Below are 103,669 nucleotides of genomic sequence, written 5' to 3'. Positions count from 1 at the left end.
TAACCTGGAGCAAATTTGTGTAAAAAACTATTTAAGGGATGGAAGGGCTCAATTATAACATCATCAAAAGCGGGATCCGAAATTACTGTTGCACATGAACTACTGAACTACTTACTGCAATGATTCCTGGCTGCAATTTCTGTTTCAAAGCATCTTAAGTGCTTTGATGAGTCCCTCTGGCGAGTCTGCTCTCCCTTCACCTCAGATGATCCTGTTACTCCCCCCACATAACAGCCTGAACGCTTGTGCGCATAATGTCAGCTCTCAGGGGCTCACGCGTGGCTCTGCTTCGGGCCGAGGGCTGCCTATTTCCTACGGCAGCAGAGCACCCATTAGGTACCCTGAGAAGTGTCTCCGCAGCCGCCTAGACAGATGCCACCCGGCAGTCGCTTGTAGGGCGGGGGGAAGGCCGAGCGGCGCGCCTACGGCGGCCAGAGGGGACCAAAGGGGGACCCCGCCGCGGCCACAACAGCTAGGCCCCGCTGCAAGATGGCGGCCCGACCGCCCCGCCCTGCGTCCGCCTGTCTCGGCCAAGATGGCGCCGGGGCCCCTCCCCTCGCCTAACGGCCTCTCCGCACGCGGCAGGCCGGGCGCGCGCCCAACTGCCAGCCGGCCCCGCCCCGCGCCTGCGCGCTCGGGCCGGCCGGCGCCGTGCGGTGGCGGCGCGGGACGTAAGCAGTGTGCGCCGCGGCCTGCCGCCCTGCGCGGGGGTGGGCGCGCCTGCGCACTGGGGGCGCGCTCGGTGCGGGAGGCTCCGAGGGGCTGGCGATGGCTCCGGCGAGGCGCCGCTCAGGTACCGGCGGCGGCAGCACAAGGCTCCCGGGCGGGGCGCGGAGGGCCCGGCCGCTTCCCCGGGGCAGGTCCCGGTGGCGCTTGGGGTGGGGGGGGAGCGCGGCGGACGCGGGCCCGCGCTCAGGCCCGCATTGTTGGCCGGGGGCGGCGGGAAGAGGAGGAGGAGGAGGAGGGGCGGGCGACGGCGGCGGCCTCGGCGCGGCGGGGGGTGGGGAGGCGCCTGCTTCCCGCCCGCCCGTGCCGCCGCCGGGCCGGCCTGCCCCGGGCCTCGCTGCCGTGCCGTGCCCCAGCTGCTGGGCGGCGCGGCCCGGTTAGCGGCGGGTATCTCGGATTGTGCGCGCAAAGAAAAAAAACCCAACAACTAATTAAAAAAGGGGGGTGTGTGTGCAGGGCCGGCGGTGCTGGGGGTCAGAGCGGTGTCCAGGAGCGGTGGCTGCGGAGCGGGCGGCGGGCGGGGGCTGAGCCGGGGCCGGCGGCGTGCGGGGCCCCAAGCAGCAGCGCTCGCCAGCGGCGGCGTGGCCGCGGCCTCGGGAAGGAGCAACAATGAAAGGCAAAAGCTCTTCGTCCCGCAGAGCCGCCTTCCCCTTAGCCTGCCTTGGGACCTGGAAGAAATTCCGGAGTTCGATCAGCGCGACCCCATTGTTAGGAAGGGGGGGGGAGCTGGTGCCTTTAGGAAAACACATTAACTTGTCCTGCAACTTTCTGTGTTTCCCGCTTGGGATGCGTGTTGCCCACCAGGTTTAGCAGCGTAAAGATAATCCTTCAATACTTACTTTTTTTTTTTTTTTTTAACCCAGAATTAAAATAGTTAATGGTATATCTTTCAAAGATTGTAGCTGCGCTTTATTTTAATAGATTGCAGTTATAGAAGATAGACACCCAGGAGATTTTGCCTTTCGCCATGGCTCAGTTTGGAGGACAGAAGAATCCCCCTTGGGCTACTCAGTTTACAGCCACTGCAGTATCTCAGCCAGGTCAGTTTACATATCACTTGATGTTTGAACCCTGACATCTAGTAGATTTGGAGATTCCATAGTTGGGTATGTAGTTAAGAGTGGCACCATACTAACTTACTTAAATTCTGTTTAAATGGTTTAAATTAGGAGTTTTTCACACAACAGAGACATTAAACATCATTGCCTAATACTAGCTGTTGGGTTGTGGGGTTTGTGTTTTGTTTTACTTGGTTTTGTTGGGGTTTTTTTTAGGGGCAATAAGTAAAACCCCAGGTGAATTTTTATTGATTCTCTTGGTCAGTAAACAACATATCAAGTTACTCCTATCCAAAGATGTGCAAATCAAATTACCTTTTATCAAATTGTGTTGCTCTAGATTAAATAATAACAGCACTAGTAAGGCATTACAGATTTTTTAAATGCTGCCCGAGTTTCTTTCCCAGGGCAGCCTGAATCAATGTTTACAAAGTATTTTGTCCGTATTAATATATTGGACATACTTCACATAATGCACAGGTCTCTGGAATTTGTTGCTTGGGTGGAGAGGGGGTATATATGTATTTTTTTAATGCCAAGTTAGAACTCAAGGATCCCTATAACCAAAGCCCTCATAATGATAGAGGGTTTCCTTTGATTTAGATAAGAAGCCTTTAATTTCAGGCTTGTGTATTTGAAAACCTAGCTGGCTAGATTTTCATGTTCCACATTGGTTTATAGCATAAAAGATTTGAGCCAAGAATGTGAAGCTTCCTGCACGGTGAATCTTGGTGCTTGCATTTCGGGTTCTGGGATGCCTTTTTTCTCTCCTTGAATACAAAGTGTTTCCTAAATATTCTAGTTTCATTGTCTGATGTGAAAAGGCTTCAATAAAGCTGTGGTACTTTGAGAATTCAGGATGTCAGAAGGTGAGCACAGGCAGTAACCTTGTTGAAGAAATGTCTTTCCAAAGAGTTGTATGTTTTTTGCAGTTGTCCTTCGCATCTTGTTCTAGTTTGTTTTGAAGTTGAATGTCATACTGCCTTTGTCAGTGCTTTTATGTCTGGGAGTTTAGCAAAAGTTAGGAATGTCTGCCATTCTTCGGAGGTGCGTGTCTGAGGCAGGGAAGAGAACAGATCTTTCTTCTGACTCAGTTTTCTTTCCCAAAATTACTCCTCCATCTCCAGTTTTTCCTTTGGGTGCTGGTCCAATCTGAGTGTATCTTCAGGGAACTGCCACACCACCTGCCATGTGTTTCACAGTACTCTGTCGCGGTGTGCCTTTTCCTTTTCCTCCATGCCCATTCAGTCCCACTTTCTAGCTGAACTGTTGCTGTACCTAACCAGCTGCCTGCAAGCGGTTTTTCACCATTTCCCTGAACAGCTCACACTTCCCTTATCTAAATGGCACTACTCTCCTTTTGTAAGAAACTGTTTAACAGCTGGAAAGGGTCGGTATTGGGAACATGGAAGAGGCAAACTTTGCTTTTGGTTCTTGTGTCTGACTGGGTGATACCGAGTGATCAAAGGATGGCAGCATCTGGGCGGGACTAGTCTTGATACGTTGGTTGATGTGATAGCTAATGCATCAAAAATGCTGGTGGAAGACTTGAGGGTCAGCTCCATGTTGTTTCAGAGGGAAGGCTGCAGAAAACCTGTGGAAGGGGAGGAGCTGGCAGCCATCTTAGACCTTGCTGAGCTGGGACCAGAAGGGGGCCCTGGAGAAGAGGGGAATGGAGCAAGGGACTAGAAGCACACACCAGCTTACCCATTTTCTTATTCCTAGGACTGCTTGTGGTCAGCCCGCTTCTGGGCCTCCTTAAATGAAGTGCAAAATTTAATTGGGATAGGGCTGGTCAGCATCAGTTGCTGTGATAGATTTTTCACCTGCTCATTGAGGACAGGATCTCCAGGGATTTTTAGCTCTTCATCTAATTCAGGAACACCTGACTCAAACGTGAGAGCCCTTAAAGACAACATTTGGTTGCACTTTTGCCGCCTTCCTGTGCTAGTTCCACCTTCTTTCGCGTTCCTAGCAGCCCTGTTCACACTGTAATATCTTCTCTCCAGTATCACTTGAAGGCATTTAGGCTCTTGTATCCTGTGCAGCTCTTTTCCTGTTGCTACTGCAGTACACAGTGACTGTGTCCTTTATTCCCTCCCTGTCTGTACTACTAAATCCCGTCCCTGGGATTCTACTGCCCAGCCCCTGTTTTAGTATCCATGTATATACTTGTTCCTCTGCTTTTTTTATTGACAGTACTGATTTATGATTTATAAGATATACACTTCTTGCAAAGTATGCAGTTTGCAGCATGCTGGCACTGCTGAGAGCTGAAGAACAGCGCTTACTGTTGGACTACAGCTAAGTAGTCACCTTTCATGCACCTTTCAACACACAGCTATGACTGTCCAGCTAGGTTGCTTGCCTGATGGAGAGATGCTGTCAGTGCTCAGGCATGCTGACTAGCATATGCTACTGACCTGCAGCTGTGCTCAAGAAGTTGTGCAGATTGGCTTACCCTTGTGAATCTCAGTGTTCATAAACTGATTTTACATTTACCAAATTTTTATATATTTTCAGATTAGCCAAAGGTGTTACGTGTATTTATGCATGCCAGCTGTTTTTATCTGTGTCATATTCCTTCTGCGAAGCATTGAGTTGCTTGAGTATTGGGGAAAGAGACCTTGATTTTTATAACACAAGCAACATGATATAAACTTTTTCATAAGCTGTTGTCAGAAGTGGTGAGTGATGGTGTTATGAACCAGTTTGATAATTGCAAAAAAGATAATTTCAGAGTTGGGAGTTTTGGTGGTGTGTTGGGTTTTTTTTGTATTGCTGACTTGCATGCTGTCCTGGTGAAGAGGTAACTATGAGTTAAGGCCCTTAATTGTTAAGGAGTGACGCTCTAAGGTAGTTGTAGAGTGACATGCCATGTAATGAAGAGTTCCTGGGATCCCTTTGGAATAGCTTAGTAATTACTGTCTGTGCCTGTGGTATTAGAAGATAGATGGGCAATTCCAGGTGCCAGCAAAGATGTACATGTGAAGAGAGACTCCTGCTTGTAACACAGGGAAATTGTTTCTTTATTCCTTGTCTGTGGTTTTGTGCATCATATGGCCAAAACCAGAATAAAGTCCCTGCTATGCTGTTAAAATGTTGTTAAAGCATAAATTAAATCATGCCTACTACAGAAAATTAAAGTTTAAAAAATTAAAAATTACAACATTCCTGGATAGCACAGATTGCTTTTTGCCAGTACTTCTTAGACTTTTAACTTACATAATGATGTGCAAATTCCTGAAACACCTGCAAAGGAAAATTCTCTAATATTCCCTTAGCTATTATTTTTTGACATGTCTTTGCTGTATTTGTGTGACAGTGCTTGGCATACACTGTTTTCAGGGTTATTATTTCTGGTTGCACAGTGAAGCCTGTTTTCATAGACCTGTAGTCAAGGGGAAGTCCTAGCTATGCTGCGTTCTGGCTGATCGGTGTCATCTTTGCTACAGCAAAACTTCATTGCATTAGAGCGAAGAGCAGTGCACCAACTGATGAGAGCAAAAGTGCCAGAAGCTCAGTATCTGTTATTGCTGGCGTCCCCTATGAGGTGACTAAAGAAAAGTGTAACAATGGGATGAGCATGCAGCGGAACTCAGAGCCTCTAAGAAATATTAGCTGGTGCACAATTTGCTGGCTTGCTATAAACGGATGTCCTCTGATAAATATACCGAGCCTAGTTTCTGTTGTGTACTGGTAACAAGGAATTTTCTCTGGAGTAGATTGTACGGCGTTTGCGTTGCAAGTGTGTTAAGCTTGAAGAAACTTAAAAGAATAAGGACTCAAACTCACAATTTGTGACAACCGTGAAAAGTATCCAAAGCCCTGGATAGGGTACTGTTTTACTGTAATCCTAATACATCTACATCATTTACCAAAGAGACATACGTAGCTACATACTTTGTTTCCCTGTCTTAAAAGGTCTCTGGAATTTAGAAGCAGCAAGAGGGACTACTAATTACCATCTTTGCATTTGTTACAGCAGAGATTTGTTACCTAAAAAGATACTTGAGCTTCAGCCCAGAACTCCCAGTTTCTATCCAAGCCCTGTCGGATGGTTGTGCCATGCAGTGTTTGGTGCGAATGGAGGTTTTTCAGTCTGCGTTTGAAGGAAGACATCTCCATGGCTGTACTTACTGAGATAATTAGAAATCCTAAGAAGCTGTTGTTTGTTGCTGCAGATGCCTGTTGTCAGTTGTAATAATATGGCAGTCAGATGTCCATTCTGACACTCAGTCTGTGATGCGTTCTCTGTCTCTTTATTTTTTTGTGTTTCTTTCCCTCTTTTTCCCTTTTTTTTTTGTTTTGTTTTAAACTAATGCAAACACAGTTGCCTCTTTTTTAATTGGAGCCTGTTCGACTGAGTACATAGATGAAAGGTAGTCAAATTAAACTCCTGGAATACTTCAGGGCAAATTGGTAGGAACAAGATACAGCTTTGAAAAACTTGTTGCTACAGGTGTTATCCTTTGAGGGGATCTCAGCAGTGTTTTGTCTTTGCCCTTTGTTAGTAAGTTGATCTGTAGTTATAGATGACATGATACCCGATTTAATACTAAATACTCCTAATGTGACAGTAGAGGTGGCAAAAAAATACTTTTTTTTCTTAATGGACAAATTGAGATAAGAGTCTTAGGGTGGGCCGAGAGTTGTTTTAGATAATTATGGGTTTTGCTGGAGGGGAAGTTGTCATAATGGAAACTGAAGAGTGGTGTAACCCCAAGATCTGGTTTTGGGAGCAAGCATGTTAATTTTTTTGTGAGTATCCTTGGTACAAAAAGTAGGACAGAACTTGTGAAACTTGCTTGATGACGCTTCCCAGCTCCGTTCCTGTGTGTTAGAACATCAGAATAGAACTTTAGACTGACTGACAATAGCTAGTGTAGCCAAACGGATTCAAAGGGAATAGCATGAAGTGAATTTCTGCAGTGAGCAGAAATTCCTATTAGCATGTGGAAGTAAGAGGAGGATTAATGCATTGGTGGTTTGCCTTGAGTGAGCCAGCAAATGCAGCCACGAAAAATGGAAGTTGTCCCAGGATGCAACAGCAAAGCACTTTCATTAGATTTAAAGGTCTGTTTCAGGTGTGTTATGTGAGGCTCCGGGTGAAAATGTCCTTCTGGATCATCAAAAATGCACATTCAGTTGGAGCTGATGTGATAAGCAGGAGGCAAGAGGATCAAGGGAATGGAGGGTCTGTCATGGGAGAAGCCTCAGATTTGGCTTGCTTGTCTTCTAAAGAAACCTGAATGTTGGCCTTTTCTAGAGAAAACAGTCATGTAATACTGGAAATAATATAATCTTGCTGTACTATAGAATGCTTGATTTCACTGTTAAAATAGTATTATTTCCTGGAATGCTTCTGTGACAATATTTAGTACAGGTCATAGTGATGGTGATTGTCACGGTTGCTTATATATTTCTTCCATGTTTCATTCCAAAATTTTAAGACGGTCAGTGCCATCAACTTGTTGTCTGAATATCATACTCTGCTGGAAAGAACAGCATGGTAGAGAGGATTACTGTACTGAGGATCTGTTGAGTTGGTTACAGCGTTTTTGGGTATTCTGTGGTGATGGTCACCGGCTACAAGCAATCTCTCACTGCATTTCTGGGTCAGGAATGAAAGCTTCATTTTGGGTCAGTAAGAATACTGTGGAGCACAAACTCTGCAGGAAGAGTGTACAGTAAATCTGGTTTTCATTTCATTGTGTCTTTAATGGCTTTGGAAGAGAAAGGAACTCTGTTGTTCAACTTGAATGTTCTTCAGTTCTGAAGGTGGCTGGCTGACCTGTTTTTGCTGGCAATATGTTTCCCTGCTGAGTCTCTCTTTGGTTTTATTTAAACATGTGGACTAGACTGATAGCTTGATGAAGTGATATTTAATCATGCAGCTGCAGATAACTTTTTTAAAAACTTCTGCCAAAGAGGGAGCAGGTTTCCAGATAGGTTTGCAGCTCTTCAGTCAGATTCGCGTTGTGCAAGGCTATTTGTCCCTGAAGGTTCCATCAGTAAGGCTTAAGCATACCTTGTTCAGAAGTATCACATGCATGCAAAATGTAGCGTGTGGATAGCAGGTCTTCATGATTTGCTTAATCTTTGGCAGTGAATTAAAAGCTGATGTGACAATAACATAAACTAACGTTTCCTTCCAGTTTGAGTCTGGGCAGCACAAAGCCTTCCTAGTAGGAACTGGAGAGAGCTTGACTTTGTCCTTTTATACGTGGGGATCAATTAAACTCCCTGTTATAAGGCTATTCCTTCTCTACCAGCCCCCACATCTATACAATCGAGCTCACCCTGGGACAAAGACAGCACTGAGTGAAGCGAAGCCTTGTGCATTTTCAGAGGACATGTTTCGTAGCTGCTATTACAGTAAAGATTTCTCTTGCCCTCAGACAGAATGAAATGTATTAAGACAGAACGAAATGTATTAATTGATTTACAAAATAGAGAACAGTCTTCATCCAGCTCATCCAAAATCTGAAATATGTTCAAGAAAGAATACAGTGTGTGTGTGTTGGGGGTGGGTGCAGATGGAGCTGACAACTGCTAGAGCTGTAAAATCACAAGCAGCTTAAGAGAAGGAAATCAAGCTGTCTCTGTGCCTCTGCTGTATTGTACTATTCGTAAATGAATTTGGAAGAGGAGCTAGTGAGGTGTGATCCTTTATCTTGAATTTTGGAATTGGATTTATCTACTTCATGAGCTTGACTTGGGAGTGAAGCACCACAGTACTGCGTCTAGTATAACACTCGGAAACCTCAGCTGCTTAAAGTTGCTCAGTGCTTACGCTGTGTGTTCTCTTTTCAGCTGCTCTTGGTGTACAGCAGCCATCGCTGCTTGGAGCCTCTCCTACAATATACACCCAGCAGACGGCATTGGCAGCGGCAGGCCTAACTACACAAACACCAACGAACTATCAGCTAACTCAGACAGCTGCTTTACAGCAGCAAGCTGCAGCTGCAGCAGCTGCGTTACAGCAGGTAAAGAAAAAGGAGCGTTTGCTGTTGACTATTAACTTTAACAATATGAAACAGTGGCTTTGTAAAGCTAAAGTATCCAGAAGAAAAGCAGGGTGGAAAGTGGTGAACATTTCAGTATAAACCTGTTAAAAAAAACAGTGGGATTTTAGGTCTGCAGCTATCAATAGTTGTGTTAACCTGTGAAGGTGGGAATTTTGCCTATGGAGGTGCTGACCTTTAGCTATGGAAAGCCTTTTTGGAAAAGGAGTTTTGCTGCACCTAAACTGAGAATCTAAAGTTCCCAGCATTTTCTATCACTCTATGTATCCTTAATAGCATTTTGCATGATTCTATACTGTGCCCTAGATACTGTATGAGTGTCAGGCTTAAGAAAAATTGCTGATTTTAGCTAGAAGTGTGTCACAGTCCACTCTAAAGGCTAAGAATAATTGTTATGAAAGTAAAATATGGTGATACTATTAGTTATGTTTTGCATTAGAATTGTTAAATGTGAATAGTTTCTATCTAAAACTTGCTTAGCAGAAAACTTGTATTTGGTATTATTGGGGTAATAATACTTCCTGTTTATGAGATATTTTGCTCTTATCTGTTTCAGCAATATTCACAACCTCAGCAGACTCTCTATAGTGTACAGCAACAGGTTTGTCTGATTCTTACTGTGTACATCACAAATAACTTTAAAAATAATGTTGGTTGTGTGTCTTGTAGGATTTGTTTCTCAATTCATCCTCATATGGGAGGTTAAAGGACCTAGGTATATTTTTTTGTAGTGAAAGAGAGCTTGAAGTTCATAAACTTGGAGAGATGTAATCAGAATGGAAACCTACCTACCTTCATGCAAAAAGGAAATTTAAAAATACGTACTATTCCATGTGTACACGATTCCTGCTAAACTCTGCTCTAAACAGGGCCGTGTATTTTAACTGCTGGAAAGATGCTGTCCAAAAAAATTCCCTCAAGTTTTTTTTTATGGTCTTTGAATTTAACAGGATTTTGAAAAAGAATAAAAGGACATGGAAATTACAGGCCTAAGCTTCTCCAGCTGCCAAAATTTTTTTTGGTATTGGTATTAATTTTCAGTTACAAAACCCTCAGCATTTCTGCTTACTGAATAAATCTGGATTATACAATCTTAAAATTGACCACATGAGTGCAATTTTATGCATATGCAAACTACTGAAATGACCAAACCCCAAAGGACTATTAACTGACTCAGATTAAGCAAAAACTCTTACTTGTAAAGAGGAGGTAAAATTGTACAATTTCCTTAAGCATATAAAATTAATTTATAACTTTATTTATTTTAAGTTGCAGCAACCTCAGCAGACCCTTTTAACTCAGGTTAGTTTGGTTTTATTGTTTGGTCTTCATTCCCAAACACAGATAATATAAGAGTGCAAATTTGTGACGTCTTGGGTAGTTTAATCTGTAAAATGAACTAATATGAATGGACAATTTATTGCTAGAGGTTTATTTTATCCAGATGTTAAAATATGCATAGCCTTGGTTTAAAAATTAATAGCAACCACTTTTCCTTAATTTTGAAGGGAATGTGTGTTGATTACATAATAATTTTTTTTCGTTTGAACTTCAAGTGTTCAGTTGTTTGCAGTAACAACCTGGGAAAATCCTTCTCGCCTTTGAGAAGGAATTTAACTTTGTGTTAATAGTATGCAGTATGTCTGTAGAGAGGTTTAAAAAGAACCTTGCTGAACTTGACAGGTTTAAAACATGCAACCATTTAATACACTATAAATTGCTCTAGTTCCATTTTCACTTAACCTTTTAAACATGTTTTAAAATACAAAGGTAAAAATAGGTTACTTAGTTTCTTTATCTTACTATGTTCTGCTTTTGTAAGAAGGCAAGCACATAAATTGTTGAGTTAGGGAAGGTTGAGTTAGGAAAGTTAGCCTTAACCTTTACTGACTTCTAACTACAGTTGGGATATAAATGGAGAAAAATCTCTTTAAGCGTGTATTCCTAGCAAAATTAGGGCTTTTGTCCTCTTCAGGCCCGCTGTACGGGTTACCTGCGAGCAATAACACAGTCATCTTTTTTGTGTTTTTTCTAGACATTGTGCATATTTTGAGGAAGTTGACTTTTTTAAAAGAAAAGGATAAACAAAGCCAGTCTTCATTCAAAGTAGAAAAAAAGCCATCTAAAAAATCCAAACCAAAAAACCTTCCATGTTCTGAAAATCCCTGTTCAGAATTGCTTTAGAGATATTTTAAACTCCCGTCTACATGGGTAAAGGATCTGTTCCTTGTTGTAGGTATTTCAGCTGGTTATAAGATTTATAGTTTGCTTTATTTTGCTTACAGCCAGCTGTTGCACTACCTACCAGTCTTAGCCTGTCTACTCCTCAGCCGGCAGCCCAGATAACTGTTTCTTATCCAGCCCCCCGGTCAAGTCAACAGCAAACCCAACCACAAAAGCAGCGTGTCTTCACTGGGGTAGTTACTAAACTACATGATACATTTGGTTTTGTGGATGAAGATGTCTTTTTTCAGCTTAGGTAAGATGTAAATACCTGCCTGCAGATGTATTCTGTGATACCCTCACTAAATAAAAGTTTTAGATTACTGTGTTTTAATTCTGTGACTCCATTGATAGTGCCTGCAGTTACTATGTTGTTTCCTGTCAACACTGGAATTCACATAGTCAAGTTAAGTTAATAAACACTAGATCTGCATTCCTTTATGTGAGCTTTTGAATTTTCTTAATGCAAAGCCCAAGCCTGGGAGACTGAGAAGATTATTAAGCTCCTTCTAATAGGAAATAGCAGAATTTGTGGGTGATTAAATGTGTTCTAACTTGCTGTCTGCTTGTCCTGACTCAGTACTGTTCAGGGAGCTTCTGCTTTTGGGCCAAAGACTGTGCCTACTCCATGCTGAAGCAGATAGTACTTTAACTGATTTGGGGTGTAGATGCTCTTTTTACAAGCTTTTTTAATGAACTTTGTTTTCTCCCAGCTTTATATGTAACTTGCAAATATAAAACTAGTTAAATAAGACTCTCACAATACTTTTTTTGTATTGTTTGCAGTGCTGTTAAAGGAAAGACACCTCAGGTGGGTGACAGAGTTTTGGTAGAAGCTACTTACAATCCTAATATGCCATTCAAATGGAATGCACAGAGGATCCAGACACTTCCAAATCAGGTATATGGGGTTACCCAGTCTAACTGGCACTGACTGCTTCTGGGTTTAAGCTCACTCACAACTCATTTTTCTCTTCTGCTGTTAGAACCAGACACAAGCTCAGCCGTTACTGAAGACACCTCCAGCGGTTCTTCAGCCCATTGCACAGCAGACTGCATTCAGTGTTCAGGCACAGCCACAGCCACAGTCCTTGTTGCAGGCACAGATATCGGCAGCTTCAATCACACCTTTGCTTCAGACACAGCCTCAGCCGTTACTGCAGCAGCCGCAGCAGAAAGGTGCTCCTTCAGTGCACAGTCTGTCATGGTCGTTCTGGTGCTTAGTGTGGGGTGGTGTTTTTTTGTGAGTCAGAAGGCTGAAGTAAAAGTTGAAATAATATGGCAAGGACCCTATAGAATTTTATTTTTGGACGTGCATCTTCCTGCAGCTGTATGCCAGGCACTAGCTCAAGAATCACCTGGTTAGTGAAATTCCCATGGGCTCCTGTTTGTATTAAGATTTCATAATCTGAAAGCGAATTCAATGTAATTTTTATTCTCACACATTCACAGACAGGTTGGGGAGTTGAACTATTAATGGCAGTGTAGTTCTTCAGCATCTTCTGGAGTGTTCAACACGATCGGGTTTCACACAGTTGCATTGTTAAAACTAGTATTCTATATTGGCATTTTATTTATTTCAGTTAGTCAGGTTGGCACTTGAGAGAAGAAAAACTGCCGAACATGGCAAATCTCAAACAATGATGGTTGTTGACTTGAACTTTTGAGTGGCTGAAGAATCAGTAATAGGATTGATAACGAAGATAAAATTAAGACTTCTTACCCACAGTAAAAGCAAGAGAGAAGTTCTTAAGCTATCACATGAGCAGAACTCTTGGATGAATGCTTATCACAATCTAATTAGTCCTAGTTGTTTGTTGGTGTTAGTAATGTTTGCTCCATTTACAGTCGGTTGGTTGAATGTCTTGAGACAGCAAAAGTATGTGCTGGGGGATCAGTGCAGTGGTAGAATAAAATTATTTCAGAATGATTTTTCAGGAGGCTGTTTTTACCTATGAATAGCCTCAAAAATAAGTTTCAGATTTTCTTTAGTTCCATGCGCATAGGTAGTATACCTATCTTAAATTATTTTTCCAAGAGAAGGCTTAGCTGTTTACTGTGATAGGTTCCATACACTTGGATTACATCAGCTTCTGTCTTGAGAAGATGCTTCTAAAACAATTCTGCTTACTGGAGTCTGTTTGCATCTGCGAAGAAAAGCATAGGTGTCTTGATTTTCTTGGGATGGGTGTTATTAATAAACAGATTTGACTCGAGATATTCAGAAAACATGCACAAGTGAAACAACTGTAAAGCAGCAATGTTTGTAAAGTGGAGATAGTTGCCCCCTATTATGTATTGATCTTACAAATATTTTTCAGGTGGCTTGTTACAGCCCCCTGTTCGTCTAGTTTCACAGCCTCAGCCAGCTCGAAGATTAGACCCACCATCCAGATTTTCTGGGAGGAATGACAGAGGAGGAGACCCTATGCCAAACCGAAAAGATGACAGGAGGTATGTTGTAGAAGACTAGACTATAATCAAAGCGTTCTGTAAAGACCTGTCTTCAAACAGAGCTGAGCTTCTTGCTCCAGAGTCGGTCAGTGATATGCACAAGTGCCTTTACCACTAGATGTTGGCGAAGAGTTCTTGTCTATCTGAAATGAAGGAATTGTATAATCGGTCTCTGGTAAAGAGACAGCGCACTGAAACTATGAGGAACTTCCTCATCTTCTTTTTGTGAGTCAACTCTGACAGGTCTAGCTTCTTTTGTGCTAGAAACCATTTTGTGTTATCAGCATTCAAAAATATTTGTATGTATTTTTTAAGTCGTGAAAGAGAACGAGAGAGACGTAGGTCCCGGGAAAGATCACCCCAGAGAAAACGCTCCAGAGAGAGATCACCTAGACGAGAGAGGGAGAGGTCACCTCGGAGACCGCGACGTGTTGTTCCTCGTTACACGGTTCAGTTTTCCAAGTTTTCATTGGACTGGTACGTCTGTAGTGCCAGATGATTACCTGTGTATCACTTTAATTGTGGGTACAGATTACTGTGAGCTGTGTCAACACGTGTGTGTAGTGAGTGTTAAATGATGATCTTAAATCTAAAGAATGATCAAATATGTAATGGCTGAGAACCTTGTACGTTAAACTTTTACTAGGTTCTTTGTTATGTTTGAATGCTACTGCACAATACCTTTATAACCCTGTTTAATAAATATTCTCTAATATACAGGCACCTTAATTGGAAGAGTGTTTAGTAGTTACTTGTGTTTAAACTTTGATCCATGACGCTTTTAACTGAAATACATTGCTCTTTACATTTTATATCTCTATTATTAAATAGACAATGGTTATATTTCCAGTTAATATCTTGTAATTATGTGCTTTATTAATCGTTCTTTTATTGCTGTATCTTTCAAATACTGTTGTTTATTTCAGCCGTAGCTGTGATATGATGGAGCTGAGGAGGCGTTACCAGAACTTGTATATCCCAAGTGATTTCTTTGATGCTCAGTTTACTTGGGTGGATGCTTTTCCTATGTCTAGACCGTTTCAGCTGGGGAACTACTGTAATTTCTACGTAATGCATAGAGAAGTAGATCCTATAGATAAAAATGCTGCGGTCCTTGATCCACCTGATGCTGATCATCTGTACAGTGCAAAGGTTTGTATAGGTTTCCAGTATTATGACTATTCATTAGAAAATTTTTTTACTTATAGGGTGAAAAAGTGATTATAACTGAACTGAAAATACAGTGCAGTGATTTGAGCAAAATACAGCATTTTAAACTTTTCTGTGAAGAGCTAGTATGTAGAGCTTGAAGAGTCATGACTGAAATCAGTTTGTTTTTCTCTTACTAGAGCTGTCCTAAATCTTGTTTTTACTGTGGTCTCTTCCTTGCTCTGTACGTAGTTGTATGGATGTGGTTATAGGAAAGAAAGCCAGCTTCTGCAACATCTCTGAATGTATTTCTTAGGCAATTCATTCTGAATAGTTAATGCACCCCTTTTTCTATTATGTTTTTTTCTCCTTCAAGGGTCCTTTCTGTGCAGTTTGTGCTCTTCTGTTTAGTGATTCTTTCTTTTCAGATTCATTTCAATATTTGTTATTTTGGTGAAAGTAGATTGACATTTACATAATCCCAGCATATTCAAAAAATGCGGCATCAAGAGCTGTAATGATGTGTTAAAGACCTCAGTGTCAAAATGTCTTCCTAAAACTACTTTCATTTGAAAGCTCTTTCATTAAAATAGGTCTGAGATTTCTAGGTCAATCTGTTTTAAAGTATTTCATGTTAAAGATAGTTTTAGAAACAACACTGCCTTTAATCCTTGTATATCTGGAAGACTCAACTTTACTTGACTTCTGTGTATAAAAACTTTGAAGCCTTGGCTCAAGTATCAGACATACTGTTTTTTTCAGTTTATTGATTCAGAGCAAGAGCTTTCCTTCAGAAGTTTAAGCTTCAAAATAAATTCAGTAACTGAGGAATAGCATCCTGATTCATAATATTAACCTGTTTAGGATAGAAGGCAATCTTGTTAAATTTGACTGGGCTAATGGGATGCTATGAGGATGCAGATTAATCTCTTGGTCAGTTCTCCTGCGATTGTGAGAAAGCGGAAAGAGTCAGTTACTGAAACCAGAAATGTACTCTGTGTGGTTCTTGGTATAGGGTATTTGGCATATAGTGATGACATGTGAAGCATGTTGCTGTTACATGCTTTCAGTTTATCCTTTTTTTTTTTTTAATAAGATAACACTTTGCATCCATATGGGACAGAGTGAAACTGGTCCTTGCAGACATTTTAACACTCAGTTCTACAATTTTATTTTACCTTTACTTGTTCTGATTTTTTGTGACATTAAGGAAAAAGCACTGGTATGTATGTGTTTGCAAGTTGTGGTCATTGTTTACCAGTCATAGTGGGAGACCTTCACAAGATTGATCTGACTTACACAACAGGTGATGTTGATGGCTAGTCCTAGTATGGAGGATCTCTATCATAAGTCATGTGCTCTGGCTGAAGATCCCCAAGAACTTCGTGATGGATTTCAGCATCCTGCTAGACTTGTAAAGGTAAATATGCTTCAATGCCAGACACTTTTGGCAATAAAGGTTGGTTATAGAGCTTCAGAATATCTGTCAATAAGGAAGGAGTTTGTAGGCTGCTAAACGATGGCTTCATTTTTTTCATCTGAAGAGACCTAGTTTAAATGTCAGTTCTTTTTCCACTTTGTAGGAACTCCATCTTCACTGCTTTCATATTTACTGCTTTGTTCAGCTTAGTTAAACAATAGATATTTGGAGAAACCTACATTAATTATATAATAATTAACTTTGTTAGCCTTTTTTCACAAACACTTAAGACTTTTTTTTAAGGGCTCAGCTGTGAAGAGAATACAAACAAAGCAACAGTTAAGTAACCATTGTATTAAGTGAAATTCAGCTGTGGTTAAACTGAACAATCTGTAAGTGCTGTGGTGTTTCAGGATAACACAGACTTGTTTTCCAGTTAAACTCCATCACCGTAAAGCATGTGGGGAGGTACTTGAATTTATAGATATAATGCTCTTGTGGTCTTACCTTTAGTAGCTTTGCTTTATCACTTTTAAGCAGGAACACCTATAAATGTGTATTGGAATCAAGACACCATTTAAATCTGTATCTGTCCTTTATGCTAGAAAGCTTTTAATTGCAAAGGAACAAACCTGTACCAAATAACAAACTTGATGGAAAGTCTTGCAAACAAGAATGAGTGATGATGTTTTAAACCTATTCCATTTCTGAAATAGTATGTGGAAGAAAAATAACTGAACTCTTTCTTGACCGACTTTCATTTTCAGATTTCAAAATAATGTGACAGTTTACTCACGGATTTCAGTGTGTGCGCTATGAAATATTCTTTGCACTTTGGGAAAAATGACTCTTTACCCCTAGCAGGGGAACATTCAGAAGACTCTTTTTGTCTAGTTTTTAGTGGGTATGAAAGGCAAAGATGAAGCTATGGCTATTGGAGGACACTGGTCCCCTTCACTGGATGGACCTGATCCAGAAAAGGACCCTTCCGTGCTGATAAAGACGGCTATTCGCTGTTGCAAGGCTCTTACAGGGATTGACTTAAGTGTGTGCACACAATGGTAAGTACTGTACTGCAAAGCAAAGTACACTGTAGAAATACTTGTCTGTTACCAGGAGTTTTAAGATGGAAAAACGTTTTGTTTTTTTTTTTTTGTCAGCTGCTCTTGGTAGTGCAGGTAAACTACTCAAAGGATGTTCTGTTTTGTAATAAGCTTGATTGGTGCCAACTCTGCTGAGTACTGCATTAGGAACTAATTAAAAATTCTGGATTTATTTTGATATGTTATGCTGTAATTTTTAATGAATGTGTGCTGAAAATATTTTTCATTTTGTGCATAGCTGGAGAAGATCGTCAAGAGAACTTCCATTTCATTGTTCTTTTGTTATAAATAAATAGCTGTTCGTTATATAGCCATATTTTCTCTTGATGAGTTTTTGTCCTGTGTTAACACTCATTGCGGTTTTACTAATACCAGGAAAGCCTATTGTATGCTAAATTTGAAGTGCTTCAACTTTTATTTGTACATTAAACTTACGTGTGCTAAGCAACAAGTTACATGAAAATAATTTTGTTGGTTTTCCTCCTTATCGATCGTGATACCGTTTTACAAATGTGACAAAAGAGAAAATATGGCTTCCATAATTTTTTTCTTTAGATAAACTTCAAGGTCTTGCAGCAAAGTTTCTTTACTTGATGTGCTACAAGTGATCTAGGCTCTTTAAAATGTATTGTAGAATTTTTTTTCCAACATGCTTCTTCCCTTGCAACAGGTACCGTTTTGCAGAGATTCGCTACCATCGCCCTGAGGAGACCCACAAGGGGCGTACAGTTCCAGCTCATGTGGAGACAGTGGTTTTATTTTTCCCGGATGTTTGGCATTGCCTTCCCACCCGCTCAGAGTGGGAAACCCTCTCCCGAGGATACAAGCAGCAGCTGGTCGAGAAGCTTCAGGGTGAACGCAAGGAGGCTGATGGAGAACAGGCACTGAACGCTAATCCCTTTTTCTATTTCTGCTTCTCACAGGCACAGGAACACAGGCACAAATTGCACACCACATACTACACAACATACATACATAGGAGGAACATAACTGGTAACAATGACTGGTAAACCAGCTTTCAGCAGTGTAGTGAATGTTGGTTTTTATTTTTATTTCAGCTAGTTCACTAATTTTAAATGTGTATGCTGATAATCACAAATGGAATTAAATTGTGCTTATGATGCGCAGAAAATTTTTTATCATAGATGTAGTTGCTGGAATCTGGGACCAGTTGTTGAGTGAGATGCAGTTTATGAATAGCTGTCTTTAAACATTTTGCCATTTTCTAAAATTCCTAAATTCTTTCTTGTGGCCAGTTCTAATTGTGATATTTGAAATTGAACAAAACACTAGTCTGAAACATCTGAATTTCAGGCCATGTGGCTGATCAACATCTTGGAATAAGGGAAGGTCTGACTGAACAAAGAGTAATTTGGGGGATTTAAAATCTGGGGGGAAATCACACACTGTGTGGTTAATGGAGACCAGCAGTGTCTGTGTAACCCCAATATTCTTTGTGGTGTTGCTTATCACCCTTTTGTGTTCCACAGATCTGGCTTGTATTGGCTGAGTGGCACTGTGATCATTTATAAAGTGGTAGAATGTGTGTGTGAACTTGTCTAAATAATAACTTTAGGAGAAGACTATCTGAAACAGTTGTGACCTTGCACAGATCAGCAACAGAATTTAAAAAATAACTGAAATGCTTTCAAGCTTTCTGAATGATAATTTCTAAATTTTATTTGTCAGGACGAAGAGGAAAAGGATGATGGGGAAGCTAAAGAGATCTCTACACCTACACACTGGTCTAAACTGGATCCAAAAACAATGAAGGTAACTAACGTTTTTCTTAAAATTTTATTTCATTGTACGCCGCTTCCATTTTTAAGGCATCACCCGAAATACAGCAGTATATTCCCTTAACTGAGCAAAAAGCTTCAGTAGTGTTTTAACTTCCTTGCTGATTTTGTAGGTATTAGATGTGATATCACAGTATGCAAGTGTGACTCCTGATTTTAAAAAGTGAAATACAGCTAATGGAAACTACTCAGAACTTTTGAACTTTGTACAATGAAAGGGTATCGCATATGATACATTAACTGGAAAATGAAAGTTCTGCGGTAATCTGGTCATATCTACTTGCATTAAAAAATGTGGGGTCTGAAATACTTTAATGTTAGTTTTAAAAGGCAGTACTTAGACAAAAATTTGTTAGGAGACATAATTAAAAATTTCCTTAAATGAATAATAGTAATAAACTATTTTACTCTAGTGAAATCCTTCCCCTGCCCCTCTGAAGAGCTCCTCAAAAAGGTATTCTTTGAGGAGAACACTTAAAATTTAATATGGTTTATGTACCAGTAAATACTAGTGGTTTTCAGTACAGATTTAAAAAATACAGTTGACTTTCAGTGCTCTTACTTAATTTTTACTTCACCTTTTCTGTTAATCAGATGTTTTGCAATGTCACTGGTTGATATCGCTTACAGAGCCTTTATTTACCAGGTAAATGACCTTCGCAAAGAATTAGAAAGTCGAACCCTTAGCTCTAAAGGACTGAAATCTCAGTTGATAGCTCGACTGACAAAGCAGCTGAAAGTAGAGGAACAAAAAGAAGAGCAAAAGGAGCTAGAGAAGTCTGAGAAAGAAGAGGAAGAGGAGGAAGACAGGAAATCTGAAGATGACAAAGAGGTTAGGTTTTGGACATGCTTGGTTTATGTCTTCTTAAATATATATAAATACGTAAAATACTGTATATAAAATTAAATATATAAAATACTGTATTAATACACTAAAAGTACAGGAATATGCCTAGTTGTGTTGGAGTTTTGTAGTTCTGTGACTGTGCTGAGAACTCTTGTTGTAACCTGAGCTGCTGGATTGGAACCAAATCTTGGCAAGTCTGAATTTCTTTTTATCAGCAAAGTCAGTTGAAATACACAGCTATGCTAAGGGTTTTTGAATTAATGTCAGGCCTTAAATGTAAGGAAAAATAAATCCCAAACTCCTGAGAGAAACTATGCTTGAGAACAGGTGAACACACTTAACAAGATCTTAACTACTTAAACCTACATGAAAAGCAGCTGCTTAGTTGTATTTGCTTTTGGGGACATAGAAGCCTTAGGGAATTATTGTGGAAATGGGAAGAGGGCAGGTTCCAGGCTGTAAAAGGTTATAGTGTTTCAAACAGCCCAGTTTCTTCACATAGTTAATAGTTTGCTTAGGTTTGTTTTCCCCTTCTGATGAGGCTTTAATTTTTGCTTTTGGATAAAATTCCTGTGTATTGAAGTTTCTCAGTTTTGCATTTGGTAGTTTTAATATTACATAGTCTGTTTTGCTGTTTCACAAGGGTAGATGAGATCTGTGTAGTAAGGCCAAAGCTGAACCACAGGAAGGGGCTGTAAGTGTCTGGAGAATGTATTGTTTGTTAGTTCCTTTTGAACCTGCCTTTTTGTGTATTACCTGCTAAGAAGTATGGGGTGACTTGAAATTTTGTATATGTGTAAACCTTGTTGAGGGAGCAAAGGCCATGTGCTTGCGAGTTCTGTCAGCTGCTGCCTTCTCCCACAGCTTGGAAGAGCTTCAACTATCTTGGGGTTTCTTGCCACTGTTTTCTTCTGAGATCAGGGAAGGGAACTTTGGTTGTGCTTGCTTTTTTAAAAAGCACAAGTTCTGCCATGACACTTTCTCCACACCCATAAGACCTGAGTATTTCTCTCTTGGTAGTCAGTAGTAAGCTGCTTGGTATTTCACCTTTTTTAATCTTTTGTTTGATTTGCATCAGTTCTATCTCTAGAGATTGCATTTCCTATAACCAAGAGCCAAGTAAATTACTTAAGCTGTGTTGGGTATCTTCGAGAAGATGATGTATAAAGCCTTTACTCTTTCTGTGTAAGGATTAAGACAGTTTACAGTACTGTACAGCTCTAAAAACACCTGTAAACAAACACAAGACCCCTCAGGAGCATTGACACTTTGCTAGCTCGCATACAATTCCTTGAAAAGAAATAGCTCGAGTCCTTCCAGTGTTGAATAAGCATGTTGCGGTTAAGCACCGTAAGATAGTTGGAAGGTACTCATTGCTTTGTGGTCTAAAAACACTGCACGTCCTGCTTTGTGTGGCTCAAGTTTCCAGTTTTCTTAGGTGAGTGTTGGCAGTGGAGACAGTATGCGTTGTAGACAGAAGCCACGGACCAGCATTCTATTTTCTGCGTTGCATTCAGCAGCTTAGGCTTTCCTTCACTTAGTGCAAAGCAGTAAGTCCTAAAAACTAATATATAGGCTGAAACTTCAGCTTTGGAACATGCTCTATGTTGGGTTGTTGCCTCTTTTTAGGAAGAAGAAAGAAAACGTCAAGAAGAAATGGAACGTCAGCGGCGAGAAAGACGATATATCTTGCCTGATGAACCAGCAATCATTGTACATCCTAACTGGGCAGCAAAGAGTGGAAAGTTTGACTGTAGCATTATGTCTCTTAGTGTTCTTCTGGATTACAGATTAGAAGATAATAAAGAACATTCCTTTGAGGTAATTTAACTGTGCTACTTACAGGTAGCTAATCTTAGTTTTTCTTAAATTCTGTGTGATGACTGCAGTATTCTTAAATTGTTGAAGTTTATGATAGCATAGCAAAATAAGTAAGTTCATTTCTTTGTACCTAGAAAAAAATTCTTTGGGACATTGTTTACAATAGCGGTATAGTCACTGTATGATACCTTGAAGAAATGCACAGGTTTCTAAACTTGTCAGTTCTCTTTTCCTTCTCCTTTATGTGCAGGTATCATTGTTTGCAGAACTCTTCAATGAAATGCTTCAGAGAGATTTTGGTGTCAGAATTTACAAAGCACTGATCTCTCTCCCAGAGAGGGAGGACAAAAAAGACAAAAAAGGCAAAAAAGATGACAGAAAAGAAAAAAAAGAAGAAAAAGATGACGAAACAGATGATCCAAAACCTAAGAGGAGAAAATCTGGAGACGATAAAGACAAAAAAGAAGATAGAGATGAAAAGAAGGTCAGCAGCTAGCCCATATGATGTACTTTCCTGTCTGGATCAATATTAAACTGTTTCTATTTGAATTTAATTTTATTGCTTTTGAAAACTCAGGTCTTGTAGTGTTAGTTAATTGTTTTGACTCATTCATCTATGTAAATATGTTTCAATCTAGCATTCAGCTGCATCACATGATTTGTATTTAGTTTTTAGGTGACTAAATATAAACATGCAAATTTTCAGTGAATGGTAGTGAGGTTTTTACTTCCCTGTTTTTTAGTTTTGACTAGCTAAATTTTTAGGAAATTTCGTTACAGAGGGAAGATAAAAGGAAAGATGATTCTAAAGATGAAGAAGAAACTGAAGATGACAATAATCAAGAAGAATATGATCCAATGGAGGCAGAAGATGCTGAAGATGAAGATGAAGGTATCTTGAATTATGAACGTGGCTTCCAGAATTTTTTTTTATTGTCACTGATGTGTTCTTTCAAGCTGGAGAATGCACTGGAACTAGACAATTTAAAATTGCATTATTAGACTGATTTTATTTTAGTAATTCTGACAAGATCTTCTTAAAATGTAAGTGCCTTTATGCTAGGCATTTTATGAACATAGTTAATATAAACTAGCTGTGGTACTCAAAGTAAGGCATGCATATAGAAGTGGTTTTATTTTTTTCAGAATGCAGACCACTCGCAACTCCCATTGAAGTCAGTAGGAGATGTGAGTATTCAGCACCTCTGAAAAACCAAGCCACTTTTAAGTGCCTACCTTCCTATTCCTCAGTTCTGAAATGTCATCCTGTTTTTATTAGGCCAGATTGTGGTGTGGGGTGCTCGTTACATGAGGATATGAGGAGTTGATTTCTGTTTGGGTGGACTTGTGTTTGCCTGAAGAAATGGGGAAAGGGGCTGGGGAACTTTCCTGTCTCCAGGGAGCAGCAATAGCTCTTTCCCTGCTCAGAGATTCAGAAGGGCGTAAGACATGCTGTATGCTTTTTGTTTTGTACTTGGGGTTTTTTTTCCTTTGTGGAGAGTTTTTGCTAGAGATGTGGGTTTGAACTGTTTAGGTACTTCAGCCCCAGCGTTTTCAGTTGTATTTTTGGCAGACTGTTGCACCAGCCTTAAAAATAGGTGCTAATCTGTGGTTCTTGAAACAACTTTTATGATCTGGCTGAGACCACCCTGGTCTTGTCTGTTCTGTACCAGTGCTGCTACTTCCCGCAATCCCTCCTTGTGCCGTTCCCAGTCAGAGCTGCTGAGAACAATCCAATGTGCCATGGAGGTGCAGGAGAAAGCTATTGATTCTCAAAACGTGTGTGCAAAATTAGTCAAGTGGTGTGATACATAGTTGTTACCAAAGTTTTTCCTCACAAGTAAGGTGAGCTTAAAGGTGAACCTGGCCTGTGATTCTCTCACCAAAGACTTGCACATAAGGTACAGAGCTACGTGTCATGACCTGTCCCTGCAGTTCTCGTATTCCTTTTTCTCTCTTGATTGTAAATTTAGTTTTACTGTACCATCTACCTTTAAAGAAAAATCCTACAGTTTGTAATTCACGTCTAGTAAGCAATGTGATCTGTAACTTCTTGGAGAATCTAAATCATAGGTTCAGTAATATCTCACTCAGACATGAGTATAAACACTGCTTTTAATTATATAGTTGATACGGGTTTTATAATATAAAATATTAGAGAGTAAATAGTACTGATTTTTGTTCTAATAGGAATAACTGTAGCTGAATTGCAGACTCTGCCAAGCCTCATTAGGGAGAATTGTGGTCATTTTCTGCACACCGCTTAAATAGATGGTGATGTTGGTGGCACTTACTTTGGCCTAGTTAGCATTTGTTTCAACTCCTCTCTCCTGAGTGTGTGAAAGAAACACAGGGAAAGAAAATGATAAATGGCTTATGTTAACGTAAGACCCAGAGAAAAATCAAAAGTTTGACAGGACTCGCTTCAATGCTTTTTTGTAAATTATTTTTCAGGGAAATATATTTATTTCAGGTCTTGGGGGGTGTGTGTGTGAACTTTTTTTTTAATGAACGTATGTATTTTGAGGTTATAGAATCATTTGCTGTGGGTATGTTGAATTTTCTTCCTGTTTTACAGACCGGGATGAAGAGGAAATGAACAAACGGGAGGACAGAAGAGAGGGAAATAGGCATTGTAAAGAGAGGTCGTCTAAAGATAAAGTAATTAATGCCTTTCTTAAGAACTACATTTAATCTTGTTAGAGGTGTTCTAATTAGAGCTTAGATTTATTTTTATTAGAAGACCCACTTGCACTCCTTGATTTCTTCAGCACTTCCGGACTGAAACATTAAGTGTATATAAAAGTTAGGGAACGTGTGAGAGCAAGTTCATTTGGTGAAAGCTGTTGGAAAAACTTTGTTGTATGAGGTACTGATCTGTGAGGACTAATGCTGTATGTGCACATAAGCAGCAGCAGTTGTGATTGGTTTATCTGTTATTTTCAACTGCTGTATTCTTACATAAGAAAAGTAGAAGCTTAACTTGATTGATAAACTGGCTTTTCAGTTGTGGAGCTTGGAATCATGTTATGTTTTTACATCTCCCTGCGGGAAAATAGAAGTCTTTTTGTGTCATGAGGCCAATAGCTTGCCTCGACAGTTCAGATTAAGGAACAGCATAAGTTTCATTTGTTACGCTTAAACTTTGTTTATAAATGCAAGAATAAAACAAGTTTCTGATTCTCTTTGTTTTCTTAAAGGAAAAATAGGAGATGTAGGAATAGGAATAATGGGAAAAGAGTCTGCAGAATTACTGTGGCTGTGAGAGCCGGATGCTCAATCATTACATGTTTATGGGGTTTTCACTCTGAAAACAGCCATTCAGTAAAATATGATGGAGAGAAGGGGTGTTTACTATTACTTGTTGAGTTAGGGGAATTTTGTTTACATATTAGCATGAGCAAAAGGAAAGTATGTCTACCAAATATTACTGTCCAAATATTTGAAGGATTACTTGTCCGAAATAGCTTGGTTGTATAATGTTTGAGCTCAGTAGGTAAATGCTAGTTACATTAATTGCATTGCTGAAAGTAACAGTAAAATGAACTGAGGAAAACTTTTGTTAACTGAGAAGTTTGTGGTTTTAGTAGATGATTTTTAATCTAATGATCCCATAATGAATTTTCTGTAGGAGAAAGACAAGACGCAGATGGTAACTGTTAATAGGGATCTTCTGATGGCTTTTGTTTATTTTGATCAAAGTCATTGTGGATATCTTCTGGAGAAGGACATGGAGGAGATACTGTACACTCTTGGACTACACCTGTCACGTGCTCAGGTTTTGTATAGTAATAGAAATCTCTTTGAAAACATTGTAGGAATGCTGTTAAGTGAGAGGAATACAGTTTAGCTTCTGAAGGCTGTTGCTCACATACTTTATTCTTGATTTTTATGTAGCCACTTCGTATTTACAATTAAATACTAGCTTAATATTTTGTAAATTGTTTTGGATTTAAAAGGTGAAGTTTATGGCTCTTGATACACCCATAACGTATATGTAGCTTTTGCCTCGATACTGTATCTTCCTCTCCCCGCCCCACCCCCAGCTTGTTTTCATTTTAAGTCCCAGTATGTTAAGGTTCAAAAAGCTGGCAATTTCTCTGTTTCCCAAGTTAAAACGTTCTTGCTTGGGTACTACAATGTCTATGTATGAAGTAACACTGTATTTCTTTCCATGGCTGTGTTTTAGGTCAAGAAGCTACTTAATAAAGTAGTGCTTAGAGAATCTTGCTTTTACAGAAGACTAACAGATACTTCTAAAGATGAAGAAAACCAAGAAGAGTCTGAAGAGCTTCAGGAAGATATGTTAGGTAGTATTATTTATTTTTTATGCCACAAACTTCCAGATAATTGTTTCTGTGGGAATGATAATGAGAGTTCTGAGACACCTGCTTTCTTACAGAAACTAATTCATGTCTGCTGGGAACCTGCCAGTTCGAAGAAGTAAACCTTTTTCATTCATAAATTACAGTATTTCTGGCTTCCAACACATCTTGTTATATCTGTAAGAGAAATCTTTTTATCTTGGAGCAGGAAGGAGGACCAACATTTCTCATTCACAGCAGTTTTGCAGTCAGGAGGATCACTGCTGTAGGTAGAACAGAGCCTGGTTTTTGAAGAACACTGCCGCAGAAGGCGGGCATAGAAACAATATAACGGGAGACACTCCCCTTTTTTGCAGCAGGGAGAGCAATGTGAGGGATAAACCAGCAAAGTTGAATCTATATTCATTCTTTCAGCCATTTATTCTTTAAAGAAGTTTTTGAGGTTGGTCACTAGAAGAACTGAAAAATGACAGAATGATTTTTTCCTAATGCTACTTAATCTAATACAGGAAACAGATTACTGTTACCGTCACCCACTATAAAGCAAGAATCAAAAGCCATAGAAGAAAATGTTGGCCTCATCGTGTACAATGGAGCTATGGTGGATGTTGGGAGCCTTTTACAGAAGCTGGAGAAGAGTGAAAGAGTGCGAGCAGAGATAGAACAAAAGCTTCAGTTACTAGAAGAAAAAACAGGTGAGACATTACTTTGAAGGTGGTACTTAGGTTGATAAAAGACACTAAGAAGTTCAAGTAGATAAAACCAATTTGAGTAGTGTTTGTGATCTACATTTCCTAGCCATTTGCTTACCATAAGCTTCTGTTTTCTATTTCCCAAGCCTTTTGAACTTGCATGCCAACTGTTACTGAGTACCATTGTTGCCATGCTGAAATGCTTTTCGTTTTTTATTCAAGTTGAATGTGAGAGTTCAAAATGTAGTCAGAATTGAGTGTTATCAAATGGTAATACAGTGCAGGTTTTTCACTAGTTATGGTGTTGGCATGTAAATGTAATATTAAGATGCAAAGTACATGGCATTGGAAGTGACAGACTTTTTTGGGTTTTGTTTTTGGTTTTTTTTTAAAGACTACGATGAAAAGACCATACTACAGCTGGAGAATTCTAACAAAAGTCTATCTGCGGAGCTCAAAGAAGTGAAAAAGGACCTTGGCCAACTGCAAGAAAATTTGAAGATCTCAGATGATAAAAATTTGCAATTTGAGGGTCAGCTGAATAAGACAATCAAAAATTTAGCTACTGTTATGGATGAAATACAGAGTGTTCTTAAACAGGTTAGAATTATTTAATTCCATTTGTTGTTATTGTTTGCAAGCTTCATGTAGACTAGATTATCAGAACAAAAACTTAAGAATAAAAAGGAATCTTTACGTTAATTCAGGGTACTAGTATCTTAACATATAATGATGCTCAATGCAATACTGATTATTTAAAGATAACAAAATTTATATTTTCTAAGCTTGAAGCACATGTTCTTGACTTACATTAACATTTATGTATTTAAAAAAATATTTAAGTCTCAAATAATCTTAATGTTTTGCTGTCCATCCCCAACAGTCCAAATCTGCTCTTCCATTTGATCAGTTAGGAGTAATTTTTCAAGGCAGAACTTAAGTATTTAAAATTATATGGGGGTATTTCAGTAAAACAAGTTTTAAGCAAACTGCATAATGCTCCAGAGTATTTCTAGCCCTGTACAAAAATATATTTGCATATTCCTTAGGAATGCTGTGGGGGCTCACTAGGTAAGGCTGAAGAGTAGTTTATGAAGGCTGCTGGGTGCCAAACTGGTACTATGAAGGACCCGTGCTTCTTTCTGTCTGTATTTATTTTGAAAAGACAATAGAGCATCTACAGAAGGTCTAAAAACAAAACCACACACAGAAAAAATCCTGGAACAAATGTTAAAATATTCCCCCCCTCTCCCCGTAGGATACAAGTGACACATCATATAAGTCACAGTAGCTTATTAAACTGGTAGTACCTTGCAGCCATCTAATCAGTGTTACGCAGTCCTGTGCTTCACTAAGCGTAGACCTGCTACTCCAGCAGAACTGGCTGCTGAAGGCACTGCCTAACCCTATTTTGCCATGCTCTTAGCTCAGTTAAATGTCCTTGCTCATTCTGTCTATATGTTTGAGATGGAAATGTCTTTTAAGCCTAGTGTTTTGAGGTGGTTTTGACCGATGTAAGTATTGTATGTTAGAACTGATGCAGTAAATTATTAGCCTGATATAATGGATTGTGCAAAACCTGTTTTCACTTGCTCTTTAAAAAAAACAAACAACCACCAACCAATGGGTGGAGTGGAGGGATGGTAAAAGGAAAAAAAAAAAAAAAGGCCCAACAACCCCCAGACCTTTAGAATGGAAAGTGAGGTTTCTTTTGTGCTTCCCTTCAGAACAGCTTAGGTCACATTTAGCTTCTGCCACCTCAATTTTTCAGGAAGATACTGGAAATACTAATTGGTTATAAAAGTAAGATACCAGTTCACATAGTATTTAAAGTTGACACTGAACAATATCTGTCTCATGCTACTTTACAGTTCACATGAGAAATAGTACTTCTAGAATTCATGTTATCCTCTCCCTTTTTTCTTTTAAAGGATGTTGTGAAGAGCGAAGATAAAGATCAGAAATCCAAAGAAAATGGAGCAAACGTATGATAAAACTGCTGCTGTTTAGAAGAATGGTGTTACATAATGTAATATAAATCATGATACCAGAATGTATGGGAAGTGATGCATGTTTGATTTTAGTAGTATAAATATCTTAGTTCCAAAAGATGTATAAAGTTTTATGAATGTGAGTGTCTGCTCCTTGAAGATTGCTTGTAATTCTTAGCATTCAATGAGACACTCCTCGAATGAAAATAATTTTGCATTGCAAAATGTTTTAGGATGAACTTTGTTATAGTTTTAACCCTAATAAAGTTCATCAATGTAATGAACAGTAGCAAGTATTTAATTACCAAATGTTTTTCATTAAAGTCTAGTGAAATCAAAATTTTCATTATTTATAGAATTGCCATTTTTAGGTTTTTATTTTTATTTCGGTCTAATTAGTCTTTTTAAATTCAAATATAAATCACAAAATAGCATGCTGCTTAATTTTGCAAGTAAAGACTTTTTTTAAAAAAAAGCTTCTTGGATTTTTTTTTTTACTTGTCACAACTTTCTTTTCCCTTCCAACTTTCTTCCCCAAGCTGCTTGTATTAAAGCCTCATAATATACAGTAGTTCAGATGAGTTAAGAAAGCAATAGAAACCTACCAAAATACTGGTAGTATTGTGGAATTTATATGAAAATACATGGGCCTGTTTTAAATGTATGTCAATTGTGTTCATTTAATTGTTATCTCTGGATTAATATATATGCTCCTTTCTAATAATAAATGCAGTGTATGAAAATGTATGGTTGGATACCAGGCCAGTAGATGTCAGAATAATGCCTTACATGGAGAAAATGCTATCGTTGTAAACAGCCTTTAATTAAATTTGGACCTCTTTCTTAATATGTGTAATAACTTCAAAGGCTTTAGTCCAACAAAAGAATGGATACACAAGTATCGGTACTCCATGTTATAACTGCTACGGAGCAGGACACAACCTGGTTTGTTGGAAGTGGGCAAGATTGCTTTCATTTGTGTTCACAAATCACTAGAGATCTAGACTTAAAAGTTAACATGACATCATTGTCAGAGGCAACTTATTCAAATAATGTGAAATATGAACAGTCTTCTGGTGCAACTTCCAGGAAAATTAAGGGTTTTGAAGGTTGGGACAGAAACATTATCTTACAGAAATGGTTCATTTTAGCAGACCTTCTTTTTTAGCCTAGATGTCCTAGGTAACTAAATACCTGTTAGGGGGAGTCCAAGTGCCATAACGTGTATAAATAACCTACATGGAAACTCATGTAGGTTTACTGAGATACACATTAAAATGCCTGAATTTATGTTCAAAAGAGTCTAAGCTGGTGCTTTTATCACTTAGCTTTCTTGGCTCTTTTGAAGCTAGACCAGTGAAATACTTTTTCATTAAAATAACATGCATAAGCTTCCCCCTCATTCATCTTAGTTGAGTCACTGTATAATATCGTAACTGCTCACACTAAAATAGGAAGTACTATAAAAACACTAATTATTGCATATAAGTACACAGAAAATGCATGCTTTATGAATTAAGAGATAACATCTCAGAATGATTGAGGATGGTGATAAATTTGTCTTACAAAAAGCATTACCTGTGGTGTACAGATGGTGTTAACAGATTCTTTTGTAATCAAATTATATTTTTCACCTTTACCTTTGTACAAATTGTTGATGGCATGTTTCATTTTTGACGTTGAGCACTGTTTATTTAAATGGACTTGAAAGGATTGCATTTGAATTACTTTGTTAATGGATTTCAGCAGTACATGTGAACCTACAAGAAAATAATTCTAGAATTCAACACTTTTTAGGCACACTGAAACATCTGTTGAAATATTTTGCTGGGGTGTTTTTACATTAAACTGCTGAGCTGAAAGCAGTTGTTGCCACAAGCAGGCCTCATCTTGTGTTTCAGTAAGTGGCCCTGTGAGATAGTTGCTAGAGTGATAACAGATTTTTACAGTACTTAAGAAAAAAAGTATTTGTTAGAATGACTGTAATCTTTATATTGCTTTGATGTAATAGTGTTTCAATACTATGTACAGTCTGCATTTATGTTGGAAAGGAACTCAAAAGGGTAAAGAATAAAGGAAAAAAAACAAGGAAAAGTTTGACAACCTACAGAGCTTGACCAGTCTCCTGAAGCACAAATAATCTGAGGAAGAACAGATACGTTCCTCAGCTTGTTAAAGTTGGTTTACCAAACCGCACAAGATTCCGTGTATGACTAGCACTGATGCTGTGTATTAGCTAAAGATTCTCGGTAATATTCCCAGAAATGTAATTAATTCTTAAAAAGTTGAATACAGATCAGTAATAGAGGTTTGGAGAAGCAATCTGTCAGTTTTAATTTATGAACACTGTTTTTGCATTTTATATCCACACTTTGCATCTCACGGGCTTTGCACTTCTAAGTCTTGTGTTACCTATGAGTTGCTGGTAAAAGTGAGCCCGAGCTGACTTTTACCCTGATGCCTCAAAGTCTGGTTTTGTTTGTAGTTGTAGAATCATCATGGATGCTCCATAGAAAATTGTAAATCTCAGGCTGCCTTGTTTTGTAGAGAAAGCACTGCTACAGCAGGCCAGTAAATGCTCAGTTCATAGATTATTTTCCTCCCCTTTTGTATTTTGTCTAGTATGGTGGAATTAATGAGTTAAACCCTTATAAAGTAATACTCAGACTAGCGGATGTCTATGAGTAAGGCTAGGAAGAAAGTTCCAAGTGATTCATGTGTATGCAAAATGGTCTAGAATAGACTCTCTTGAGGCCCCTTTGCTTTTGCTCTGGCATAAAAAGGCAGAATTACATAGTTTCAGTGCTACATAGCAACAGTGGGCAAGTAGACCAATAACTACTTTCTGCCAAAGTTTTCTGAAGTGTTGAGGATTGCATGCAGGATAATGGAGCTGCTTCCAGCACCACTGTGTGTTCTACCAGGATGAAGATACGTAATGTTTTTTTGACTCGCCCAGCGCTTGATGCTTGTGCATGCAGTGCCTGGGCACTGCTGCAAAATCACTTCCCGGTTGTTGCTTGGTTTATCCAGTGTCCTCCGACAGCCTGGGCGCTCTGAAGCGTACGATGCAGACGCTGGAATTCTTTGGTGCCCATGGGTGTCCACAGATCCAGCATTTACAATTGAGTTGTTTCAGAATCTAACATTATGCAGCCTAGTCCTTTAAGATAACATTATTTTTTCAGTGTTTTAACTGCTTTGAGAGAGATGAATGAATTTTCAGTCCATCTTTTTGCTGAGTAATGTGCTGTGTGAATATGTTTGGTCTTATGTAACACAGTTAACTTTAGCTGGTGATTTTATCCAGAATGTGCACAAAACATGTTTTTTCTCTTGCTTCTCTGTAATCTTTGTGTACCCAGGTCAGGTTCTTACCTTGAATGCATTTGTTCAGTGCAGTTTATATTTAAAAATATAAAATATTTCATTTTGAGTGACTGAGTCTTATGGCCAGCAGTAAGATTACAAAATGTGTAGGTAGCACACTTAGCACACTTAATGCTAATATTTTGCAGAAAGCAGAAATGGTTCAGTAGAAATTCAGCTGGGACTTGTATATTGCCATGTAGTGCAACAATAAAAATGGCACAAATGATGAGTATCTTTACTTGGCTGTCAAAACTGCCAGTGCTTTCCCACTAAACTTTTATGTTTCTGCATACTAGGTCTCACTGGATGTATTATTGCATGAAGTATTAACAGTAAAAAGCTCTAATAACAAAATGTGTTACTTCCAAGCAAAAGTAATTTTCCTTTTTAAGTCATCTACTATATAATCTGTGGCATCATGATACAGAATATAAATTTAAGAGTTTTGGAACATACCGAATTTTGTTTGAAGTCCTGTGTTTTGTAGTATGTTAACTGTGGTTAGGATCATTGCTTCTGAGTTTTTAGGTACCTGATACCTGAATTTGTATTTGAAAACACGTGACACTGCAGTTGTACGCTGCTTTTGATTTTCTTGTATCCTGATGGTTTTTGAATTGTTGTTCTCTTTAACAAGTGGATTCTAACTTGTTCAAGGATTCAGGTCAAGTACCCTACAGCACATGTGAGAAACAATCTTTTCAGGTGTGATTCAGTAATCCTGCAAGCTGTTGTATCTACCCCGATATTAGTTCAGTTTTCTTTATTCTCTGTAAAATGCCAGCAGAATAGTGTTGCTGAGTAGATTTGTTTGTTGCATGGTGCAATTTGATTTTTATTTGTTTGAGGGTGCAGGATTAGGAGGTTGAGCTAGTAGCTTTTCCTGTAGTTTCTGCAGTACTTCACTACATTCTAAACATTTACAGAGCATGTTAAGCAACAGGTGCCCGTTGGTTGAAATGGTTGGAATTGTTCAGTGATGTCTTTCTATTTAGAACTAATACCTTTCATTCCCTATCTCCTCCAGGCTGAGGAAGGAGCTTGCATTGCTAGCTTTTGTTCTTGTTCATAACTTGATCTGCAGTGTCAGTGCCCGGTCATGTGAAATTCCCATGGGCAACAATCTCTCGGTGTGGTGAGGTCTGACCCTTTTATTTCTTGGTGGGAGGCAAGTGGTGTGGTCCATGCGGTGCCTCTGAAAGTCCATTCTCTCATATGCTCTAAAATCTTCCACCTTAGCAGATACTGGAGTGTTGTAGTGATCTTTTGGAACAAGTAGGTAGATAATCTTGTGACAGGGCTAGAGTACTAATTTGCTTTGTTATTTTCTTGCAGCCTTTTTAGTCCTATACAGAAGGACTTGTTTGAGTGTGAGTTGGGTTTTTTTGTCCCTGTATTGCTTAATTCTTTTTGGCCTTCCTGATGCAGGGTCATCCAGTTACATGCCTGTTTTGTCATGCAAGGGGCAGAAACAGCTGGAAAAACAGCAGCCTTCATTTTCAGTCCCTTTTTAGCAGGGCTGGATGGTAGCCAGCAGAGCTGCATATAAAAAAGCAGAAATTGCTGCCACATGTCATGTTGTAGAAATGAATTGTTGCAGTTAAAAGTACCTTGCAATACTGGTCTCAAGAAACACCTGTCTCACAGATACATCCTGATTTACTGTAAAACAGTCCAGTGTGTATATGCAGAGGAAAAATTAAAGAAGTAGGCAATTTTCACTTTAAGTGTAATGTACATGCAGGTTGGAGAGATGGGCTGTTAGACTTTCAGCTTGGCTATAATAAGAAGCGAGAGTATTTTGGAAGTTCTCTTAAACATCTGGAAAGACTTCTGTTTTATGAGAGTTAAGTCTAGGTCTCACGTAAGAGGCTCCTTTTCAGCTTGTCTCCTGATCCCTTGTTTTATCAAAGTATTATTTAGCAAATTAAGTACTTAAATATGTTACATTAAATGTAACTGTTAAAATGTTATTGTTGCATGGTGTAAAATCTTGGGAAAGGGTTTCCAAATGCAGCTGGAGAGTATTCTTAAAACATTTGTTTACAGAAAAAAACCTTGTACTTGTCAAGTATTTCCTCTGATACAAGGGAGCCATGTATAATGTGACTAAACAGACAAAAATTAGGATTAGCTGCTTACCAGTATTGAACCTGATTTTCTGTCATAGTGTTTTCCTGAAATCAAGCTGATGATCTCTTTTTTTGGGGGGTGGTGTGGTATCTTTTCATTATACTGAGAAGAAAAACAGATGACCTTTAGTACTGGGTCTTATATGGTGGCAGCACATCTATAAATACTCTGATTATCCATGCAATCAAGTAATATGCTTGCAAGGAATGTGCAGTCAGCATTTTCAGTTGTGTGATTCGGGCATGTAATGATGGACAGCACAAAAGGGAACTTGTGGAGGGGTAATACCATGTACAAAAATTGTGATCCATGGACAAAAGCAGAAGTTGTATAGTGTGACCTTTGGGTAGCAGGGGCCCAGAATAGGTAAGCGATGGCTGTGCAGATATTCTGAGCAGTGAATTCATTTTGGTATCTACTTCACGCTAAAATGAATCCACTTAGTCTTACTTTTCAATGAAGATGGTTTGAAAAAAAGATTAATGAAATGAAACCTGCAATTTAAGAACCTATGCAAATTCCCTAAAGAACACACAAAATTGCTCTGTAAGCACCAGAGTTCAAAGTGAGCAGTGCCTTTATCTTGTCTTTGCAGGAATTTCCACAGTAAATGAGAAGATGCACTGTGTAGCTCTGCGGGATAGGAACAAACCATGGAAGTAATATGTAAGAACTGTACAGAGCAGTGCTAAAGCATGGCCTGTGTGCCTTTGCACTAGTGCCTCCCCTGCCGGCTCTGCCAGGGCCCGGCTTCATGGAAGTGTAACCATAGACAGGGCAAGAGCCCTGCTTCTGGGGGAGGAAAACGTGGGGCTGGGGGAGTCTTTTGTCTCTTTGAAATTTTAGTGCAAAGTAGAGGCAAGTTCCTCCAGCCCAGAGTGGGGTTTTGTGGAGGGGGAGTGCCCCATCCTGGAGCAGCAAGGAGAGGAGGGGAGAGCTGGGGCAAGGCTGACCACAGCGGCAGCAGCACATAGCCTGTGCTGGAGCTCTCCAGTGCCACTGAAATAGTTTCATCTTGACGATTTCTTACTTCCTTCGCTGCCTGCCTGTATAATCCTGACGGTGAATTCCAGTCTCCCTTGCAGAGCTGCTTCTTGATTCAGGCAGGGTAGCCTGAGCTGCCGTCAGAGGCTTTATCATCAGGAAATGCCAAACCACCCTCACAGCAGGTGAGGGCACTTTTTGATGAGCGGTATCAGTGTAAATCCTGGCGGGCAGAAATCCTGTACCCAGGCTGGTGGAAAAGCAGGGAGCAAGCAGGGCATCACCACCACAGCTTTCTCCAGAAGCACAGTCTCCTTGTCAGTATGGATGCTGGGACAAACTGGGTTTCAGTTGCTGGCAGTCTGGTTTGAAGTCAAGTCAGTGGTGACTCGGTGAGTCATTGCAGTGTAGACATGGGCACTCAATATTTAGGAAAAATGTGATAGGAAGCAGGTGTGCTGGTTGGTTTCAGTGTTTTGTTGCAAGTTAAGTTGTTTCCTGGAGGAGGTGTTTGGATATAATGTGTCCAGAAACGGATGCTGCAGTGAACTGGAAGGTGCATTCATAACTGGTGGAAGACTAGTTTCATTGATTATGAACTTTTTTGGACAAAGAATGATGCGTAGAAAGAAACACTGGGGCTGGGTGTTGTGGACTGACTCAGCACAAAAAATTCTCTGAGAAAGAGCTACACAATGTGCTGCTATCAGAGAAGGTAAATGTGGAGGGCAAATAGCACCAAGAGTTGGGTGACAGCTGCCTGGCAGGGAAGGCGCTTTGCCACCTAATGCAGACATGATGCTCTGAGGTCAGCAGCTGCTTTTAGTCTTTAATTCCTCTGCAAATGTTGACCAAAAAACCAAACGCCAAACTAACAATCCCCTACAAAGTGATACGTTTAATCTTTTCTAAAAATGCATAAAAGTGAAATTGATGGAAGAGCTAAGAAGAAATAAGGCTCAGACACAGTCAGGTTGCTACCTTAAATATGTAGTTACATTCAAAATTACAGAACATCAGAATTTTGCAGAAGATGACATTGCAGCACTGTCTTGTTTCCCCTCATCACTTGAATTTAATCTATTAACTTCCATGGGATACACAGAGAGCATGCTGTCAGATCTGGCAGCAGTAACAACAATGACAAAACAAGCTTGAGGGAATTTTTTTTAGTATTTTTAACTAGATTGTACTGGTGGTTATTTAGCCGTTGTTTCTATTTGATACCTGCAATTGGTTCATATTCAACTAATTGTGCTAGTGACCTCTGCAGTCTAATGAAGCTCCAATCAGGGGCTCAGTCTATACATAAACATATACTCACTGGATTATCAAGTGCTCTTAATGCAAGGCTGCCACAGAAAGTCCTCTGAAATGATAGTGATTGCATTGCAGAATACACCAGCCAGAATGATAATTGTGGTTCATAAGCAGAGCAGATTAAATGTCTGCTCCCGGTATTGACTGCCGCCTCACAGCTCTTCAGTTTTCACTTGAGGCATTGGTCTTCTTCAGGAAATCCCTTTACTGTTTACAGTTCCTGGGAGGGGGCAGACTTTGGTATGCTGGGGTCATTAATCCTTGAATCTTCTTTTTCCTTGAGTTTTACCTTTGGTCCTGTGGGGCTTGTATTGGTTCATCCTACAGAGCATCCTGGAAGGCTGCTCTTTTCTGACCAACCATTAGTGGGAGAAGACAATTCTGTGACACTTCTGTAGTTCTTGCAATTTTCTGTGTGGTTTTGGCAGGGTTAATCAGGATTCCTCTGTGTTGAAGGTGAATAGAGGAGCTACCAAGTTCTAATTACCGAGCACAACACAGGTAAGTGAGCAGTGCAGCCCTTGCTCTGTGTCAGCTCAGATGTCTGCTTTCACTTTTTGATGTGAATCGTTTGTGTTTTAACTTTCCCAAAACTAAAGGACTGAAAGCATTAGCAGCCAAACCAGGAATGCTGCTAACAAAGATCAGATCGAGTAGAAGATGCTGAAGTGAGGATGTACAGCTGTTCAACCTCATAGTAACTTCTAGGTACTTGGTAACATACAAACAAATCTGTTTTCAGTTGGATTTCCAAAGGTTAGTAGGGATTTTCATAGCTGTCATTATTTGAGAGTTTGAGAGTGTAGCTCTGTAATCCTCTCTGTCCGGGGATGAATTATAATTTAAGTTACAAGTACTTTTTATGTCAGGCTGAACTGGATATAATTAGATCACAAAAGCTTTTTGTTGAAGCTAACTAGCAGTTCTTCAAGTGAACGTGCAGTTTTGAATTCTTTCTTTAAGCAAGAAATTTGACAACTTTTGGAAGACTTGAGGAAATCTGATGTTCTGTTTCAAAATTTTTAACAGGAAAATTTCTGTTATCTAGCACGTGTTGTCCTTGGCTAGCTTAACTCCTTATGCTTAACACTGGCTTTAGCTTAAATCACATACTGGTTTTTAAATTTATTTTTTAATTTAATTCTGGTATTTACCCTTCTTGCCCAATAATTTGTATAGAACAGCCACTCCCTGTTGCAGACCCATTTTCTGACTAGAAAATTGATCTCTCTGCAGTCTCATTTCTCAGGCAGTCTGGTAGATTTAATAGAGGGGTAACATCTCCTGCAGTGTGAGTTCATCTTCCTTAATCACAAGTAGCCTGCTGACATCTCAACTCTTAATGCAGGTGAGGTGTTATAAAGAACAGTGTTTTGCTTGCTGGTCTCCATGTAAAAAGCAGTAATCTCTAGGAGTGTTGGGAATGGTTCTCTCTTACTATAGTTACATTCTGTATCACTGGTGAATATTGCTATGTTACTTGTGGGTCTCCGGGGGATGATTTAGAGACAGTCCTTGATTCCTTTGCTTTTTATCTCCTTGCTTCCCAATAACCTCTTTTCTGATGCATAGTGTGGCTGGTTGAATCCAAATGTAAATTACTTTGGTAAAAGAATTAGGTAATTTCCCCTGTCATCTTGTCTCTTGCAGCAGTAACACCCAAAGGGGTTTCTAACAAGAGTTCTCTCATTTTCTTTAATCGAATGACTTTGAAAATCTTCTCTTTGTGAATTTCACTTTTTCAGACAATTGATGTTACAGCGCTGTTTTCATGGTTTTACTTCCATTTCTGAAAGCTTAACTGAAACAAATTGACAATCTGAGTGTCTTTAAAGGTAATTTTGTGGTTAAAATTTATGTATTCTGTACATTCTTTTCCATCAGTCATCAGAATGACTGTTTTCTGCTCTGGAAGACTTTTTTTCCCATTCCTTTTGTGTATTTTGCTCTAGAAGAGCAAGTGATGTTAGACAAATGCAAGGGACAAGAGTTTCATGGGGTTTGTTTTTTAAAGGAATTAATATTTTAAAATGAAGAAATTGGTATCCCATTTGCTGTCTTTATGTAGAGAGAGATTTGACTGCTTTTTTCTTTTTTTTTTTTTTTCTACCTGCTCTCATATTACTGTTTGCAAAAACGTGAAATTCAAGCCACTTGGATTTCTCATGCTTTGTGACTAAAGGCTGGGATGTTGGGAACCAAGCAGTGTCCTAAGTGGTTCTTAGGAAGCACTTCCTGTAGCACATAGCAACAGCAGTGTCTGCAAACTCCAGCAGTGTTTGGTGAATTTTCACAGATATCTGGGGGCACCAGGCATCAGTGGTGGGAATCACTTGTCCTGCAGCATCTTTGTCCTTGGCTGCAGCACATGAAAAGCGTCAAGACTGAGTTTTCAGACTCGTGAGAAAAATCAGCTAACCATATTGAGTTTTTACCTTTTGAATCCACAACCACTTGTTCGCTGGACAGCAAGTGGGAAGCAATGGGTATGCAGCACTGAGCACTGATTTTGCCAAGTCGCATTTCAGTGAAGAATTATACTACTGTCTTGGCATGCTCCAGTCTCTGTTGCATGCTGATTTTAAAGCCCTCAGCACTCAGAAGTCCTCCTCAATGCTATATCTCAAGGAGCTTTCCTGGCTATTGCTCATCCTCAGAAGACACTGTGGTCCCACAGATTTTGGTGTTACTCTTTATCCCAGCAGTTCAAATGAGGTTTGTCCTAAAGAAACACTGGGGAGTTGGACATCCTGACTTTACAGATTAGACTACACCTTGACTGATATCAGGCACTGGAAGATTAATCAAATGAAGGGAAAATACAGTCCCAAAAGCTTATAAAGAATCACAAACTGTCCTGCTGTATTTATTCCCAGTTAAAATCCAAAATGTCTCCCTCTTCCCTTCTGATAGGGATCCCAGCTCTGGTTTGCATGGTACACCCAGGACTGTGTAGGAGCTGTTACATTCCCCTTGGCGAGGTGGAGTGGAAGAGGAAGGGAAAATCATGACAATTAAAATCTCCCTCAGAGGGTAAAGTAGGGGCTAGTTTAAAAAAAGCTTTTTATCTGATAACTGAGCAGTCTCTCTCAAAATGCTAACATCTCTCTCTGTGGGACCATCGCCAGTGCCCAGCTGAGTTACTCAGTCAATTATTCACCAAACGAGGGGCAAACTGCTCTCTTCCACCTTTCCTGTACAGCCCCAGGGAATGCATGCAGGGTGGGTGCTGGGAGAGGAGTAGGGGACTCTGAACTGAGATTAGATACAGTTGGAAATACTCAGTTTGAGGGCACTGTCCTCCAGAGCCTTTGAAGAGAAAAACTGAGGCGACAGTCCAGGAGAATGCATCTCAGTAGCTGCTTGCTTGTTGTCCTTGATCATAACCAGCTCGTTTCTGTTATCCCAGCCTGCCTTCTCTCGACAGCAGTGTTTAGCATGTGCCTGAACTGCCTGACTCCCTTTTTGTGACTCCCTTTATGTGGTTCCTAAGGTTGCTTAGCCTTTAGAGGCTGGATTCAGCTTCTCTGTTGCAGGGCTACAAATTATTCACCAGGGAAGCTAGGAAAGCCCTGCACTTTCCAGTTAGGCTGAGGCTGGGACTGGCATGCAGACTTTGCCTTTTCTGTGGTCACGTAATGTGATCACCTCTCTCAATGAGCACTCTGTTTTTTGGGCTCTGCCGAGCCTTTAAGTCCGTACTGCAGGCTGGAAATTTATCTCACTTGGAAAATATTCTATTGAAGAGTGGCATTGAAAGGACAGTACGCTTTTCTGTGAAGTGTTCAGTTTTATCCTTTTTTGCTGGAGGTATTGACCAAACTGGAATGAGATGAGACAAGGATTTGTTTTGTGTTCTTGTTGTTTGTGCATTTGGTGGAGTAATCTGATAGGTTCAGCTCCTCACATCTTTCTCTTGTGTGAGTCTCCCAGAATTTAAGGAGAAGCACTGAAAAGGAGCTAAAAAATGGGCGGAGATGGTCTCTGAAGCTCCTTGATTGGGAGTGGGGGGACTAATGCTAATATGATATTCAGACAGAATCCCTGTGATAGGAGAGGGGTGGAATTGCATCTCCTGAAAAATGTTCAGCAACAGCTTGTGGAGTAAGGAGTAAAACTTCTGTTGTATTTATGGGCTGTAATTACCTTCCAAAGGAGGTGAGGGCATTTTGGGGAGCTATGTTTGTTCCTGTGTGATGAGTCCAAAGTGTTTGTTTATTAATAAAGTTATTTTTATAATAAATCACTTATTTAGTGACCTCTGCAGTGCTGACACATGGCTATGCAGGCACGAGTAGCATCACTGTGGAGGTCCTACACATGCTGAGCTTCTCTGCATGTTTGTGCCAGCTTTCAGCAACAGTTCTGAAGTGCCACCTGTGGAACTGGTACACCTGGAGTCCATCTATAACTGAGAACTTGAGTATTCTCAATTTCTTAGCAATTCTCAACCTTGCTTAAAATGAGCGTCAAATTCTCTTCCAAAATGGACCTGACAAGTTTTTAGGACAGATTTATTTTCATTTGAATAATTTAAATTTGTTCGCAACAATTAATGTCAGTATCAGCATCGTTGCGCTCTGTGTTTAGTGAAGCTACAGATGAAATTATGGCCTTCTGAGTAGCCGATTCCTGTTTTGCCTACAAAAGGTAGTTTTGCCTACTCTGGAGTGGATGTTGTTTGTCAGGCACTCTGTAATGACACACAGGAACACACAATCTTAATGAGGATGGCAGCTCAGCAAGAGGCTGGGGATGTGCTTCATGGGATTCCTTTCTTTTGGAGTCCCTTTCTTCCAGTGTCTTTCATCCTGCCTCACAAACAGGGATCTAGGTTTGCAAGTCAAAGGAGAATAATTTTGTACTTCAATGGTGCTGGCTTCTGTGAAGTGTAACTCACAGTATGTGGTCATACTTCATACTGGACTGCTCAGGATTATTTAAGAGTTCTTTCCTTTCTGTTTTCCTCAGGCCTGAAAAGAGTGGATGACCTAATATGGTGCTTTATTTTGCACTGCTGTGTATAGGCTGCCAGAACATGAAGAAGGGTTTAAATGAGTTTTTAAAAAACTGGTTTACTCTCAAACATTACTTTTAAAGTTATTTTCAGTAAGGTATCTGATTCTGAACTTACTAACTTGCATATTCTGTTGTAATTGGGTTTTCCTGGTTATCACAGTTGATCCAGTGGTGACTCTGTTGATACATTTTCAGGAGGAAAAAAGGAAGAAAACATTTGTGCACTCCTTGAAGGACAACTTTTTATCTACCTTGCTATTATTTGCTTATGATTTAATTCTCTCTATGCAAATGGCTATGTAACGTTTAGCACCTAATTCTGGCATTCAGCCCTTGCCACTGATTTCAGGTGAGGTGATATCCCTGCATGTTTCATTAATTTCCATATCAAATTCTTTCTAAGGCATTAATCCTGTATTATAAAAGCCTTTTCTCAGTTGAATATGTATTGCACTAAACCCAAATGCTATATTCAAACTACTGACTGAACTCACAGCAGCAAGGTACAAAGTACTGTAACATTCTTCAAAAACCTGATGCGTTTACCAGATCTGCTTGGATGGAATTACACGAAAGGTGTAGTCCGTCCGCAAGTGTGTGTGCATGCAAATTTTTTCACTGTCTCAGCAAGTCTTGTCTAGTCCCACTGCTTAACAAGTACCACTGAACGGGAGTGTATAATTTTTTTATAATAAGCTCCATTCACTTTAGTTTCCTCTGAATTTTTCTTAAAATAATATCTAACAAGATCAGTTGTGAAGAATTTGGTATGTATTGTGTATTTCTTAGTGCTAAAGATTTTCGGCAGAAGAAGCTCTTGCTTCTGTCTTTTGAGTGAGAAAACAAAATTGAAGAAAACGGGCTAAGCTGTGCTATCCTCAGTGTTTTGAATTCTTGCACCCTGAATCCTGAACAGCAGGTCTTAACTGCCTTAATACTCTTTTCAGATGAGGGTAATTTGAACAGGGCTAATTTTTTCTCTGTGTCAGTCAGAAAAGACAACAGTTTGTGTTAATATGATGAAGTTAATTAACTAAATTGCATTAATTAGTAGTGCTTCCGCTATGGTGATTGATATGATTTCAAAATCAGAAACTTCAAGGCTAGCTTTAGCTTTTCTTTACTGCTTTAGGACATGTCCACTCCATCACTGTGGAGAGCACTAGTTCTAACAACAAGCCTGTACAGGTAGAATTCAGTTATGAAAAAAATGTTACAAAACCAGTAGCTATTTATTTGAATATTGAAAAGAAAACCAGTCCTTTTACCATATGGACACTGTTTTGTATGGTCTTATTAACATGATATAAGTGTAACCTTTTTTCTTTAATTTGGTGTAACCCAAGAAAACTTCCACAGCTGGTGGAGGTCAAAAGGGCCATTGCATTGGGTTACGGAAAGCAAGGTGGTCAATGTGGGGGGTGAGAGTGGCTGTGGGAGGCACAAGTACCTGCATCCAACTAAACCAGATGACAGAACTACTCTTATTCCTGGGAGCCTATCCTACATCCTACTCAAAGCAGGGTCAGCTGTGGGGTCAGACCAGGTTGCTCTGGGCTTTTTTCAGTCATATCTTGGAAACTCCCCAATACTGAAGACTGCACAACCACTACGGACAACCTGTTCCACTGCTGTCCTGTCCTTAAAGGCAAAAAGGTTTTCCTTACAGCCAGTCTGAACGTCTCCTGTTCCAGCTGATGGCTGTTAACCTCTCATCCTCTCACCACACACTGCTGTGCAGAGCCTGGCCCCATCTTCCTAAGGGGCTGCTGTCAGGTCTCCCCAAAGCTATTTCTTCTCCAGGTTCAACAAGACCTGTTCCCTCAGCCTTGGCTCACAGGACAAGTGTTCCAGCTCTGACCACCTTGGTGGCCCTCTGTTGAACTTGCTCCCATTTATAGATGTCTTTTGTATATGAGGAGCCCCAAACTAGATTTAGTTTTAACAAGCACCATGTAGAGGTGGATAATAATTTTCTTTGATCTACTGGCTCTGCTCCTATCAATACAGCCAAGGACACTCTTGGCCTTCATTGCTGTTTGAGTAATATAAGCCTCTTCAATACTGAGGAGCCTTGTCAAAAGGCTTGCTTTCATTCAATACCAAATAAGAATTGATTAAAAGTATCAGCAGAAAGAGGTGAGTGGCTTTGTTCAGACAACTTTGTTTCTTGTTTCATACTTAGAGAGCTTTAGTGATCTTTTGGTTATACAACCATGAGTTAAAAATTTGCTGAATGAAGCACGAATGTATACAGAGAAGCTGAGGCTGGTGACAGCACGGTTTTCTTTAACCTGGTAAAATTGCTGTGGTACTTGCACAAGATTTTTCTTGGTATCTGTTTTGGTTTTTTTTTAAAACAACAGATCAGAGATATGTAGATATCTGCATTTCTAAAACAGCATCTATCCAGAGTCACTCTGCTAATTCCTTACTATTTTATAAAAACACTCCTGAGAGAACTGAAGTAAAGAGATGCTAGTAGTGTGTGTCATTAACGTGACTCAAACTGCTAACAAACCACCCTCATTGGTGAGAATACAGTGAAACCCTTAGGAATAATTAATATATGATGTGAAACATTTTTTTTTCCCCTAGTATACTTTATCTTATACTGATGCATCAGCAGTGATTCATGTTCCATTCACTGGTGGTGGTGCACAGCTTCCCTGTAAGCAGCCTGATTTGTACTGAAGCAGAAAGATCTTTGAGCAATGAAACAACTGAAACTGCAATTGCTGTTTGTTTAGCAAACTCAGTCTGTTTTGAAAGCTGAAACACTGTTTGAAAAACTGAAATAAACTGAACCTCTGTGAACTTTATTCTGCTTTTCTAAAAAAAATAATAAAAAAAAAATTGTGTTTTTTTTTTTTGTCTTTTAGCAATTTTTTTTTCCCCCAGATACTGGATTTCTCTTTTGTGGGCTATGGCCAGTTATATGCTGAGTTTCCAAGGTTGCAAAGTCCATTAAAATGATGATATATTTCCCTTGTTCCCAAGAAAATATTCAGCAATCCTAGCCTGTCATTCAGATCACTTGCTTAGGTACTTCATGGACTGCATCATTTACTTTTCCCCCTGCAATAATTCTCCTACATTTTTCAACATTCTGCAGGCACCTGCATATATATCATTTCCATTGGAGGCCGCACCTCAGTCTGTGACATCCAACAACCCAGTGTTTTCACAATAAGGGCTCTGCTAAACTGGCTTTTGACTCTTCTGTGATACAGTGGAGGTGCTCAGTTGTTCTGTTTATCCTCTATCACTTCCTTTTGGATGAAATTTAGATGAACTGAAACATGAAAAGCGTGTTTAATAGCGCCAAACCCATGCAGAAAGATATGGGAACTGCAGGGTAACGTCCTCAAGTCCAAGCTAGGTGCTTTTTAGTCTGCAGTATCCAAACTCCTCTGAGACCTCTTGTGGTGGTAAGGATGCTGCTTTTAATTTCTAAACTTTTTTGTTGTTGCTTTTGTTTTCTTTTTCCACATGCCTTAAATTCCAGCCCAATGAAAGGGTGCAGAAATTTATTTTCTAGCATAGGGAACATCTTTAAAGTTGAACATCCATTTAGGGACAGTGGAGGGAAAAGTGGCAGTGCACATCCATCAACATCACGAGCTGCTCAGGCAGGTGTGAAGTTGCCCATATACCATCAAAACTTTGTTCTCAGCTGAATGAAAAAAAACTCCTTGCAGTGAGATATGTCCTGAAACAGGATCTGAGGCTTGCTTCAGTCCACCTCAATGTGTGGTGGTGGTTCCTGTCCACGCTGCAAGCCAGGGTCTGGGTCTGAGGGAAGCTGCAGCTCGCCAAGCTCTCTGACAGCTGCCTCTGTGGTGGGTGGGATTTAGCTAAGTGTTGCCTGGGAGTGAGTTGGACATAATAGCTGTCATGTGTCCTCTGATTCATGGTTTACTGGAAACCCTCTGCAGGGGGCTATGTTTTCTTTTGAATAGCTCTGTGGGTGGTGTTCCTCTGAAAGACTAGCACATGACTTTCCGTGGCTGGGGTAAATGTGAGCTGAAGCTAAGGAGTGTGCGAAGAGGTGAATTTTGGTCCATTCTGGGGAGGAGAGGCATGACCACAGGTATATCTTACTCCCATAACTGTAGCTTTATATTGTGTACTTTTTGTGACTGCCTTTTGTGTGACAGCACATTTCCAGGCAGAGAAGTCAGCCCTGGGAATATTGCAGCCGTTGGAGCTGACCTTTAGCTGAACAGGCACAGGAACACACAACTGCATGATGGTTTTATATAAGCCTTTTGCTGTATAGGTAAGTACCTAACTGACACCCAGTAACGCTTTCTGCTTAGAACAAAGGTTTGACATTAAAGAGTTGTTTGGATGGTCTGAGATTTATTGCAGAAGAGAGGACAAGGCCAGGAGCAAGGAAAAGGCAGGTCTGTTTCAGTGGAGAAATGCCAGGGTTGTGAAGTGACTTTTTTGGACCAGGCCAAGTGGAAAAGACATACTTGTGTCGAATTCCAGTAGTGGTGGATGGCAGCACCTGCAGACAGTGAAAGGTGCCAGAGATGTTGCCTGTGACTTGTTTATTCTTGTTCTGTTGTTTGGCTCCATGGGCTAGTCATTGACAGTTTTGCAACTTGCCTGGGACTGTTTCATTTTGTGTTCTTTTCATTTCCCTGCAATGAAGCTTTTGAATCAATCTGTCTTTCATAATCAAGCCTGACACTGAATGCTGCAATGACTAAAGATGATATTCCTTGCTCTCAGCTGTGCTGGTTATGTTCAGTGCCATATGTGAATTGACTTAAAAGCTATCAGCATGCTAAAAGTATGTGAAAAAAAATTATCTTCAGTGCTTTTGCTTATAGTTCAATTTCTCTGCCAGCTATGCAGTGAGCAGCAGGAATGCCCCAAGGCAGGTGTGTTTGTATGTTTTTGCTTGTTGGCTGCTTTGCCAGCCATTGGAGGTGAAACACAGATCTCCACTGGACATCTTGCCTGCTAATCTTCAAGCAAACAGAAGTGCTCTTTTGTTTTAAACAGTCTGCTGCGTGCTTGCTCATGTGTTCAGTCAGGATCTTTGGAGCTTGAAACCTCCTCCCAAGATGTACGTGGAGCATTCAAGTGGACAAGTCAGTGCCCTCACTAAGTGTTGAAAAGGTTGATCTCTCCGAAGATCAGTAAATGGTAAAAACTTTCCCACTGTGCTTGGCTTAAGGAAAACTACCACACTGAACGTGCCGGTGTCTGCTGTGTAACTTGTTCCTATCTGGGGGCTTGAACCGAGATTGCAGAAGAGAGCTCTTGCCTTTCTTCTTGAATCTTGCTTTGTTTTTACCATATCTGCCTGTGATGGGTTTTTTTATTGCTAATGAAAGAAAAGAGAGCCCTAAGATTAGAGTAAGGATTTAATGGCTCTTGGCTAGGAACATCAAAAAGCCTTTACAGGTCATATTTCTAGAAGTTCATAACACTTGCAGTTGGGACTAGACTTTTGGATATTGTTGGGAAGGCAGAAAAAGTGGGTTTTGTTGGGGTTTATTTTTTTACAAGTTGCATGGCATCATCCTCTGTTTGTAAAAAAAACCAACAAAACAAACAAAACCACCCAAAAGCCAAGAAAACCCAGACAAACAAAAAAACCCGACCAAAACCAGCAACTGAGTTCAAACGGAGGACATTATTTGCCTAATTGTCCTGATCTGGAAGTGTCTGTTCTGGCAGGAATCAGTAGGGACAGAAATCTGACATGTTGGTGTGTTTGTAGCTTCTTCTTTAATGTTAACTGAAGAAGTGTCAGTGACCTTCACTGACACTTAATTGTTTCATTTCTCTCTTTGAGTGCTGTACAAAATAAACAACAGAAAGATACCGTCTGCTGTTCCTGACAGCTTTTGTTTCAGTATCAGATTTAAACATGTTACGAGATTTGACAGTTTTAATGCAATTGAACTGTTTACTCTTTGCTTTAGTAAAAGGATGTTCCTGAAAACAGGATCTAGTATGCAATATTTGTGCCAAAATAAAGCTTCCCTGTTATATACTTAAAACTGAAAATGTTTTAATGATCTTAATTCTGTATTTGTAAGCTACATAGCATATTCATTCTTTAGCAAGGAAACATCTCATAAAATCTTCATTAATGTTCAAAAAGTGTTTTGCTACAGTTCCCAACTTGTTACAATGATCTTGTTAACTTTTTGTTCCTTAAAATGTTTCATCCGTAATTATAAAATGTAATTTTTGCTATAAAATGCCAACACGATGTGCTCGAGTCTATAGAAAGCAGAAGCCTTGCAGTACTAGCACAACTACTGCCATATGGCTTTCCTGGTGCATTTCTGCAAAAAGTGAAGTACATCAAATGTGCTAGGGCTCTCATGCAAAGAGCCCCAGGACCTGTGGGATCTTTTCTATGTTCAGCTTAATAAGCATAAAAAGCAATTCCAAGATAGATCTTTCCATCTACAAAACAGAAAAGTGAATCTTGTTTCCACATGCTGTGTCTTCTCTGTCTCTACAGATTTAAGTGGAATCATATAAGGGAGTTTATTCTTGGTTTGCATTTGTGTTTTTCTTCCCTGGAATTAATTTATTGTTAACCCTTTATTGTTATATAAAGTGATTACCCAAACTTTTAAGAAGTAAATGGAGTGCTATTGTAATAAAATGCCTCTGTTCACTTCCCCAGAACTAGCCAGATTTTTACCTGGGCAAAACTTTTATTGTATGTGATTTTTCTTAGAGCCAGAAGATGCAAAAATTCTGCAATTGTTAAACAACTCAGTGAAAAATGATAAAGTTCACATTACAGAGATGGAACAAGAAATCACTTTGTACTAGTCAAGAATACCCAGAGGCTTTACTGTGCGCTGTTTTATTATCTGATGCTCACATTACAGATGACTTCCCCACACTGTGACTGACAGGTGCTCCAAAAGGGTATTCTGGGGTTTCAGGTGTCCAGGTAATGAGCAGTTTGAATAGATAGGTAAACCAAACTGAAGGATAATAATACAGGAGTACTGGCAAGATGCCTAGATTGGCATTGGGGATAATAATACATGAGTACTGGCAAGCTGCCTAGATTGGCATTGGTAAATATGATTCCGCAAGAGCTGCAGAGTGTGAAATGGGAACTGTGCTGTATTTAAACAATCAAGAGGATTAGCTGGAGTTCCATGACTTCTGACAGGTACCCTGCACACAGGCATAAACAAGTCCTTCCTAAAAACTATGAGGAAACCAGGAAGATGATTCTCATCAGACAATTTACGTAGAATAGGGAAGGGGGCAGAGGATTTTGCAGTCTTTTTTGAGCTGTTAAGGGACAGATACCGAAGAGCTTTAACAAGCACAGCATCTTGGTGATTTTGCATCAGGCCTGTAAGACAGTTTGCAGAAATCCTTAAGACTGCTCCCTGTGCAAATCTAAGGGATGCAGCTTTTATGTATTTCTATCAAAATTAGGAGAACATCCAAAGCACAACTGCATCAGTTATTTAGCTATGGCATGTAAATAAAAAATTTTTTAATAAGAAATGGATAGACACCTGTAGGGTGCTGCCTGGGCTTTTTCCCACATTGCTTATCAAGGTTGCCAATGATCTAATTCTTGCTTTCACTATTTCAGATTTTATTTCAAAGTCAGGAGGGAATGGTATCTAATATTCATGTTGTTAGCATGCACACACTCTGGCATTATTATCTGCAATGATAATTTTAAACAGATTTGTGTTTTAGTGTTGTTGGTTTTTTTCCCTTCAGGATCAAGCTAGCTTTTGCTTAATGCTTTGCTTAAAATGTTATTCTGAAAGGGCCTTCCCCAAATGGAGACATGGGATTTGAGGTTGCGAGACAGATGCAGACAATGATAGCAAGAGAATAATGATAATAACAAAGATAATTAAAACATTTTGATTATTCTTGGTGGTTTACTCCTTAGCAGTTTGGTGCTCTGCAGGAGTAAATGGTAAAACTGGTAGTGGCACAGCAGAGACTTTAGACAGCAAACTGTTTGCAAGAGTTATTACTAAATGCTGATGGTCTTTTCCCATACAAAAAGAAAGCTTGCAATGGTTTCTGCACCTGCAAGGAGTATCCTAGCAACATCACTGAGGAAACTGTATGCCAGGATTTTTTTTCTGAGTGCTTTTTGTTGAACATAGCAGGAGTTGTAAAACAAAGGTCAAGAGCAATTTAAGCTCTTCAAAGTGCTGTTGCTTAATTCATTCACTCAGATAAATGTTTGTATTGCAGTTTTCAACCTAAAGGATAAATATCAGGTTACAGAGTCATCCAACAGATTATCCAATTGCAGTTTAGTTAAACGTGAATATCACATAATCTAAAATGTCACTTCTTACTTGGGGGAAAATTACTGTTAGCATTTAACACTAGGTTTTGCCTTGTGAAGTAACCAGGAGTCCCAGCTGCCTTCTGCCTGCTCTGGCACTGAGGATACCCAGGGGCTTTCTGCGCTACACAGAACAAGGAAGCACAGAATACCACCAGGCAGTGGGAACAGACGATCAGTCTAAGCAAAAAGAAAGTTTTTTTTTCTCTGAGAAGGTGTATGCGGTCATTGTCTTATTGTACGCACGCAGAGACCTCAGGTGAGTCCCTGCTTTGTGCTTTGTCATCCGCTTTCAGGGAAAATACTTATTTCAGGTTTTCCTACATCATTCACTGGTACCACGTCAGAAGTACTTGCTGGGCTTCCTCTTACTGGTCTTGCTGTCTTGGAAAGGGGAGAGAGAGCAGTGTTTATTTTTGTGTTTTATGGATGGAGGAGTTGAGGTGAAGGACTAAGACCCTTTTCAGCCCCCTGGCCTGGGGCTGTAGAGTTACTGAGGAACCTGGACCACACTCTCAGCCCCTCTGAGCTTCTATTTTCATCATGCATAACAGGGACAATGTTAATATCTCTCACCAGGGGAGATGGTGATGGTAGCCTAAAAAATGCATGCAGTTGTAACAAGAGTTTTTGCCCTCTGCCCAGTCTAGTAGATAATCTCTAGTTCTAAAGCCCAGTCTAAAAATGGAATTTTTACCATTTCTATTTAAATTTATGTGCTAGACAAGGGACAAAGTTTGTTGCTGGTCTTTCCTCCCCTCCCCTGCATTCTGAGACTCAGTGAAAAGACATTGTACCTAGATTATTGGATGTTGACCTTTTCCATTAACTGCTTGGAGAAAAACAGGTTCTGCATGGTTTCATATGTAAACAGTCATCTAAAAAGTCAGCAGTCATCAGACATAACTTTCGTCTCAGCTCCCTGTTTATTAAGCTAAATGATGGTTTAAGCTGGAATTTAATACCAAACAAACTAATGTGCTTAAGGTAACCTTCTGTTTCCTTTATTACAAAGGCACTTGAAAAGTGCTAGTGCAATTTCCCTTCTCTAAGAAATATTTCCAAGTAATTTGCCAAAGAAAATTAGCTGAGGATAAGGTGCTTGTTCCAAGGCAACACAAGATCTTTTCAGTGAAAAACTGTCACAGCAAAACACTATTCCATTCAAACAATCTTTTTTTTTTCTTTTCTTTTTCTTTTCCCCCTGGTCTTCAGGTGATGTGAATCCCTGTTCTCATGAATCCCCTCTCACAGTCACACTCTATTCCTCTGGCAGAAGGAATATGCCGTACCATATCAGACATGAATGCAGATCATGCGATGGTCACACAGGAAACTTTAATGGAGCAGTTAGTGAAAAACTATCCAGGTAATGTATTTACTTCTCCCTCCTTTAAAAAGTGACTGTATCATCAAGCTTGAGGTTCTGGTATTGGGCAAGTGATCACTGAATGTTTACAGGCAAAGCTGGCAATATGAAAGAATGTAAATTAACAGGCAACTGGTAGAATATACGAATGTGCATATTCCTTATCAGTTTGTGAGTGTTGCTAACATTGCCTTGACTGTAATGCTTTTTACAGATTTTATTAAATCTTCAGAATAAGAGGGAATTGAGTGCAGTAGCATGTTGGAGAGTATGCCCTTTAAGAGGGTGGGAAAGCATGGATATGAGGTATTTAGGTGCCAGATAGGGAACAGCGTAAAATAGACTGTGTCAGATCACAAAAAAAAATTGAGCCCTCCTTTAAGAGACAGGCAAATAGCTGACTTTGACAGCAAAGGGACTGGATAGAAGTCTACATCTGATGTTTGCTATTAAAAAATACAACTGGCCTCAAATTCAGGTTCATTGGTCAAATCCCATCCCCTTCCTTCCTGAAAGCAAATTACTTACACTAAATGAGCTGTAATCCTTCTCTTCTGATGGGGTAGCAGCCACTTCCCTTAAATGCTGTGTTTTCTTTTCAATCTGAAAAACGTTCTGTTTCCCTTAGATGTGCAATATTGAAATGTGTGTCTGTGTGCATGTGAGACTTTGTAAAGGCTTATTAGGGCCCTCTGCAGGAAATCGCTTTGTTTGATACTGAGCTTCCTTTTTTTGAGTCTTCTTAATCTTACAGCTCTGAAAATGTTACAGGTTGATCTGGTAGGCATTTTCACTGCTGGGCAAAACTTTGATGCAACCCCATAAACTGGCCCAGAATCCTACCAGGAACGTGATACAGTTCATACATGCACTGAGACAACCACAAGATAGCATTTCTAGGTCAGCCAGAAGTGGCACTCCCAAAGTTTGTAGGGAGAAAGTGTATTTCTTGCTGTGTTTTCTCCTTGCTGGAAGTTTTCATTCCTTTAGGCAGGAGATCAGCAGAAGCCTGGGGCAGTAGATCAGATCACTAGACTCTGGGACTGTGACACTTGAAGGGAAAAACAGTAGCCGAGACTAGTCCCAGTGAGGTAAGGAACTGTCATCTGACAAAATTACACCAGAAGCTTCAGGGAGAGTGATAAAAGGCACTGTTAAATAACCTGCCAAAAGAGAAATGCTTTGAACAGCACATGGTTTGGTTTGTACCTGAAAGGTCTCTCTCATGAATGCCATATCCTGACAAACACAAAGAGAACATCCTTGTTTATTTCAAGAACATCCTAAGCTCCATCACAACAGTGCCGTAGTGACAACCAGAAACACAGCTAGCCTGTACCTTCTTCCTCAGGGGTAACTTGCCTCATCAGTGAGGAATGGCCGCGGCAGTTAAAGATTGAGTTTTACCGATCTGTAAGACGCCGGCAGGATTTCACCTACCAGAGCACGCGTTTGGATGATGTTTCTGTGCTGCCCTCATCTGGCTGGCCCAGAAGAGCTCTCCCTGCCTTAGGGCTGCAGCCTGTGCTGGCCCCAAGATGTCATGCAGGCTTTGGAGCTCAGCAGAGTAGTGATGTATTAAGAAAATCCTGCGTTTTGTCAGGTGATACTGGACACTTTCATGTTGAAATTGAGTATGCCTTACTCAAACTCCAGCTGCCAGGTCAGTTTCAAACTTCTTTTGGAATCCTGTGAACTACATACTTTGGGTATTTCATGTTCTGTTGCTTCCAGATCTGTTGTATGTAAGTTATTTTTTGGCCAGCTCCCATTTTATTTGAAAACTTATTCCTGATGTGAAACATCTGTATCTTTGTTGTAGGCATTCCAGTTCCCTCCCACAAAATCTTATATAATATCCTTGGCACTCTAATTAAAGAAAGGAAAATCTATCATACGGGAGAAGGATACTTCATTGTGACTCCCAACACATACTTTATCACAAATGATGCCACAGAAGACAATAGAAGGGTCCCACTGGAGGACAGCTGTTCCTGTTCATCACCTTCTCTCACTTACCTGGTAAACACTGAGCGCTATGCAGACCTAGTGAAAGAAAACATTCCTGCGGTATCCCGTTACAGATCCTGCCATTGTTTCCCTGACCAGAGTATGCTCTGTGAACAAAGACAACAGCAGTCAATGAACCATGAACCTAATGGAGGAGGTAAAAAAGGCTGCAGTGAATTGAACCTTTCAATTCAAACTCAAGGCATTTCCACATCTGCTGAAAACCATTCCTGGGACACCATAAAATCGGTGACATCTGTGAAAGAGAAACTGAAAAGCAAAAGGTTTGGTTTTGGCCTTTTCTGGAGAAGCACTTCAAAAAAAGAAAAACATAAGAAGCAGTACTCGACTTTTTCAGCCCAGTTTCCTCCCAAGGAGTGGCCAGTCAGGGATGAAGATGATTTAGATAATATTCCACGTGATATTGAGCATGAAATTGTCAAGCGTATTAACCCTGCCCTTACAGTTGATAATTTGATTAAACACACAATATTTATGCAGAAGTTTGAGGAGCAGAAAAAGTATATCAGTAAGGGTACCTTGGCTGAAGTGTCAGTAGTCAGGCAAAACCATCTTTCAAAGGATTGTATTCAAAAGACACAAAGTAAAACAGCAAAACACACGAGGAAAACCAAATCAAAGAAAGAGAAGCAGATTAGCAGAAGCAACAGGAAATCTCACATACATGAGCTAACATCCCAAAATGAGAAGCTGGAAGAGAACCTTTCACTGCCTACCAGAAACCAACAGTCATCCAATGTAGCCATGGAATCCTGTGTCATATATAAAAGACAAATTAAGAACCCTTTTCAAGGTATGTCATGGAGACGCAACTTTTATGTGAAAGGGTACAAAGGTACAATTAACAGTCAGCTGAAGTCCCGGATTCGAAAGCAAGAAAGGGCTTTACAAAGGCCGCAGTCCTTGGACTCCTCAAAACCCTTTGACTATGAAACTGAACAGCTGGCCACTGAAACACAGGCTGTGAAAGCTAAGCAAAACAAGCTACTCCATGCTAATAGGTCTTCCCTCCAACTAAAGAAAGACAGTTTAAGTGAAAACTTTAGTTACCTGCAAGGCAGTACTTTGCAAATAGATAATAAAAGTAAATACTTTCTGGAGAGTAATATTTCTGAAGAAAACATAGAAAGAAGAAGAGTAAAAAAAAATCCTGGGGATGTTAAAAAATCTCCTTGCTCCTACACTGAAGATAACAATGTGTGCAAGGAAGATGCAAAATTTGTGTTACATCTGAAAGATGAGTATTGCAGGTGCAAAGCTGACACTGCATGTGAGTTATTGGACCAAACAGCAAATGAATTTCAAAATGTCAGTCTTTCAAATTATACAGCCAATATTAACCCGGTAAAAACAATTGGTGTGAAACACAGACAAAAGACTGTTAAAAAGAGTGAACTTGTATTTAAATACGACTGTGCCAGCCATTCTGGATCAATAAAGCTTGAAAGTGAAGGATTTACTGGTAACTGCCATCTTCTGTACCAAAAAGCACATGATGGTGACACCTGTAACTCATTACACCTGGATGACAATTTTGAAAGCAATGAACCTTGTCACCTGCCTCCTGGCCATGCTTTTTCAGAAACAAGAGCCTGCAGTAAAGCTGTGCAAAAGCTGGGAACAGCTATGTCCCTAAAAAACTGTAATATGGCTAACGCTTACCCTGCCCAGTACAACGCAACTGTAAACAAACATGACTCTGGAGAGCATGGATGTAAGGAAAGTGCTAGTTTTGCAGAATCAATAGATGGGTCAAAAGAGTATCCAAGAGATTTTACAGAAGAAAGTTGTTTGTGCAGTCAGGTTCTTGCAATAGGTCACAGAGAGGAAGAAGAAACTAGCCTTGCTGAATGTACGAAGGCTTCAACTGTAGCAGATTTCTGCCACACTAATGAGGCTGACTCAGATGCTGATGCTTTGCAGGTCTTCAGCTATGACACAGAAGTAGCGGCATGCTGTGCTTTGCACTCACAGGCCAAAGAATTGAGCAACCCTCTGGGAAAAAAACGTCTGTTTTTGAAGGATGCATGTACTATGATATCAGGACAGAACTCAGAAGGGCCTGAAAACCACAGCATTACAGGAGACAGTGGAATTGACTCCCCAAGGTAAGAAAACACATGTAACTATATTAGATGTTTAGATTATTAGATATTCAAATTAACAATCAGATTTAGGCAGAAATGTTGTTGTAAATCATAAATCCCACTCCCCAACAACAAAATTTTCATGTCTCTTTACATGAACATTCCCCCTAAATCAGCTTTACAAATGCTGCTGTTTATATTTTGCATTTGTCTTCATGAGGCAAGAAAATAGCATGAGCTCTGCCTTGCAGATGGAGATGGCCAAGTGCAGAAATGTTGATTGATAAGCTCAGTGTTAAACATAAACTCCCGTTACCAGGCAGGTTCAGCTCACATTGATCTTGCCATATGACATTACAGATACAGTCCTAGTTTCCCCAGTTGTAGACGAAGAATAAAAAGTCTTTATAATAAGCTTTATAGAGGGGTTCAATCAAAATTTAAATTACAAAATACCATCCAACATGCCTACAACAGACAGGAAAATGTGTACACCACTTGAGCTAGAAGCTTCTTCTTCCTTTCATAGGATACATTTTACCTGTAACTATACTTGAAAAAAAATCCCTTAATGTAAAACAAATTGGTATGAAACTTTTTTTTTGTATGAAAATTCTTTACACAGTTGCATGTCGAGAAGACCTACAAAACTGTTAACTAAACTGGCAAGAATGTACGTTAAAATACTGTGAGGGAAAGATCATATCAATTTTTTTAGTAGCATCACATATTCTTAAGATCTTAAATGACTGGTATTTAAGTGTAATTAAATCATGAGTTCTCATTAGATATGTATTGTCACCTTGAGAAGCTAATATATGAAGGAGCAAATCACATACTACAAGTTTTAAGGAAATTCTGCTGACTTTTTTTTTTCCCTCCCCCTTAAGCAGCTTTTGGCTTTGCACACTTTCGAGCATGCATTTAATGTACTACTCAGACATGAACATTTGAAATCTGTTGGATGCTTTTTAGCAAAACATATTTCAAAGGGTCGTTTTGATCGTTTGTATCAATGCCATCTGTGCCATCAGAAGCTAAGCCAACTCAGTTTATACTGAGAAAGTGAGGCCTGACGTCTAATAATTCTGTTATTTTAGGTGGACTGAAAGGAAGATGAAGCTTCCTGCCAAATTCTAAAAGCATAAATACTAATGCAAAGAGGAGGACAAAGTGGAAGGACGCTCACAAGAAAATTCCTTGCTTTAGCTTACTCTGGTTGTGAATATTTGATTATTTTTTTAAATAGGCTTTGTAAACTTTCCCTTTGTAATAATGGAATCGTACTGTAAATGCGATCAAGTCACATCCATGAGGCTGTGTCTACATCAAAGTTGTTAGTTAAAACTTTTGACCATAGGCTTTGGAGAGCTAATGTGTATTTCTGTTGATTTCATCTTTGATTAGTTTTTGCACCCCTGTGATAATAAAAATAAGAACTGGTATACTTCGTTCGGATCACACCATTAACCTGGAAAGGCTATGTGCTGCTCTGATAGGAACTGTATCAGCTGGACAGGACTGTTTTACACTGTAATTCTTGGAAGTGTTTCCGACTTGTGCCACAGAAATAACTGCATGCTCCACCTCCCCTGTCAGAACACAAAGCAAATAAACTAGATTAGCACGCACCTTGTTGCTACGAAAATTCCTTGAATCCCAAGGTTCTCTCGCTGCGTCCTGGAGAAATCTCAGCTAGATCTACTTGGCGTGTTTATACCTGGCAAGCAGGATTTGGTCTTTGCAAATGAAAACGTGCAAGAGGCAACAGGTAAGGGGTCAGGGGCATGGAGAGACCCCACCGCGGGCCGGCCGGCTCCCGCCCTGCTCCAGCCCGCCCCTCTCTTTGTCTGAAGGAATCAACGTGTGGCAGCCGCCGGGATCACTTTATAGCTTTTAATTCAGAAGACTGATTTTGACTTTTTAACCCTGATTTATTCCTATAGCTAAAAGCAGAGCGCTGGTTTCATGCCAATAGTCACCACAGGCTTGGGGTCCTTTGAGATCTTTGAGGCGCTCGGTCACACTGCTGTGACTGCCTCGGGCTCTTTCACTGCCCAAAACTTGTCTCCAGGGGTGGCGGAGACAGGAGGCTAAAGCTGTAGTTAAAGTCATAGAAAATTTACTTCAGGGAAGGTGCCTCTGGCTGTGAGGAGGCGGAAGGAGAGGCGGTGGCTGGGGCCGGGCCTCGCAGCGCTCTCTCCCGCCCGCCGCGCTCCGCTCCTGTCACGCCGGTACCGGGGCTCCCCCTCTCAGGCTGCTCCGGTAGCTCCCCGCCCTCAGCGCCTCACGCTGCCGCCGCCTGCCAGCGTTTCCGCTGGGCTAACAAACTCCTCCCAGGGTCGCGGCACGGCAAGCGTCGGCCCTGGCGGGAAGCTGGGGACTGAGGCGCGGCCCTCCCCCCCGCCATGGCGGACGCCTCGCGGCGAAAGCGCGCGGCGCACCACGAGCCGTGCGGGTGCGGGGGACGCTGGGCCTTGGAGTCCGGGGGGAGCCGCGAGGCGTTCTGGCCACTGTAGTCTGGCGGCGCGAGCGGCACGCTATTGGCTGCCGGGCGGCGCGGCCCCGCCCCGCGTTGCCGGGGCAGGGGCGGGGGCTGGTTCTGTCACACGGCGGCTGGCGGCGGCAGCAGCGTGGCGCGGAGCGGGTGCCGGCCAGCGGAGATGCCCGAAGCTACCCGGTTCAGTGCCAGCAGCGGGGCCGAGTCGGATTCGGAGTGCCCGATGGAGACGGAGTCGGCGCTGGAAACCAGCCGCCGGCGGCGCAAGGTACCGGGGAGGGCTCTGGGGCCTTCTGCGGCCGGCTACGGCCTGGCCGCGCCGCCTCGCCGGCACGCTGGGTGTCGCGGCCGGCGGATCTCGCCTCGTGCCGTGTCCCCCCGGTGGCGTGAGCCGGGGGTGGGTCTGCGCGGCCGCGGGGCAGGCCGGGCCGGGCCGGGCGGGCGGCCACGTGCGCGGCGGCTGCAGCGCGTCCCGGGAGGGCGGCGGGGCCTGCGGGGCCGGGGCGCGGCCCTGCCTGGCGTGGAGCCCTGCCGGGGCGGCTGTGCGGCCGCCCGCATGGCGCAGCGGCCCGGGGAGCGGCCTCGGGTGCGCGTTGTGGCGAAAGGAGTCGCGGGAACGAAGGCCCGGGTGTCGTGGCCGGGGAGATGCCTCCTGGCGGCACCTGCGGCCGGCGGGGACGGTCCGTCGCTTTAGGACGAGCCCCCCCGCCCGTCAGTAGGCTGCTCCTTTTAACTGCTCTGCAGCGTCTTCTCCGTTTCGTGTCGGCTGGGTGGCGTGCGTGTATTTTCATTTACCCCGCGTTGCTTTGTGCCTTACCAGAAGGAGAAAAAAGAGAAGAAATCTAAACGCCATGACAAATCTCGGAGGAAGAGGCCTCAGATGGATGAAAGCGAGCAGTCGGAGGATGAGGCCGATTCCCCGAAAGTCAAGAAATCGAGGAGTGCGGCTAAACAGAACGGTGATACGAGAGAAGAAAGCCCGGAGAACACGAGACTGTCTTCTTTAAAGGTTAAATCTGCCCATAAAAAACGGCACAGTAATTCTAGTGAAACGTCAAGTGGTGATGGTGACAGCGAGCAAGAGCAGGTAAAAGTAATAATTGATTTAGTTAGTGATGTGTTTAGCTTTCAGCTCCGGTGTTGCAACAAGGTTAAATTTAGAGCAGGTTATCCTTTTTTTTTTTTTTCTCCCTGCCAGTCAGCGGAAAGACTGCTGTAAACTTCCAGAGTTTAAAGCTACTTAAACTGTCCCTTCTGTCAGTTATTTGCAAAAATTTTAGATTACGAAAGTCCTGAAGTTCTAGGTCAGCGCACCATGGTTTTCTCACTTCAACAGTCCGGTACAGTGGTAGCTGTTGGCAGGTGGACAAGCTGCAGTGAGATGGTGTTTTAATATGATTCAGCATCATTAGATACGATTGTAATTGACTTCTTGTTGGTATTATGAGTACTTTGCTAGTGAAATAAGAATTATTTGGCCTTAATTAGTGGAAGAAGAAAAGTTAATGTATTAATATGCTTTTATGTATCATCTTATTAAATAGTAGTAGTTAATGCAATAAGATGGTCCTTAATGTAATAAAATGCTGTGTTGTAACAGTTTTGTGTGTCTTTTTAAACCTTTCTGTAAGAAAGTTTTTGTCTAGTTCTATTTGGTTGGAGTTCCTTTAAAATTGCTTGACATGAACCACCTTTTTTTTTTTTTGAAGGGAAACATATCTTGTACCTAGGATTTGTTTTGAAAAGTCTTTACACTTTTATGTTCTACTGTTGCTTGGTTTTGTTTCTAGTTCCAATTGATGCATCACAAAAACATCCAGGGTTTCCAGGGTTAGCATTCTTTCCTCACGCGTAGCATTTTAATCACTGTGCTGTAAAGACATATATGGAATTGATACATTACAAAGTACATGCATTTGATGCTTTACCTTGTAATGTTATTCTTTTGGGGATTGATTTCTGTACCTCTAAATCACTGTGCTGTATTAATTGGGAAGTAGGAAATAGGCTAGGTATCAAGCCAAGTTCTTACATGGCACAACATAGTATGTTAGGCCATTGGTAATTATTTAAAATAGAATTTCATTTAAGATGAATTTAATGTAAGAGCTTTCAGAATTTTAATTTGGGGGTTTTGCATTTACAATGTTAGGACATTAGATATGAAACAGTCTTAACTTAAATTACAGATCACTTTTGTCTAACTTTGAAATATGATAGTAAGAAAAACAAAGAAGGCTCTTCAGCTGCAGCTGTGATACTGTCACTCAAAATTTGACCCTTGAGTATGACACCAGAGCCTATGCTATTACCTTGAATTTTCTGATGGTCATATGATATTAACATGGAATGTTTATTGTCCACCTAACAGGAGATGACTGAAGAACAGAAAGAAGGTGCTTTCTCCAATTTTTCTATTTCCAAAGGGACCGTTCAGCTTCTTCAAGGTAAATTTCTTGGCATGATGTGACCACAGAAAGTAAATGATCTGTCATGTGTTTTTATGCTCAACATAATCAATGAGCTTTGCGATGTGCTCTGCTTGTGCATATGCAAGTACAGATGCTATACAGAAGGCATATTGATTGCATACTCTAAATATGTATTTGAACAGACTTCTGTTTGCAGTATTGTCCAGTTCAGCCTTTACAGTAGAATTTTAAATGACATAAGCATAAAAAAAATTGTGTGCAAGAATTTTTCAATTAAAAATTACTTCAGTGTGAGTAGAGGAAACCCAGATATATCTAGTGTCTGTGGCATTAGTTTGGCATGACTTAGTATGAATTAAGAGAAAAGTGGGTTTGACATACATTTTATTTGAAAGGAAGAGATTTTCATAGATAGGTGGGGAGTATTACATAAATAAAGTCACAGTACTTAAAGGCTTTAATTAAAGGCTAGTAACTTCGTCTGTCCCAGCTAGCACTATGTCTGGTGGTATGAAGTGGAAGAATGAAATGGACAGTCCCAGGGCACTCTTTACAGATGAACTCCATGATTAAATAAAACAATGAAGGTCGTAATATCATTCTGATTTGCTTCGGAGTTGATGGAAGTTCTGCTTGGGATAACTTTCTCTGAAGAGTATGAAAGAACACTTGTAAAATGATTGTATTAAGGAAGTCTGTTGAAATTGTTACAGCTCGAGGAGTGACATACCTGTTTCCCGTGCAAGTGAAGACCTTCGACCCAGTATATTCTGGCAAAGATGTAATTGCTCAAGCACGAACTGGAACAGGGAAAACGTTCTCTTTTGCTATTCCCTTAATTGAAAAGCTTCAGGGAGACTCACAGGAAAGACGAAGAGGCCGTTCACCAAAGGTAACTGTGCTTGGAATGCTGATTTTGCTTTGTCTCATGTCCAAGCGATTCAGATTTTTAACCCGCTGGAAAAGTTCTTCAGGTCTGTGCTGGGATAAGCTAACTCACATTAAAGGTTATTTGAAAGCTGTGTTCATTGGGCTTTACCTGCATTGTGCAGCCTCATACCCTCTGATCAAGAGTAAAGAGTACAATAACACTGTCCACTTGTCAATTCCTTTCTCTGCTTACAGGGAGACTGAAACTACAGGTGTTCAATGTGTTCCTATTTAGTTTTGTTCAATCACCTTAGCTGTTCAGGTCCAGTGGTTACTGGATACTTGTTTTTCTCCCAGATGAGTAACAGATCAGTGACTTTTTCTGATTGATAAAAGCTGTCTACTTAAACATATCTATTTAAACATGTAAATGGTGGGAAGTTTTAAAAATAGACTTAGCTTTCACTAGAACCACCAACAGATACTTGAAGCTTCTGCTCCAGAGGATGCAGATTCATTATCAGCTGTCTCCATTCTGCTAGGGAATATCATGTATGTTTTTTCATCAAATTTTTGTGATGCCCTCCAAAACTAGATAGGCCAAAGCTTATTGTATCCCCATTAATAGTGGAATTTTTTCCTTGTCAGTTTATTTCATCTTGTCACCCATCTTATAGATTACCTGAAATTCATTCCAAAACTAGTACTAGCTGTTTTATTTGCATCTGCCCATCACGTTGGCTGTCCAACTAAGAATGCTGGCTCTAGATGTGGTATAGTCTTGCAGAGAAGGGAGAGCTTTCTTTGAGGGAATCACAAGTCTTAAAGACTTCAGACCTCACTCTATCATAGTACACTACTACTATCTTTTTTGTAATGTCTTTCAACGTTGAAAGAAGTAACAGGATAAAGATTTTAAGGTTCCTTCTGTCAAGCCACTGATGCCGTATTTGAAAGCAATACTGTGATCACAAGTTAAACTAAATCATTTAAAACACCTGGATGAAGCCTGTATATTGGAAGAGAGGACAGTTCCTTGATTGCTTCTGTGAGGATATCAGCACAGGCTCCAGAACCACACTGAACGCCAGCTTTGCAGATTGAACATATGTTTCCCTGAGTCACAGGGAAGCTTGAGAGAGAGTTGATGGCTCTTTCTTACACCTTCTTGCAGGACTGTGAAGCATTACCAAGCATGTGTAAAAACCTTTTGTAACCCAGATCCTTCGGTCTTGCACTCAAACAGCATGTGTGCATGTAGAAGAAAACTTGTAGCAGATCTGTTCAGGAGCTAGGGTTAAGTAAGATTTAAGTACCTCCCATCTATCTCATTAAAAAAGAGGTTAGCCTGTCCTAAAAGAGCATGGGCTGAAGGAGATTAATGATGTTACAAGAGATTTAAGCAGTGTGTTTCTCTAATCTTTGCTTAGCTAGCTATTTAAACAAGGTTTGGTTTTTTTTTTAAATTACGGAAATGGTCAGATGTAAACTAACAATTAGAAGTCTAGTGGTTTCTTGGCAGAAGCCGTGCTGAGAGAACATCTGTTTGTCATTCTGTCTAGGTACTAGTTCTTTGTCCAACAAGAGAACTGGCAAATCAGGTTGCCAAAGATTTCAAGGACATCACAAGAAAGCTAACAGTAGCTTGTTTTTATGGAGGAACTCCGTATAATGGACAAAGTAAGTGACACTTATCACTAATAATTGAAATATTGATTGACTGACATATTTGAGAATTGCAGTTTAGTCCTTCCAAACACTCACTTATTAACTCAGGAACTGGAGAGTATCATGGGGAATTCAATAGCTCAGAATATATCTTCTTAAGGGGTGAAATAACCATAGCAGTCAATTATATCCTTGGTGTTCCTTGTTTACTCAAGTACCTTAAAACACAGTGAAAGAGATTATACTGTATTTGGGTTTCAGTTTTTGTAAACATTTATATTTTCTGAGTCTTAGAGCTGTGAGTGTTGATCTAGAGGATTTGTAAAGTGGAGAAGAATTTCTTTATTGTGACAGCACGTTTTACCATCTTGATTGTAAACAAGGCAAATGAGAGCGGGAATGAGAGTAAGCTTTTTCATCGTAATCTGTCTTGAGACGTTAAGGATGGCTTTTTTTTTTTTTTTTTCCCTGCAGAATGTCAGGAAGGAGGTGATTTCAGTAATTGGATAGTCGAATAAATACAGGGTTTTTTAAAGTTTCCTATTAAGGTAGACAATTTGGGAAGAGCTAACTATTTCCGAAGTATGTTAAAAGAACCTCTTTGCCACTTTAAACCATCGGGAGAGGGAAGGCAGATGGGAAATCTTTTCCTTCAGGAAGAGCAGTAGAACTTCTACCTTACCAGTTTTGGGGTGTTTTTTTCTCCCCCAAGTTTTCTTCTCCTGTTCATTTTTTTTCACTTACATTTGTAAGGAGAGCACTTAGTATGGTTTAAGAAGCTGTTTCGTTGTTACGTAGCTACCGTGTGTTTCTAAAGCAGACAGTGATTCCTAGTTCACTAACTCCTTTTCTGCTCTTTTCTATTTATCAGTTGATCTCATGAGAAGTGGTATTGACATTTTGGTTGGGACACCTGGTCGAATCAAAGACCATCTTCAGAATGGCAAGCTGGACCTTACCAAGGTGAAACATGTTGTACTTGATGAAGTTGACCAGATGCTGGACATGGGATTTGCTGAGCAAGTGGAAGACATATTACGAGTTGCATACAAGAAGGGTAATCTCAAAATTTAAACAAATAGTAGGAAATATTAGTAATACTTTAGTCTGCTAAAGTTCAGGTATAATTTTCTGCAAGTTGCAAGGTAGCTTTGTTTTGTACGAAACGTACTGTGAATGCAGTACATGAGGAGACATGAAAGTGGGAATCAGTCATAGAAACTTTGCAGAGCTTAAAATCCAGTACTTGAGGGATCTGTAAATAACTTTGAGACCTATCTACAAGTTGTACTTGGACTTCTTGCAGTTAAAAGGAATTAGAAGCTTTTTACCCTTTTCATTGCTTGAAAACAGAGTGGATTTCTAGTCATAGTAACTTTTTTCCTAATCTTGAAAATATTTAGGCTTTTGAGAGTGTTTTTTTCTCCAGATGTTGATACTGCATAACTTTAAGAAGCAGAATTGCCGCCTTTATTTTATATATTGATATTTGACCACATATTTTTAATGACCCATATAATTGACTCTTATACCTATGTAAGATAAACCGTGAAGTTTTTGAAACATTATTATGTGTTTGAAGATTCTGAAGACAATCCCCAGACGCTACTGTTTTCTGCAACTTGCCCACATTGGGTGTATGATGTGGCTAAGAAATACATGAAGTCGAAATATGAACAGATTGACCTTATTGGGAAAAGAACTCAGAAGGCTGCTACAACAGTAGAAGTGAGTAATTTATCTAATGTGGAACGCGTTCAGGCCTTTTTCCTTTTTCTTTATGCTACAAATGGTCATCCCATCCTAAGGTACATTATCAGAATGATTTTGAAAGTTTGTTCTGAGAATTATTTTTTTAATCCTAAGGCACATTACAGCTTGTCAAACTTTTTAGGTTTAGGATCTGCCTTTCTTCTCATAGCATCTGGTAAGCATATAGATAATCTTGGGTAGACTGAGGATTCAGTTACCAGTTAGTTTTGCTGGTTTTCAGAGAAAAACGGTATCTGAATTTATCCAAGTTGAAAGCAAAAGGCACACTTCAACATCAGCCTGACACATTTAAATCACCACAGACATCACAATGGACTTTGGCTGTTCTGTACACAGATGTTTTCAAACTTCCTGTGGTATCTCACCTCACTAGGCCTTTGCTTGCTATGCAGTAAGTGCCATAGCCAGGAACACAACACGTATATGCTAGAAGCCCGAATTGATTATCTTCACTTGATAAAATAAGGTATTGTTTCTCCTTATGTACTGCTTAGCGGTTACTTTGACAGCTCAGTTGACACATCATAGTTGTATCAGTAGGATTGAAAGAATGTTAATCTTGTGCTTGAAAAAAGCTTTTAACACTGTATTTATTATTTTCACTTTATCTGACATATGAAGCCTTGGTTGATAGAATTGTGACAAAATCTTGTACCCCTGACTGTCCTCCAGAGAAATGGTATAACATCTCCTGGATTTTTTTCCCTTGCTTTGAAAAAGTGATTTCTAGATTGTGAACTTTTTTTCCCCTCTTGCTGTAATTATTTGCTTAATGTTAGGCTAATTGTGGTGAACATAGGAGCCTTATGGTTTTTTGCAGATTCCAGGAATGTGAGTTAGCATATTTTGCCCATCAGGAAACTGTGTAACTCTTCAGTGTTTCTGGATTTTACAGTTTCAAATGTATTAAAAAAGAATCTTGTGTTTTTATGTAAGCTAAACACTGGAATTCTTTTCCATAGCATTTGGCAATAGAGTGTCACTGGTCTCAGAGAGCTGCAGTTATTGGAGATGTCATTCAGGTCTACAGTGGCAGCCACGGGAGGACCATTGTCTTTTGTGAGACCAAAAAGGACGCAAATGAACTGGCACTGAATGCTTCAATCAAACAGGTATTTTTGTCATCTGTATTAAGTAACAAAACCTGTCCAGAGATGTATCAACCCTATGTTGATATCAGTACTATGCTGAATAAGTTTTAAAGAGATACTTTTGAAGTGGGTAAGACAGGCTTTTGCAGGTGGTCAGACAGTTTCAAAACTGCCAAAGAGAACCTTTAAAACCCCCCAACAATTGGTTGAAAGTTTACAGCATTATATGTAGTCTTCAGGACAAGGCTGCCCTAACAGGTGCTGGGCTATAAAGGATTTTTTTCTTAAAGAGTTCTCATTGTTCAAGAGTTCTCCACAGGAAGAATTCGATCTGCTGTCTCTTGTGTATGACCTCTAGTGTATTCCTGAGATCTGTGGTATGGCACGTTCTAGCACTGGTGGAAAATTATCTTGTTGATGTGGTGGTCCAGTGTTCAAGATGTGTGGTGACGTTGGCTGGTGCTGGTATCACAGTAACTACTTTTTCTCTGTGTGTTTTCATTGAGGAGATGGGTTATGTCTAGAAAGTAGTATACTGTTATGTTCCCAGGGAAAGGAGAAGCTTTTACACCTGCTACAACTGTGTTCAGGAGTGTTTCTTGCACACTCCTAGATGACCTCAGTAACAGCTAAACCTGAGTGTGGAACCTTATCCTCTGTTACTGATGGTGTTAGTAATATCAAATCTTGCATAGGCAATGCAGAACTCTGATCTTGGCAAGTAAGAGAAAGAAATTTCTTAATGTTTCTGGTTTAGCATATTAATACTTGCTAATAGAATATATGCCTGTTCTGTTTACCAGCTGACATTAATCCAAAACTTTCTGAAAAAGAGATTCTGAATTCTGTGCTGACCCTAGCATTGCATTAGTACTTTTTTCAAATCATTCTCTGTTCGTGTGTGGAAAACATGATAGCCATCTACAGGCAAGCTGTGAAATGTGGAGGAAAAAACAGGTTTTGGATGTTTGGTCTTTATACTTGTTATTACTGTGATACAGAAGGACTTTCAGAATGTTTGGATTTAAAAAAATATATCTTTGAAGCTGTAGTTAATTTTTTTAGGACCACTTATTTTAATCCTTTAATTGCTAGTGGGGGAAATTAATATATTAAGGGTGATTAAGAAGCAGTACTATTTTGGAGAAGATGTCTAAATGAATACTAAGAAGGCCTGAGAAAATTGTCAATGGCTATTTTGAGAGAGCTAAACCTTTCTTGGATGGTGTGGATGGATGGCAAGTTAGGGCATAGTTGTTTTCATAGGTCATGGTAATTAGAGGTGGACACAAGACACATGCTGTGATTCTGTCTTCCTACCTTTGGTAAAGGTCTTTGGGTATATGAATGAGAAGTACTGAGTAAATATTGTAAGATATAAACTCTGGTAATTCAGGTCTTCTGTATCTTGCCATACAGTGTCTGTCAAATACCAAGATCCTGTACCTAAAACTGACCATAAAATGAGGCACTGTCTTGGCTTTTGCTACAGTCCTATAATACTACTACTGTTTTTCAGGATTGTCAGTCATTGCATGGTGACATTCCGCAGAAGCAAAGAGAGATTACACTGAAAGGTTTTAGAAATGGCACATTTAAAGTTCTGGTTGCAACCAACGTAGCTGCCCGTGGTTTAGATATCCCTGAAGTTGACCTGGTTGTACAAAGTTCACCACCAAAGGTAGGAGATGGTTATGTTGGGCATCTTCTAATAATTTGCAGTCTTGTTTTCAAGTAGTATATGCTATCAGGTGATGGTATTAATCACACAGAGTTTATCAGCATTGCATTTCAGGTAAGAAATGTCCTGATATACCCTAGTAGTTCCTTAGAGGATTTTTTCAGAGTCCATCAGTCCCTAGTATGTTTAAAGATGGTCTCCTTATTCTTTTAAGGCTGTTCTCAAAGCCTCTCCCTTCAATGGTGATTGCAAGTCTGGGAACAGCGGGAAGTGAAGAAAAGCTATTTTGTCTTGCAAGAATGATTCACTAAGTTGGGGCATATATGAGGAGGAGACCCCAACAATGAGAACATTGGCTAAAGTTAAGAGGGTTTAAAAGAAAAATATAATATTTCAGTGAGTTTGCTATTAATATTTCAGTAACCCTGCTTAAGGTGGTGTGCAGGAGGGCGAGCAGGATTGTCATAGAGGTACACACACTCAAAATGTTTTCTCATATTCTCTGTGGTGATGCCAAAACAAGACTTATTTGATCAGTGCTCTGGCTTTCAAACCATGTTTTTTGGAGGGTTATGGAATAACTTACTCGTTTGACTTTAGTGAAAAAAAATAATAATTAATTCTGTGATGCAGGTATTGTGTATTGTTCAGGCTTAACTGTAGCAGCTTTTGCTAAGTTATGTGAATGCAATGAATTGATTAAATTACAATAAATCAGATGAGTCATAAAGCTATTTATTTTGAAGGATGTCGAGTCCTATATCCATCGTTCTGGACGCACAGGTCGAGCTGGACGGACTGGGATCTGTATCTGTTTTTATCAGCGAAAGGAAGAACATCAGTTAAGATATGTGGAACAAAAAGCGGTAAAGTATAGTTTTCTTCTAATTGTGAGCACTTAAATGTAATGTGTCAGGGTAGCATGTAAAATCTTCATGTTTTGTTCAATATTTCAATTACAGAATATGGCTTATAAAGCACCCAGTTGCGATTCAGTTACCTTGCAGAGTTTGGATGCATTGTCAGATACTGTGGAGTGGGGAGTGTGCTGCAGGTTCTCATGCCCATGCTTTTTCAGCCAATGCCAGAAAGATTGTACCTGTGGAGACAACAAAGGGCTAGCAGAATTTCAGTGTACTGTTCACCCTGGTTTATTGTATGATCAGTGATTTGCTTATGTGTAGCTTTACTGAGAACCGTTACATCCATTTTTGCACTTTGTGCACTGTTCCATATGGTAGTTTCTTGCCACTTAAGTATTCATTTGGAATGAGATGGTTTAGTCTCAGACATAAAACTCAGACTTACATTTAGAAAGGCTGTGTAACTTGTACTTGAATACAAGTAATTCAGACTAAATTTAATAATTTAGAATTTGTAGGACTTTGCCAAAATTATTTCTATTTATTTCAGTTTAAGGTCACTGCCTAGTGAGACTGACCAGCTACATAGGCAGCTTTTAAGTGTTATCCGTTTCCCTGTAAGCTTAACCTTATAATTTTCACCGGCAAAAGTCGTAAGTTAAAAGACAAAAAGAAGAAGAAGAAAAATGGTAGATTTAAATGCTTGTTTCAGTGGAGTTCAATACTGTTTCTTCAGAACTGAATTATTTATGATCTGCAACTTTCATCTGTATTTTGCTTTTTAAATTTCAGGGCATTACATTCAAGCGTGTTGGTGTTCCTACTGCAACAGATATAATAAAGGCTTCCAGCAAAGACGCCATCAGGTGTGTTCAGTGATTCAAGCCCTGTTGTATCTTCCTAGTTCAGAAGGGCTGCTTGGATCACTCTTTGTTGCCTCTCTCTGAACTCTTTTTGCTGATCGCTATTAGTGTCTTGGACTGCTGTTTTTCTTCTATTCCAGAGCCTAGTAAATAACAGTGTATACTTTTTTTTTTTTTTTTTTGCTTTAATTACTTAGGTGTCTGGATTCTGTTCCTCTGACTGCTATTGAGTATTTCAAAGAATCTGCTCGGTTCCTAATACAAGAAAAGGGACCAGTTAATGCTCTGGCTGCAGCTCTAGCCCATATTTCAGGTGCTACTTCCATTGAACAGCGCTCTCTGCTGAACTCTGATGCGGTAAGGATGCATGGCTTAATGTTTGTCTTGAATCTGAAAAAAAACCCCAACGCACCTCTGTGTTGTTTAAATAGAGAATTGTCTCCTTATGATTGTGTTTATGGGAACTGTACTTAAGCCACTAGGAACTACTAATTTAGTTAAAAGCAAGAGTATAGTGGCTATAAATGTAGTTGCTCTTGTAGCACTATTCACTTGGAAACTTTGTTTATAAACTGTAAATTAGTAGCTTTCTCCTGTCAGATAGATGTGCTGAAGCTTATTGGTCTGACTGAAGGGAGCATGCCCCATTTCTTACTCCTTAGGGATTTGTTACAATGATACTACGCTGCTCTGAAGAAATAAACAATATGAGCTATGCTTGGCGGAGACTGCGAGAACTGCTGGGGGATGATGTCGATAGGAAGGTGAACAGAATGTGTTTCCTCAAGGGAAAAATGGTAAGCTCTTCTTGTATTTTTGCTCCTGAGCTCTTCTGATTGTAGCCTTTTCTCAGCAATTGTCAGGGGGGAGATAGTTGGTCTTTTTCCCTGTTCTAGGCTCTGTTCATAAGGTCATGACTGGTAGAAGGATGGGCCTCCATCTGTTCTATTAGGCTTTAGGCTTCTCAGGGGCTTAGGGTTCTGCTCCACTGACGTGCTGAGGAAGTAGTATAATGCAGTATATAGCATGGCTGTAGGGTTAGCAGGACAGGTAGAAGGTATGAACTGTGCTAACTGTGCCTTAATGACAAAACATAGGACTGGGTATCTTAGGACAGTCCATTCTGATAGTGCATGTCCCTCATGTTTCTGGTACCTGAAACTGAAAGATCAGAAAGTTACTTTTTGGGTTGTGTACTTAACATGTTGCAACAACTGTAGCAAAAATGTCTGAGAGACAGTTACTTTAAACAAAGGTCATTCCCCTCACTCTTCTTGTCTCAGAATTTGTATGCATTTTCACAAACATGAAACTGATCAAATAGTGTGTCCGGGATTATTTGTGGTGGCACAGAGGGCAAGGAATGCTTATGCCCTGCTTTTGCGAGTTGTTAGGCATTATTGCTGATTTGCTCCATCTTTGTGTTTTTCTGGGTGTATTTATTGTTTCTCAATATACCCTGATCAATGAAATAGAACAGAGAGGTGCTGTGATCTTGGTGACTTAATTTGCATGCTGTTAGCACAAATGTTTGCATGCTCTTATCCCTCCTTCTGCTGTTATTTCTCTGGTGCTTTCACACACTGACATTTCCATGCATACTTCATTCATATTCATGTTGAAGTTTCCATCACAGACACCATAGTCTGAACCTAAATATTCAGTTTACTGGTGTATACATTTTTTAATATCGATTAAAACTTCTGATTTGAAAGAATTTACAAAACGAGTAATGCAGAAGCCAATAGACCACAGTTCAGGATGGAGAGGGTTATAAGCTTATGGTTAACGAGCAAGAAAATGTGACTGGCTATGCAGAGGAAAGGAAAATATGTATATCTGAGGAAAACGTTAAGGACGTGCAGTGTTTTGAGAAGTATTAATGAAACTCTCAGTGGTCAAAGATTTCTAATTATCTTAAGTGTCCCTTAAAAAAAAACCCAATGTTTTGAAATTTAAAACTCTTCTAGTACATAGATCTGTAGGCTCTTCGCCCCCCCCTCCCCCCCAGTTGCAGTCAATTAAAAGCCTAAACTTGTATTCATTAAAATTATTCTTTCTTTTTAGGGTGTGTGCTTTGATATTCCTGCAGCAGACCAAAAGGACATAGAGGTATGTTAGCTGAAATTTCTGGTTATAGTGGACTGTAGATGAACCTGACTGGACTGGGTTAGGCAGAAAACATTATGTAGCCTGTATCCTGCCTTCCCTAGAGGCATAAGGGATGGCTTTGAAGGAGCTGAAGAACAGAACAAGCGTACAGTGTTACTTTCCTAAAGTATTCCCCTGTCTCCAAAAATCTGTAGCTTGAAACTTCTGCACTGAGAAGGGTGGTGGTGTGAACAATCCACCCCTTGTTACTGCTGCTGGATTAATCTTTACTCTTTGTAGGCAGTGAATTTTATTACAGAAGAACATCACCTTTTTTCTATTCCCTGCACCCTGTTCTTTTCAGCCAGAATTCTCAAAAAAATTGAAGCTTTTTTTCAGAATTCAAAAAAAAAAAAATCAGCTTTTTGCTTGGCACAATTAGTGTTCCTGTGCCAAAATTCCCCATACTTCCAATCTTAACTTCAGGTATTTCTCCCTTAGTGTATGCCTATACGTGCCCTAGCATTCATTCACTCCCAGAACATGTTTGGTTCTGGATTAGAGGGGAATTGAGGGGAGGGTGTGGGTTTGTCATCAGTAATAATTACAGTGGTGGTGTTAATAACTGAAAGGTAGGGAGATAGTTTACTGCTGGGGGTGCTCTGTAAAGCTCTAAGGTGGATTTCAGTTCTGTTCTGTAGTACCTGAGACATACTCAGCTGTAGCTCCTATGCTTAAAATTTTGAAACCAGTATTGTCCACTTTAGTTAGAAATTTGAATCCCCTATATTAGCTCACAATTTTACCGTTTCAATTGAGCAAATTTAATAATTATGAAATACCCTGTATTTGCATTCCTAGAATTTAACTTGCTGTGTCTGACTTCATTTCAATAGGCAAGATGGGAAGATTCAAAACAGTGGCGATTGTGTGTGGCAACTGAATTACCAGAGTTAGTAGAATCACAGCGAGGAGGAGGAGGAGGAGGAGGAAATGGGCGAAACTTCTCAAGCTCCAGGAATGGGCGACGTGGTAGCTCTGGTAGAAACAGATTCAGAAGCAGGGGCCAGAAGCGGAGTTTTGACAGAGCATTTGATCGTTAATTTCAACAATCCAGAAGTGGAAAAAATGGGACTGCAGTATTTTATATTACATTAAAATAGGCTGTTCCTGTGTGTTTGTACCACTTGGAAAAATCTGTCGTCCGGTTTTATTTTTTTTCTTTCTTCTCAGTACTATTTTGGTCATCAACAACATTCTGTTCATTTTAAAAAAAACATAAGGAAAATAAAACTTACTGTTTCCCTTCTTTCTCGTATTACCATTTCAACTCTAAGACCTAAATCTTTATTTGGGAATATGGCTGTCACATTCAGAAGAACTGTACCGTGTCTCACTGTATAATATATAGATCTTAACTGCTGGTCGAACCTGTACGTTTTCCAAAAAAATAAAATATATTCTCTTAGCAGGTTTTAGAAGCACCCGTGCTGGGCGAAGGCGAGTAGTGCTTGGGGTGTGTATTTTGTGGCACAGGCAGCATTTGCACGCGTTAGAAGCAGTATTTTCTGCCGTTGCCAGCGGCGAGTGCCGCCTTGCCGGTGCAGCGGCCCGGGGGGCGCACGGGCGGGGGCGGGGCGGGGCGGGGCGGGGCGGGGCGCGGCAGCCGCCGGAAGGGACCGGCCGGGCGGAAGGGGCGGCCCCGGGCCGGCGCACAGCGGCCGCATGGGTGGCGCGTGGGGCCGCGCGGCGCGGCTCGGGCTCCCCGCGGCCCGGGCGGCGGCGGCCCCGCTCAGCGGGCGGCGGCAGCGGGGCTGGCTATGCGGCGGCGGGGCGGCCCCGCTGCTGCTGCTGGCGGCGGCGCTGCCCCGCGGCCCGGCCCGCCCGCCGCCCGTAGCGCCTCACTTCCTGCGCGCCGGGGCGGAGCCAGGGGGCTGGGGCCGCCGCTGCGAGACGGGCGGGAGCGCCGCCGCACGCCTTCCCGGGGAGCAGCCGGCCGCCATGCCCGCCGCCGGCCTCGCCGCCGGCCCCGCCGAGCCGCAAGCGCCGGCGGGCGACGAGTCCCTGCGCCGGGGCCGCCGGAGGAAGGTCAAGGTGGGAGCGGGCGGCCGCGCGCCACGTGCCGCCGCGGGGGCGGCCATTTTGTACGGCCCGGCCCCGCCGCGGGCCCGGGGGCAGCCCGGGCGTTGAGGCCTTAGAACCGAATAACGGCGGGTTGTTGGAACGGGCGGGCGAGGGCGGCAGGTCCGCCGTGTAACGCCCGCTTCTCTGCGGCAGGAGGAGAGCCAGGAGAAGAAGCTGAAGCGGCGGGAGAGAGTGAAGCGGCGCGGTAAGGCCGAGGGCGCGCAGGCCCAGCCTGAGGAGAGCGGGCTGGGCGACGGTGACCTTGGGCCGCCCCTGGCCAAGAAAACAAAAAAAACCAAGGAGAAGAGTAACGGTCTGACTGGAGAGAGCGGCGGCGCCGAGCACACGGTGCAGCCTTCCTCCGCTGTGAGCAACGGCGTGGTGTCCCCGGTAGCCCACAGCGTGTCCGGCAGTGCGGCCGCTGGAGAGCAGGACAGCGACGCAGAGGTACTAATGCGGTGCCAGCGTGAGCCCTTAGCTTGCCTGAAGGCTCCGTGGTAATGAGCGGGCGTAATATGCCGTGGGTGCTGCGTGGAGACTTGGTGTGTGAGGGCAGTGGCAGCGTTAGGCTGTTGTACCTCATAGGTTTGCGGCACCTGGTCCTGGGTGTCAGCGAGCGCCCGGCATCGCGCCTGCTGGGGCCATGCTGGGGCGGGTGACTACCCGTCTCTCTTTGTGCCTTTCTCCTTGTAAGAAACGTCGAGCTGTTTGGAGTAGCTTATCCTGCAGTGAAGGAGGGTGGCTAGCACGGAGCAGCTTCCGTGTGCTGGCTCATCTTCATGTAGCCACTTGGTGTGCGTCCTGCAGCGCCAGGGTTTCTCCCTGCCGCACAGGCAGTCACCAGCCCAGAAACGCGCACCGCTTTGTGCTGTGGTGGTGCTCTCTCTGCTGGCTGGCCCTTCAAAGAAGTATTTAGCAAGGTGTCCTATAAGGGAAGGTCACAGTTACCTTAATTAGTTCCCATTTCTGGAGTTCTCCCTCTTCAGATTTCACCCTTGGCCTCACATGTAGATACGAGAGGGCCTTGCAGCTTGCCTTCCCCTGTATAGGGCTTTCTGTGGGCAGTTTTCTCTCGTGTGTTTAAGATGGGAATGTGAATCAAGAGTGCATTTGGTACTTTGGGTGTAATGATGTCATCTCTTGGACCTTTGAAGTAGAAGCTAAATTGTGAGTTTTAAGTAAGTATCTAGTGGTGTGCAAAGTTAAGAAGTTGTTTCTGTGGTGTACTGAGTAGGTGTGATGTGGAGGGAAATTCCTGCTTCATGCAGTGAATTGTGACATTTTGCTGTGAAGAAGTTTTCTAATGATTTCAGCGGACTCCAGTTCAGATTTTAACAAGTAGTTTCCCTTTCCTGAACTTGCCGAGCATATGTGCATGATGCACTAAGATCACGTGGAAGGGGCAACTCCCTTTTGTTCGCCGGGGTCTTAAAAGGTGGCACAGGTATATCTGAACTAGGGATGAGATAGCAGTAATTGGGGTTTTGAACAAATTGTTGCAGGTAACAAGCACAGGAATACCTTTGGCGGGAGGTCTTAAGACTGATGTAAAGCCAGGATTTGCTTGTAGGAATTCTGTCACACTGAGTGGTATAGCCTGTGTCAATGTGTCTTGTCTTCTAATACAGGGTGGCCAGATTAAAGTTTCCCACTTCACTCTGTGATGACATTTTTGTTTGTGAAGTGCCTGCTCTGCAAGGGTTTTCTTTAAACAGAAGGGAGGTAGCTGGTAAGATTGCAGTGGTAAAGCAAATGCACAGCTTTTCTTGTGTGCTTATGTAGGCTATGTTGTTTGCTCATCTCTTAGAACTATTAAGTTATTTTTTTCTTTTTTTCTTTTATCCTGTTAGGAGCTGACAGAAGAAGCAAAAGAAGGTGCCTTCTCTAATTTTCCTCTCTCCCAAAACACCATCAACCTTCTCAAAGGTTAGTTAATGTGGTGAAAGAAATTTCTGTAAGCATTTGTCCAGAATTGCACTGTTTACCTGTTTAAGCAGAGACAGAAGCCTGCACTTGTCATACACTTATTGTGTGGTAACAATATGCATGTGAGTAGTCACTGTAGATTCAAAGAATCTGCTGTTGTTAGTTAGGAACAAAGTTTCTGTTTTGTTCAGCTTCAAGTGCCTTAAGGTGAGTTTGTTCATTCATGCTGTGGTCATTTCTAGATACACGTTCTAGAGACAGGTTTCTCTTCTTGTCAGCATCATTCTACTTACTATGTATCTTCAATTCTCATATCTGCTGTCTACAATATCACTTCTTAAGTGTAAAGGTGTTTTGTATATGAAGACTGTTTGGCTTCTGTGAACAGATTATTCTCATACTTTGGGCATTTTCATATCTTGTTTTGATTAATTTTGTTGAGGGAGTAATCACTGTAGAGTTCTTGTCCTCTGTGGTGGTAAGTTGTGTTATTCTTGTTCCTCAGAAAGAATTCTCTTTGTTCCTTCATGTTTTCTTTACTCAAAAGTTTCTCTTGGATTGTTTAATTTCCACTGTGCAAAATCTCTCTGGAGTTTTAGAATATTTCAAAACAAACACCCTTACCTCCTCCCACCCTTTGGAACCAAGCTACCACAAAATCTTGGGCTGTATCAGAAAAAAACATGTTGTGTTTTTATTTTTTATTTCCTCTCCTGTTGACTTACACCAGACATCACAAAGGTGACCGTATTTCATTGTGGATACTCAGCTGTGTGTGTGGGGGTGGAATATCCTTTGATCTAGAGTAGGAGTGAAAATAAAGATACGTGGTTTTCTTCCAAGTTGCATCTCCTGTTGTGTGCAGGATTTGATGTGATGTGCCCTACATATTTGGGCTAGTTATATCTGAGGGCTTCTAGCTGTTTACCTTTTAATGAAACCTCTTTGGGTTATCTTACAGCTCGAGGTATAAAATACCTGTTCCCTGTGCAAGTGAAGACTTTTCAGCCCATATACGATGGTAAAGATGTAATTGCTCAAGCTCGAACAGGAACTGGGAAAACCTTTGCTTTTGCTCTTCCACTGACGGAAAAACTTCAGAGTGTCTCACAAGATGAGAGAAGAAGTCGTGCACCAAAAGTAATTTATCACTTAAGGCTTAATACCAAAACCTTAGAATGTGGCAGTTTTCAAAAGTGATTTTGTAATTGCTTTGGCGACTCTTTGTTTGGGACTTCTTTCTCCTTTATTGGTGTTTGTAATACTGAACACTTCTTCTTTCTCCTTTATTGGTGTTTGTAATACTGAACACTTTCCTTGGATCAGGAGCTACAGTGTGACAGATCTTGCAGCATCACAGTGATAACATGTTTCATGTTTAGGGTTCCTTGTGACTGCTTCAGGGAGAATGGTCAGGGCACTGCAGTAGTACCTACCGGACTTCCAGACTGCTGTCTGCAGGAAGTTAGCTTGCGGCTTTGGGGCTCAGTCCCCTGCCTCTTCTGAGGAAGCGGTTGAGTCAGCTGGACTTGTCTCTGTTCACTGAGGCTGTTTCTCACTATGAATTCCATGGTGATAACTGAAGGCTCTTGGTTGGTTGGGGTTTTTTTCCCCTGTTATGTCTGGAGACTTGTCTTAATGGATGCAAGTGGTGTTTATATTCCAAATCATGGAATCTCATTAAGTAGGAATCAATAATGAGATATCTGTGATCAGATGATGTATTCCCATACAAATGAAGTATATATGTTTAACATTAGACTGAAAAGCTGCTGTAGTCTGCAGATTTGTTGCCTACTTCATCCTTCTGTTTTACTAACTTTAATGGCAATGTAAGTTTTAAAATCTTACTGTCAGAAAGATTTCTAGAGAATAATTTAGCTCTTTATTTTAATCGTTTCATTCTTAAACGAAATGGAGGGGAGAAGGATAGATACTGGAAGGCGGCAGATAGGTGGAGTGCATCATGCTGTGTATCTTTTAAGACCTTACTGGTCCAGATTGCTTAGTGCCTGCTCTTATCCTTTAATGCTGAATTCATTCATTGTCCTTGGTTATGTTAATGAAGTGTCTGTTTTATCTGGTATTAAGAAAAAAAAACAAACTTGTTTTCTACATCTCAGTTATTTTGTCATGCTTTGCCTTGTTTCCTCATGCTGGCTATGAGGCTGTGTGCGGGCTCCAGGTGGCAGGAAATATTGCTTGGATGGTGGGGAGCTGTGGGCATCTCTGCAGCAAGTGTAGAGTCAGAATGGGAGTACAAGGTGTTTGACATGAAGTAAACCCTTTTGTCCTAGCACCCTCTCCCAAGCAACAGCTGCGTTTTTGTCTCCTTTCGCTCCCTCCAGGTGCTGGTTCTTGTTCCAACGAGGGAACTGGCCACTCAAGTAGCCAAAGACTTCAAGAATCTCACCAGGAAACTGTCAGTGGCTTGTTTTTATGGAGGAACACCATATAAAGCACAACGTAAGTAAATGCTAAGGAGTTACTACAGGATTGAAGTTGACTTTCTCCAAATGCATTCCATGAATAAAACTGGCTTTTTTGCTCCTTGGAGTTTCACTTCAGTCAGAAACCATGCCATTGCTTTCAAAGGAAGCATAAGCCTGGGTTGAATTATTTTAGTTCCAATGAAACTTTATTTAAAAGAATGGTTATAGGTCTGCAAAGTGACTAGTCCTTTTAGTTTCTCCTTTATTGCATGTTTGTCTGGTTTTTGTGGGACTAGATGACCATCCAAAGAAGGGAGAGAACTCTGTATGTGCATGTGGCTCTTTCTGTCTCCAGAGATAGCTGTGAAAAAGAAATCAGCTGAAAAACTAAAGTGTTCTTCCTTACAAAGCTCTGGAGGTTTCTAATGCAGATGATTGCTGCTTGGAAATTGATGTATCTTATTGTAAGTTTGCTTGTGGTTTAGCTGGTATTCCTGACAAGAGTAACTTGGACCACCATTAAGTTTACTTGTTTGTTACCTGGACTGGATCTAGTGCTTTATTCAGAGATTAAAGTTGAGAGCAGTCGCTTTTTGGCTCTAAAATGAGAAGTGTTGCTGTGTACTGGTGACTTTTTACCTTGTTGTTTCTTAGCATTCTGACACTGTCCTTGTTTTTTTTGTCATCTTCCAGTTGATCTTCTTAGAAGTGGCATTGATGTTCTAGTGGGGACTCCTGGACGGATCAAAGACCACATTCAGAATAGCAAGCTGGAACTTTCCAGTGTGAAGCATGTTGTTTTGGATGAAGTTGATCACATGTTGGACATGGGCTTTGCTGAACAAGTGGAAGAAATCTTAGGATTTGCTTATAAAAAAGGTAAATTATGACAGCAGGAGAGGAATAGGGGATAATGCAGAAAGTGCAGTTATGCTATTTTGAAAACTGCCAGTGCACTTCTAACTCGAATCCTTTTTGCAATGCTAGTATCAGACCTCAGAGAAAAGGGTAAGGTAGAATTAAAAAAGATTCAAAGCAAGGTAACAGATGGCTCAAGGGCTGGAATGACATCCCTGAAAGGAGGGTGTGTGTGAGGAAATGGCAAAAAGTAACAAACCCAGCCCAGCTCCCTAAGCCCTAATGCTCTTCGTCCTGAGAGAGGTGGCTGAGCATAGGGTTATGGTTATGGTGTGCATGTACGCTCGGCATCACACAAAGTTCACAGTTGGGGGATATTTGCTCTTTTCTGATGTAGTGGGCATTCAGCGAAGCCATCAGATAGCCAGTACGGCAGTGAAGAAAGTTATTTTAATAGTGTGAAGTTCCTTCCTTCCCACGTTATACTAATACCAAAAGTTTTGAAAAGTGGCTTGAATTACTGGAAGTGGAAATATCAAGGATTACTAAAACCAAGGGTATCACTTCTGGCTCTGGAAGCCACAAAAACTTGGCTACTGACACTGCTTCTTAACATCTTTGTTAACTACACTTGACTACTGTTGGGGAGAGTATATGAACTTCATGGATCTTAGGTTTGACCCAGTACAGCCACTGTTATTTTTACTTAACTGTTAGGTTCTCCCCATTTCTGCAGAGTTGGTCTGTGTCCTGACAGCCAAAAAGCACAGATAACCTTCTGAAAAAGGAGATCTGGATAGTTTTTGGAAGAGTTGTTGTAGTTACTCAATTTTGAAAGTTTTCTTCATAACCGGAAGATAAATTTTGGGGTATAATAGTGTCCTCTTGCAGTGTGTGTTTCTTTCTGTCTGAACCTGTGGAGTTATGAAGGTAGGTTAAACTTTTTCAAGATGCTGTTGAGCTGTTTTTACCTGGGGTGATCTATCTTGTTATATAATTCGTGCCCCTAGTCTGCAGAGTGTCCATTTTAGCTTGCCTTTTTCCTTTACACATAGCCATACTGTTCACAGCTAGTTAGTATGGGAATACCAGGCAAGGAAGGACTGAGATGAGATCTTTCAAGTATGTGGGAGGACTTCAGGCACACTCTAAACCATTTTTAGCAGATGATGTCGAAGTGTGTCTTGCATTTCTTCTCAGGCAGGGTGAAGGACTTAGTTTGGTCCAGTTAAAATTACTGTAATTTTGCCTTTTGTGTCTAAAGGATATTAAAAATGTTTTCATTGCTTCTAAGTTTTCTTTTTGTAGCCCACTTACTGCACATATAAGCCTCTCAAGTTGAGAGCAACTCTGTTGCTTTTTTTTATCAGTACTCAAGTTTCAGATTCTGTTGTGATGACTGGAATCGGTGGCCTTTCCTTCCAGGTTCTGAGAACAACCCCCAGACACTGCTGTTTTCTGCAACTTGTCCACGATGGGTATATGATGTAGCGAAAAAATACATGAAAGATGAATATGAACAGATTGACCTGATTGGAAAGAGGACTCAAAGGACTGCCACGACTGTGGAAGTGAGTGATTCTGCTGCAGAGCAGTGCAGGTCCTGAGAGTATGTGACCTGGATGAAATGGGTTCTGCACTGACACTGCCCATGGGGCTGTGCAATGACTTTTCACATGATTAACACACAGATTATTATTTTATTTTTGTTAAGCAGAGCTTTCATATGGAAGCAGTATGCAAGCTTAGAAAAAAATATTCTTTCTGTGTTCATTTTGTCTGTGCTTGTGTGGTTTAGATTTAACATAGATGCTTATCATGATTGTTTCCCAAACAGCACCTGGCTATACAGTGTCGCTCATCTCAGAGAGCAGGAGTTCTTGGGGATATCATTCAAGTCTACAGTGGCAGCCGTGGGCGGACCATTGTCTTTTGTGAGACCAAAAAGGAAGCAAATGAACTGGCTATGAATGCTTCGCTCAAACAGGTACTGCAGTCTGAATGGAGAAGAGCAGTAACAGATATGCAGGGGTTGAATGCCCTGAAATAAATGTGAGGTTGCAACTGCGTGGATGAAGTTGTTTCTGTAGGTGGTTTTAAGACTTATGAAAGCTGCTTCTAAAAGTAGAGCTTTGCAGTTTAAGATACCCTCTTGGCTGTGATGAATTTATTCCTTTGGCTTTAAAATCACGCAGGACAGGATCAATGGAAAAAATGCAGCACATGCTGAATAGGAGACAGTAATAGTGGTAATAAACAGGAGCTAGTATAGTGCACATCTTCCGTCTCACATTAGTGTGCTTTTCGGATTCCCATCTTGTAATGGCATTTATTTGAAAAGTCAGTATTCAGGAAAATCCAACTAATATGGTAGAATGGAATCTCTTGTTGCCCTTGGAAGGTCATTTAATAGTTTGATCAGAGCTCAGGTGATCTATTGAGCAGGTTTTCTATGCTTGCTTGAATTATTTTTGAGTGTGGGGAAAGTTGCTGGATTTTTTTTTCAGAGAAAATTCAGTTTGATAGCAAATACTAATTTATGGAGAAAGAGCAGTGGTGGAAATACATGGCTTGCCCCAGTATTTGATAAACGTCATATACCATGCCCATTAAGATCTTGCAACAACAACTTTTGTCTGTTGGCTCTGCTGCTTTCCCAGAAAATCTGACTGTTTTGTTCTTGTGTCAGTATGTGACATATTTTTCTGTTATGTTAGTAAGTTCTGCTTTAGAGAGCAGTTACTCATTTGAATTCTGAGCTTGTGACTCTCCCTCTCTCCTTGTCAAACACTTGATCTTGTCCCATTAAAAGCAGAGGTTGTTCAGATCACCTGTAGGGTTTGCGAAGGCCCTGAAAACCTCACTTCAGCTTCTGTGGGTTTTGGGATGGCTTCCCAGGGAAGGGAGCAAAGTCTTTTGCTAGCTCTTGATGAGCACTGCTTAAGAGAAGTTGCTTCCATTTGTTCCAGTGGAAGTGAGAGCTGAAGTGGGCCCTTTTGGTGTGGCAGGCTGCAACTTCTACAGTTTGCTGTTGGTGTGCTACAAATAATATTATGGTAAAACTACTGCTTATGAGTATTACTGTCCCAGAGAAGAATCAAACCACAAAGTAGGATGCTTTATATTCCTTTGGTATTGGCCGTGTAATTATTTTCTCTTGCTCTGCACAATATTTCGGCTTTTGTAATTAAATGTCTGTAGATGCTGCAGTGTAGGCTGCCCCATTAAATAACATGTTAATGGCTTGTTTCACTGACAGGATGCCCAGTCATTGCACGGTGACATTCCACAGACACAGAGAGAAATTACATTAAAAGGCTTTAGAAATGGTGTGTTTGAAGTTTTGATTGCAACAAATGTAGCTGCCCGTGGCCTGGATATTCCCGAGGTTGACCTTGTTGTGCAGTGTTCACCACCAAAAGTAAGTCCTTAGGGGAGACTAAAATTGTAATTTATTTCGTTGTGACATAACAGTGGGTTATTGCTGTGTTTCACCAGAATTATGTTCTGATTCACAAATTAAGTGGATTTTCTTTTGTAAACACCAGCCTAGAATTTCCTAGTTAAGTTTTTTTATTTTGAGTTTCGGTTAAAGTAAAAGTGACAGTTTTCGGTTACTCTGCAAAGTCGTAAGATAGCTTTTGACATTGTTTCAGCATTTCTGAATCGCTTCTGAACATTGTTGAGTTTCATAATGATTCTATAAAACATTTCTGCTGTCTTTTTTCTTTTGCAACGCCAGTGGAGCTTTTTATTTGAAAAAAACTTAATAGTGTTTTTTAAACCTGAGGCAGCATACCTTGGGCAGGGTAACATAAGCAGATCTGAGTGGTTTGGGTATAGAGACATAATGAATCACGCCTTAGGCTTTTGAATTAGAATTTAGCTTGCATTTTCTCTCTCTTATAATCTATAAATGTCAGCAGTTTAAGTGACATAAGGTTTTCTCATGTTAATCTGAATTTTTGAAGGATGTTGACTCCTACATCCATCGTTCTGGACGTACAGGTCGAGCTGGCCGGACCGGGATCTGCATTTGTTTATTTCAGAGAAGAGAAGAAGATCTTCTGAAACAAGTTGAGCACAAAGCGGTGAGTTGTACCTCAGACATCTGTTTAATGAAATTTTTTCAGCTCCTAAAAAGACTCTGCCACTCTTAGACTTTGTAATGATGGGCTGCTTATGAGTCCAGTATGGGACTCATGTCCCATAGAGTAGTAGGCCTAAAGTGTTCATATTTGGTAAGCGTTTATACATGCTTTTGTAGTAGCCTGTTCAAATCTCTTACTAGTTCTCCCATGTTGGCAGTACTCTGTTGATGTCAGCAGGCAGACTGTGACAGGAATGCATGAAGGAGACTATGCCTTGCATTATAATCTGCATGTAAATTGTGTAAAGTAGCTCCAGATTAACAAAGGTGGAAACTTAAAAGCCTCATTCTAGCTTTAGAAATAGATTAAGTGAAGACTGTAGTGATGTTCTAAATAGTAACTAGAAGTCTCAATAATGTGACTCGGTTAGGATTGAGCTGTAGAGTGCCGAAAATGCCTTTAACTGTAATTGGTTTTCTTGATTTCAGGGGATTACATTTAAGCGTGTAGGCGTTCCCTCTGCTACAGATGTAATCAAAGCTTCAAGTAATGATGCCAAAAAGTAAGTTTATTTGCCTGTTCTAAAAAGATGTTACCAATAACAATGCTGTTACTGCAGAGCTTCAAGGGTGCAGACCTGTATGTGAGTGTGTCTTTGCCTATGTTGTAAAAGTCAGCTGCTTTGCATGTTAACTCTGACTTGTTTTCATAATGATATCGATAAACCTCTGTGTGCTTGAACATAGACCTTTTGATAGAACCTGATGTTCTCTAAGTTCTTGCTAAAATTAACCTTTGTTTATATAACCAGAAATCAGTAGCAGAACAAGGAATTACTGTCGTGAGAGAAAACTGATTTTGTCTGCTCAGATGATACAGTATTAGTGTGTAAGGAGCAATACTTAGTATAATGAGGAGTTACTCTGGCATAATGAGGGTGTTGTAGCTGTGTCCTGTGTTTCTTTGTATTGTTTTATTATCAAGGGTTGTGGATTTTATTCTGTGCAGCTCTGTTTACATTTGCTGCCCCATTGGTGGAAACTGCATTGACAGAGATTATTATAATTGGTAGGGATTTGACCAGTGTAAAGGAGACCATGGGCATGGTGTTGAGTTCACTGCATACTAAAAAATGGTGAAGGGTGCTGGTGTACAAAAACCAGCATCAGAGAAATAGCTGTTCTCAATTTCCCAGCTTGTTTTCACTGCCTCTCCCAGAAATAATCAATTTAATCAGCTTGCACTGAGAGCAAGAAGTGCCTTGCCCCAGCCCAGCAGTGGCATTGTAGTGGTTTGCTTCTCTTCATTGTGAAGTAAAAGCAAGGGCTTCTTGGCTTTGCTGGCAACACTTTCTTGTGGGTTCTTGGGTATGGCGTTAAGAGTTGCTAGTATTTTAGAGCCTTCCCTTGACAATGCTGTCAAACATGCCATGTTGTAAATCCTCAACTTTGAACGCATCTTTCAGGAGGCTCACCTTGATGACCAGAGAAGGTGGGTATTCAACATCCTGAAGGTGTCAAGTTAAATGAGTGGTAGTGAAGCATAAGTATGATAGCCAAGGCTTTTAGAGATGATATGTTAATCTTGAAAGCTGTCTGAAGGTTATGTCTTAAACATGACTGCACTTCACACTGGCCTTTGCTGATTTCTTAAACTTTTGTTGTCACCATGTAGGTTGCTGGAGGCCATTCCTCCTTCTGCAGTAGACTACTTCAGAAAATCTGCTCAAGAGCTCATAGATGAAAAAGGGGCAGTTGATGCCCTGGCAGCAGCTCTAGCCCATATTTCTGGGGCATCTTACGTACAGCAGCGCTCCTTACTCAACTCAACTGCGGTAAATAACGTCATGCCTGTGTTAACAGTAATGGATAAATGAACTGCTTGCGTCCAGTCAGAGTGTGGCATCATCATCTCGGGTTCTTTCAGTAGGGTTTCTGAATAGCTGTTGTCCCCAGCTCCTGGTTTGTTGGTTGTTCCTTAACTGAAATCAGCTCTTGCTGGTGCTCTGCAGCAAACCAGAGAAATTTGAAATCTGTTAGTAAACTTTCTTGTAACGAGAACTACAAGAATTTCTCCAGACACTTAAGTGACAGAAAACTTGGATGCTCTTAAGAGAGTTTAACTAATGACATTTTACAAGCTAATAGGTTGGTTCATGCTATTGTAGTTTTTCCCTTCCCAGGAAGCTTTTACATTTCTGTAGTATTTCAAGTAAGTCTAGCATGTGATTACCTGATTTCAAAGAGATCTTGACAGGTGAAGAGTACAGCTCTTCCTTTTTCTGATGCATTTAGGGAGAAATTGGCCCAGTTTGTGGCATGGTAACACAATTTTGGAAATAGTGTGTGACTGGACTGTGTATGAGTTTGGGTTTTATGTAACCCATTTTCTACTGGTAACTTTCTGTATATATTGAATAGGTGTGTCTTTGCTTCTGGGTCTTCTATTTGCCTTAATATCAATGGGCAATCCTAGGTTACATGGATGCTTTTGGCTTCTTAGGAGGCTTTTGGTTGCTTCACTTTCAGGAAGCTGACTTCTTAGGATTAAATGCTACATTACAATAACAAGTTATTACATAGTTCATCAGTGAGCAAGCTACAGGCTGTCCAACCAAGTTTAGTCTTGTAAATGCTTTTTTTTCTGTTTCCCAAAGGGCTTTGTGACCATGGTGTTAAAGTGCTCAATAGAAATGCATACCATGAGCTATGCCTGGAGAGGACTAAAAGAACAGCTTGGTGAGGAGGTAGATGGCAAAGTATCTGCGATGCGTTTCCTCAAGGGGAAGATGGTAAGCTGGCCCAACCTTGGGGAAGGGGTGGGGGTGTGTGTGCAGATGCAGACATACACGCAGCCAGTTTTTGCAGTGTTTGAGGTAGGAGTTTTGAAATACCCTTATAGAAATACTGATACCTTACTCTCATTTCTCTGAAAATGGTAACCTATCATGAGGGCCCCTGAAACTGCTGTTTATGTATACACTATTGAAAAAACCAAACACACACACATATTAAAGCTAGCTGAGTGTTTCAAAAGACACTGATTTGAATGGATATGTTGCTCCTAAATGATAATGCAAGAATTCTCTCCTAAAAAAGAAAAAAAAATCATTTTTTATATATATATATATATATATATATAGTGGGAGTGGTTGTTGTGACATGCTAACACTGTATACCACTGCACTGGAAAGACAGCTGTAGAGTAGGGTAGTGACTGACTACTGACTGCCTGACCCAAGCAATACAGCATTCACCTGACTGTCAGCCTGGCTCCTGATGTGTCTGACATCTGTCTTCTGTGCAGGTATATTCTTGGAGAGCTTGTGGTGCCAGATGATGCCTGTCTTACTTTTAAACAGACAGGCTGATTGCAGGCAATGCTACTGTCAGCATGGAGCATTTGAGTCTGCGTTTTATTTTCTTTTTTTTTCAGCTTACAAAGACCGTGCTTCTGCTATTTCTGGTTTCTACACTTAAGTGTGTATGAGCGGTTGCAGGTGCTGCCTGACTGGAGTTGCATATCTCTGTTCTTGGATGTATTTTTGGAAAGTAAATGCCTCTTTTTCTCTGTTACAGGGTGTGTGCTTTGATATCCCTGTTGGCGAACTGAGTAACATACAGGTATGTTTTTGTAGCCAGAACTGGCTTTGGAACCTGGCAATCTGAAATTTGGTGATTGCCATGTATAGGACTGAATATAGGGTGGTGTGGGAGGATAAGGCTTGTGTTTTAATAAGAGCATTGCATAGACAACAGAGTCATTAGAAAGAACAGAGCACAATTGTTAGAAGTTATGCTGTCATGCCTCTTTCTCATTTCAGTTCTCATTATATTACCTGATTTTATTAAACAAAATCCTATGTTCTTTGGCTACTCTGGGTTTTGATCTCTCCAGATTAATTGAGAGTTACCCAGTTTTCTGTTGACTTCACTTCCTCTTGTCCCTTTGTGATAGTTTATCCTATGTCTGAGGACTGTGAGTTATCTCCTCGCTGTGAGGGATCTCTTGACCTGTTTTGGCGTTGGGTGGGGTTTGTCTGGGAATGCCTTTGCATTCAATGTTGCTTTTAAATGACATAGGGTACCTTGGACACACCTGCAAGCACATAAAGTCTCCTTACATTGGTCTTGTTTCAGGAACAGTGGAGGGACACCAGGCGCTGGCAACTGTCTGTGGCGAAGGAATTGCCTGAGCTGGAAGAGTGCCCCCAGGAGGCGGGACGAGGGTTCTCCAGGTTTAGAAATGGGAAGCAAAGTGACAGCAGCTTCAGGAGAAACAACTGGTTTAAGAGTGGAAACCGGGGACATGATTTTAACAGATCAGTTGATTAACCTCTGGTACAGATACAGGACTGAGCTGACTTATGAAAAAGTAAAAGCCTGTTAGACGTTCTTCTTTGTCTTTATTCCTTGATAGAGCAGCCTACCTTTGAGGATGGCTAACAGTCATGTTTGCTGAAATGACTGAGTTTTTGGAAGATTTTTCTTTCTGCCTGGCAAACCAGCTGGTGCCATTTTCCCGCCCTATGTGTTTCTGCAGGGAGGAGTGTTTTACTGGAAACTCGGTGCTGTGGGCGAACAGCACGCCTTCAAACGTGGACAGTTACTGCACCTTGCCTGTTCAGCAACCCTTGCATTAAAAAACCTGGTTCTCAAAAAAAAATTTTCTCAGAAAAAATTGAGATCGAGACCCTCTGCACCCTTTCTCGTGAGCATCCCACAGGTGCTGGGGCTCTGGCGGCTGTTGGGGGGGCTCCTGCTTGCCTGTTGCCCTCTGCTGATTCTCAGTGCTTGGTACCGTTTGCCCTCAGCCCCGTCACGGAGGCTGTAGGGGAAAACACGAAGGATTTCAAACGGCAGGAGAGGGGAGAGCGCCGACCCGCCAGGGGTCCGCTCCCCGCTGTGGCGGCGGGAGGGGGGCGGCGCTGCGGTCGCCCTGACGAGGGGGCGGGGCCGCCCTGCCGGGCGCGGTGATTGGCCGGCGGCGGGTCAGGCGCCGGCGCGCGTGATGCTGGGCGGCCGGCGGAGGGAAGATGGCGGCGGTCGGCGGGTGGGCAGCGGTGTGCGAGAAGTTCCGCGCCGCCCGCACGCTCTCGTCCGTGGAATCGCGCAAGGACCCGGAGACCGAGCCCTACCGCTCCAAGTACAGCGCCCGGGCGCTGCTGCAGGAGGTCAAGCAGCTGCTGAGCGCCGCCGAGGATGGCGGCGAGGCGCGGCTGCTGGCCGTGCGGCGGGCCGTGCTGGAGTACGAGCTGGGCGTCAACCACACGGACACCGAGGAGCTGTCGGCCGGCGAGGAGCACCTGCAGCGCTGCACGCAGCTGCTGGAGCCGCACCGCCTCTCCCCTGACTGCGTCTCCCTCTACATACAGGCGCAGGTGGGCTGGGGGGGTGTGTGTGTCCTGTGTCTGTGGGCCGCGCTGTACAGTGGGCTGCAGGCAGGGTAAGGGGTGTTCGTGGGCTTCGGCCTACTGATGGGTATGGCTCTAGTGATAAACACCAGCAGTCCTGGCCTTTATTTCTTGCTCGAAGAAATAACTGGCAGGTGGCATCTGAGGAGAGATGCTGTTCTGCATTAAGCTTGCTGCTGGTGGCTCTAGGTGTGCAGAGCATCAGTTTATTTTCTTAATAGCAACTAGGTGTTGGCAAAACGGTGTACTCTTCAGGATAGAAGGCTGAGACAGAACTTTGTAAGAACTGAGCAAGAATAAATTCAATTGAAGACCTCGGTATGTCCAGAGCTTATTTGTGATTCCTTAACTGTCTTTTGTTGTCAAAGTAAAGTTGGAAGATGCTTTTATTTATGCAGTATCCTGAAAAAGTAAATCGTTCTCAGATGTTGTCACTTACTTGTTTGCTTTTCAGCCTTGCCAGTTATTTCTTAACCTATTTTATTTTATTCCAGATGAGTAAATAAAGTTTTGTAGGGCTAAAAATAATAATATTCACATTTTTATTCTGAAGAAAGTAATACTGTGAACAAAACTAGTTCTTGTTGTGTGAAGATTGACAAAAGGGTCTTTGCTCAACTGCTCTGTCATGGCAGCTGGTGTATACTTAAATATCTATCTCTAGACTTTAAATTAAATAGAATAGTTATTTGGAGGTCTCTGTCAAAAATGGCTGCTGTAATTAGAAAAGGCTCGGTAATACTTCCTTGTTCAGTGCTGCAAAACTGTCGAGGAATTGTGTATTCATGTGGAAGGGTGCTAGTTAAACAGTGACTTGTCTTATCCTGGTTAAATTAACTGAATTGAATTTGTGAGGTTACATCTGCTCGCCGTCCTTCAGTGTGACGGTTTGGGTACACCCTACACATCTATTACTCATAGGATTGGAGATTGCTTGAGCAGCCAAAGTAGGATAGCATCTTCCCAGGGTGTAGGAACTCCTACACATTCCTGGTGAGTTGTTGCTTTTGTGGCTGAAGGTCGGGGATTCCACTGTGCTTTTGAACTGGTGTGTTGGAAAGCAGTACTTCTTTCTATTGGACAGATGTTTGCATGGATTTTTCCTATTTTGGGGCTTTTAGCAAAAAGCAGGGTAAAGTTTCTGTGTCATGCATGTGAAGTGCTGTGGTCCAACAGTAAATAGGTCTACTGTTGCCTGGAGCACTGTCATCAAGTATGCAGCTGAGGGCAGGATGGTAAACGGGCATGCCCTCAGCTTGCAGTCCCCAGGGCTGTAAAAGATTTAAGTATTTAATTAAAAAACTCTTCTGATGTAAAAGCAGTAATTGTCAACGGTGGCTATACCTCTCCAGGTTCTGGGATATGTAGGATATGTTGTCATGGCACTGACTTCTGCTTTGAAATACGGAGCATTCCTTTTTCCTGCAGGGCCTGTTCCTGTAGCCCTAATTCAGAGCTTCTACATAGGATGTGTATCACAGTTTCTGTGTAAGTAAATTTAGTCCGTCCCACTGCTCAGCCATGGACAAAGTATTTCTGTTCATAAGCATCATGCTGCGTGGTGCTTGCTTATAAAAGTAATAGAACAAATGGAATTGAAAGGGACACAGGGCTGGCACACAGCTACAGATTCTAACTCTTTTGAAGGTGGTTTGTTTTTTTAGCCCTGTCAGGTTTTTTTGTAACAACACTGCCTAGGAATTAAATTAGCACATGAGACATGGAATGTTATTAATGCCTTCATCTTATTAATAAAATTAGAAGTGCTTTTTTAAAAGGTGGATTCACAGGTGCAGTAATGTTACTATGTACGTTGCTGTAATTTTAATTTGAAGGCAGTAATCTGTAGCTTTTGCATCTTAACAGCTCTTTTAATCTCTCTTTGTTATTGAAAATACACAAGCATTCATTCTGAGCGTATCTTTCCCCTGTTAAATTTTTCTACAGTCATGATGACAAATCTCTAATTCCTTGGCTCTTTTTAAATGATATTTATATATAACATCAGAGTTGCAAGAATCAGATGAAGAATACACTGTGTGGAAAAAGCTCATTATTTGAACACACCAATCCTTATTTAGCACACTAAATACAGAAAGTTATATTGTACAAGGTGACTTGTATGTATTTGCAGCTGTGTGAGATCCTTCCCTTTTGAGCAACTGCCAATAAAACGGGTGAGCACAACTTTTGCTTTTTGAAGTCCTTTGTATTAGAACGTGTCTGTATAAGAATGAAGACTGATAAATTGTTTGAAGAAAATGTGTGGTCTAAATGGGACATAATGGGAAAATAACTAACTTAGTTTTTCTTTTACCTTCAGAACAATCTAGGTATCCTGTGGTCTGAAAGGGATGAAATTAAAACTGCACAAACTTACTTGGAATCTGCGGAAGCCTTGTATAATCAATACATGAAAGAGGTACTGTGTTTATTAAAATTGTGACAGGTCTTAATTTCACTTAATACTTACAGGTTTAGTAATCTTTGACACCCCCCCCCCCCCCCCCCAGTGATGGAACTTGAGTTTCTGCAGTTTATACTGGTTGCTATGATACTTTTCAAAAGTGATGTGATTTGTACTGTTAGCATAGGAAGAGGCAAGCTAGAGGGTCACTTGCTAATTTCAAAATGGATTTATTCAGGAAAATAATTTTGCTCAAAAATAATGGTCCTTTCTGAAAGCTCTTTGATTTGATAGTTCAAAATTGGAGCTAGGTAGGATTTGGCTTTTAATTGAGACTATTCTTAATCTTACATTGGAAATTCTGTAAAACGTCAATCCATTGCATTCAGTGGGAAAAGGAAACAAAACTAATATTTGCATGGTTTGCTCTGATTGTGCACAGTGTTGCATAGAGGCAAGTAGTTTAGGTCTGTATCCAAAAGGACAGTCTTATAAACAGCTAAACCTCATGCATATTAAATAACCTTTTGAGTTGTGGATTGTGCTGTGTATTGACTAAGGCTCCTCTGTGCTATTTTTAAGCTTTTTGCAAATTTGTTCCTACACTGACTTGCATCAGGGGCAGTTCCTGAGTGAGCTGAAAACATTTGTGACCTTAAAGGAGCAGTATCTGTGTCTTCCGATAACTGTAAAGGTTGGACAGAACTTAGTTTAATGAAATTGCATTTCAGGTTTTATGTGAACTTGGATTATTCTCATGGGAACTTTAGAATGGGTTAGTCTTGGCTGGTTGGTTACTGCCATATTCCCACCTTTGTCGCCACACTGGCTATCCTACAGCAACAGGAGAGAGAAAAGACAGAACCAGAAAAAAAACCCACTTCTGCTTTTGCTTGTCTGTTTGTTTCCTGCCCTCTGGATCAGTTAGGCTAACTAGAGGTACCACATCTCTCTACAGACCCTCTCTAATTGATTCCTGATGTTCAACTTGGATGTTTATACCCAACCAGATACGATACTCTTAGCTTCCATATCACCTCTGAAGGATTCTGGCACTTGAGCTGGTACTGCCATCTATTTCAGTGGATTAAACACTGCAGCTGAATACTTCCACATTTTCACTGTGGACTTTTCTGCAACGGTTTATTTTTGTTAGTAGTGGCTAGTGAATATTCTTCCTGGGGCTTTGTTTCCTGACTGGGGTATACATATGTGACTGTCAGTAAGCCACATCAGGTCACTTTGTCACTTTCTTTTTTTCCTCGGTGTTTTTTTATTTGCCACTTTATATTTCAGGGCATTATATAGTCAAACATAGCTATGCCTAAAGACATTTTTTGAGAAGGAACTACAACAAAAGAGCTTTTGTGGTAACTTCACTGGACTTCTGCCATGTTTCTCTGAAAATACTGAACTGTATTTGACATAATCTGCAAAGAAGCAACAAAAAATCCCCCCAAAACACAGGGCATGGGGGGGAGCTTGTTAGGCTGCTTTATGGTTTATGAAAAGGACTTGAGTTCCCTGCAGTGGTGTTTGATCTTTAGGATTTGTACAACCATGTCAACATTCATAATTCACGGATTCTAAAAATCTGAATGTACTTTTCTTAACATGCCTCGTGTTTAGGCTATCAGAAAGCCGAAAGCCTTCCTGTCAGATCATCTTTGGTAAACTGTTGATGGAAGTGTTTTCCTGAACTGGTGGATTTAGTTTTTTACTAACTGGGTCTAGTTAACTTACAAATTGAGTGGGGTTATCTTTCCCCCGCCCCCCCAGCCCCAGCCTCCACGAGCAACTACAGCAAAACCAAGGCAATTGCAAGAATAAAATTATTTTGGTAGAGTTAAAAAATCCTTTTGCTTTCTGCTCCTGAATGCTTTGAGCTTACATATATTTTCAAGTTTTTTTCCAAAAAACAATTATCTATTTTAACAACATTTTGCTGTTAGGAAAGCTGATTGTTTAATGCACTACAATGAAAATCTGAGGGCGCTAAACTTCATGGGCAGGAGCCTGGGCTGATAAAGTCCACCTGTAAAGTTGCAGAGTTCTTCCAAAGGATAATTAAAGGCATAAGGCTTGACATTGGAGGATAAACATATAGACAGGGGAAGGAGGCAAGGGTCTTTCTTACTGTGTCATTTCAATTGCTTTCTTTGCAGGAACAGCTCTAGTCTTGCCAGAATATACTCCAAATCTTGTTAGGAGGTTTGAGTGCCTTTGTAAGGTTGTAAGCCTTTGTATCTAAAGAAAACAAGATAAATTCACATCTTATAAACCAATGAGGTATAAACAGAAAACCATAAAGAATAAAAGATCATGTAAAAAAAACCCTACACCTCTCTGGTAGGTTAAACACACTTTTATTTGTTTGTCATTGTCTCAAACCCATTTGTTCATCCTTGTAGGTGAATAAAACCTCTCCATTAAAAGCAAACAAATCCGTTCAGGATTTTTTAAAATGAGAAGCACAAACATAAGGATATGTTTTCTTCCCTATAAAACTGAATGCATTCTCTACCTTTGTTTCTATTCCTGCCTGAGTCCTTATCATCTTAAGAAAAGTGTTTCTCTGAACTGCTTTTTATTTGTTGCCTTAATTTCTCTTGTGCCAAGAAATAAGTGGGGTTAGGAGAGGGCTAGGAAAGTTGTGTGCTAAGCTAGGCTCTGTTGCCAGCAGACATGTTGAATATCCTTCAGGATGCGTTGTGTAATGAAAAAAAAAGACCCCTTTAGAAAGACACCTGCATTTGAAGCTTTTTAGAATTGGCATCTGAAGGTATTCACAACTACAAAGGTAATTAGATAAGCACAGACTAATAAAACTTTGCCATGAGCAATGTAAATCTGTTGGGCTTGCCAGTTATGCAGACTCTTAACTTTATCAACAGTTGTTTTAAGGCAAGGTTGGACACAGCAGTGCTGAAAGATGATAGTTGTCTGTATAACGATTCTGACAAAACCCATGGTTTAAAAACCAAAAAAGCATTTCTCATTGAAGTAGTTTACGTCATTAATAGCTTACATGTGGGTCGTACCTTGTATCAAGGTTTAGCAGCTTCATCCTCCAAAGACATTGCCTGTTGTCTCATATATTTGGGTAAATAGTCTTGCCAGCTTGTGAATAAAGAGAGTCATTTCACAGTGGTAAGTCTTGACAGTACGTCTGCTGAGCACTCTCTGCACATAATGTTCTTTGCAGTACTTCCTGCAGGGTGTTTTCTTGTTACTGATCAGTGCAGCTAGGCAAACGAATATTTCACACTTGAAGGTATGTGTGGTGTTAAATTGATGCATTAAAAGCCAGAAGGTTATTGTCCAAAATAAGACACCCAATTACAGTCCTGTAGACTAATTCAGATTCTGCAGGACTGTGGTTGCAGACAGCATGTGTTACTTTAAAGTATATAAGAAGTAGTCTTCTACAAGATGAAAATCATGTAATTCTGTGTGGAATTGTGGCTTTCAACCTCTAGATCTCCGGAGGTCTGTGGAGTTGCTCCAGAGGTGTGATATTGAGATAGGTGTAGACATGTTATGTGAAGTTTTGTTGGATTTGGGATTGAAAAACGGTAAATCATCTGTAGCTACAAGAGGGAGCGCTAGAGTACAAAGTAAGAGAAATGTAGTTTGCTGAACCTATCCTGTACTTTTGCAGGATGGAAATCCTCCCCTGGATCCCAGTGAACATTTCATGGCAGAAGAAGAAAAACTCACAGACCAAGAAAGATCCAAAAGGTAGACGTGTAGCAGCATACACAAATTATTATTTGTGTTTTGGTTTTTTGTTTTGGGTTTTTTTGTGTTTGTTTGTTTGTTTTTTTTAATTTATGAAGGTGTATTCAGGGAGGGGGAAAAAAAAAAAGAGGAAATCTAAAGAGACTGTTGATTTTTCCAGATTTGAAAAAGCCTATACACATACTCTGTATTATCTGGCTCAAGTCTACCAACACTTGGAGATGATTGAGGAGGCTGCCCAGTATTGTCATACAACTCTTAAACGACAGCTTGAGTATTGTGGCTACTACCCAGTAGAATGGGCACTCAATGCTGCTACGTTGTCACAGTACTATCTATCCAAGGTAATATACCTCATATTTTTCTGCTGTAATTATAAATGTAATTGTCAAGTAAGACAATTATTTAAACAGCTGTTTGAGATGGGGCTCGTTTTGAATTTAAAATGTACTCCTGTAAAACCACGAGTTGTCTTCTGGTGTGAAACACCTGTTAGTTTTTTCTGAAGAGGACATAGTGGCTTTCCTGTGGTGGTGTAATGGCAGTAGGAAAAATGAGCAGGGGTGTAGACATAAGAAGAGCTGTATAGTTAATGAAGTGTCAGTAATGATGCAACATGTTAGTAAGTAAAACTTTAAGGTTCTAATCACTGAACTTTAGATTATTTCTTATATTGTTCTTTCACAAAAACATCTGAGGGCCAAGGTAATTACATGTTGCATTTTGTATAAATTATTGTCCTTTGTACCTTAGCATGTGCTTAAGACCGGTGCGAGTCTATGTGAATGTAGAAGTGGGTATGTAACATGGTAGCTGCTTGCTTCCACACATCTGTGTTGACTCTAAATCATCTACTGTGTTAGGAAATGCTTCAGCTTTATTTAGGAACGTGTATAGTCCAGACTATTCAGACGCTTTTTTCAGATGCTTAAAAGGCTTGTGCTGTACTTAAGCCAGTTAATGCTAATTTCAACAGTAACTTGTAATGTCTGTGTCTCTTTGATGCATTGATAGCACTAATCATTAAACAGTGGCTATTAAACTGCCACATAAGAGTAAAGGAACCTAGGTCTGACTCATAATGTTGACTTGTATGTGAAGCTCATTCTGACTAACACTCTGTGATACAATCTTTACCACGAGACATCACTTCCTTTACCGCAAGGAAGCGATAGTAGCATAGATCAGAACAGTGAAAATGTTCGCAAGGTATGTATCTAATATTAAAAGCAAGGCTTGCTATTGTGGCTGTTGTAGGGAGAAAATGTTTGGTTAGAAAATACTGTATTCAGTATTAGACGTGGGAAAATTGTCTTTTTTTCCCAGCGTCCAGGGGAATATGCTCCAGAGCCTCTCAATTCTATCATTTCCCTTGTCTTTGTATATCTTTACTACTAGAGGTGAGGGGCAGTGCTTAGGCTGCTTATACCACTGTTAAATGCTGCTCTTTGTTTCTCTCAGCAATGCTTTATGGAGTCCCGGCACTGTTTAGCAGCAGCCAGTGTCATCTTCAGCCAAGCTGGACAGGTGCCATCTGCTGAAGACAGTAAGTTCATGTAAAAGTTTTGAATAAAATGCTGTGAATTAAGCATGATTGAGACACAGTGTTAATACTGAAGTCTAGCAATACATACAAAACAATCCCAGTGTTAATTTTCTAAAGTCTTTGTAATTAACAATTAAAGTGGAATACTTTATAATTTTATAAATTAATTTATAGTTATATTAAATTATATTAAAGTATATGGTATAATTTTATAATAATATTATACTATATACTTTATAAAGTAAAACTTTATAATACTTTATAAAGTAAAACAAAGTGGAATGTTTCTGAAGAGCTGCTGCTACTACAGCTGAAGACTGGCTATGAGTAAACCCTGTGAGAAAAACTCAAGTGCTTGTTGCTGGTGTTTCAGAAAGCATACCGGAACAAAAGTGAAATATAAACCAATATCCATTTCAGTAGCGGCAATATCTCTGTTCATCTACATGTGCTTAAAATGCAGCTTGCCTTTGCTTCTCGGTAATCAGAGGGCAATGATTCAGTGAACTCAATGAACCAAACCAGATGCTTCCTGGGGATAGTTTTAAAAGAGAGAGGGAAACTGCAGCTCTTAAAAACCCCAAATCCAGAAGGTACTTGTGTCGTCTTTTGTTGCTGGATGCTGCAGCCTCATCAATAGCTATTTTTGGAGTCATAGCTCTTCTTGTCGTTTTGGTGTTGATGCAAAGGAACAACTCTGTGATTCAGTGTGAAGATCAGTAAAAGAAACTTTTAGAGAGCTGACCGCAGTTAAGGACCTGTGGTTACATGATAGCGTCAGTCCTCTGTTTTAGGCTTAGTCTTTACTTACCTACAGCAATATCTTTTTACATTCTGTGGCTTGGGCAAGTGGAAGCTTCAAATCAATAGAGCTTTAACTCATGGAGAGTGAGCAAGTACTCGGGTAGGCCCTGTGTGAGTTCATAACTCTGACTTCCAACAGTGAATATATTGGTTAACTTGTAATGGTTTGAGCTGTTTAGAACGCAAAATGTTTAATCCACTGATGTTGTTTCAGGTTAAAATATAACCTGAATAGATACAGCTGACTTTTTTAAATTGATGTGCAGTGACAGTACATTAGTTGCTTTTAGTATTTCTCTTAGCTCAAAAATATAGAACTCTATGCAGTTGCCTTTCAGTACTTTGAGGATGATGTCTAAAAGTTTTTTAGTTTCAGGGAAATAGGGCTGTCAAGAGAGTCAGGTTATGCTAATTTGTTAGACTGTTTTAAAACAGTATATTATGAAAGATTCAGTAGGTCTGAATCAGTGTTTATGGGCTTCCATAGGTACCTGACTGCACAGTTATCAGTATATGATACTTAAGCCAAAAAATGAGGTTATGTTTTCAGTAGGCGTGTAGAAACATACAGTCAGTTATGGTCTCAGATTCAGGTGCAAGACCAGAAGTGGTAGATGAGGCCTATTTTTAATGGTACTTTATAATTTCTTGTGCGATTTTTGGTCCAGTTGGCTAACTTCTATCTTGACTTCCTCCTACAACAAACAGGAGTAGTGATATTTGTGTTTGTTTCAATGGAGTAAACATTTATCCTATTTTCCCTTCCTTTTCACAGTACAGGGAGCTGGGCTGTGGACTTGAAGATCATTATGCAGAAAGTTCTAACTTACAGAAAGACTAATACACAGTCAGCATTGGCTGCTCTCAAGCACATTCATTTTATCCTGTTAATTGGAATATAAACACACACACAGATACTTAGTAAAGGTGCCTTTGCTTAGATTAGCAACAATTATTTCCTTAATAAGAACAACTTGATTGGCTGTAATGAAATACAATAAACACAGTGGATCTGAGTCTGAAATTGGCTTTTGATTTGGTGAACAGGAGTTCTAGTGTCCCCTCATTGTTCAGGTAACACACTGCTTTTTGCCTAGAGACTGGGAAATGAATTCCCTTTGAAATTCATTTGGTTTCTGAAAATATTATCTTGAGACATCAGCAGTGCTGCTCCTTATATGGCAGTTGGGAAACTGGGGAGAAAAATACCAAATCTGCAGAGCTAACAAATACTTTGTTAGTACCAGGTGGTTGAACCAAAGGCAGTTTCCCCTACTTTTGTTCCCTTTTTGGTAACAAGTCTGGGGCCCGTTGCAATACAAAGGCCCTAATCATCCTCAGGAACGATTACTGGGCAGGCAGCCGAATCTCAAAAAACAAATTATCCCAATTTCTTTCTCTTGTTACCAGAGGCATGAAAACCTTTTCCAGTAAAACACCTTCACGATTGAAGGTCTTTTTAAACATACATTATGATCTATTTTTTGAAGAATTCATGCATGAGGAATCCATATTAATCTATATGGGTTTCTACCAGAATGACAGTTTACAGAATTATATAACTTAATGTGGAGAACATGTTTCTCTCTAACAATGAGGAAAAATTAATTACATGCAAATAGCTTACTCCTTGTGTGTAGCATTTGAAGTTCTTGCTGGAGTGCTCAAGTTCTCCAGAAGTTTTTATGTGCTTATGTCCATTCAATAGGTGAAACAGAGCAAGACCAACAGGACCTTCGACAGAGAAAAGCTGAAATTGCAAGATGCTGGATTAAGTATTGCCTGAATCTCCTGCAAAGCGCTCGGAAATTACTTGAGGTAACAGAATATCTGTTATGTAGCTGTCATTTGTTTAAAAACAAAGTCTGATTTGATATATGTAACAGGAATCAGTTCACAGTTGGTAGCAAGTGATAAGCAATCACCCAATGAATAATACAATAGACGCTCGCAATGTAGCAAGCATTTTGTAGTATGCTTTGACTTTAATGCAGCACTTAGAAGTAAGCACAGATAGGAGATCATCTCTGTAGTGTGATTACTGTGCTACTTGTACAGCAACTTCACAGATTTCCCTTCTCTCTGCTGCGTTTTCTTGCAGCTTGATTTGGCAGATTACTTCTTATTTAATGGCTAGTAAGAGCGTCGTCTTAATATGCAGCAGTTTTGTGTGCTGGTGTTCTCATTCATTCAACCATTCATTTCATTCCTTTAAGCATTTGCTGAAATGCTTTGCAGGGTCAGGGCCTTTGGGTTTTACATTTATTGTTTTAGCTATATTGTCACACAGGGTTGGGAGACTAAATTAGATTCTGTAAAAACCTAAGACTTAAGATAGACTGTAACGTACATAGTTATTTTGTGTGAATAGAAGGTCTTATATGCCAACGTATCTTCTCTTCTGTCTTGTTGCTAACTAGTTTGTATTTCAAATGATTCTGTCTTAAGTCTCTCTCCATAAGCCATGTGCACTTTTAATTAGTGTGCTTTGTCATTTCAGGATAACATAGGAGAGCTGGATCCAGACAGGCAATTGGAGCTTAAAGCCCAAAGGAAAAAGGAAGAGGATGAAAAAGAGAAGGGCAGGAAAAAAGCTGTCCTTTTTGGGACGAGTGATATCTGTGACTCTGTCTTAGCCATGGAAGAGAAAGTGAGCAGTGTGTATCCTTTAGATTTTCAAGAAGCCAGAGAAATATTCCTAGTTGGTCAGAACTATGTTCAGGAAGCAAAAGAGTTCTTTCAGGTTGATGGTTATGTTACTGACCATATTGAAATTGTTCAGGATCACAGTGCTTTGTTTAAGGTACTTGCTTTCTTTGAAGAAGACTATGAGAGGCGCTGCAAAATGCACAAGCGTAGAATAGACATGCTGGAGCCTATATATGCAGACTTGAATCCACAGTACTATCTGTTGATTAGTCGGCAGCTTCAGTTTGAACTAGCCGACACTTACTATGAGATGATGGATTTAAAGGTAGCTATTGGTAACAGGTTGGAGGAGCTAGACTCCCACACAATTAAAAAAATCAATTCTCTGGCTCAGTTAGCAATCAAATATTATGAACTCTTCTTAGATTCTTTGAGGAACCCAGATAAGGTGTTTCCTGAAGAGCTCGAGGAAGATGTTCTTCGCCCTGCAATGGTGGCTAAATTTCATATTGCACGACTATATGGTAAGCTTATTACTTCAGATAGCAAAAAGCAACTGGAAAACATGCAGACATCATTGGAATATTACACATTTCTGGTAGACTATTGTGAGAAGTATCCAGATGCTGTCCGTGCTGTTGAAACTGAACTAGAACTCAGTAAGGAGATGGTGGGTCTTCTTCCAACAAGAATGGAAAGGCTAAGAGCAAAACTATGTCCATTTATATAAATACTTACCTTGAAGGAAATGTGCACTATTAAAATGATATCTGTCAAAACCAGTGCTGTCAGACAGCTTCTGTACTGATGGATACAACGGAAGCGTCTACAGTTTGGCATTCCATCCAGAGCCTGCAGTAGTATGTGTGAAAAACTCAGAGCTGTCCTGTTCAGTAGCTCACCCACACTAATGGTATGAACTTTAAATGTAAAGTTAATGTCCAGCTAATGCTTTGTATTGTTTGTCCTGTATGTAAAGATAAACCTTTATTTCCTTACTTTTTTTCCTTTGGCATATGGTTTAGTTTCTAAATGTAGTGCTGTATGAAAATTCTTTCTTTTAAGAGAATCTGTTTCTTTAGGAAAATTTTTCTAAGAAGTCCGAGGCATGTTCTTCCAACTAGAATGCATCTTACCTCTTCTGACATTCATCCCCTGAAAACTTTATCCATATGAAGGGAACTTTGTATGTTATTTCCAGTATTTATTTTGTATGTTGCTCAGTATTTTCTTTTTTCCCCTGTTAATCAAAACCTAGTTGATAGAGGCTCAATAAATGGACTAGCTTGGCTAAATGTTTTTTCAGAGTCCTTAGAATTATTTTTCCTTGTGTTTTAAGATATGATCTATGTTACAACTTTGGCCAAAATAAATAGTTGTGAAAGCGTTCCCATGTGCGTATCTTCAGTAAAAACATAAACAATTGAAGTCCCAGAACCAAGAGCAAGAAAGCAGGAAACTTTCGCTTGTGGTGGGAGGAGATACCGTGCTTTTAATATACTATAGAGAATTCACAGGTTAAGAGGTGCTGTGCTTCAAACAGTTGCCAAATACAGCTTAAATGCCTGGGATGCCATGGATGGCTTCTTACCCTGTGTTGGTCAGGGAGCCCGGGTGCTGTCTTAGCAGGAGCTGCAAGCGGGGAACTCCCTGAAGTTGCTGCAGATCCCAGTGCTGCTGAAGTGCTGTTCCAGATTTGCCTGTGTGCCATCAATTGCTGACTTCTCTATTGAAGTTGTCCTGATTGTCATTAAGGACCTGCTGACCTGGCAATGTTCCTGGCCTTGCACAATGTGTTACCTTTGTCTTGTTCTAATTTAGCCACCTATTTACTCTTTATAGAAAACCAGACTGCATTTCTGACCCAAAATGGCCACAGAGGTTGTCTCTGTATTTCTGGTGTCCATAGAAGGATTATGAACCAGGACCCGTTTTAGATAAAATACAGGTTGAGCACATTGTCCAACCATATATTAAGAGGTTATGGTCAGAGATGCCAGGGGATATGGGGAAAGTGAAGTGGCAAGGTGATGGGGCGCACATAGTGTGCCTTTCTGTGCACCAGCAGCCTTGCCACTGTCAAGTTTGTGGGAAGAATAGCAATAGAAAGCACTGAAGGAGTATAGTCAACACAACTGCGTTCTTCTGGAAAGTACAAGAAAACAAGGGGGGGAAAAAATGACGTTAGCTTGAAGGGTGTGAGGGGAAGCATGTGCAAGCAAAAGTGTATGTACATCTCAAACATGTGGTAAAAATCTCTAGCTTGCAGGATTCTCTGCAGAAGACTAACCGCAAACAAATAGGCCAACAAATGGGTCCTAGAAATGAGAGACAGCAAAACTCAAAACTAGACCAGCTCCCTGCATGCATGCAGAATAAGAGAGTAGGTGCACGTGTGTGTGTGGTGTTCCTGTTTTACTAAACTGGCTAGTCAGCCTTTAGGAGTTTATTTTATGCTGTCAGATCTTTCAGTTCAGTTCTTCCTGTGGCCTGAAGTTAGGGCGACCCAGAGTTTCTCAGTGAAACGGTTCTCAGTGGGCTGTATTGCACGTTATTTTTGTCTATGATTTCAATTAAAGCTAGCATGCACTTTTACCACAAAGTTGTGATTTGAAAGTTAGAGGGTTTTTCCTGTTAGCTTTTAGCTTCATATTCAAGTAGAAGAATATGTGTTTGGGGTTGGGTTTTTTTTTCTTTTGTACATCAATATTCCACCACTGAGAGCCTTTGAGCAAATTTTTAAAAGCAAGGATTAGTTCATCAAACTTCAGTTTACTTGTAATTTGGGGAAAGGTAGATTGTGGCCTATACCAGCATGCAAAATAATTTTTTCTCTTCTTTTTCCTGTCATATCCTTCAACTACTGGTCTGAGGCAAGTGTCAAAAGTTACCTGCAGGGTAGGCAAAGCCACGTGAAGTGCAGGGCGATGTGTCTCTCTTAACCAGCAGTTGTGTGCAGAGGAATGTTCCGAATTCACCAAAATCCTGTTGAGAGCTCAGCAGACAGGTAGGAGTGAGCCCATAGTCACGAAGGCCTAGAAATAAAGAGGGATCAGAACTTTTTCAATACAGCTGTGCGGTTGGTGCTGTGATTTGGAAATCTCTCTCCTCTGAAGATACCCAGAACACTTCAGCTTTGCAGCTTTTCTTAAAAACCATGCAGTACAGTGTAAATGCGTTTAATATAAATGCATATGGAGTTACAGAAACCAATGATGACAATTCTTCATCTTCTATAGTAAACATTCAAGACTGTCACCAGCTAGGTATATTTTATTACTGGAGATGGTATTGTGCCAGATGCTCAGCACAACACACAACACTGTGGTTCTTTTAAGGCATGTCTTTTTAAGGAAATGTTTTGAATAATTCCTGTTTGTTCAATTATTTGAGAGAATTAAGTTAAGTAAGAGTGTATATTTAGTTAAAAGGAGGCAGGGAGCTTGTTGGATTAAGCAGCAAAGCTGCCTTCAGGAATGTTGAGTTTTAACTGTAAAGTGTGTGTGAGGTCAGGCATTTTTTTCAAAGATTAATAAAAGATTAGGTTCCTGTGAACTCCATTTAACCTGCATTTCTTTTCCTATTTGTACGGCAACAGAATCTTACAACTGAAACCTCCTTTCTGTTCTACTAGTTGTTTCTCCTTACCCAGCATAAACCAGAGAGGTTTACAAGAAGCTCATGTTTGTGCAAGATTCATATTGAGAGTAAGGTCTGAACTGGGAGGCTATAACCTCAGCATACTTCTTCAAGGAGTGCATAATACTAATGAGAAGTAATTTGGTTTGATTAAACCCACAGTTCTGTTTTAATGGAAGTGCTCTTAATTCTCATGCTGGCTAGAGACATGGTATGTGTTATAAAACAGGTCGATCAGGAAGGTTGTGCTGTGCTTAAATATTACAGGAAAGAAACCAGCGTCTGTTCTGTGTCTCTCCCTGCAAACCCATCAAAGGAGGCTCTTTTTTTTTTTTTTTTTTTTTTTTTTTTTCCCCTTGAGGGAACCGGGCTGAAGGAGAGCAGCAAGAGGTGACAGCCATGTCCTTTTCCGTTCTCCCCTCTTTAAGCTAGCTGAAATACGGGGGGAAGCAGGCAGAAGTGAGCCCTCGCTTCCCTTTTGCAGCAGGAAAACAGGTCCCCTGTGTTGCAAAGGGAGCAGCTGGTGGCTTTTGCTGCCTTGGTGTGGCAAAACCAAAAGGTTCCCGGGCTGGTTCGCTCTGTTCACCTGCCCAAAGGCTCCTCTGTTGGGAGTTTTGGTCCTGCCCCGGCATAGGCTCATGTGGTCCTGGCAATGTGAGTGGTTTCCTTCTCTATCTGCAAAACAGAGATGCGTCAGTGTATCAGTGCAGCACTCACAGGGTTTGATTGCTGCTGTGCTTCCACATCCAGAAATACTGTGGGAGCTTGATCAAGCTCAGCATCAGACGATGAGGAACAAGGCTGATCTCGTTAATGCGTGGCTTTACTCGTCTTGGGTTCGTTTGGTGTTTTCGCTCCATGCTGAGAATGAAGATGAGCTTTACTTGTGTGAGTCTTTTTAAAAAAACTGAGACAGTTGGTGTT

At 40.6% G+C, this 103,669-nt stretch overlaps 5 protein-coding genes and 1 non-coding gene across 10 annotated transcripts; all 6 read left to right on the top strand.

Annotated features, from left to right (window-relative positions):
* The first annotated feature begins 665 nt into the window (after positions 1–665).
* CCAR1 (cell division cycle and apoptosis regulator 1) lies at positions 666–32,234 on the top strand. 5 transcript variants are annotated; one of them, XM_056351887.1, is made up of 26 exons: positions 666–793; positions 1,648–1,766; positions 8,601–8,773; positions 9,369–9,413; positions 10,088–10,114; positions 11,098–11,291; positions 11,822–11,936; positions 12,022–12,214; positions 13,357–13,489; positions 13,805–13,966; positions 14,416–14,641; positions 15,945–16,058; positions 16,953–17,119; positions 17,832–18,042; positions 18,851–18,934; positions 19,607–19,792; positions 21,437–21,628; positions 21,879–22,112; positions 22,409–22,520; positions 22,775–22,816; positions 24,207–24,289; positions 25,260–25,406; positions 25,818–25,938; positions 26,463–26,648; positions 27,040–27,245; positions 28,577–32,234. In XM_056351887.1, the coding sequence occupies exons 2-26, from the start codon at positions 1,694–1,696 to the stop codon at positions 28,634–28,636; spliced, it is 3,486 nt and encodes a 1,161-aa protein (XP_056207862.1). In that variant the 5' UTR covers positions 666–793; positions 1,648–1,693; the 3' UTR covers positions 28,637–32,234. The 5 variants fall into 5 exon arrangements, with proteins under 5 accessions (XP_056207862.1, XP_056207861.1, XP_056207864.1 ...); XM_056351886.1 differs by having other exon boundaries at positions 10,082–10,114; XM_056351889.1 differs by lacking the exon at positions 10,088–10,114.
* On the top strand, positions 16,736–16,800 carry LOC130155651 (small nucleolar RNA SNORD98). Its single transcript, XR_008824146.1, has one exon. It is a non-coding gene; the product is annotated as a small nucleolar RNA SNORD98 (small nucleolar RNA).
* A 141-nt stretch (positions 32,235–32,375) lies between the features above and the next one.
* STOX1 (storkhead box 1) lies at positions 32,376–57,517 on the top strand. The gene is made up of 5 exons (XM_056351892.1): positions 32,376–37,007; positions 37,063–37,793; positions 49,857–51,165; positions 52,988–55,304; positions 56,384–57,517. Exons 3-5 carry the CDS (start codon positions 51,033–51,035, stop codon positions 56,421–56,423), a joined length of 2,490 nt encoding a protein of 829 aa, XP_056207867.1. The 5' UTR covers positions 32,376–37,007; positions 37,063–37,793; positions 49,857–51,032; the 3' UTR covers positions 56,424–57,517.
* Positions 57,518–57,875: 358 nt separating this feature from the next.
* Positions 57,876–72,424, top strand: LOC130155020 (nucleolar RNA helicase 2-like). Its single transcript, XM_056351893.1, has 15 exons — positions 57,876–58,051; positions 58,604–58,870; positions 60,155–60,230; positions 60,929–61,107; positions 62,648–62,765; positions 63,625–63,810; positions 64,336–64,481; positions 65,489–65,638; positions 67,137–67,298; positions 68,045–68,164; positions 68,954–69,027; positions 69,222–69,381; positions 69,687–69,821; positions 71,092–71,136; positions 72,012–72,424. Exons 1-15 carry the CDS (start codon positions 57,947–57,949, stop codon positions 72,216–72,218), a joined length of 2,130 nt encoding a protein of 709 aa, XP_056207868.1. The 5' UTR covers positions 57,876–57,946; the 3' UTR covers positions 72,219–72,424.
* Positions 72,425–72,474: 50 nt separating this feature from the next.
* Positions 72,475–86,940, top strand: LOC130155118 (nucleolar RNA helicase 2-like). Its single transcript, XM_056352079.1, has 16 exons — positions 72,475–72,498; positions 72,697–73,209; positions 73,393–73,686; positions 75,090–75,165; positions 76,127–76,305; positions 77,514–77,631; positions 78,291–78,476; positions 79,881–80,026; positions 80,293–80,442; positions 81,715–81,876; positions 82,427–82,546; positions 83,035–83,108; positions 84,221–84,380; positions 85,203–85,337; positions 86,125–86,169; positions 86,686–86,940. The coding sequence occupies exons 1-16, from the start codon at positions 72,475–72,477 to the stop codon at positions 86,878–86,880; spliced, it is 2,577 nt and encodes an 858-aa protein (XP_056208054.1). The 3' UTR covers positions 86,881–86,940.
* Positions 86,941–87,517: 577 nt separating this feature from the next.
* Positions 87,518–100,496, top strand: KIFBP (kinesin family binding protein). The gene is made up of 7 exons (XM_056351885.1): positions 87,518–87,926; positions 90,283–90,381; positions 94,028–94,107; positions 94,268–94,451; positions 95,569–95,653; positions 98,166–98,275; positions 98,958–100,496. Exons 1-7 carry the CDS (start codon positions 87,582–87,584, stop codon positions 99,834–99,836), a joined length of 1,782 nt encoding a protein of 593 aa, XP_056207860.1. The 5' UTR covers positions 87,518–87,581; the 3' UTR covers positions 99,837–100,496.
* The last annotated feature ends 3,173 nt before the right edge of the window (positions 100,497–103,669 follow it).

This window comes from Falco biarmicus, chromosome 9 (genome assembly GCF_023638135.1).
Source record: "Falco biarmicus isolate bFalBia1 chromosome 9, bFalBia1.pri, whole genome shotgun sequence".
Lineage (NCBI taxonomy): Eukaryota > Metazoa > Chordata > Aves > Falconiformes > Falconidae > Falco > Falco biarmicus.
The sequence above is the reverse complement of the archived record's forward strand: the minus strand, read 5'-3'. Positions and strand labels throughout refer to the sequence as shown.

Coding starts and splice junctions, on each gene's coding strand:
- LOC130155118 (XM_056352079.1), top strand. CDS start 72,475: ATGGCTGTCACATTCAGAAGAACT. Junction 80,443..81,714: donor TGAATGCTTCGCTCAAACAG/GTACTGCAGTCT, acceptor TTTCACTGACAG/GATGCCCAGTCATTGCACGG. Junction 85,338..86,124: donor GTTTCCTCAAGGGGAAGATG/GTAAGCTGGCCC, acceptor TCTCTGTTACAG/GGTGTGTGCTTTGATATCCC.
- CCAR1 (XM_056351886.1), top strand. CDS start 1,694: ATGGCTCAGTTTGGAGGACAGAAGAATCCCCCTTGGGCTACTCAGTTT. Junction 12,215..13,356: donor GCAGCAGCCGCAGCAGAAAG/GTGCTCCTTCAG, acceptor AATATTTTTCAG/GTGGCTTGTTACAGCCCCCT. Junction 26,649..27,039: donor GTTACTAGAAGAAAAAACAG/GTGAGACATTAC, acceptor TTTTTTTTAAAG/ACTACGATGAAAAGACCATA.
- KIFBP (XM_056351885.1), top strand. CDS start 87,582: ATGGCGGCGGTCGGCGGGTGGGCAGCGGTGTGCGAGAAGTTCCGCGCC. Junction 95,654..98,165: donor GGTGCCATCTGCTGAAGACA/GTAAGTTCATGT, acceptor TCCATTCAATAG/GTGAAACAGAGCAAGACCAA. Junction 98,276..98,957: donor GCGCTCGGAAATTACTTGAG/GTAACAGAATAT, acceptor TTGTCATTTCAG/GATAACATAGGAGAGCTGGA.
- LOC130155020 (XM_056351893.1), top strand. CDS start 57,947: ATGCCCGAAGCTACCCGGTTCAGTGCCAGCAGCGGGGCCGAGTCGGAT. Junction 58,871..60,154: donor GTGACAGCGAGCAAGAGCAG/GTAAAAGTAATA, acceptor TCCACCTAACAG/GAGATGACTGAAGAACAGAA. Junction 69,822..71,091: donor GTTTCCTCAAGGGAAAAATG/GTAAGCTCTTCT, acceptor CTTTCTTTTTAG/GGTGTGTGCTTTGATATTCC.
- STOX1 (XM_056351892.1), top strand. CDS start 51,033: ATGAATCCCCTCTCACAGTCACACTCTATTCCTCTGGCAGAAGGAATA. Junction 51,166..52,987: donor GTTAGTGAAAAACTATCCAG/GTAATGTATTTA, acceptor TCTTTGTTGTAG/GCATTCCAGTTCCCTCCCAC. Junction 55,305..56,383: donor AGTGGAATTGACTCCCCAAG/GTAAGAAAACAC, acceptor CTGTTATTTTAG/GTGGACTGAAAGGAAGATGA.